This window comes from Myotis lucifugus, unplaced genomic scaffold (genome assembly GCF_000147115.1).
Source record: "Myotis lucifugus unplaced genomic scaffold, Myoluc2.0 scaffold_308, whole genome shotgun sequence".
Taxonomy (NCBI): Eukaryota; Metazoa; Chordata; class Mammalia; order Chiroptera; family Vespertilionidae; genus Myotis; species Myotis lucifugus.
Genome location: NW_005871356.1, coordinates 47549 through 174704, shown reverse-complemented (window position 1 = coordinate 174704; position 127156 = coordinate 47549). Strand labels below are relative to the sequence as shown.

The window sequence follows — 127156 nt, the reverse complement described above, 5'->3', positions numbered from 1 at the left end:
CACAGCTGCATAACCTTCACATATTGGAAGATGACATAGAGGAATTCAATCAAGGCACTGGTTTAGTGAATGGAGCAAATATTTCACATTAAGTAAAGGAGGCTGCGAATGGCGTTCCAGACTGAATATTGAACGTAAAAAGTGGGAAAACAACAGAGAAGAGGAGAATAAGAAAGAGGAAAGGGGAGAGGTCGGGAAGGTTTCTGCGCAGTGTATGCTTCTGGCAGATGTCTGGTTTGTCTGGAGTGCCTGGACCCTGGGAGCCCAGACTCTGGAAAGCCATGGTGGACTGTTACACAGACTTTCTTCCAGAGGAGATCAGTGGCCTGGGACACTGGGAGGTGCTCACTGCAGTCTTTCAGCTGCTCCAGAGCTAGCACTTCTCTCGACATTATTTGATAAAAAGGAGGAGAGGTGTGGATGAAAAGAGGGGTTCTATGGAAAGTAACCTCACAGGTGATCTGATCATAAATTACTAACTGGCAGGTCATGGTGCATAGTCATGCCACAGGCTATAATTTTTTAATAAAAGGTTCTTTGCCTTAAGCAAGCCCTGACCATTGTTTCCATGCATATAATTTAATACACCTTGGAAATAAACCATAACCACCTTCAAGAGAGCACCAAACTAAAGAACCATACTAAAATCCAATGCCCACCTTGCTTTCTCCAATCTTCCTTATTGAAAGGGCGAGGGCTATGCCCTCCATCTTGCCCCAGGGTAAGGGCTATGCCCTCCATCTTACCCTGGATCCTCCATTTTTGGGCAGCCATGTGCTCAGCAAGGAGCTTCTTCCCGGAAGCCCAAGCCTCTGCTAGCCACACCCAGGATTTCTTTAAACTAACCAATGACAATCAAGGGAAGTGCACACCATAGGCCATAGATATGACCACATCCTGTGTAACAAGACACCGACTTGCACCTGGCCAATTGGCAGGGCCCACAGTCCTTTCTCCTCCCCTTACTCCAACCCCCCTATAAAACCCCTCTCCACACAGAGTTCTCTCTCTCTGCCGCTTGCCGCTGCATCTGTGAGTGTGGTCGGGGAGCCAAGCTAGCTCGAATAAAGACTTTTTGCTTTTGCATCGGACTCGGCTGGCTCCCTGGTGGTCTTTGGGGATCTTGAAATCTGGGCATAACACTTATGTCCCTTCTTTAATTTCAAAGGCATTAAAAAAATAGCTGCAAAACTATTCATCTTAAGAGGATCTGAGATCTTGCTCCCTGGCATATGCTGTCAGTCCGGCTCAAATAAACTCTTACAAAAATTCTCTACAGGTTTGGATGCTTCTTATGTTAACAAAGAGAATATAACATTTTTTAAAAAGAATAGTTTGTTGATTTTTAGAGAGAGAAGAAGGGAGAAACATCAATGTGAGAGCTTAATGTTGATCAGCTGCTTCCTGTATACCCCCTACCTGGGATCAAGCACAACTTTTGCCACTGTACTGAGATTGAAATGTTTTCTTCTTGATGAATTCCTCAAGACAAAACTCCATCCATTAGTGTGAGGGACCACTGAGAGGAGAGCTTATGTTTCGTTCACTTTTGTGCCCCTTCCACTCAGCACAGGACCTTGGGAGTCAATAGTGGCAGCTTGACAATTCTTGTTTGATTGATGGTAAAGAGCCTTGTCTGAAGATTTTGGTAGAAAGATGACAATTGAGCTAACTTTTTATTTTGTCATTGTGTCAGTTTGAGTTTCTGGATAGAAACTAGATGCCAAGATGGAACTAGACGAGCAGGATATGTCTTAGTTGGGAATGCCTGTGAAGGATGAAGAGGAGGAGGAGAGGAGAAGACCTGGAGGGCCCCAGACCACAGTGTGGAGCCATGTGCTAGGTTCTAGAGCTGCCACAGCAAAGTGCCTGCCCTGAGTAGCCACAAACAATTGAAATCTATTCTCCCTCCATTTGGGAGGTCGGAAATCTGAAATCGAGGCGTCTGCAGCACTGGTTTCTTCTGGCAGCTCTCTGTTGTGGAAGAATCTGTCCCCTTTCCTGGCTCCTGGTGGTTGCTGGCAGCCCTTCGTTTTCCTTGGTGGGTAGATACATCACTCCAGTCTTTGCCACTGTCTTCACACCACTGTCTTCCCTCCGTGTCTTCTAAAGACCTTCTTGTGAGGACACGAGTCATTGGTATTAAGGACCACCCTAATCCAGTATGACCTCAGCTTAACGAATTATATCTGTAAAGAATCTATTTCCAAGTAACATCACATTCTGAGGTGCTAGGTGGACATGAATTTGCGGGGAGGGGCACTGTTCAACACAGTACACGCTGACACCTGTGAAGGGAGAGAAAGAGGAAAAAGGGGAATGGGGTACAAAGAGCCTCAGTTCTAAGAAAATCTCCATCAGGCCAACAGGCAGCCCCAGGACAAAAGCTGCCCATGAGAGACGTTGACATTGGGCAAGAACAGTCCAGCTTTAGTACCTTTATTGCTACACCCTCACACCAGGTTCTTTCTAGAAGAGAGTTTGTGTGGCTGCCACAGAGGGGCTTGAACATAACAGTTATGTTCTGACCCTGGACATTGTAGCTCAGTTGGCTGGGCATCATTTCGTGCACCAAAAGGTTGTTGGTTCGATTCCCGGCCAGGGCACAAGCAGTACAGATGAAGGAGATGAAGGCCACAACCCAGGCGAGGGAAGAGGGGGGCAGAAAACCATCACAAGAAGGAGTATAAAACTGTGCTGAGGCTGGAAGATGCAAAGGAGTTAGCCGGAGGAAGCACAGGGGAGGGCACACAGAACAGAAGGAGAGTGTGTACAAAACAAATGTATTCTTCATGGGACTACATTTAAGTGGAGTTTGAGTCTCCTCCACCTTGGGGAAGAAGAAAGGATAAAACATGGCCAGATAGTTTCTCAGGAGTGGGTTTTGAGTTGTGCTGGTGCTGAGGATACAATGTGGAACTTTCCTAAATCTACCCCTACTCCTCACTCCTTATCCAGACTCGTTCCTTGTTTGGCATGAGATTTTGGAGACCCTGTCTGGGGTTGGGAGTTAGACAGACACAGATATGACTGAAGGTCTGAGGAATCCAGTAAAAATCTGTTTGCCTTTGCCTGAATTTATCAATGAGAGAAAAATGTCTAAGTAAGGAAGGAGTGTGATCTGATCAATATTACTTACCAATGAGGCCTGAAGAATGGTTCTGGATAGAATATGAGAGAATTCTCAAACCTAGCTTAATCCAGCTCCATGGAGGAAGCTATGCTCAGGCTGTCTGGATATGGCCCTAGCTCACCAACTTGGAGAAATGGGTCACCTCCAACCAGTGCAACGCTGGAACAGCTTCCCCGCCCCACCGCACATTCTCAAAAAAGAGTGAGTCATGTAGACACAGAGATCTGGAGATATCTCTGTAGAGATAGAGATGAGGACTGTAGCTTGAGTAGCTACCCCAAGGAACTTAGGAGATCAGGAAGGAGCAATGACACCCACATAGACAGAACATGGACCATGATGGCTTGGTGCAGGCCCAATATATAGTGAGGTGTCTGGGAGCAGCCGATGCTGGGGTTCCACATAGCAGCCGAGAAGGGAGTGGAAACCAAAACACAAGTCAGAGTTCAAAGTCAGGTCTGTATACCACATGGCCTAAATGGGTCGGTGGAAGAAAAACTGACCGACGCAAGTAGAATGATTCCCAGGAGGCATGGTGAGAAGAGAAGCCAGGGTGGGGTGGCAGCGTTCAGCAGAGGGTGAAGTGTGTGACCAGTCTCGACCCGCAGGCTCAAAGGGGAAGAGCTGAGCTGCCTTCTTGCCACCACTTGGATAGTCATCTGCCTAGTTGAGATATCCACTTGCCTGTCATTGTCATTTCTCAGTGACCAAAATATACCTTTATAAAATATTTCCTGAGCACCCGGGAGCTCATACCATGGCTCTACTGGGCTTAATTTTTCAGAATTTTAAATCATCCAGGAAACTGTTTTGTTTTTTATTGTAAAGAATGTACTATAAAGGTAAAATACAAAGTGTTTAGATCTTTTCTTTCTCTTTCTGTGGAAACTCTATTTCTCTGTTTCCAGTTTCCCACTCTCCCGGAAGAAGCAGGGGTTAGAGTGAACTTGATGAGTTATAGCCATACCCAGACACCCTTAGTCAACACAGAAGCTAGGACTACTTGTATGGACAGGTGAAGAAAATAAAATAAGGTCCCAATTAATTTTTAAAAAGCCAATTGCCTTAGCCTGTGACACTGTATTAAGTGATCACATAACTGGAGCAGAGAACACGGAGGTTGTGGCTTGAAGTAAAACGCCATTATTTTTGCCCTGGCTGGTGTTGCTCAGTGGTTAGAGTGTTCGCCTGCACACCAAAGGGTCACCGGTTCAATTCCTGGTCAAGGGCAGGTACCTGGGTTGCAAGTTCAATCCCAGTCCCCATTCAGGGCACATGCAGGAGGCAACCAATCAGTGTGTCTCTCTCACATCAATGTTTCTCTCTCTCTCCCCCTCCTTCCCTTCCACTCTCTCTAGAAATCCAAGGAAAAAATATTCTCATGTGAGGCTTAACGAAAACAAAACAAAACAAAAATCTCCAATATTTTTAAAAGCAATATGGCATCCCTGAGCTTGCCACAGAATTAGGAGGAGAGACAGAAGCCCCCTTTTGGAGAGATGACCTGCAGCTAAAAAACAATGGTCAGTTCTTTCTTTGTCTGCTATGCTTCTGTTCCAATTGAACTTGAAATTTCTTCTTTTTCATGGGTGGGAAGAACCAGACTGTGAGAAACAGTAAGGGTCCCTCAACCCCAAGCTATGCTAACCTTAGTCCATGATAATTCTAAGCCATGGTTTCCCTTTCAAGAATGTATCTTTTATTTTCCACCATCATAGATGATGGAGAAGAAAGAGTGCTTAGTGAACGGTAAATAGGTAACAAGGGCGCTCATAGAACCATTCCCACTGTGGAGGGCTTGAGTAGAACTGCCATTGCCGGGTGACCAGGGGAAAATCAGACATTGTGATATGTTAGTTTTCTGTAGAAATAAATAAATTAGAAAAAGATCAAAAAGGGTCTACCAGCAGTATGCTAAGCAAAATAAGCCAGTCGGAGAAAGATAAATATCACATGATCTCACTCATATGTGGGATATAATGAGCAACATAAACTGATGAAAGAAAATAGCTCCAGAGACAAGGTAGCACTGAACAGACCGTCCAACCTCATAGAGAAGGCAGGGTGGGGGGAAGTTAGAGATCAACTAAAGGACCTGTATGCATGCATATTAGCATAACCAATGGATACAGACACTGGGGCAGTGGGGGCTTGACCCCTGGAGGTGGGAGTGGCTGGTGGGGGAGTGGTGTCAATGGGGGGAAAAAGGAGACTTGTAATACTTTAAACAATTAAAAATAAATAAATACATTTTTTTTAAAAAAGGAAGAAAAGGATCTTCCACTACATGGAGTTGTTTCTGTCAAAAAGTTCTCTTTAGAGGAGTCTTGAGTGTTAGAAGCTCATTCTTCTAATAAAGAAATTCAAATCGGGATGAAATAGCTCTCTCCAAATTCTCTTTATGAGAAAATTGATGATTTGAGTGTGATTGCCATTCCAAAAAAGGCCTAATATTTTTGATAAGTAAGATATTTTCCAACAAAGAATAAGATTTTCCAAAATTGTTAAAACAAGGTGGATTGTTCATGTCTGTTTCCGTGTCCAATATCGGCATGGAAAGAATTAGGCACTATGAACCGGCACCACTGAAGAGATTATCAAAATGAATAAGACGTGAATTATGTGGTTTTTAAAAATATACTTGCACTTGTTTAGAAGCAACGGTCTAATGTAAAATATAATACCAGACGGTTTTATGAACGTCCAGTAATTCTGTTGAAACCACCTAGTGATGGTGCAGCAACTGGTTCCACCACAACGCTGAACGTGTACTTCGTGGAGCAGGGGGTTGATGGGGGATGGGGAAGAGAGGGATCCTGGGAAAATGAAATAAGGGACACAATGAAACAATGCCGTCACAGGGGAGGACAACAGATAGGACAGCAAAATGAGAAAGGGGGAGTGGCCGGAAGATTGAAGAAAGGAAGAGGCTTGTCTTAGTAAACTGCTACTTTTCTGAAAAGAAAAGAAAAAAAGGCTAAAAAAAGAAAAAAGAGAATTTGCTAAAACGGGAACAAAATAGATACTAAAACACTGAACAAAGGGCTATAGAAGGAGAACAGGAAATCTGCTGCCTGCTGGTCTCCTGTCTCTGCCGCAGGCAGGCACGTTCTGCACCTCCCTGGCCAGGACTGGCGGCTGTTACACGTGGATCCTGCACTTCTCTCCTAACAAACTGAAGCTGAAAGAATTTTAAATGCGCACATACAATCAGCACGTGTTATCAGAGCCTCATCTCCCCCAGGCTGTCTCCAGACACTCAGGAATTTCTGGCAATCAGAGGAATCCAGGGTCTCACAAATCTCAGATGCCCAGAAGTAATAGCTTTTAGAGGCACCTCTCACCTACAGCAGAGGTGTTACCAGACAGCACCCCACGTCCGTGGGAGAGGGCTGTCCCTAACCTCCATCCTTGTCTTCTCATATAAGTGAATTTATATGAGAGACCTTGACTGCTTTGTGAAAAGCCAATTTATTAAAGCATCTACCTTATTGAAAAGCAAAGCCAGCAAACCTATCCATCTGGCTTATGAAGCACAGGCAGGCTCTTAGCCACCTGAAGAGAGAGTTGGGTGGGGTCTGAGGCGTTCTATACCCTCTTGGCTATCGGTTTCAAAATTCCTCTGCTGAATATTTTAGTGCAGATTAATTCTCAAGGTCCCTTTTTTCACTTTGTTGTGGCCTTCCCAGAATTCTTGAGAAGCAACTGGCAACTTTGTCTTGCCAAGCCTTGAGACTGCTGGCTTCTCTGCTTAGGGAGTGACACTGTCCTTTTTTTTCCTTTCTCCTTTCCCTGCCCCTCTCTGCATTCTCTCCTTGGGGAAGTTTTTAACCATCTGCTCTCAAGTGTCCTTGGCTGGGAAGATCATGACTGGTTAGTTACAAGCTGGCTGCAAATTGCCCACACTGCCTGACATGATTGTAACTTTCCTGTCTCAGTTTCCCTATTCCTCCCGCCCTGGAATCCTGTCACATAGGGAAGGACATTAAGGAGAGGTAGAATGCTAGCAGGCCCCAATCAGCCTCTCCTTTAGAACGCTCTGTGGTCTTGGTATCCTAGAGAGCAGTCTCCTCACACATCAATGTGCAGGAGTCACTTTGGGGATCTGGTTCCAATGCAAATGCTGGTTCAGAAGGGCTGGGATGAACCCGAAATTCTGCATTCCGATAAGCTGCCAATGGTCCTGTTCCTCCTACAGGGACGGCCGCTGGGAAAAGCAAGTTATAGAGCCCTCTGGTGAACCCTGAGTGAGTCAGGGCGTGACTAGACAGAGAGAGAGAGAGAGAGAGAGAGAGAGAGAGAGAGAGAAGAGAGAGAGAGAGAGAGAGAGAGAGAGACCAGAAGCACACCCTCTCCTGCTGGCAGGTACACAGAGAAGGCAGGTAGCACACATGTTCTTATCCATGGATCACTGCACTTTGTCCAGCTCTCCAGGATTCAGTTACTGCAGTCTCCCTTAAGGACTCCCAGGCAGATGGCATTCTCTACCCATGAGTCTGGACACCAAGCAACAACAAAAGCAACCCCAGTTGTACGCCTGCCCTGTGAAGGAAGTGGCGGGGGAGTTCTCACACGCCCCAGTAGTTGGCCGCAGGCTGCCCCCATCCTACTTTTCCTACGTTCCTTCTTCTCCCCTTATCTTTCTTCCACGGAGGAAACAATAATTGTCTCTGAGTCATGCCTACCTGAAAGTCAAGCGTATGTTGGAAACTTGGATAACTGAAGCAGAAATACTGAGAAAGTGCGAAAAACCAGACTTCAGGATCGAAGTTAGTGACTTGACTCTGATTTGTTTACCCACGCTAATGATGTTCCTGAAATAGAAGCTTCCTCCGTGTTGTGTGTGTTCATGTGTGAGGCCGAAGGTGGGGTGAATGAGTGCATGCCCCGCCCTCTACAAAGCAGAGGCTGACGCACTGGGGAGACGCTGCGGTCCGGCCTCAGGAGAGGAGTTTGAATTAATGGTGCCGTCCCGGTTGGAGTGCTGTCATGTTTATTTCCTTGGACAGACACTGCAGGTTGCGTGATCAGTGTGGGTGTCCTCAGAGGTGGGAGCTCCGTTCGCATGCTTCCTGACTGATAGAACACTCCCACCAGTGCCTGGGGGCCAGGGTGGCGAGTGTCGGTGGGAGGAGTAAGCAAGTTTCACTTCCTTGCCAGTGGAGACTCAAAGCTGGCTTCTCTCAAGGAGGAGGAGTGTGAGGAGCGGCAGAGCTCATTTCTCTGCCGCTTCCCTCATAGCACCTGCCAGGGGCTGCGCCGACCAGACGTGAGGAGCGTGAATGGGCAGAGCGGAGTCTCTAGAAGGCAAGATGAGCGCCCAGGATCCTGCAGATCTGTGGAGCACGTCCGATGGAGAAGCTGAGCTGCTGCAGGACTTGGGGTAAGAGAGCAGATCCGCTTTTCAAAGCGCTTCGTGGGTGAACATTGACTCTCCGCTCCCACCCTAATGCTCCCTTGGATGAAGGGTGATCTTTAGCCCTCTGCCACCCCCTCTTCTATCCCCTCCGCGTTTTACTCATGTGTCTGTTAGGTGTCTTTCTGCTGGGGGCCAATGGCATTGTCAAAGCACATATTATTTTTCCCTGATGTGAAAGCAGGTAGCTGCGGAAAATGAGACAAAAGTTAAATGCTGGGCATTCTTGGAGAGTAGGGATAGCGCTGGGATGTGTGAGTTGATGTTGCTTGGTTTCCTTGCGGTTGATCTGGTTTATAAATAAATGTGCTGTTAAAATTGTTGAGCTCTAAGCTGTTGCGGGTAAGATAAACAGAAAGCCTCCACTCCTACTGTACAGGAGAGGGACTTTTTCAAGAGAAAGGAGGAAGTGTCTACAGCGATGTCCGCATGCCTTTCTTTCTCCTGACACTGCATTTGTGAGCTCTTGTCTGTAGGCTTATCTGCAGGGGCAACTGTGAGCCTTTTAAATACTAGCAACTCAGAAAGAGGATACAATTTCTGCCTCAAGCAGGTAGTGAGTTCCAATGGGTGGAGCCGTCATAGTCCTGTCTTTAAGAAGGGACCAGATGAGACAGCTCATCAGGATATTTAATTAGAGAAACAAACATGACCCAGAGAGGAATAGGGGATTTCCTAGAGACACTGCACCTTTACCCTAAAGTACCGGGAAGAGCCTGGTGAGGCTGGTTTCCACACCTGGGCTTCATGAGAGGCGCGACCTGCACCTTATGTCTGAACAAACAGCTCAAATCTTCACAGCAAGCCAATGACATAGGAACTGTTATCATCTCCATCTTACAAAGGAAGAAAATGAGCACCGAAGGGTTGAATAACTTGCCTCTATCACACATCAATTAAATGGCGAAGCTGGGATTCCAGCTTTCCAAAGTCAATGTTCTTAACAGGAAACGCTGAAGCAGGGGTCAAATCTGTCTGCATGAAGAAAGCAGAGATTGTGTCTTTGGTGCTGCACGGTTGTAAAAGATCTCAGTAGGTCCTGTCTGTAGATTTTAAATTTGAGGCCTCAGAATTGAACTCTACCTTCAGAAGGGAAATCAGATATACTAGCTAAAGTTTTCTATAAAGTAAACTCCTGTCCTTGGGAATTCAGAGTTCCAAGACATCACTAGCCTTCTAGGTTTCCTCAAAGAGAAAAGGTAAACTGTCCCTGAGCATACAAAATGGGTGTCATAAGTGCAGACACTGAAGGTGGATGCCTGGGCTCTCACTTGTAGCCTTATTAAATTATTAAACTACTAGAGGCCCAGTGCATGAAATTCGTGCATGGGTAGGGTCCCTAGTCTTGGCTGGCGATCAGGGCCGATCTGTAGGGCAACCAGCGGGGTAATCAGGGGGCTCCAGCTAGCACCTGCCTTGGCTGGCCTGGGGCCTGAGGGCTGGGGGCAGCTCCTGCATTGAGTGTCTGCCCCCTGGTGGTCAGTGCATGTCATGGTGACCGGTCATTCCGCTGGTCAGTCCGTCATTCAGTCAATTTGCATATCAGGCTTTTATTATATAGGATAATTTTTTAGTGCATGCTTCCTTATCTATATTCCCAGCCCACAATCAGTAGGAAGCCCCCAAAGAGAAGAGACCCAAAGGAGATATTCAACTCTGGTCCTTTAATTCAAAAATCCCTGAGCTTAGACTCTGTGTTTGAGTTCGTTGGCACTCACTTAGATGACAAGGTGAGCTAGCTGATGTCCCTTCTCCCCACCATAATGCCCATGGCAACTACATAGGAAACCCACAAGGAAACAGATCTGTATCTTCCCTCCATGTACAAAGAGTACACGTTCAATACAACCTAGAAACAACCCCCAAATAGGCATTTACGTCCAGACTGCTCTATTTCAGAACGCCTGGGAATTTATTAAGCATTTGAGGGTAGTTTCTGTAACAACAGGCAAGCTACAATTATCTGGGGAAATTGCTCTATAGTTGTGGTTCTCAACCTTGGCCGCACACTGGAATCACCCAAGAAGTTTTTAAAATTTCTGCTCAGACCACAGACCAAACAAAAGACATCAACATATTGGGAGTTAACTTTTTCTTATTAAACTTTCCAAGTGATTCCAGAGTGAGACACGGTTGGGAATCACTGTGTAAAGTATCAACCCATCAGAAGTGCTGAGCAAATGTGGCTTTATTTCTCATTTATTGGGTATGTAACTGGATCTTGTCGCCATCTATACATGTTGACATTTTGTTTGTTGATTGGGAGCAATTTGTTGAACAATTTTATTGAGGCATATTTTAGGGATTATAAAACTCACTCATTTCAAGTGTAGACAACTCAAAAATTTTTATTATTTATTTATTTATATTTTTTAAAAATATATTTTATTGATTTTTTACAGAGAGGAAGGGAGAGGGATAGAGAGTTAGAAACATTGATGAGAGAGAAGCATCGATCAGCTGCCTTCTGCACACCTCCCACTGGGGATGTGCCCGCAACCAAGGTACATGCCCTTGACTGGAATCGAACCCAGGACCCCTCAGTCCGCAGGCCAATGCTCTATCCACTGAGCCAAACCGGTTAGGGCCAACTCAACAATTTTTAGTGATTTTAAAGAGAATACAACCATCATCATAAGTCAGTTTTAGAACAGTTTCATCTCCCTGAGGAGAACTCTGAGGAGCATGGCTGATTTAAAGGGACTCAATGGTGTCCTGACAAACCACATAGACAAGGGGTAGTACTGCCTATTTCCCTGATATAAATACTCCTACCTCTAACCATGTCAAGCCACCATTTAACAACCAGCTTGCAAAACTGCTGAAAATTTACTATTTGACTTGAGCCAGTACTTGCCCCTCCAGGACATCACTGATATACCTTTTCTAGGTAATAACATCTAAGACTTGAAAATGACTCGTTGCCTCTGGCAGAATTCTGAATATAAATGAAGCTTTGTTCCCCAACCATTAAGTCACTGGTTAGGTATGACCTGTACCAAAATTTCTGGTTAATTTAGATTTTTTTGAAGCTCCATAAAAACAAAAATGATTTAATGTACTTGAAAGATAAGAATAGCTTTAATGGCTTCATTTTAAAAGTATTTTAATAGGTTGTTTGATTAGATAGCTAGATTTTTACATTTGGATTTTTGATAGCTACAGACAGATAACTTGTCAGACACATTCCCTCAGGTGTTGATTAAATTAAAGAGATAGCAGATGTCTTTGTCTTTTGGTCCCTAGTTTTCTTCAGGCTATAGAATATGTAAACTCTGAAAATTAAACCCTGACCTGCAGCCAATCCCTCACCTGCCTGTCTAGGACACACACGACTTGCTCAGAGCACAGTCTTATTCCTTCTGAAGTACTTCTGTAACTCAGATGGATTTCTGTGTCTCATTTATAGAAATCCATAAATGAAAAACATTTATTTCCTTTGATCTTGAAGGTATCAGTGTGTCCAGCAGCAAGAAAAAACAAAAGTATCTGCAACTGTTGCTCAGGTTCACTGACACCTTGGCGGATGGGGTTGGGGGAGGGTGGGTAGCAGTAAGGGGCAAGGGGGTGGAGAACGGCCCAGGAGAAGCAAGAGGTGAGCTGGGAACAGTCGGGCTGTTTGCTGCTTTCAAAAATGAAGCCATGAGGGAATGAAACAAGTGACGAATAACAGAGACAGCACCCAAATAACAAACCAGTGTGGGATTGCTTGTCAGTTAATACCTTAAAATTCCAGAAAGTCTCTGACTATAACAGTTTCCTATAAGATAATGGAGAAATAATATAGTTGTATAGTTTATAAAGGGGTCACTACAGACACAAAAGGGATACTGAGAAATGCAAATAATTTAGGATATTTTTAAATTACATATTCAGATTATTTGAATATGTCTGAAAATACAATAACTATTTGTGTTGTATTTGAGAAATACAATAACTATCCTCTTTTCTATATACTTTCCCAAATACTTTTCTTTATAAGAAAGTGTCAGTGTCTGGCTGTGTTGGCCCGTGTCAAGAAACTAGACTCTAACCGCTGGATATTTAAGTAAACAAATGGAAACATCTCTCATTTCTCTACCCCTTAACCTTCACATAAAAGAGAAGGTTAGAATAGGTCAGGGATCAGCGAACAATTTTTTGTAAAGAGCCAGGTCATAACTATTTTAGGCTTCGCAGGCCTGTGATCTCCGCCAAAACGTTTCACATCTGCCCTTGTGGTGGGAGAACAGCCAGAGACAACAGGAACAATGACCATGATGGTGCTCAAACGAAATGTTGTTATTGGACACTGAAATTTGAATTTTATATAATTTTTATGAGTCACAAAATATTTTTTCTCCCTCCTCTCCCCCACCACTTAAAAGCATAAGCTAATGGCTTTCAGGACACACAACAACATGTGCTCTGGCAGGAACTGGCCCTCAGGCGGTGGTTTGCTCACCCAAGAAGTAACTGATAACAACCCCAAGGAGTTCTTATGATGAAGCGGACGTTTGGCACACACTAGCGCTGGTCTCTACTGGGTATTGGTATGCCACCTTTACATGCAGAGGCTCAGTAACAGAGGAATCAGCTGCCTGACATCTAGCGAATTTGGGTCCCGAATCCGAGCCAGGATTCTCTCTTGTGGCGATAGTCATTCTTCACTGACCCCTACTCTGCCTGCATTGTGCCATTCCCATCCACAATGTCCTTTAGCCTCCACAATTACACGTTCAATGTGTATAATTATGCCCATTTCCTAGATGCAGAGGGTGACTTCAGTTTAGTTCCGTGAACTGTCCAGGTTACCGACCTCATAGTGATGCAGCTGAGTGACACACCTAGGAGAGGACCCCAAAGCTGATGCTCTTTCCGCTGATCCAAGAAGGTATATGTTCTAATCATGGCAGCTCGTAATCACTGGGTGCTCACTATATGCCAGGCACTGTTTTAAGCCCTTGGCATGTAGCACTTATGAAAGTCACACACCACTGTAGATAGATACTATTAAACATGTCATTCCCATTTACAAATGAGGAACGTGAAGGACAGACCTTTGATGACGTGCCCAAGTTTTTACATGCTCAAAAGCTTCAAATTCATTTTTGCTCCAGAGTCCATGCGCCTGTCCACTAATGAAACTTCTTAATTTCCATCAAACTTCTTTCTTATTATATTAGCACGATATATTAGTGCTAGCATGAACTAAAAGAAATACAAAAATTCTGTGATCACTACAACCAACAAATTGTACTACTAAAAGACATTCTTTCACATTATTCATGTAATACACATACATGCACAAGACAAAACCAGGTTATTATCCTAATTAAGAAAAAACTTTATTGAATTTTGTGTAGATTTCATAGGGGCGGGGGCACTAGACAAATTGGTAAGGCTAAGAAAAGTCTAGAAAAGTCAAAGCTTTAAAGGAATCTGATGACAGATCTGTGATAGCAAGTAGAGCACTAACGCTTGTTCCTCTTCTGTGCACAATTCTGTAATCTTGGAGTCTGAAAACGGAAGGTGCGTCTCTTGGGGCGGTAGGAGAATATGTAACTGGTGTGCAGTTTGCTCTCTCTTTGACTCAAGCAAATTTCCTCTTCAGTTGTTGTGTTTTCTGTTCCTCTATGGGTGATGGTGACTTCCTTCGCCTTACATGTGGACATCTGTTCACACAGGTTCTTCATGTTGAGTGGGGTCACTTTGTTTCATTCATTCACTTTCCCATTCATTCAGGGCTCCATCTGTTGTTGACATATGCAGTGCTGGTGAGGGATACTGAAATTAAGAAGAAGAAAAAAAAAAGGCTGTCCGTGGCAGAGTTTATAGTACAGAGAACAGAGAATGCACAGGCCTGTGCAGTTAGAGAATGCAAGGTAGAGTGGCTTGAGGGCGGGAACAGTGTCTGCATAAAGTGTATGTTATATAGCAGGGCGGAAGGGGGTCATGGGACCTGGAGAAGACGCCCTTGGGACTGATAGAATTTTGTTGTCAGTTGAAGTCAGAAAACAATGAAATAGAGGGGAGATAGCTAATAAAACAAGGAATCTGGAATCTTTCTGCATCCCCCAACGTTTGGGGCTCTTTCCTCTAGTCCAGCGGTTCTCAACCTGTGGGTCGTGACCCATTTGGGGGTCGAATGACCCTTTCACAGGGATCACCTAAGACCATCGGAAAACACATATATAATTACATATTGTTTTTGTGATTAATCACTATGCTTTAATTATATTCAATTTGTAACAATGAAAATACATCCTGCATATCAGATATTTACATTATGATTCATAACAGTAGCAAAATTACAGTTACGAAGTAGCAACGAAAATAATTTTATGGTTGGGGGTCACCACAACATGAGGAACTGTGTTAAAGGGTCTCGGCATTAGGAAGGTTGAGAACCACTGCTCTAGTCATAGCTTCCCAAAAGAGGCCCACTCTGTTTCCTGTACCAGCCCAAAATTGTCAAGGGCAATGCCGCCCGAAAACAATGGCCCTGATGCAGCCTTTTACGAGGGACAGGCTGCCAGAGTGCCCAGAGTAAGTGCAGAGTCAAGCTTGATTCTACTCAGACATGAGGCCTCCTGAGCGATCCTCTGGTTTTGGATTTCTGTGCAGCCCTGCTAGTGCTCCTCAAGTTCTTATCCACAGATATTTTTTCTAGTCAGTCATCGAGCTTTGGGTCCCATTCCAAATCAAACAAACATTCCCTGGTCTTTTGGTCTTGTAGCCATGCCTGCACCGTGCAGGCCAACCTGGGGACTGGACAGATGGGCCTCTGCTAGAATGAGATGCCATTTGCCGCCCCTCCCTCAGTCTCTCCCGGTCTCTGACAACCCTGGGTGTTGATCCACCTCTGCATTGGACTCTTTATGAGTCTCTGTCCTTCTCCTCTTTGGCTTCTGCCTTTGTCTCTTGAATACTGTTTGGGTCCTATTTGTGTTCCTAAATCACTGTCCTGTATGCTTCCGACTATTTATGTGAGCTGGTGTGCCTTTCTTTCTCTGTCTCCAAGTTTTGGTCTCTAGCTTTCTATCTCTATTGCTCTTAACTTGTGTGTCTTTGAGTCTTTGTGCCACTCTGTGTCTCTGAATCTCTGAGTCTCTGTCTTTCTCTCTATCTCCGTGTTCCCATCTTTCAGAACTTCTTACCTCATTCCTCAAATTCCTTCAAGAACAGGTTTATCTGGGTCTCCAACTCCCACAGAATTATCTTCCTCCTTTGAATCCTGTCTCTCTTTAGGTGAGCCCAAACAAAACAACAACAAAAAACTTGGGGCCCACCTTTACTTCATTGTTTGACCAGACACTCACATAATTCCGCCTGTCACCAGATCAGGTATGCTTCTCAAAGCCAGGGCAGCTGGCCTCACCATTTAGCTCTGCTATTAGCACATGCAGATTTAAAATGGCAACATGGAAAACCACAGACAATCTGGTTTCATCACAGAAACCTCCTTACTGGAAAGACTGTGGCAAGTCCTTCTTTCGGCCTCTCCTATGATTACACTATGCCTATCTGAGGCCTCATTAGAACTTTCCAACTTCTATGCAAAGCCTTTGCTTGGTTCTCTGTACTTGGACAGAGCCCACCTCTATGGTCAATGGAAAGATAAGCCCACATTTGTGATTATGGCAGTTAATGTTCATCAGTGGACCATACTGTCTTTTCATACATATGTCACAGTTTGCCTATAATGTAAATTGCCACATGGATAGCTCTTGAACTAAATAAGACATTTCCTTATCTTAAACCATGATTTCTGATGGTTGAAAGGGCCAAATGCTTTATTTTTCACAAAATCAAAGAACCTAGCACCAACTCCATAAACAAATGAACATGAAGGAAATCAGCAACTAAACAATCCTACGGAATGACTCAAGGTTTAAGGACAGACTGACTCAAGTTAGGATTGCTTAGAGTGGGATTACCTAACAGAGTCATTTTAGAGAACAATCTCCACCTTGTTCAGAAGGGTTCTGAGGCCAAGTATCGGCTTATCGAGAAAGAAGACAGATCGGCAAGCTTTATCTATGGCCCTAGAAAAGGGGAGTGGCATCATATGCTATGAGTTTGTTAACTTTGGTCTAGAGCAGCGGTTCTCAACCTGTGGGTCGCGACCCCTTTGGCGGTCGAACGACCCTTTCACAGGGGTCGCCTAAGACCATCCTGCATATCAGATATTTACATTAAGATTCATAACAGTAGCAACATTACAGTTATGAAGTAGCAACGAAAATAATTTTATGGTTGGGTCACAACATGAGGAACTATATTTAAAGGGCCAGAAGGTTGAGAACACTGGTCTAGAGAGTTGAGAAAGTGTGTCAGGGTCATTGAAAAGTGAAAGTAATTTTGAAAGTGAAGAAAAGGAGGAAATTCTCTAGAAAAGAGTGCTTTTGTTGGCTGCTCAATTCCAGGCCATTTCAGCTGCTTTCACACAATTGGGTTGAACCCATTGCTTTGGGTTGAAATGTATGTCCTTACATTTCAAAATGTATGTCTCATTACAATTCTAATGGGACAGAATCTAGGTTCTCTATTACTTCTCTTTGCCTGGAAGGAGGAAAATACTTCATTAAATATATGAATAATCTGTAGACAGGGGTCACTAAGAAATTTTCTCATGAATAAGTATGTAATCTAAGTGGATATGTGGCTCATGTTTTAAAGGGAAAGATCACTTTCTGTGTCCATTATTTTGCTAGCTTCATTTTTGCCTGACCCTTCCACGGAGGCCCTCAGTTTCAACTGGCTCCAACTCATGATCTTCCTCCTCCAGGAAGCTTTCCCTGATCCTCCCAGCCTCCTGTGAAGTGCCCTTCTGTGCCATTTACTGTCCACTTAACTGAGATGGCAGCTATTCGCGGACTTGCCGATAGCACTGACCTGCAAATCCTCCGCTTCCCTCCCCATTGCCACTGGAAAGCCACTTCGCACTCTGCTCTCTTTGTCCTCCTCCTCAGATGCCACACACCGTGAAGTCAAACCACCAAGGTTATTGGAACGAATTGAAGTGTTTAGGACCAAGAGTCCTTTACCGCTTCGATTTTCAAAGTCTAAACTGCATATCAATCACATGAGGCTGTTGATAAATACAGGTTATACCTCAGCAGGTGTAGGGGGCCTGAGAATGTGAGTTTCTAACAAGACCTCAGGGCAGAGGAGCAAGGCTTCCCATTGTTTTCAAACACCAGGTGCCGCCTATAAGTGTCTTAAGGTCAGTTTAGTGGGTCACGGTCAGTATTTGTTAAAAGAAATGCAAGAGGAAAGAACAGTGAATAGCATCTAGAATAGTAGTGTTTCCTATAACATTTTTGGCTTTTTGTGTGTGTTTATAATGTATATCTGTATGTGTGTTTATACATATGGAGAGAGAGAGAGAGAAATACAAAATGTATTTATATCACAGGCCAATTCAAAAAGTTGAATGCAAAATGCGATATAAGCTTCTATCAGTAAATTAAGACAGTAAAACTCACGGGGATAAGAATCTATGAAGGTTCCACTGTGCTGGGGCGACTTCCCAGAAGGTTCCAGCAGGGAGGGGTACTGGAAAGGGAGAAGAGGCTGAATTTGGGAGCCAGTTTTCTGGATCAAGCTTGTCCTTTTTCTCTGTGGTTGAGCTTATTTCCTGTACCTCGCTGAGAGGCAGCTATGAAAATTCTGTAGTGGGTGGGTGTTTCCTAATTTGTGACTGTATCTCGGAAGGAATAATACCACCGTTTCCTTCAGGGTCAACTGCTGGTTTTGATCATCTCAAAAACCCAGCACAAATATTCCTTTGAAGCTTCATGAGTCTCTGCTCTGTTGCCTCTATCAGCTCTGAGACACAGTAATGGCAACACGTGGGCCATGGGGCGGGGGTGGGGGGTGGAATATAACATTGGTTTGAATGTATTGTTACAAATCCTTGCTTTTTTTTTTTTTTTTGGTTTAAACAAAAAACATTTATTGCTCACAGTTCTGGAGGCTTGAAGCTTGAGATCAGGGTGCCAGCATGGTTGGGTTTTGGTGAGGGTCCCTTTCCAGGGTGCAGAAAGTCAACTTCTCTTTCTAGCCTCACAAGGTGGAAACGCTTTTTTTTTTCTCTCCAGGGAAAATGAAACAACAACAAAAATGTTTTAAGTGTTAGGAAAATGAACCTTATTCCAAACTCTTCCCAGCACCTAGCACAATGTCTGGTATAGTCAGAATATGTTGTATAATTAGCAATTCTCATATCTTATTTTCTCCTGCAAAAGTTAGAGAATCATATAAAACATGTATAAAAGAAGACTGTTCCAACGCATGAAAATAAAGAGGGTCTTCTTACGAGGCAGTATGCTAGTCATCTTGACAGATGAGAGAAAACCGAGGTTGCTATGTGAGTGGGGTCACATGCTAGTAAGGCTGGAGACAAAGGCATCTTCTCCCCACAGTTCCCACTGGCACTGCGTGGATGTTCCGGGTCTAAGCTAGACGCTTACTAGCATTCCTTTTCACTTAGCATTTCCCAATAGTAAAAAGGTTTCTTCTTGCCCTTAATTCTAAAGACATCACCCTTCAAATGTGGGGCGGGGGCGGGGGGGCAGGGGGGGTGCTAATGGAGTAGCAGAGGAAAATGACTTACATGTGAGAGGTAATCAACAGTAGGTTCAGTGTGAGTCGGCAGCGTGATGCAACTGTCCAGAAAGTAGCGCAATCTTGGGTTTCCTTCAGGTGTACCGGCCACTAGAATAAGGGGGACCTGTGAGGCTTTGTTTTGCAAGTCAGACTTTAGCGTCAGACCTTAGCGTTAAGTTGATTCTAAGAATTTGCAAAATAGTCAAAGGAGATAAGGTTTCTGGGTGATAAGGTCCCTGGGTGCTAAAGGGACGGAAGGACTGTCATAAAAGGAGAAGTTGAAGATGATGGAAAGGGAAGAGAATACATTCTAAATGCTTTTAACTATTTGTTTATCTTTTTTTTTTAAGTTTAAGTCTAACACCAAAAAACAGCTGTTGGACCATCTGTTGAAATTAGGAAACTAGCAATTCAATGTAGGCAAGAGTCTCCTGGCATCAATTATGGAAGCATGGAATGAACTTACCTATAAAATAGTGAGTTCCCCGTCATTATCAGCAGAACGACTGGGAATGATTGGTCACTATGACACACACTAACCACCAGGGGGCAGACGCTCAATGCAGGAGCTGCCCCCTGGTGGTCAGTGGGCTCCCACAGGGGGAGATCTGCTCAGCCACAAGCCAGGCTGTCGGCTGCCAGCACAGTGGTGGTGGCGGGAGCCTCTCCCGCCTCCTCAGCAGCGCTAAGGATGTCTGACTGCAGCTTAGGCCTGCTCCCCGCTGGCAAGTGGACATCCCTCAAGGGCTCCCGGGTTGCCAGAGGGATGTCTGACTGCCAGCTTAGGCCCGATCCCCCAGGGGACATCCCCCGAGGGGTCCCAGACTGCGAGAGGGTACAAGCCGGGCTGAGGGACCCCCTGAGTGCACAAATTATTGTGCACCAGGCCTCTAGTTAGAAAATAACATTGTGTCCTTCAAGGCCTACTTCCATGTTGGCTCACTTAGGGAATGGTCTTCGTTGGGTGCTTTACTCTCTAGTACAGCCGTGGGCAAACTACAGCCTGCGGGCCAGATCCGGCCCATTTGAAATGAATAAAACTAAAAAAAAAAAAGACCGTACCCTTTTATGTAATGATGTTTACTTTGAATTTATATTAGTTCACACAAACACTCCATCCATGCTTTTGTTCCGGCCCTCCGTCCAGTTTAAGAACCCATTATGGCCCTCAAGTCAAAAAGTTTGCCCACCCCTGCTCTAGTATAGTTTGCAAAGTATTTGTCTTGTGCTCGACTTGATTAATGGTTTCTTGAAGCCCAGCCAAAGGCTTTCCCATTTTTGTCCTTTGGACCTGCCCAGCACAATGCCTTGCACAATGCTTTGCACAGGTTTGAAGCTTAATAAATAAAGATTTTGATAGAAGGTAGAGAAGGTTGATTGTGAGAAAACTACCAATGTCATTCTACTATATTTTCAACTTTTAGTTCTTCATAGACACAAATGGACATATTTCTACAAAAGATACGTAATATTATTTGTTTTTATAGTTACTTCCCTGGAAGATATGCTCATCCTAAGTTTCTGGGGGGAAAATGTTTAACTCAATTAAAAGAGGAAGTTTGGGCACTTATGAAAGAGCTATTTGGGGAATGAGGATCCACACTGCCCCACAGACATCCGAAAGTGTATGTAGGTGACTGTCTGGCAGGCCCAGGAGTCCATAAAATCCAAGAGACGTCAAGATTGACTCAACAAGCTGTCACTGAAATGTTCACTGTGATTCTTCTTGCTTTATACTCCGTATTTTTATATATTTATGATAAATAATTATTTAAAAGATTAGAATAAAAACATTCTTAGCAAAACTGCCATCAAGCTCTAATTATCGAAGAATTCTGTAAATGCTTTAAACACAGACTTCAGATCTCATTGAAAAGCATCTAAAGGAATGTTCAAATCCTTAGTTTTAGAATTTTGTTGATCAAAATTTGTTGCTTCAAATATGTAATCTACTGGCTCGAACTAAATCTTATTCTGAAATGTTCATTCAAAATTTAATTATTGGCAAAAGGTATTTAAGAACTTAGAACATTGTAGAGATTAGAGTTTTGATTGTAGCCAAACCTGAAGTATTTTTATAGCTTCACTTTTAATTCCTCCCACTGTCTTTTTTTAAATTAAAGTATAATTGACATACAACATTATATTAGTTTTAGGTTCCAATTGTCCTTTGAAAGCGTTTTGTAGTGAGAAGATTTGAACCTGTCAGTGAATCAGTTGAATGAATGAGGCTGCTTTGTGGGTAATAATTCAATAGGTTTTCTTATAAAATGTTTTTCCTTGCAATTCCTTTAAGCTGGCAAATACACTTCTAGTACAGGATAGAGGCATCTCTGCCCCAGAGAGGAAATGTGCTAAAGAAACACACACTAGGAAATGCAGATTTAGAAAATAGCTTGGAGACCTATGTAGAAACTTCCTTACACAGACAGTCTTACATTTTGCTTTTCTTATAAGGTTAACATTTCGGGCCATGGGATGTTACAATGGATGCCAGTGTGGCTCACAACAGCAGGATCCCTCACACCCAGAATCAGGCTCTTCCTTGAAAGTCTTGTACACTATGCATGCTTCCCTAATAGCACTTCATTGACTGATATTGACATTATTCATGTAATTGCCTGTATCCCCTTCCCCTCCCTTGCCCTGGACTATGGGTCCCTTTGCAGTAGCAACTGTCCCTGGTACCTAGCTTTCTGTTGTCTGAAATAAATTGAAAGATAAAAATTATATTTGAGCAGTAAGAAAATTACAGCATAGAGGATACATCCCAAGTTGTGGCTCTTTGGATCTCAATGGCTTCATGCTAACAACTATATGTACTAAGTCTTGCTGTTTGCCAGGCCTGTTTTGACTATTTCGTGTGTGTTAATGTGAGCAGTACTCACAAATGACCCATGAGGTATGACTATTGTTTTTTTTTAATCTTCAGCCAAGGAGTGAGGATATTTTTTCCAATGATTTTAAAGAGAGTAGAAGAGAAGAATAGAGAGAGAGAGAGAGAGAGAGAGAGAGAGAGAGAGAGAGATTGATGCATGTGCCCCTACTGGAGATGGGGACAGACCTGCAACCTAGGTAGGTGCCCTCGACCAGGAATCAAACTCGCAATCATCCTGTGTACAGGCTGAGGTTCCAACCACTGAGCCCACACCAGCCAGGAAACGAGGTATGACTATTATTAATCCTATTTTCGAAGTGAGAAAACTGAGGTTCAGATTAATTATGTAACTTGTACAGCTAGTAAGAGTTATCACCTGCTCCAGAGGCTACATCTTAATCACCAGGCCGGACTGCCTCCACCATGTCACTAAGGCAATAAGAGCAAGGTGCAGAAGAGTGTGCCTAGAATGCTCTATTTCCATGGAGTTAGGAGAGAGGACATATCTAAATGCCTCTCGATTAACAATTTTCCACCTTTTTATCTCATGGCACACATAAACTAATTACTAAAATTCTGTGGCACACCAAAAAGTATATTTGCTGATCTGACAAAAAATGGGTATAGCCCTAGCTGGTTTGGCTCAGTGGATAGAGTGTTGGCCTGCGAACTGAAAGGTCCCAGGTTTGATTCCAGTCAAGGCCACATGCTCAGGGTGCAGGCTCAATCCCCAGTAGGGGACATCCAGGAAGCAGCCAATCAATGATTCTCTCTCATCTTGATGTTTCTATCTCTCTCTCCCTTCCTCTCTGAAATCAATCAAAATATATATTTTTTAAAATGGGTATAATTTTAATTGACTTACAAAATAATAATAATAATTATTATTATTTGCTCCAAGTGACTTTTGAAAAAATCAGGTGCCTATACTTGTATATAAGGATTTCTGGTACCAAGAATTAACCAATCAGCCTAGCCACTGTGGCTCAGTGGTTGAGCGTCAACCTATGAACCAGGAGGTCATGGATTAATTCCTGGTCAGGGCACATGCCCAGTCTGTGGGCTCAATCGGGAGCATGCAAGAGGCAGCTGATCAATGATTCTCTCTCATCATTGATGTTTCTATCTCTCCCTTTTCCTTCCTCTCTGAAATCAATAAAAATAAAAAGAATTAGCCAATCAGAAGCAACCTTATTATGCAACATGACCAATAATATGCAACTCTATTATATGACCTATATTTATTATATGACCTATATACTTATGGTTTAAGACAGGGCATTCACACCAGATGCCTATTGTGTTGGCTGTTGTCATTTTCTTACTTGACAATCTAAAAGAAAAGAGGTCAGTGCCCCTGACTAAATAGTCAGGTATTGCATGTTTTAAAAATTCTGGTGGCACACTGAATGAAAACAGCCGCTCTAGATACATAGGATATCTCTTAGGAGAAAACACAGGAAAATGTTTATTATAGGTGTCCTCTGGGTAAAGGACCAGGGACACTGAGGATTAAGGGTAAGAAAAAAAGCTTTATTTTCACTGTCTACTTTTGAAAAGTATTTGGAATTTTTTTCTTCTACCATGGACATATGTTACCTTTTCTAAAACGACTTTTATTTTTAACGCATAGATCAATTTGAATCTCTTTGGGACTTTCCCAGCTCTTCAGATATTTGTCAGTTAGAAACAGTATTAGATGGGGCTTGCATCTTGCATAAAACATCTGAAATCCTTGTACTCAACTTCATTTCACTCATGACAATGGCCTCTAGAATAAAAGCCCAATGGTTTTCCACACTGCAAAAGGTGGTACCACACTTACAAGAGAGACTGTGAGAGAGAAAACAAATGAAAGAGCGGAAATTGACCAAAGCCTACTCTTACTGTTATTTTTGACTTGGACTTTTAAAATATTTCCTGTTTACAAAGTAATTTTGTATGTTTGTCTGCTACTACCATGACAAAGTAGCACCAAATGTGTGGCTTCAACAGAAGAAATGTATTGTCTCACAGTTCTGGAGACTAGAAGCCTGAAATCAAGGTGTCCATGGGGTTGGTTCCTGCTGAGGGCTGTGAGGGAAGGCTGTTCCAACCCTCCCTCCTAGACTTGTAAATGGTCATCTTCACATTCACATGGCACTCTCACTATTTGCAAGTCTGTCACCAAATGTCCCCTTTGTATGAGCGGGCACCGGTCATATTGATTAGGGCCCATGCCAATGATCTCACAACTTGCTAAATACCTTATTTCCAAATAAGGTCACATTCTCCGGTTTTGGGGTTAGGTCTTGAACATATGAATTTTCAGAATACAATTGAAGCCCTAACCCTTTGCTAGGAGCCAACCCTCTCTGCTCCCCCCTTTAGCCACACCCAGGAATTTCCTTGTCCTGGTGTTCCCGCTGAGAGCTTAGTCTCCAGGCTCCCTATGCGGGGAATATTGCTGAGGTAACCCTCGAGAGGAAAAGCCAGTGAGAGGAGAGTCATCTTGCGGTTTGCCCTGAGTGAAAGCACTTTCTCTCCTTCCTAGGTGGTACCACGGCAATCTCACACGCCATGCAGCCGAAGCTCTTCTCCTCTCAAATGGATGTGACGGTAGCTACCTCCTGAGGGACAGCAATGAGAGGACCGGGCTGTACTCTCTCTCCGTGAGGTATGATGCTTAATAACTCTATGAATTCAGCATGGTCCCATCTCTTACTGACATGGCCATTGACTTGATCACACACTCAAATAGCCAGATAGCAAAATCCTCGGTTCTTGGTAGACCAGCCCATCCAAGGATTCCCAGCTCTGAGTGGTGAGACTGTTAAAACGCATTGTGGCTCCTTCCACTGGCAGGTGAAAAATGGTAGAGCCGAAGGAGACTTTCCTCGAACCACTGGTGGTGTGTGAGGTCCGAAAGGTTGACAACCGAAACCGTTTGCTTGACTGATAAAGAAACAGAAACCTGAAGTGGTAAATTATCCTATACCCAATAAACCAACGATACAAACAGCACCGGAATCCAGATCCCTGAATGCTGGCCTAGTGTCCTTATAATATTTTTTACTTCCTGGAAAATCAGAGGGATTTGCCACTTTCATAATCACTGACCTTCTTTCTCAGGTCCCATTTCCCCTGGATGTTAACAAAATTAACCTAGTCCCTGCCAGGTACACTAAACACAGTGATTGCCCAGTCCTCCCAGGGTCTCTCTCCTCGCCCTTTCTCCTGGATGGCCTCCCTACCAGAGAAGTTGACCTTGCCAAGAGATAAGCCGGGGGAGTCGCTGGTTCTTCAGCAGCATCTGTCACCTAGCCTTCTGGTGGCAGGTAGCAAGTCTTCGTGGGCTCACAGGCACTTGCCCCTGGCTTAGACCAGGCCTGTGAGGACTCCATGAAACTGCCTTGTCCGCCTACTCAATAATCTCACACTGTTACTATTTTATTACTGTTCTTTTGATGCCACCATCTACCTTCATGTCGCAGTCCCTCATGTTGATCACTGATCCCTCACAATAAGGTTTTCTCTTTTCTTTCCTGCTCCACGTGGTGCAGGCCTCCTTGTTACTAACTCAGTAGCAACAACTATACTCCTTTCTCTCTGAATCCTCTTTTCTACCCAGCTCAGCAACTTTTGCTCTAAAGAAACAAAAACTCATCAGCAGAGGTGACAGGAACTATAGGCCAGCTCAGGAAAATAAAAAAATATTTAAGAACATCTGTGCCTACCATCTTTGACAAGTATTATAGAAGATTCAAAGAACTTGCTCTTAGGAATTGTAGCTTCATATTAACAATAAGACATTTCCAAATACCTCACTGCAAAGTAGAGTGTGGTAAATGACATGAAAGAAAGCAAAATAAGTGCTTGGATTGTTGAGAAGAGAAAAAGCAAGTAACACAAGCTGGACAGGTCTTGCAATACTTGATGGAGTTGGTGGCATTTGAATGGACACTTGATCAGAAACAAAGGAGAAGAAGTTGCAGGTGGAAGGAACTGTCTGAGCTAAACTCCTAGGAGAATTACATGTCTCAGGGTGTGGTCCCCAGACCAGTAGTATCACCTAAGAATGTGGTAGGACTGCAAATTCTCAGACCCCACCCTGGATCTACTGAATCAAGGCCCAGAAATCAGGGTTTTAACCAGGCCTCCAGATGATTCTAACTTCTTTCTTTTTTTTTAATTGACTTCAGAGAGAAAGGAAGAGGGAAGGAGAGATAGAAACATCAATGATGAGACACAATCTTCGATTGGCTGCCTCCTGCATGCCTTCCATTGGGGATCATGCCTGCAACCCAGGCATGTGCCCAAACCGGAAATTGAATCGTGACCTCCTGGTTCATAGGTCGATGCTCAACCACTGAGTTACACCAGCTGGGCTGATTCTGATTTCTGAAGCATGTGAAAGATAGGGCATGCCCTGCACAGAGAAGAGAAGAATAGTGGGATTCAAATATATATACTATATGTAATTTATAATTTATTTAATGCTCTGCCACATTCCAAAAATGAGATGAAAAATGACAATGTAGGGAATTTTATATTTTAGTCAGTAGGCAGTGGAACAGGCATGGAAGGAAAAGGGCTGGCCTTACACAACTAATTAAGTGACAGAAGCAGAATTCAGACCAACTCCCAAACAAGTAAGGGAGGAGGGCTGAGGACAGAGAAGATGCGACCTGCCATTTCCATCATCTCTCTTCCCTGCTCTTAGTAAATCCCTGCTCCTTAAGGAGGTTAATGTTCAAGGACTCTTTCCACAAGTTACAGAATGCATAGGGAGAATTGTCTCTTATCTTCCACCAGAGTGAAAAATTCACAAGAGTACACTCTGCCAAAAGAAACTATGTCAATGATTATGTCATAATTCTCAGTTTTTAAGGGGATTGAATGTTGATATAAAATACCTAAGGTTACTATTTTTTCTTCAAAACTGATACTCATCCTATGTAATAAAAGGGTAAGATGCAAATTGACCCTAACAGGGGAATGACCGGTCGCTATGATGGGAACTGACCACCAAGGGGCAGACACTTAAAGCAGGAGCTGCCCCCTAGCAGTCAGTGCACTCCCACAGGGGGAGCTCCGCTCAGCCACAAGCCAGGCTGATGGCTGTGAGCACAGTGACGGTGGCAGGAGCCTCTCCTACCTCCTTGGCAGCACTAAGGATATCTGACTGATGGCTAAGCCATCAGTCGGACCTCCCCGAGGGCTCCCAGGCTGCCAGAGGGATGTCTGGCTGCCAGCTTAGGCCCAATCCTCCTGGGTGTGGGCCTAAACTGGCAGGTGGGCATCCCCTGAGGGCTCCCGGACTGTGAGAGGCACAGGTCGGGCTGAGGGACTCCCCACCCCAGTGCACGAATTTTCATGCACCAGGCCTCTAGTTTGTTATAATAACGTAAACATTTATTTTTCCTTTTCAGAGCCAAAGACTCTGTCAAACACTTTCATGTTGAATATACCGGATTTTCATTTAAATTTGGCTTTAATGAATTCTCATCTTTGAAGGATTTTGTCAAGCATTTTGCAAATCAGCCTTTGATTGGGAGCGAGACAGGTAAGCTCTGAACACATAGATCCTTGACCTATGAGCCATTGTTTTGGGCAGAGGAGGAACAGGTGGATTTCAATTAAATACTTGTCAATTCTATTGAATTATGTGGGTATAACAGGCAATTGGATTTATTTTGAAAGTTTTCCCCAATTACTGTGCCATATGCTACATTAATAAATTATATACATAAATTTATATTTATGTGTATCTCAGTATTATCTTTAGGAGAAAACAATGTGCTTTCTGAAAACAATAATTTTTGTTGAAATATTATTTAAAGGATTGATTAAAAGTACACAATTTCTTTAAAATGACCTAGTCACTTTATAATAGTATATACAATAAACAAAGAAAGAACAAAAATAAGAATAAATTTTTGATGCCTCACCATTTTTAGGTAGGGTAGTTTGCATATCGGGGAGACCCATAACAGATAAGTTTGAGCCTTCTTAAAAACATAATTTGTATTTAAATTTCCAGAAAGATCACTGAATATTGAAATATTGACTAAAAATTGCTGTCCTGAGAAATTCCTTCATTTCATCATAAAATTCTCTTTGTCTTGTCTTGGTTTCTCTTAAGTTTTTAAATTGGACTTACATATGGCTAGAACATTTTAAATTTGTCTATTTGAGTTGTTAGAGTCAAAGCAGAATATGAAAGTTAAAAAGCAAACAAACACACTATCTTAGTATTTGAATTATCAAAGTTTTTTTGTCCATACTTTTTAAATAAATGATCATCCCTATATTTGTGATATAGAGTCACAATTTTATATGTCCAAAATGGTAATTCTCAGTTAATCAAAAGTTGGCAATTCCAAGAACCTATGGCACAGAGGAACTCACGACTTGATAACACAACTGGTTACTGTGAACTTGTACATACTGTTTTCTTGGTAAACATGGCCAGGGGGCTTTTTGTTAACTTTAGTGTGGTGGGAAGAGATGCCATCATTGTCTTTTCCTTTTCTGCTATTTCTGTGGTCTGGATAGACCCTGGTATGAATCATGCAATGTGAAGTAGAGATGAAAAGCACAGCAGAAACCACAAAATATTTGCCTTACTTTATACTGACCATACAAGGCCTATAATAGAATATCCCAAACTATAAAATTGAAGCTATAATTATTTTTATGGTGGAAATTCCCCCTATCAGCTCTGAAAATTACTTCACCATTTAACCAGAAGTAGTTCTCATAACCAAATGGTAGGTAGGGATGTATTTATTTCCATTGCTACTTTGGCCTTGGCAAGCATTTCAATTTCTCAAATCCCTTCACTTGTGACTTATTTCCTACTTGTGTCCAACCCTACACTTAGTATTATTCAATTCTTGGTCACTGGCAATAGAGAGGAGATTTCTGAAGCCAAAAACTTTGTCAACTTCTATCTTTGTCCTTCTCCATGTCCCCCAGATCCTGATATAGTGCATGGCACTTTGGGTGAACAAATGGATGGATGACTATGAAGAAGAACTCTTTGTAGCCTTCAAAACCATTATAATTATTATCTTCCAGCTTTCTCTTCTTTCTCCAAAGTCAGCTCCTTTCTTCTAAACTCTCCTCCTAGAATCTATTTTCAACCCCTTTAATCATTCTTTGTACTCTTTCCTGGACTTTCTTGAAGTTAGGGAAAAGTTACCCATTCTGCCTACCAACAGATTTCAAAACAATTTAAGATGAAAGTGAATCAGAGCTTTTTGGTTGAACCTTTCTGGCACTGATCCAATCACCAGGCAAGAGGCTCACCTAAGATTGACAGTGAATTTGGGACAATGCTAAAAACCCCGTAAATACATTTATCTAGCTAAAGGAGGTTCATTAGGGATTGTAAGAATTTGTAATCCTGACTCCTACAGTAGTTTTCTCCAAAGCTAAAGCTTGCTATATTATTATCATTATTTTATAGTACTATAATTATTTTATTGATGGTAATAAAATTCAGGAAACTAAGTTTTAATACTCTCCACTGAATCTCCTCTGTTCTATTCATTATCCAATAGAGAATTTGTTGCTACTGAAATACCCAGGTCCAGTCCTTCCCATTCTGAGGCTATCTTGGGTATTTCAGAACCCCTGCTACAGGAACCTGGTGCTGATGAATATGCACATGACTTACTGGCTTCTAGCCCTTGAGTTAGATTCTGCTAACTTATGAAATATCCCTCTTATCTGTCCCAGCCAGATGAAAACAAAGCCACTGAAGCTAGGAACAAGGGGCAAAACCCATGACAAATAAGTGTTCCAATTTTGCCCCTCTGGGAGTAATAGGCTCCAGGAAACTAGATAATGTGCTGAAGTCATGATGACTCAAGGACAGAAGTTCTCAGAAGCTGCAGAGTAGGCTCTGTGACCTATAAAGAATGGTGAATGGAAACTTGGATGCCACCTTCTAAAAACAGGTGTCTTCTTGTTCATTTAAGAGTTGGCTTCTGGCCCTGGCTGGTGTGGCTCAGTTTGTTAGAGCATCACCCTGTACACCAAAAGGTGGTGGGTTCGATTCCCAGTCAGGGCACATGCAGGAGGGAACCAATCAATGTTTCTCTTTCTCTTTCTGTCTACCTTCCTCTCTCAAAAAATCAATTAAAAAAGAAAGAAAGAAAGAATTGGCTTCTTCAGCATGGTAATGGATTTATGGCAGGCCCTTCTCTGTGGGCCTCTCATAGTGTTCCCATGCCAGAATAAACTGTGGCCTCGAACCATTGCCTAGCCTTCTTATCTGTGGGCTGTGAGCACTGAAGGAGGTTGTACAGTGTTCTGTTTTGTTTTGAAATTGGCTTCTGGTGTTGGCTCCCTATGATCAGAGATCAGGAGATCTCCAAACTGATGATTCCTTGTGTACCATTAGATGAAGGGCAAATTCTTCTTAAAGTTTTAGTTAGATAAAATATCACCTGGGGAAGCATTTGCCCGCCCAATGGATGAAGCCCTGCCAGGTTCTCACCTCCAGGTCCTCGGAATGGGAAGGACTAGACGGGTATTTCAGGCTTCTCCTCTCAGCCCAGGCCCCATTCAGACCAGACTCACCCTGCAAGGCCTGGAGAGTGAGTTTATTTAAGAGAGACTTTCTCACACTCATCCACTGGCAGGGATGGCACCACCTCTGAGGATAACAGAGAAGATGCAAATAGCCAACAACCTTACACCTGTGCCTTACATTTACATTTAATGTCGTCAGTTGAGTAAAACCCAGAACACTTGGTTCTGGATCATAAAAACATATTTGTGGCCAAGATAGGTAAACATATTAATCTAAAGGGATGAATACTATTTTAAGATATCTTTCTTTTCATTCTATTCCTATTCCCTACTTTGAGCTTTAAACTCAAAGAATTTCTGGTTCCTTCTCTGGAGAATGAAGATTCCCTAAACAAGATCTAACTTTCCTACAATTCTAAGATTCTCTTAGCATAATTTCCCCTTTCCCTTGCTATAATCTGCATTTAATCTCTCTAATCTCCAGTAATGTTTCTGTTCACTCTAATTTCTCCTTACTAATACCATAAGCACTCTTAAGCTATTTCCAGTTTTCAAAATCCAGTCATTTCCCAAGTATATCATAGAGATAAGTAAGTACCCTCTTGCTTTACTTTTCTCAATGACCCTTTTATCTTCTCACATATTGTATATTTCACTTTATTTTTTAAAATATATTTTATTGATTTTTTACAGAGAGGAAGGGAGAGGGATAGAGAGCTAGAAACATCGATCAGCTGCCTCCTGCACACCTCCTACTGGGAATGTGCCCGCAACCAAGGTACATGCCCTTGACTGGAATTGAACCTGGGACCTGCAGTCCGCAGGCCGGCGCTCTGTCCACTGAGCCAAACCGGTGAGGGCGTATATTTCACTTTAAAAAAATCTTTGTACTAGTATGTAAACTCTATGAGAAGAGAGATTTTCGTCCGTTTTATTTCCCTGGTATGTCCCAACACATAAAAGAATCAATGATAACAATTATCCACAACATTTCATGTTGGGTATCGCATTACCAATGCCTGCATTGCAGATGCATGGCAACCCACATCCGGCGGACTCCTGACAGTTAGGGTTTACTTCCAAAGTTTATACAAATCATAATTTGAATGATGTTATGTGTTGCATGTATGCTCAATAATGATTAAATTCAGAATTTGCCTTTCATTTTTAATATTAACATGTTATATAAAACCATCTCTTTATATTTGTACATGGCTTCTAAATTCAACTCCAGTAGGCTTGAAAATTTGACTTTTTTAAATATGCTTAGTCCATTATTAATTTTTACCATATCCTCTTATGATTGACTAAGTTTCCTATATAGTCTTGAAAATATAGATAATTCTCTTTATGTTAAATTCTAAATATTATTAGAACAAAAATTACCTTTCTGTTACCCTTTGTTTCTATTGCAATACTTATGTACATAAAATTGCCATATATGATTTATGACAGGAATAACTAGGTTGTGACTTTAATCACCTAACAGCATGAAAAATTATATTAGTCAAATGCTTTGTTTGTACTTACCCTTTATAGTAATTGGTTCTCAGTTTTAAAGATGCTATCTGGTTCTTTCTTAAATGTCAAATTTCCACTTCTCTTTTTGTTTTGAGGTGGGGATTCCCAACCTCTTGCTAACTGCTACGGTTGTTATTATATTTTGTGACACCAACCGTTTTACTCAGGTAGCATTTTAAAATAATTAAGTTAAAACTATTTTTAATTTGAGAATTGTGTGACATTTCTGAAAATAATGAGTGACAACTTGGAATTTTGCGAAACCATCAGCAGAAATCACTTCTTAGTTTATGTTTGCCAAAAATACATATTTTATTAGTTTGTAAAGAGGTGTTTTTGAAAAAGAAAAAAAGCAAGCAAAAAAGAGAATGAAACCAATATTTGTGGTGTTTACTAAGTTCTAGGTATTCTATTAGAAATTGTGACAAATATAAAATTCTTTAATCTTCTGAACCACCCACAATAATGTGTAAAGTGGTACCATTTTCAAATGAGGAAATCAAAACTCAGAGATTTTTAAATCATTTGCCCAAGATTACACACCTAGTAGGCATCACAGCTGAGGTTGGAATCCAGACTAACCTAGTTCTAAAGTGTAGGAGCTTTTCATGCCGCTTGCTCTCTCCTGAAACTACTCTTGTGGTAACACAGCGGTATAGTATTGCCGCAGCGCAGCATGGCCTTAAACAGATTTGAATGGGAAGGATCTCTGCCACAGTAATAATAGGAAGTTTGTAGGATATGGTGAGGCTACAATACGCATTTTAGTCCTATCCCTCTGTCTCTAAAGTCTATAATAATATTTTTGGCTCGTGATGTGAAGCCGTTGTCCTAAAGAATGTAAATCGGTTTGAACATCTGTCTTTGTACATATTGCTATTTGAGAAATTATACTAGAGGAAATCTTAAAACAGAAAAAGACTGATTAGAAAACATCTCCCAAATACTTTGGCCCCTCTCGTTCATGTCACTCCAGAAAGGCTATAAAACAGCCTCTGTAAATACAAGAAGGTAAAATAAAATGTAAAGTTTGATGGAGGAAAAGAAAAATGAGACACAAAGATAAAATGACACCAGGAAAAAAAAGTATTTCAAATGAATATTGTACATCTATGGCAAATAGGACGTGAATTTAGTTACTATTTCTTGCTCCTCAATTGGGGAGTTTAACTAGATTTACAGATGTTAGAAGGGGCAGGGACCTCAGAGACCATTTAATCTTTTCTTTAGAATTGAAAAAACAGCCCTAGTGAGAAATGTTGAGGCAAAAACTCACACATCCTTTTCTGAAGCTGCCTCCTAAAGAATCAGTTTCTTAATTTTGATTTATGCATATGCTCTCTTGCCCACGATAAATAGAGTACAATATTTCACATGCCATACAGAGTTTTCATGGTGGTGACACCAGAGCTGAGAATCATATATTGTATAATGAGTAAACAATTGAATTCCCAGTTCAACTTCAGTCCTAACATTCACCAGCTGTGTGTCCTCATGCAAGTTGTATAACCTCTCCAAGCTTCAGTTTCATCATGTTATAAAATTGAGCTGATGGTGTAATAGTTCATACCTTAAAAGGCCATGACTTGCAGTGAAGATTGAATGAGATTAGGCATGTAAGACATTTAGAATGATTCATCGCATGGCATAAATACTCAATCATTATTATTGTTACTTAATGAAGTCCCTTTGTAGCAATTCATTCCATAATACTATACACAAGAGCTATAAATTCTTTGGTATATCATGAAGAGTTAGTTTAGGGAGAGTTGAATGTGTATTTATCAAATGTGTATGATGTCTTCTTCAAATTTTAAGTTCCTTCTAATGTAAATGAATGTGGTTGAGGTAGCACCATTTTATGATGGGTTATAGTCCATTTGCAGAGCAAAGAAGGATGGAGGCAAATCTTGAATATTCCTATAAACTCCACTTAGAAAGCCACTTCCCATTGGCAGGAAGAGACAGAGGAACTCACACATAAGCCCAGTTGCAGAGCTTATTTTCTGAGCCTGAGGTCAATAATGAAACACGGATGGATGTGATCTCATCTACACTAATAAAAGAGAAAAATGGTAATTGGCGTACGACCGCTACCCTTCCCATTGGCTAATCAGCGTATCCTTATGCAAGTTAACTGTCAGCCAAGATGGCGGCCGGCAGCCAAGCAGCTAGAAGCGAACATGAGGCTTGCTTCCTCCAGGGACTGCAGAATCCAATGTTCCCCGCCTGCGCTGCCGGCCTCTGAGCTGGCAGTTTGAAACATTCTAACAAATATAGGCCGGGATCTCAGAGCTGAAGTTATACATTGTTTCGATTATAGAATGGCAAACAAACCAGCAGCGGAAGCCTCAGAGCTAGAGCCAGAGCTAAAGCTGGCCCAGAAGAAAAAAAAAAGAAAAAAAGGAGCAGTTGGGAGCTTCTGTCAATCGCCAGCCTTAAAGCAGCCCTCAGCCCCTCACCCAGACTGGCCAGGCACCCCAGTGGGGACCCCCACCCTGAAGGGTGTGTGACCAGCTGCAAACAGCCATCATCTCCTCATCCAGGCTGGCCAGGCACCCCAGTGGGGACTCCCACCCTGATCCAGGACACCCTTCAGGGCAAACCAGCCGGCCCCCAGGCCTCTATCCTATATAGTAAAAGGGTAATATGCCTCCCAGCACCAGGATCAGCGGAGCCGCGAGGCCTCCTGGCACCGGATCAGCATGACAGGGGGCAGCGCCCAAACCCCCTGATCACCCTGCGGCTCTGTGTGTGACAGGGTGTGGCGTCCCAACCCCCTGATCGGCCCTGCTCTGTGTGTGACAGGGGGTGGCGCCCCAACCCCCCCCCCCCGACGGGCCCTGCTCTGTGTGTGACAGGGTAGAGCCATAACCTCCCCATCGGCCCTGCCCTGAGTGTGACAGTGGCGGCGCCCCAACCCCCTGATCGGCCCTGCTCTGTGGGTGATAGAGGGTGGCGCCCCAACCCCCTGATCTGCCCTGCTGTGTGTGTGACAGGGGGCGGTGCCCTAACTCCCCTATCAGCCCTACTCCGTGCGTGACAGGGGGGAGCTCCCCAACCCCCTGATGGGCCCTGCTCTGTGCGTGACAGGGGGCAGCGCCCCAACCCCCTGATTGGCCCTGCTCTGTGCATCACAGGGGGTGGCGCCGCAACCTCCCCATTGACCCTGCCTTGAGTGTGATAGGGGGTGGTGCCCCAACCCCCCAATCAGCCCTACCCTGAGCGTGACTGAGGGTGGCATCGCAACCTCCCAATCCGCCCTGCTCTGTGCATGACAGGGGGCAGCGCCCCAACTCCCCAATCAGCCCTGCTCTGAGCCCGACCAGGGGCTGCACCTAGGGATTGGGCCTGCCCTCTGCCACCCAGGAGCAGGCCTAAGCCAGCAGGTCGTTATCTCCTGAGGGGTCCCAGACTGCGAGAGGGCACAGGCCGGGCTGAGGGACCCCCCCTTCCCCCCGGAGTGCACAAATTTTTGTGCACCGGGCCTCTAGTTTTAATATAATTCATCAAATAGATATTGAATGCCAACTATGAACTGGCACTTGTTAGCCACTGACAATTCAGTGATGAATCAGATATCATCCTTAAACATCTTACCATCCAGCTGGGGAGCCTGCTGGGTAAAGCACTAGGTTTAGTGCATGAAAGAAATACTCAAAACAAAAGTTCCCCTTTCAGGAGCGATGTGTGCTCTTGCACTACACTCTGTTTCAGACATCAGACCAATGCCTGGGCTGGAGACGGTTCTTACTCTTCCTGCTGGAATATAAGATGAGCTCTTCAATGCAATCTCATAGTATTACAGAGTAGGTATCCTGTAAGCTACAATTCAGTCAAAGCACATCAAAATGCCTGTCTCATTCCTCTTCTGATCACCTCAAAAATGTACGTCCACCAAGTATTTCTGAAATCAATTCAGTCCAAAGCAGGAAACAACAGTCTCCTTCTGTTATGGGTTCACTCAACGAGATAGACCACCAACTCAGAATTTAAATTTAAGAGACTTTATTAAGCTGGCCAGCTGACTACAGTTACAGCACCCTGCCGAAGCAGAGGCTGAACTGCAGCGCAGACTACAGGAGTTACAGCATTTTTATTTGCAAAAACCACAAAGTTACAAAACCTTAGTTCCGACACAGTACAGCATCATTACAGTGACTACCTTCCTATCTATGTGTTCTAGGAACAGAGAGTACAGAAAGAAGGCCTGCATGCTGGGAAGGGGCCATGAGACTATATCTCAAGGCCTGGCCTGATGTCAGTACCTTCCTATCTATGTGTTTTAGGAACAGACAGCATAGCATGACCCGTCTGGCCAAAGCGCCAGATATGCAGCCCAGCACACTTCATGTAGTTCAGAAACTGAGGTAAAACTAGCTGCCAAGTTTCCAAGACCTGTGGTTGCTGATCTTCCTCCCTCTTTTCCTTCTACCAGCCCTGCCTCTGGTTGCCTTTTTATCTGAATCTTCCAGCCAAGTCCTGGAGTTAATTTGTTTTGAATATTATTAGCCCAGAGTTCCTCTCCTATGGAGCCAAGGCACTATCTTGAACCTTGGGTGGAAATTATAATGAGTCTTCAGTGGCTTAACTATAGAAGCTTCTTTTTGATTGAAAATCATGTAAACCAACCCTGACAAGCTGAATTTTTTTTTAAAAAAAAGAGGGGTACAGGGTGAGAAGTGAAATTTTGGGGAAGGATATTAGTATCTCACCCCAGAATTTAAGGACAAAGCTGAAAAACATAAGGAATCATCCCAGTGACCATGGCAACTCTGAAGCTTTTAGCAAATTAGAATGCCTGCCTTAGTCTTACTCTGATCACTTCAAAAATGTACCTCCACCAAGTGTTTCTGAAACCAGGTTTCATGTCAAAGGCAGGAAATAGCAGTTTCCTTCATGTGGTTCAGAAATTGAAGGTAGTGGACCTTCTCTCCAGAGAAGCAACTAAGCAGATCCCCAAGAAGTGAGCCCAGTGAGTGCAGCTCAGGTGAGGCATTTAGGGGGAGGGCCAGGTCTGTGGGGCTCTGCTTTTGTATTGGGATGGGACAGTCTCTGCACCAGGGGAAATCATCGTAAGCCCAGCAGCCATGCCGACAAGTCTGTATATTGGCCCTTCCTTGGGAAGAATGGTCAAATAGGGAGACCTGTCTTTAAGGAGGCCAGATTTTTAAAAATATATATATATATTTTATTGATTTTTTACAGAGAGGAAGGGAGAGGAATAGAGAGTTAGAAACATTGATGAGAGAGAAACATCAATCAGCTGCCTCCTGCACAACCCCTGCTGGGGATGTGCCCGCAACCAAGGTACATGCCCTTGACCGGAATCGAACCTGGGACCCTTCAGTCAGCAGGCTGACACTCTATCCGCTGAGCCAAACCGGTCAGGGCAAGGAGGCCAGATTTTTATCAGCGGAAGTTGCCATTTTGTATGGAGTTCATTTTCTTCATTGTGCCATTCAATCTGACCTCTTTCATGGTCTTCCTCTAGTTAAAATCAATTTATAGTCAGTTCTACTTTCCTGATTGACTTCATATCATTTCTTTCAGTTTAGCTTCTATTGGTTAAACTTTAGAAGAGGCTTTCAAAATAGAATTTGGGTCCCGCCAGTGAAGATATGGAGAGCCACACTTGAAGTTATTGCCTTGTCCTTGCCCCAGGCAAGGATGGTTGTGAACTTTGGAGGCTGGTCCATCCCAGACTCTCCTGCCTTAAACCTGAATTACTGTGACATTTATTCATTCGTTCGTTCATTCACTCACTCATCAAGACTTCATTATGTCGGAAACTCTATCAAGAGGTAGCGATACAAAGATAAATTTGGAATCATATCTGCCCTGAGGGGCTTACAGGGTTTGGAAATGTGCTTGTTGTAAAGACAATGGCTTTATAATACCAAGTGGTTAAAGCAGTGCAGGCTCAGGGAGCAACACTGGCCCAGAGATGCTTCCGTGGCAGCATAACTGGCCCTATGGCTATACCCCCCCGCCCCCCCCAGGACTGAGACTGGTAGGCAGGATAACAGCCTCCTCAAAGATGCCCACATCTCTCCCTGGACCTGTGAATAAGCTATGTTACGTGGTGAGAGGGAGTTAAGCTTTCAGATTAATTGAAGCCACTAATCAGCTGGCATTGAGATGGGGAGATAATCCTGGATCGTCCAGGTGGGCCCAGTGTACTCACAGGGTCCTTATAACTGAAGGGAAAGGCGGAAGAGGGAGAACCAGCATGTGAAGACTTGACCTGCTGTTGCTGGCTTAGAAGATGGAGGGGTAGGGCCACCAGCCAAGGAACGCAGGCAGCCTCTGGGAGCTAGAAAAGGCAAAGGAATGGAATCTCCTCCAGAGCCTCCAGGAGGAAGCAGCCGAGGCAATAGCTTGGTTTTTAGATTAGTCACACTCAGTTCAGACTTCTGACTCTCAGAACTGTCAGGTTATAAATTTGAGTTATTTTAAGTCATTATGCTTGTGACTTGTTACAGCAGCAATAAGAAAATAGAGCCAATAGGAGTATGCTGGGAGGTATGAATGCTGGTTATCTGCAAAAAGGAAGATTGAATCGGTGCATCTTTCTAGAGCGTCATTTAAAAAATTATTTTCATGTGGAACAAGATAAAAAAATTTGGCATCGACCTTGAAGATCAAGCACAAGCTTTCACATTCTTTCTCATCTGTGAGCTGCTCTGATCCCTGGCCTCCAGTCCCCCTGGGCTCCCAAGTGTTCAAGAGGCACTAATATGTCTTAGCACTGTAGTCAGTGACTACCAGGCAACTCTCATTGTTATTCTTAGCAGAATGCTACACATTAGTCCTTTATTATTATTATTATTATTATTATTATTATTATTATTGATTTCAGAGAGGAGGGGAGAGGGAGAGAGGGATAGAAACATCAATGATGAGAGAGAATCATTGATCGGCTGCCTCCTGCACGCCCCTCACTGGGGATCGAGCCAGCAACCTGGGCATGTGCCCCTGATTGGAATTGAACCCGGGACCCTTCAGTCTGCAGGCTGACGCTCTATCCACTGAGCCAAATCAGCTAGGATTTAAAAATACTCTATATCAGTGGTTCTCAACCTTCCTAATGCCGCGACCCTTTAATACAGTTCCTCATGTTGTGGTGACCCCCAACCATAAAATTATTTTCGTTGCTACTTCATAACTGTAATTTTGCTACTGTTATGAATCGTAATGTAAATACTTGATATGCAGGATATATTTTCATAGTTACAAATTGAACATAATTAAAGCATAGTGATTAATCACAAAAACAATATGTAATTATATATATGTTTTCCGATGGTCTTAGGCGACCCCTGTGAAAGGGTCGTTCGACCCCCAAAGGGGTCGCGACCCACAGGTTGAGAACCGCTGCTCTACATCAAAATAGAATAACATCACACATTTTTACCATCCTTTCGCAAACACTTCTTTATAGGTGCCTAAAACAGGCTTGTGAAGAAAGGGTAATTATTCTCACTTGTCAGAGGAGGAAACAAAAGCTAGAATGATTGTCCAAGGTCAACAGGTACCAAGTGGTAGTGTTGGCTCTTTCCAAGACACCAGGGTGGTGCCAGGCATGTCGCAGGTGGTGTTTCTCTGGGGTAGGTCACATAGGTGCCAGTTCCCAATTCATCAAGCATCTGCCATCTAACGACTGTTCACAGAGCCCTGCGCCTGCACAACGGCTGCTCTTGATTTAGGTGTCGATGCTTTCATTCTGACTGTAAAACTGTAACCGGGCCCTTGTCCTGATATGACTCGCTCTGTTCTCATGAAGGGATCACATTGACAAAAGAGCACAGACAATGTGCCAGGGTGGGAATGGGGCTTCTCATAACAGCAAAAGGCCATTTTCATTGTGGTCCCAACGCCACTGACCTGAGCTAAGTGCAGAAAGAGGAGGAGCCCGGAGTGTCCCGTTCATTACGGGGGTCACAATCAATGGCTTTTCTCAGTGCTCCTTTCGATGTGGCAGCAGAGCGTTATCTGGGCTCAGGTCTCCGAGGCTGCAGTTGTGTTTGGGCAGTGAGGACCTCATGTGAACTCAAGCACTGTAGAAAGGTTTTGTTTTGTTTGTAGGTTTATCATTATTAATTATGGTTTTATAATTACAGAGGAGGTATTTTTCTCTCCTCATTGTCTTTCTCTGACTCCAATTCAAGGTCTGTACTTTCTATACTTTTTCAAATTACCTTTTCAAAGGAGTCTTTCTGACCACCCATATAAATATCACCCTCACCCCACCCCATGCTTTTGGCTCTCTATTCCTTTACCTTCTCTATTAGTTTGTTCAAAGCACTTCTCTCACCTGACATATTAATTTTTTTTCTGTCTCCCCTGCCGCAGAGCAGATGCTATACCTCCTTTGTTTGCTGTTGTATCTAGACAAGCGCCTGACACATAGTAGAGCTCAGTAAATATTTGCTGAATGAATTACTGAATTCTTTAATCTACCCCGGTGTCTAGCACAATTCCCAGCCTGCTGTAGAAGAGACCCTAGGAAAATAAAAAGGAAGAAGTCATAGCAAAGTAGGGGGAAAAGCTTAACTTACTTTTTTGCAGTCAGAGTTTCTAGCTTCGGATTGACTGATTGATTGGGGGAAGGGAAGGATCAGAGTGGAGAAACTTTGGACTTGGGGTCGGTCGGAAGCATAGAGTCAGAACTGCTCTCAGCCCCTGAGGGACATGCCCAAGCCTGGCTCTGGGCAGAGCTCGATTCCTGCCTGGACTGCCCTCCTCCAAATAGACGTGAATATTCACTTAGATACGCAAAGGCTTTGGTTAGTTTATTTCATTAGTTCGGTGGTAGGAGACAGTAGAGAGAAGCTGTGAGTACACTTTTTTGAGATCCAGTGATTTGTTACAAGTTTGTTCTAAAGCAAGTCAGAAATATGGGCAGTGGATAAATCCTCCTATATTCCAGTGCATTCGTGGGGTTTGGATTCGTGACTCTTGTAAAGTCTACTGGGAAACATCCAGTTATTGCTTAAGGTCTAGATCAATATCGCCTTTTCTAGGAAAGATTTTCTGACTCATTCCATGGAAGGGTTAGCTCTTCAGGGTTAGTTCTCCGAAAGCCACCAGCCTGCTTTGTTCATATCGCCGACATTGGTCTTTTACCCTGCTCATTGAAATGACTATTCATTAAAACAAAAAAAGAAAGAAAAAGAAATAAGTAAATGACTATTAGGTTAAGTGATATCCATTGATAGTTCTCTCTGAGCACTAGGAAGCCAGAAATCATCTCATCACACCTCGTATCTCCAGTGTCCAGCTCACATGGTGGTACTCAGTGAATGCTGAGAAAATAGACAAGTGAATACATGAACAAACAAGAGACTACGATCCAGGCACAGCTATCTCATTGTTAAACTATATGAATATGTGTTTCCCCTCCATTCAGGCACTCTGATTGTTCTGAAACATCCCTATCCAAGAAAAGTGGAAGAGCCTTCCATTTATGAATCGGTCCGGGTTCACACAGCAATGCAGACAGGAAGAACGGAGAACGATCTGGTGCCCACTGCGCCTTCGGTAAGTGGCCATCCATCTGGCACAGCTTTCTCGCTGTCCAATAGCAATAAAGTGCAATAAGAGTAATACACTTTCAAAGTATGTCTGCTCGCATAAAAATTCTCACTTGGGATATAAAACCTGAAAAGGAACATAAGGTTTGAAGCTTATGACTCAGTTTATCTGGTTCGGCATAAATCACACACACACACAAAAAAATGCGATTATTGAGAGGATCTTAAATACTTAGAAAATAGCCCTTAAATCTCCATCCTCACTTAGTCAAACTAGTTCATGCTAGAATAGGTGAAAGGCATTTAAGTTCACATAGTTGACTGAACTATTATTCTTCAACACGTTTCTAAAATAAAGAAAACAATTTTCTTCTACATTTCAACCGTATATGGAAGAAAACTATTTTTCAAAAATAATGTCCTGCAAGCCCCCGGGAATGCTATTTTTCCTGGCCTTTTTCTCCTTCACTGAATGAAGGTACTGACAGAAAACACTGGCCCTTCTCTGTAACAGGGCCATTGTGCAGTCTGAGTGCCCCCAGAGCACTCATTGTTCTTCTGAGAGTCCACTTCTGTTTCTGCTGTGAGCTGTGACCCTGCAAAGATTCCTCTCCAGCACCCTCTGCCCTACATTATGCTCAAGGCTCCTCTATTCTCTTTCTTTTTGTTTGCTGACTCCTCCTGGTATAAGACATCTGGATTTGCGCAGATAATAAAGAAGACAACACACAAATGAGACCTCAAGAACTAATTCTAGATAGCAACCATTACACATGAAAAACATCCACTTGGAGATATTCAGCCTCAATTCTATTAAAATATGTGTGACCTTTCTGTCTCCGGGGCACTTTTCCTACTCTGCCACCAAAGACACCTCTCTTAAAAAACAGATTCACCACATACCTTCCTGTTAACATCCTTCTGTGGTGTCAACGGTCTTCTCAGCTGGCCTGGACCCTGCTCACACCTCTGGCCTCACCTCAGGCTATGCCCGCACTCACACTGTGGAACCTGCCTCTCTCAACAACATGCATTTCTGATTGTGCTCCTCCTTCCTGCCCTGCATCTGAAATGCTACCAACGCCACACTCTCTCCTCATTTTTCAAGACTTGCATCAGGGATCAGTATCTTCCAGAAAGACTTCCAAGCTCCTCCTAGTTTCCTGTAAAATGCCCCTCTTCTGTGCTCCCAAGCACCCTTTGTTTCCCTTCATTCTGGACTCGTCATAGTGGAGGCTAACTACCCTTCCCAGCAGCCTGACACTTCTCAGGACAGGAATCATAGCTTGGAGTGTAGCTTTACAGCCTAACCAGGTTCACAGCACACATTACATTCTTGTCACGAAGCTACATCTACTCAAAAATTAAGATTCTGCAAATTGGTTGAGAAAGATATTTTAGCTTTGTTAGAGTTGGAAGCATTAGACCTCGGAACTAAAGAAATTTCGGAAAATAAGACAAATCGTCATCGGACCAAAGAACAAATCAAGACCTACCTTTTAATTCTTTTTTTTTTCCTGTAGACCCCATCGTTCTTAACGTTCTTCTTTACCCTTCCTTACCCCACCACCTATCACTTCACCATCTCATTCACCTGTAGTCTCAGTTTAACATCACATTCCCCCCTTTACCCTTCTCCTAAAGATCTTCATTCAAGGTCAATCGTACCATACCTTATGTGTGTCCTTTATCAACAGTAAAATGCAGGTAACACCTAATTTGAAGGGTTGTTGTGAGCATGAGAAGTAGAGAGAAGCAGATCACTTTAGACTCAAACCTGGAAGCCTTATTACTTACCTTCTTTGCTCACTCCAGGTATCAGATGATTTACCTGCCCAAATATCTAAATATGGCGTATATAGAAGGTTCTGTATAAGGGAGTTTTTAAAACAGTGGTGAGTGAATGGTTGAGAATGACTGCACTGACACTATATAATCAGAAGTCCATGAAGTTTTTTGTGACAGAAAATTATAAAGGGTTTCTAGTGGCCCTAACCAGCTTGGCTCAGTGGATAGAGCATCGACCTGGGGACTGAAGGGTCCTGGGTTCGATTCCGGTCAAGGGCACATGCCCAGGTTGTGGGCCCAATCCCCAGTAGAAGGTGAGCAGGAGGCAGCCGATTAATGATTCTCTCTCATCATTGATGTTTCTCTCTCTCTCTTCCTCTTCCTTCCTCTCTGAAATTAATAAAAATATCTTTTAAAAATAAAGGGTTTCTAGTAGATACTGAAGTATCTCTTACTAGTCCTCACTAGAGAATAATTGATCACCGGACCAGCTGGCTGGGGAAATAGTCCTGGTTGGATCAGATGCTCTTGTCCCTTAATGAACATGAGTTATCAGCCTTCATTGTTGTCCTCAGTGCCAACATGATACTGTACCACCATCTCCAAACTGAGAGCTCTGAGGGCTTCCAGACTTCTTTCTTCCCCTTTTGGGAGGCAGGTCTTTCATAAGCTCTAGCAGTAGAGAAAGAAAATTAAGTCCTATTTACTGAAAAAAAGAACTTGCTTGAAGTGAAAATGAAAACAGATGTCCCATTGCCCAGAAATGTAGATGCTTGTGTAACACTGCTTAACATCCTTTGGCAACTGCATTTGGGGAAATTACTATTTGTCTATGTTATAAACAATATAGGATTGGGTTCCTGAGATAGGATGAAATTTAACTAATTTACTTATTTAAAGTTTTTTCTTTTTTAATTGACTTTATTGGGTTGACGCTGGTTAATAAAATTACATAGGTTTCAGGTGTACAATTCTGTAATACGTCATCTGTATATTGTATTGTGTGTTCACCACCCTAAGTCATATCTTTTTCCATCACCATTTACCCCCACTTTACCCACTTCTCTCTCCACCAGCCCCCTTTCCCACTGATAATCACCATACTGTTGTCTGTCTATGAGGGTTTTTTTGTTTTGCTTAATCTATTTACCCTCTTCACCCAGCCCCTCAACCTCACTCCACTCTGACAGCTGTCAGTCTGTTCTCTGTATCTATGAGTTTGTTTCTATTTTGTTTGTTAGTTCATTAGATTCCTATATAAGTGTAATCATATGGTCTTTCTTTGACTTATTTCACGTAGCATAATACTCTCCAGGTCCATCCATGCTATTGTAAAAGGTAAGATTTTCTTTCATTTTTTTTTTTCCAGAAGAGTAGTATTCTATTGTGTAAACATACCACAGCTTTTGCATTTACTTACCTACCGATGAGCACTTGGGCTGCTTCCAAACCTTGGCTATTGTAAATAATGCTACAATGAAATAGGGCTGCATATATTCTTTCAAATTAGTGTTTGGAATTTCTTCAGATATATTCCCCAAAGTGGAAGCACTGGGTCATAAGGCAGAGACAAGACTTACTGACGGATTGACTGTGCTATGTGAAAGAAAGAGCAACAGGGTAAACACTTCTCCATTTACTGAGATGGCTAAGGTTGCAGGAGGAGTGGGGTTTGAACCTGGGAAATGTAAAATACCAATTAGTTATGTGGGTAGAGATTAAGTGACATAATATAGTCCAAGTGCCTAATGTAGCATAGGTCCTATCTAAAATGCCAGCTTCATTGCTTTCCTTTTGTGGTATTTTTAACAACTTCCTTCTAAAATTTCCGTTCCCTTGGCTTCTGCAATAACTTTCTTTATTCTGTTATCTCTTTAACATATTTCATAGTTGCTTTTCTTTGACATTCCCCTCGTATGTTTGCCTTTTAAATATTCAGTCTTTGAAGCTCTTCTCACAGTTAACAATTTAGTGTCAATCTTTCTAGCCTTTTTCTTAAATAAGATTATATATTATATATATAAACAAATAGGTTATATCCTATATAATAAAAGGGTGATATGTAAATTGACCCTAATGGCAGAATGACCACTGGACCAATCACTATGAGGTGCACTGACCACCTCTTGGTCTCTTTCCCGCGGCAGGCTCCGATCACCTGATGGTGAAAGGGGAACCAGGGGTGGGTGGCGGGGGGCATGGGTGGTGCCAGGCCAAGGCCCCGCCCTGCTGGTCACCCCACACACAGAGGGCTATCTGTGGCGGAGGCGGGGCCAGTGAGCGGGCGGGAATAGCAGGCCTCTCGGTCCCTTCCCCAGGCCGTCAGGCACCAATCACCCAATAGCGAATGGGGAACCAGGAGTGGGTGGTGGCGTGGGGTGGGGCCGGCTGCAGGCACCCGGGGAAGATGGCCCTGATCACAGGCCAGGCCTAAGGACTGTACCCGCACACAAATTTTGTGCACCAGGCCTCTAGTATTATATTTAAAACAAATATATTATATATAATGAGCTCTTCTTTGTAATTAGAGTTACAATGTGCTTGTTTAATTAATTATCTATGGAATCTTCATGTCCTTACATAGTCTTCTAAATCATCATTGAAACAAATTTCTAAAAATTCCAATATTTGGATATACCATTTTTATTTAGTTAATCCTCTGTTACGTTTTTATATTTTGGTTTTGGTGGTTGTTCAAGATTTTTTGAAAATATACATGCTATTTATTATTTTAAATAATTTCAGACTTACAGAAAAAATTGCAGGAATAGTACAAAGATTACATGATACACAAGAATAAACTTAAAATGGATTAAAGACTTAAATGTTAGACTCAAAACCATAAAAATCCTAGAAGAAAATATAGGCAGTAAAATCTCAGACATTTCTCATAGCAATATTTTTGCTTTGAGCAAGGAAAACAAAACAAAAAATACACAAATGAGAATACATTAAATTAAAAAGATTTTGCAAGATGAAGGAAACCACCAACAAAATGAAAAGACAATCCATTGAATGGGAGAACATATTTGCCAATGATGCAGAGAAGGGGTAACCTCATGTGCTATTGGTAGGAATGCAGATTGGTGCAGCCACTGTGGAAAGCAGTATGGAGTTACCTCAAAAAATTGAAAATATGACCCAGCGATTCCACTTCTAAAAATATATCTGAAGAGACCTGAAACACTCATTCAAAAGAATATATCTACTCCTATGTTCATAGCAGTGTTATTTATAATAGCCAAGTAGGAAACCTTACCATTTGCAACAGCATGGATAGACCTGGAGAGTATTATGCTAAGTGAAATAAACCAGTCAGAGAAAGACCACATGATTTCACTTATATGTGGAATGTAATGAGCAAAATAAACAAACAAAATAGAAACAGACTGATAGATACAGAGAACAAACTGACAACTTTCAGAGGGTTGGGGGGCTGGGTGAAAAAGGTGAAGGGATTAAGCAAAGGAAAAAAACCTCATAGACACAGACAACAACATGATTATCAGAGGGAGAAGTGAGTGGGGGAGGTAGAAGTGGATAAAGTGGGGAGCGGGCCTAAGCCATCAGTAAGACATCCCCTGAGGGCTCCCGGACTGTGAGAGGGGGCAAGCCAGGCTGAGGGACCCACCCCCAGTGCACAAATTTTTGTGCACTGGGCCTCTAGTTCTACTATAAGAAAAAGCTTTTTATTTTCTGAATCTCTGCAATCATTTATTTTTATATCAATGTTTATAATTATGACTATCATTATTTATTTTGATCCTTTACATTTTCCCAGATTGGCCAATAAGAACCCATTCAAGGTGACTTCTATGTCATTATAGCCTCATAATTCTTTGAGAATTTTCTTACTTTCTGGTATAGCAAAAATGTTCCAGGCTTATCCTGTACATTCCTTACATCCATATCTAAAGTCAGCTATTTCTCCAAGAAATTCTGTTCTTTTTTCCTGGAGAGCAGTACTTTAGAAGCCAAGACCTGGGTACCATGCTTATTATTATTAGGATGTCACTCTCCCAGCCCACTCTGAGCACATACCTATACTGATATCTATATTTATTTCTACTGCTATTTCTAGATCTACCTCTCTACATATATTTATATATCTACCTCTCTACATATATTTATATATCTATACCTATCTATCCATCATCTATCTATGGGTTCCTGCCAATACCTCCAACCCTGATCCAACACTATAAGGCTCATTCTAGTTTTTCCACTTTTCATATTTGTAGCTCCCTTCTCCCACAGTGAGGAATATAAACCAAATGTAGCACTCTCCTATTGCCCAGGAACCACTGCCCAGCCATTGCCACTCCTACCCTCACCTCAGATGCCAACCTAGCCTGACTTGGCTCTAAAACTAAGCCTTGTCTGCCACCTCATCCCCCCAGGCAGAAAGCCCTCCTCACCTGCCAGCCTTCAACATGAAATTCCAAGCTGTTGCAGCCACTGTTGTCCACACTGATGCTCTCTGTACCCTGCTTGGTCTCACCCAGTTCTGAGGTGGATGCCCTCACATTGATACCTTCTTGCTCCACCCCACCCAATGACTTTTGACTAAAGTTAAGGCAGGCAGGCACACAGCAGATAAAAAGGATGGTAGGAAGACTCATCCTTTATTTTTAAACATTTAGGTGGTTTCCAATTTGGGACATGTATAAATATCTTTCCTGTTACAGATCATAAATCTTTTAAAAGATGAACCTGCTATATAATTATTTCCTTTCTTACCTCCTGAGAACATGAATAAAATTAATATTCTCAGCTCTTCCCTCTGCCACCGTCCACTTATCTACCAAAACCTTACAAAAATACTAGATTTGTAGCATATTGCTTGGATGGAGGTAAGATGAAATGGGCAGCATAATTTCTTAGCTTGATTTCAATGAACAATTCTATAAGGGCCTTCTATATAACAATTTACCCTTAATTATTTTGCCTGCAACAACCCAAAATCTTAATTTTTTTTCCATTTCCATAATATGACAACCAAACTAACTTCAGTCACTTCAATTTCCTTTAAATGTCAAAATAAATCAAACTGATTATGCTAAATCAAAGTCACCAATATTGTTTAATATTATTTAAATGAACACTTGGGAAGTTCATTCTTACTTTAATGCTGCAAGAATTTTATTTTATTATTATTATTTTTTAATATATTTTATTGATTTTTCACAGAGAGGAAGGGAGAGGGATAGAGAGTTAGAAACATTGATGAGAGAGACATCAATCAGCTGTCTCCTGCACACTCCCTATTAGGGATGTGCCCACAACCAAGGTACATGCCCTTGACCGGAATCGAACCTGGGACCCTTGTAATATTATTTAAATGAACACTTGGGAAGTTCATTCTTACTTTAATGCCGTAAGAATTTTAAAAGAAGTGCTGATATTTATTTCTTGCTTTAACTCTTTTTACTGTGGTAGTTGTTGTTCCTCTTTTTATTTGGAGGGAGAATTCACCTCAGGAAAAAATACTCTGGAAACTCCCATAAAAAGAACCTTGACGTCAACTAAGTTATTTCCCAATTTTTACTCACTTTTTCCTTACTAATATAAGATATATTATAACACCATACTAGAACAAAATATCTTACCAGGAGTTCAATTTCTGCCAAAACCTATACATTTCTTCATCTTAGGGTTCTTATTTTATGCAAATTTCTATTACTACAGTCCCTTACCATTTGTTACATTTTATAGTTGCTGGGGAAGTGTATGATATTATTACCCTTGAATGAATGATGTATGTGTTAGTAGAAATGACTCATTCTCACTTCCAATTCCTTTTGGATGAATGAAGTATAAATAAACCTGCATTCCAGGAAGTCTGTTCCATGGAATACAGGTCTCCAAAGATGGTCTATGAAAAACCGAAGAGGGGTTTGGTGGAGGATTGTGCAATAAAATAAATATTGGAGTGGTATTTCCAACATTCCCTTTTAAAAAGTCACATTAGCATAATACAGACTTCGGGAAGCACGGAAGTGAAGAAATTCCTTCATTTTGCTTAATCCAGTTTCCCAAATGTGATGACCCAGCGTCAGTGTGAGCCGGCATGCTGTGTGCCTAATACCCTGCAGCAATCCAAGCCGCTGAGTTTCACAGGATACACTTTGCCCAACACTGACTTTTATAAGTGGCATGATGTGGTTTATTGTGTGCAAATAGCTAAGTCCTGTCCGAAGAGAGTATTTCAGTGGTTGCCTGTTGCTACAGAATTATGCAAGACAATCCAGTCCGACAGTCTCTAACAACACAGGAAGGATTTTCAAGGGCCTAGGTGAAGAATGAAAGGTGATTATTTAAAGATCAAAGGCAAACGTGTTTTATTTAAAGGCAGGACAGAAATAGAATGACAAAGATCATGTTGCCATAGTTCTGGGCTTCACTTGGTGCTTCTCTCTTTTCCAGCTGGGCACCAAGGAAGGTTACCTCACCAAGCAGGGAGGCCTGGTCAAGGTAAGGAGGCGTGTGATGCTAGTGCCAGCGTGAAGAAAGACAACACGTCATGTAGACTCAGTTCTCACTTTGACCCTTTTGAAAAGCATAATTGCCTGCTCATTTCGACCTAGTTAGAAGATTTACCTGTTTCAAGGGTTCATCTTAATGGCCAGTATTAGCTAAAATTCTGGAAAATTACTTGACTATTTTCTGACAGAGCCAAAAGTATCAGAGTAGCCTACAGTTAATACCCAAGAAAAAAAATACAATCCTTTTTTAATGGAATGATGGAGGAGGAGGAGCAAGTTAACTCCAGCAAATTTATATAAAAACATTTTATTAACAAAGGAGTTAAAATTGTATAAAATGTTGGCTAAACGTGGGCTAAAACCATCACTGGCATTAATGTAACTATATTGTGTGTGTTTTTTTAAATCCCAAAGAAAACACAATTTAGGACTTGACTACTCCCGGCCATCTAATTGTCCCTCCATTGATGTGATCATATGTTTGAAGTTACTCTTTTATTTTACTGTGCCAAGAAGACCTTCATGTAATCTCTCTACCCTTCCTATTTAAAGAGTCAGGGCACTTAACATCTCTCAAGGGTACTTCCCTGCTTGAACTGAACCTACATATTTATTTAGTTATTTGTGTCCCTACTGGACTGGATGCTCCCTGAGGACAGGAAGTATTCATATTCACAGCAGATTTATTTTTAAATCCGTTGTTACTTCTTTAACCAGGCACATTGGCACTCAGCATAAGATTAGGGTTCAGTTAGTAAACAAAGAGATGTGGGGAACAACAGTTTTTGCCATCAATGCCGTAGAATTCTTAGGCAAAATTTAGAGTACTGTGTGGTTTGAGGTTCCTAAACCTCAATTTGCATATTTTTAAAACAAGAATAATAATATTTGGCATTGTATGAGAATTGGCTCTATGTAAACCTTCAAGGATAGTATGTAGCCCGCAGCAGATGCTCAAAAATGATATATATTATTCTTTTAACAGAGTTAACAAGATGAAAATTTTAGTGTTTGTTTTCAAACACCTTGAATATTTACAGTAGGCTATTTTTTGTTTAAATATGCTAATGATATCCTTGCTTTTACCATGAGCTTAATGCACAGAATCATTGTAATTTTTCTAGGTATTTTGAAACTTTTTATCAGAAGTGACACCTCAAGAATATTTTCTTGTATCTAATCTTTTAGACTTGTTTTAATCTAAAGGAAATTATCTCGTTGAAATACTGCATTTCTGTATTCCAAACCTACATGTTCTGATTATTTCTTTCTCAGACCTGGAAAACAAGGTGGTTCACTTTGCACAGGAATGAACTGAAATACTTCAAAGATCAGATGGTGAGAAACATAATAATACATTTTCCCTTTAAAAATCAGCTCTCTAGATGAAAGGAACATCTGCCTTTAAAATCCCTAAAATTTTCCTTATGAACACCTGAAACACCTAATAAATCAGTGGAGAGGTGAGTTCTTGATTCCTGATATGAGCCAAGTTTTGGTTTTTTTTTTTTTTCAAAGATGAGATGTGTATCCCAGGAACTGCTCTTTGGGACCAGCTAAACTAGGGCAATAGAATTCCTTTCCTGCCACAAAGTATTAACTGCCTTTTACAGCGATTTCTCCACCTATTAAAAGTATGTCCAGGTCCCATATCCATTTCACTAAACTAATTTAAATTTATTTTGTTTCTTCTCACTTCCCCAGTGCAAAATTTCTGAGTAAGTAGAAGTTTAAAAACGCAAGAGATGCCCTCACTGGTTTGGCTCAGTGGACAGAGCATCTGCCTGTGGATGGAAGGGTCCCAGGTTTGATTTCGGTCAAGGGCACATGCCCAGGTTGTGGGCTCGATCCCCAGTAGGGGGAGTGCCAGAGGCAGCTGATCAATGATTCTCTCTCATCATTGATGTATCTATCTCTCTCTTCTCTGAAATCAACAAAAATATATCTTAAAAAATAAATAAAACTAAAATTTAAAAACCACAAGAGAAAAATGACACCCTTCCATATGTTAAAATCCATCTTCATCAAATTAAAATTGTTAAATCAATGTTCTCGTAGTGCTCAGTAGGCCAACTTCCAAACCAGGATTGCATTTCTTCCCTTAGTAGGTTTTCTATTATCCATCCCCTTGGTGAAAGGGAAATTGACAGTTACACATAGTGGAGGATTTGTTAGGGAAATAAGTGATGAACAGATCTGTGTTTTTTATGATGACATAGGTTGCTTTTTGTTGTTTTTTTAAGTCACCAGAACCAATTCGGATCCTAGACTTAACAGAATGTTCAGCTGTACAGTTTGATTACTCACAGGAAAGAGTAAACTGTTTTTGGTAAGTTGTTTTATAAGGAAAATGTTTTTAAAGTCTCCTTGCCAGGTGTTTTAACTGAGGAATAAGAAACTATGTCTTAATGTGTACAAATGTTTTGATCTGGGTGGCGTGGGCATTTATGTTAGGAGTGCATGTCTGCCAGGTACAATTGATTAGGCTGTGCATTGCCCAAGTGTGATACGCATAAGGGGATGCCGTTCACTGTAAACAGCTTTATTCCTTTGGAGTTTTCTCCTCAATTATATCTTTGTTAATTCCAATGATGGGCGATTTGTATTGTTATGACAATTTCTGGGAGATGACACAAAAGTGTTTTGTTCTAACGTAATCAGTCTAGCATGCCAATTTTCTAACTGGGAGAAGTCAAGTATCTTGAGAAAGAGGTGTCTTATTTCCCACCAATTTTTATTTTAAAGTTTTCAAGCATACAAAAGTTGACATATATCCCTCACCTAGATACATCAATTGTTAATATATTGCCATATTTGCTTTATCTCTATCTAATCACATTTTTACCTGAACCAATTGAAGATAAATTGCAGGCACCATGACACACTATCCCTAAATACTTCAAGATGTATCTCCTAAGAATAAAAGTGTCACTGATACAACTACAATACCATTATCACACCTAAGAAAATTAACATTAATTCTATAGTATCAACCAAGAGTAGACATCTTCAAAAATTTGCATAAAGGAATCATATGAGCTAGAAAGGATTTATATTTCTCATATAACAAAGTACTTGGAGGCAGGCAGCTGTCTTGACAAGGTCAGGCCTGTGCCTCTACAGTTTTGTTGGCCTTTTCCTCAAGCTTGCTACTCCAGACTTCATGTAAGTCATGACAGAAGATGTAGGGGTGGCATCAGCTATGCCTGTCCATTTTTATCAGGAAGGCAGGTATTTCCCCAGAAAGTCTCCTATCAGATTTCCCCTCATATCTCATTGGCCTGGACTGGGTCCCATGGCTATTGTCGGCAGCAGAGGAAGCAAGAAAAGGGTACTAGCATCATTAGAGTTGGCTTCAACTAATTATAATTTATCATCTAACTCATGGCCATGGAATTCTGTTGGTAAGAAGAAAGGAAAATATCTGTATTAAGAGCCAAGTAATAAGCTCTCCCACAGGGAATACCAAACAATGATGATTCCAGAAACCAGTTTTGTACAATGTGTGTACAATGTCACTCCCTCTCTCACCCCACAGCCCACCCACCCCCCGATTGGAACTAGCATCAAGGTGTACCTTCTGTACACAAGGACTGAACTCTCATCTATTCAGCATTAATTACTGGTATAAACAGAATATGCTGTGTGGGCTTTAGGATATAGAAACCATTCTGAATTTTAGTTCAAGGCTTTTTTTTTTCATGAGAGGGAAAAAGATGTTTGGTATTTTGCATCTCAACTGTAAGCACAGGGAGTATGGGCAAGATGTAAGCTAAGGCTGACCTTATTAGTCAAATGATTTGACTCTATAGTCCAAGAGACAATCAAATGAAGAGCTATCATATATTAGAACAAGTCTTTTGTGCCTGGTCGGAAAGTTCATCTTCCCTCCAGCAGAGACTAACTCATGGCCAGAGATGGGCAGGACTAGCTAAGGAGTTTGTTTCATTGTCTTTTTCTCCCCATCTTAAATAGCTAACACAGCGTACATCCACAGGGGGCAGCGTTTTTCTCACTGAAGCACGCTAACCCAAATGAGTTCCTTCATCAAACTCTTCTCTATGTTGCATGTTCTTTGACTCATAGCACAGGTTCTGAGTCATTTTACAGATCAGCCGAATAAACTTGGAAGTGTTGTATGCAGTCTATGACAAAAGGACGTGGGGGTGTCCTGGACATATTTTCCTCTTCTTTGAATTCTCATTAGAAAATATAAATCTAGCCCATAATGATAACATGACTCCACAACACCCTTGACATTTCTGCAGAGTGCTGGCAGGAATAGCAGGTTGCTTCCCAGGCCCTTTGTCAATTCTTGTTTTCTTGGGAGTACTCTAATTAGTGTTTAACTAATACACATTCAGCTCACCACCTGGAGTGTCTTACCTTCTTTCTTTTGTCCTATCAGCTTAGTATTTCCATTCAGGACATTTTACCTCTGTGCAAAGACAGGAGTAGAAGCTGATGAGTGGATCAAGATATTACGCTGGAAACTGGTGAGTTAAACGAGTTTTCTGGATGGATGCCTATTACTCAGAAATAACATGGCGATGATTTAAGACATATTTCTGTTGAAAGAATCAGACAAGCCTGAGACTCACTGGGATATCTACTTGCAGGCTTGTAGAATAGTCTGTTCATTCTTTTGGGACATGGAAGGGCTGCAGAAAGGGGTAAAAAGAGAAAGGATGAACCTGCACTGGGGTCTCAGCCCTAGAGCCTTCGCCTTGCACCTGAGCGTCTATCGGTCTTCCTTTAAGTGTGCAGGCTTGGCCAATTTTGCCTGGAGGGGGACAAGTGGGACCAGAAGGTCAGACAGAGGAAAGCTGATATATTTCTATAGTAGAAAATCCTTTTAAATTGCCAGAGAAGAAGGCTTGCCCTGGGTACTTAGTTTAATTTCCACCATAAGCATTACTTTATCCAGGTCAAGGACAAAAGGTAATTTAACTGCTTCCTACATACCTCCCAGGGGAAATATGGAATGCTTATAAAAATGTATGGATCTCATACATTTTTCATATGTGTTTGTAAGTTAGTGAACTGTTATCCCAGAACTTGGCCTTAAAGCTTTCTAAAGTTTCCTGTAGACATATTATCTTGAAACCCTGGATGTTTTTAACATAAACAAATTTTCCTAATTAAGTTTTTATGAAGTTAGCTGATAATTAGAATCTTGTTGAAACTTCCTTTCTAGATACTGGAACTTTTGGTTTGGTTATCTTTTCAGTTTGAAATCCAAATAAATATACCACTCATTTGAGATGGTCCTAATGTATTTGATATTCAGTGGGAAATATTTTGCCATGTGTAAACTTAGCTGAGATATGAGTGAATTTCTTATTTTTTCTGTTTTATAATTATGCAAGCAACATATAATCATTATAGAAAAATTAAGGTTAAAAATACATCAAATGCACATAGTTTCAGACTTTTCCCTATGCCAATAAATATTTTAAAACAAAATATAATAATTCTTAAGTGTTCTTTACCTGCTCACTCTACCTAATAACATACTATGAACATCTTCCCATATCAATAAATTTAGATCTCTGTCTTCTTTGGATTCATTTACTAGTATTGGACTTTATGGATAAGTATAAGTATTAAAACAATTCCCAATATGCACAAGTTTGAGCAACCACTTTACTATAGTTCTCCTGGAAAAAAAGATTAAAACTTGGGGAGGGAGCACATGATAATTAATTTATAATTGCATGGTTTTCTTACTAATCAGCATGTCTTATTTAATATTTGTTCAAGCGAGAATTATCTTCAAATTGCTCAATAATACATACACATGTATGTGCATTTTATTACAGTCTCAAATAAGAAAACAGCTCGACCAAAGGGAAGGCACAATCCGATCTCATTCATTCATCTTTAAGTAGACCTTTCCCTCGGGGATGCCCTGGCCGGAGAGCAGGGTGGCATGCTCACCACTGCTGTGATCCATAGCAGGCTGAAAACTGACTACGGATTTTTCTTTAAAAACAAATCAAAAGCAAATGCTGATTTGGATCTTCCTGAACACACCACATTTGCTGACTCATGGGAAGCTGCTGCCCTTCAAGATGACGTCATCTCCTTCAGAATACCGAGTCGCCGTTGTTATGAGGAAAACTGGTGCAGCTAGCTGCCACACCCAGTGTGCTTCACTCTCAGAACACACAACGGAAGAGAACGGGCTTGTGTTTTCCCTTATCGTGGTCCAAGCTTGTGGACTTCGTTTGCCCGAGTCCCACTCTGCGTCATGGTCAGCTTATCTGACATCCAGGTTGTGCTACTACCCAGGAAGGAAAATGCTGTCTACTTTGAGGCTCAGGCTGCCTCTTTAGAAAGTATATTGAGATAGCAAACAACAAAGATTGGGTTGGGCAGGGGGAAACAGGGTTATTCTCCCCCCCCCCTCCTTTTATACAAAAAACAAAACAATTTCCAAACTATAATAGATAATGTTTGCAGTATTTATTTTCTCTTTGTAAAAGGCTCAGAAATCTGGTGGGTTCTTCATTCCCTTCTAATGATAAACCTGTGAGAACTAAATGTCTTATGGATGATTAGGTAGAACCATAAAGGAAGGTATAATCTAAAAAATGTTCTTTAGCCCTTGCCGGTTTGGCTCACTGGATAGAGCGTCGGCCTGGGGACTGAAGAGTCCCGGGTTTGATTCCGGTCAAGGGCATGTACCTTGGTTGCGGGCACATTCCCAGTAGGGGGTATGCAGGAGGCAGCTGATCGATGTTTCTCTCTCATCGATGTTTCTAACTCTCTATCCCTCTCCCTTCCTCTCTGTAAAAGATCAATAAAATATATTTTTAAAAAATGTCCTTTAACCATTTTGGAGAAAATGTTTTAAAGAGTCAGAAAACACATTGAGGAAAGGTAATAAAGTAGCAGATGACATAGTTTAATGATAATAGTATTATAGTTATTATTAGAACAACTAAAGGCCCGTTGCACGAAGAGATGCGTGCAATAGGCCTTCCTTCCCCTAGCTGCCAGCACCAGTTTTCCTCCGACAACCAGGACCCAGGCCTTCACTCCAGCCGCAGTGGAGAAGGCAAGCCTCTTCAGTCTTCAGTTGTCTTCAGTCTTCGCTCCTTGCCTGCATATGCAAATTAACCACCATCTTTGTTGGGTTAATTTGCATATCCATCCTGATTGGCTGGTGGGCATAGCAGAGTAACACCAATTTGCATGTTTCTCTTTTATTAGTGTAGATCAGGGGTCCTCAAACTACAGCCTGCGGGCCACATGCAAATACAAATATTGTATTTGTTCCCGTTTTGTTTTTTTACTTCAAAATAAGATATGTGCAGTGTGCATAGGAATTTGTTCATAGTTTTTTTTTTAAACTATAGTCCGGCCCTCCAATGGTCTGAGGGACAGTGAACTGGCCCCCTGTTTAAAAAGTTTGAGGACCTCTGGTGTAGATAATAGAGCACATGTGAGCACTAAGGTACCTTCATCCAACATTTCTCCAGACAGACTGCAGGGGCCTTCTCAAGAAAAGTGTGCTACAGCAATCCCTTCCCCAGAGTAAACTGTAGGTGTTGGCCCAAGAGAAGTAAGAATCACCCTGCACCTTATTCAAGGGCAACTTCTGTTGTTAGTTGAGGGAGCAATACTAGGTCCACATGCAATGTATAACAGTGCGTTTGTTACATAGCATTTTCAGACTAGAATAATGAGATTGAAGTAGGGGAATGAAATATTATCATCCAAAGCTCATAAGTAGATTCTATTATCTTTCTTAACACTCCCTTTTTTAAAGAAAGAAGTATGAAGGGAGAGGAAGTAGAGGCAGGACCCCCAAATACAAAGATAATGGTGCAAAGCTATAACACTGCTCTTTCAGTCCAAAGGAATGGCTTGATAAATTAGTTTTTCTGTTAATTTAAGTTTCTAGGTCTCAGAAAGTTTTGTATATTTAAAAAAGATGTTTAGTATATTTTGTAATATTTGTATATTAGATAAAGCAAATGTCAAGTTAAAGGGTATTATGTTAAGTTTTCAAAGTAAGGAGTTACAAATGAATCCTTACTGAGATTTATGTTTTGTTTTCTCAGAACCAAGGGTGTTTCTCTGTGTAGGCAATATCATTTTTTACCTATTGTAAAATATGTCATGTTTATTTATATTCTTTGGTTATGTTTATTAAAAAGAGCATGCTTTTCTGTGTCTGTGATATTTTGCCATTAAAATGTTTTTAATATCTGTAACTTAAAGAAATTCAACTGACCAATATCATAAATAGCAATGAAGCATCCATATCGGTTAGACTATGAGCTCCAAAGGATTCTAAGTTGAAGAAGTAGTCTGGGTTTTCAAGCATTTCTTAGTTGAATATGGAAAAGATAATAAATACATGATAACATATAGAAGTACGTAAGGTAAGTACTGCAGGTGAAGCACACAAAGCTATGATGGAGAGTGTGCTGTGGTCGGGATAATGGCTTTTTTTTTTTTGAGGGTTTGACATGAAAAAGGTGAGCTAACATATATCTACTACGTCATTAGTACCGTGCTATATGTTTTACCTGCTGCTGTCAGCAGCCCTGAAAAGTGGTCATGATTTCACCTCCTGAGAGGAGGCCCTGTTATTTCTACAAGGTCCAAGATAAGGGAGATGCACCAGTCGTGTGTCTGTGTCAGGCCATGTGGGCTATTAGGTATGTGGTTAGCATCAAGGCAGTACTTCCTAACACACTGCGGACGGATCATGAGAATTCTCGCTTCATATTACAGTGTTTTACAAAGTATCATACTTTAAAAAGATATTAGCTTGTAAGAACATGAAATAACTTCAAAATGCAATGGGTATTTAATTTTAAAGCATGCCTTTAACATTTATGTAAAATGATTTTTGTACTCGTTCAATAGAAACTTGTCTGGCCACTGGGTAAAGCTAGCAATAAAACTACTGGTCTGCAATGTGTTAAGACACACAGTAGTGTCCCCTTATTCCTGGGGAATATGATCCAGACCCCCAGTGTATGCCTGAAACTGCAGATACTGGTACTACCAAACCCTATAAATTCCCTATACATACATAACGATGATAAAATTTAATTTATAAATTAGGCACAGTAATAAACAATAATAACTAATAAAATAGAACAATTATAATACACTGTAATAAAAGTCATGTGAGTGTGGTCTCTCTCTATATGTATCTGGAATTTTCATTTAATATTTTCAGACCATGATTGACTACAGGTAACTGAAACTCCAGAAAGAAAGACCGTAAGTAAAGGGGGACTACTGTATTCTCAGAATTCCCCTGGGAATATCCTGCCCACAGAAGCAATGTTCACTCCAGACCAGAGTCACCCCATGGTGGGGATGGCTATTACTGCCTCTGAGGAACCCTGCCCCCCTACTCCAGAGCCACTGGAACAGTCAGTAGGCTAGAGCCCTTCTCTTCCCGCCACGTGGCACGTGAGAGACCAGGTTCTTAAATCCTCACCTGAGCAAGTACAGTACATAGAGGACTTCTAGGCTTGAGGCCACCCTGCTCACTACAGATTCAGGTTGTCAGGGCATGGTGTCAGAGTTTCCTAAATCATCTGTGGTGAAGGACCAGATCCACCCCCGCCCCTTTAATTTCAGACTGGAATTTTATAAAATCCAATAAAAATACATTGTTAGAAAAATGACATAAAAATACAAATATCATAATCCCAGTTTTATTATCAGGTTCTACAGACATAAAGTCACTATGTCAAATTGCTGTAAGATTTTACAGCTCTCAATTTCTGTACTTGTCACATACTGCTAATGAACAGAACAGCCCAGTCTGCGGACCATGTTTTGAGGAGCTCTGGTCTAAAGAACTGGTAGGTAAAAGAACTAAAAGCCTTCTTGAGAAAGGATTCACCTGGAGGTAGAGAGGGTCGAGGACCATGTTTTATTGATGAATTATGGACATGTCATAGGGTGAATCTGAGCATTCTTGTCGACTACTCAGATGCTTAGCAAAACCTAAAGAAGTTTTTTCACTAGTCTCAAGGGACAGACACTGATTGTGTCCCATTTACAGCCATGAAGATGACACCCTTAGCCTTCAGTTGCCTCTAGGCATCCTTGTCTTCAGTCAGCAGCAGCAGCAAAGGCCAAGGTTGGGGGGCAAAGCTCATCCCAGAGAACAGAAACAAGAGCAAATGAAATTGACAGGTGCCATGTGGTGCCTGCAAAAACTGGTTTCAGGAGTACACGTAAAGGGCCCTATGGGGACTCCCAGAAATATCTGGACGGCATTTTAAGAGGGACTGGATTTTCCATAGAAGCAACAAGGATGGAACCAGAGCAGTGGTCCAGTGGGCTCGGGAACCTGTGGTCATTGCCCTAGTTCCAGAAAGCAACATTGGTATAGGCATACGCAGCAACTGGCAAAACACCCACATTGGTTTTCTGAGCCATGGCATGAGGGCTCTAAGGGCTAGAAAGGACGACTGTAGACCACTGCAACTGCCTCTACCTAGAAAGATAGTAAACCAAAAGCAATGGAGGGATTTCAGAGATTAGTGCCACCATCAGACTAGAGGATGCAAGAGTGGGGATTCCCACATCCTCATTCGGCACCCCTACTTGGCCTGTGCAGAAAATAGATGACTCCTGGAGCATGACAGTGGATGATGACAAATTTAACCAGGGGGTGACTCCAATTGCAGCTGTTCCAGATGTGATTCCATTGCTTGAACAAATTAACACACCCCCTGATACCTGGTATACAGCAATTACTGATTTGGCAACTGATGTTTTTTCCCCCCTCTTTTCTTGATATTTATTAGTAAAGAGCATCAGAAGCAGTTTATTTGGCAAGACCAGCAATACACCTTTCACTTTCCTACCTCAGAGGTCGATCAGTTCTCCACCCTATGTTGTGATTTAGTCCATGCAGACCCTGACCACCTTTCTTTCTACAAGACTCTCTCACATTGGTCCACTGCACTGATGACATTATACTGTTTGGACATAGTGAGCCAAGTACTCTAGGCTTCCTTGTAAGACATCTGTGTGCTTGAGGGTAGGAAATAAGTCCAACAAAAAATTAAGGGCCTTCTAATTTTGTGCATGTCTTTATGTGTCAGTAGGATAAATATCTAGAAGTGGAATTGTTGGGTATAAAGCAGCGGTTCTCAACCTGTGGGTCGTGACCCCTTTGGCGGTTAAACGACCCTTTCACAGGGGTCGCCTAAGGCCATCCTGCATATCAGATATTTACATTACGATTCATAACAGTAGCAACATTACAGTTATGAAGTAGCAACAAAAATAATTTTATGGTTGGGTCACAACATGAGGAACTGTATTTAAAGGGCCAGAAGGTTGAGAACCCTGGTATAAAGGTTAATTTTGTGTCAACTTGACTGGCCCTGGAATACCCAAATTAAATATTATTTTGTGTCTGTGGGTTGTTTCTCTGGAGAATCCTAGTATTTGAAAGTTTGATAGAGATTGCCCAATTGTCCCTCATAAAGAGAATTCCTATAGCAATTCTATAAACAGAGTATAAAAAATGCCTGTCCTACTAGCTATTAAATAATCCTTTCCCCACTGACTTAAGATGTCATCTTTAAGTCCTCATATGTATCGTATTTTTCTGTATATAAGACACAATTTTTTTCTAAAATCATTAGACTGAAAAACAAGGGGCACCTTATACACGGAAGTCAGCCGAGAGCCACGCGGGTGTGTAGCTGCCCATACCAAACAGGCTTCCTCCAATCATGAGCCTTATTGTTACTGACGTCAGCTGATGCCATAATTGGAGGTGGAGAGTGCACAGATGCAACAGGGATTGGAGCGTTCTGAACCCATAAAGATGTCAAAAATAAAAAGGTAAATACCGATAAGCAATTGTCTTACTCTGCAAAATTCAAACTGAATGTAATCAGCTATGCAAAAGAGCATGGAAATAGAGCTGCAAAGAGACAATTTGGACCTCCTCCCGCTGAGTGTCTGATCAGACAGTGGAGAAAACAGGAAGAACAATACCTTAAGATGCCAAAAAAGAAGAAGGCCTTAAGAGGAAAAACAAGAAAACGGGCAAACTTGGAGCAGAGGCTTAAGACTTGGATTATGGAGCAGCGCCAGAGTAGCTTATGCGTGTCAACCAAGCTTATTCAATGTCAGGCAAGAATGTTTGCAAGTGAAATGAACATTGTTGATTTTATAGGGAAGGCAAAATGGTGCTTCAATTTCATGAGGAGAGAAGGATTGGCCATGAGAACACAAAGTTAGCTCAGAAAATGCCACCAGTTTATGAGGATGATCTCACATATATAGACAGTGACTCAGAAGACAGCAGTGATACAATAGAAGTTGAAGAAATTGATATGTCTGGAACTAATAGTGATGAAGAGAGCAGTGATGCAACAGAGGCTGAATAAAGTGATATGCTGCATAATATCATAGTACTGGTATGTGAACATTACTGCAGTAATTACTAAATAAAAATGTGTTCTATTTTATGTTTAAAATATTGATTTCTTAATTTTGGGTTGGAAAAGTGGGGGGCGTCTTATATATGAGGGCATCTTATACACAAAATGCGGTATGTACTAAGGCCTGTTCCTGGGGTAGTCTGTTTCATTGATCTGTTTAGCTGTGTACCTAATTTAGTTTTATACTACCTTTTCAAAACTTCTTAAGAGATTTTCACCTTATCCTTCGAATAGAAATTGTAATAGTAGCAGTATTTGCCATGCAGAGGTTAAGTATCTCTACTTACCTTTTCTAGGGTTTTTAGATACATACTTATTACTGCAATTAAAATGTGTCACCTCATTTATAAAAGACCTTCTTGTTTTATGAATCATTGCAATGGCAAAAATTTCCTGGACACCAATAATCCAGATAATGGCAATTCTGGATTATAATTGGTGTGTCTAATACTTCATTAGCGTGTAACAATTAACCATGTATAATTCCCTGCAGTTAAAGCATCTCTCTTGCCTCCACTTCTTTGTAAAGGCTTTTGTTCTTGCCCAATTCAAATGCCCTTATTCTCTCTTAAAATAAAGCAGAATCTAATGCTAAATAAATAAATGCCCCTATTTTGTTTCTATAGCATCCTTTATCACAGCATTTCACATATCTATTTCATTTACTGAACAATAAGTTCTTTAAAGGTAGGTACCACAATTTAGTCTCATATTTGTATAGGATTTAAGGAGGGAGAGGGAGTGAGAGGAAGAAGCAGGCACAGTGCCTGGCCCACTACCTCACTCCACAACGCAAGGACCACATTTGCACACATTCCATGTAAAATGCACCCTGGAGCACGGAAATATGATGTGAATTGTGCTCCTTAAGAGTTCTACAATGTGGTAGTTCTATGAATGGCAATAGGTCCTCAATGCATGTGTACTGAACTGTATCAGGACAAAATGACTGTCAAAGAACCCAGGAGGAAATTAACCACTGTGAATGACGGACTGCATTCCTGAATATACAGGGCAAATTCTAGAAATATGATACCAATTTCATAGTTATTAGGCTCATAAATATTTATTTTCCTACTGACAGTTTATGCCACATAAAACTATCTCCACACCAATATCCACAAGAAACACTCACTACTTACTCGTGTGGTTGAGAAGAGTGAAATAAGTAATTATATCTTTAAACTTTTCAAAGTAGTCTGGGAGGGAAAAAACTATAGTGCTCAAACTATACTTTTAAAAATACTATTTTATTTATATTCATGTATTGAAAAAAATGGCTGTAGTATCATGTTTACATATGTACCAATATTGGGGACAGAGCTCAATAATGAATCATATCTAAATTTTACGAACAATGCACAAACATTAAAACACTGAATGGTTATATAGGAGGCAGAGTGGGTGGAAAACCATTAGCTATCATTTTTATTATACAGCAGCACCCTCTGAGAAGAATCAAATCAATTAGTAATGTTCATCTATATTGCAAAAGAATATATACACAGGAAAGTTAGTGATTGTACTGATTTTATTACTTTTACTAAGCCATTTTATGTCCCCACACTTAATGCAAAGAAATAAAACAACATGAAAAAAATATGTCCTCATTATTATTCACAATAAAATAGATCTGCTTCAATCTGCAGGCCTGGCAGAATGTACAAGGGGGAGCATTTCATGGCTCAAGTGGATCAAAGGACCATTTTGATTCCGACCCACCCAATAGAATCTCATGCAGATTTGGGGACTGGACTAACTCCACGGGAGCTGTGATAGAGAGGACCATTTCTGTGGTATCCTCAGATCTCAGTAAATAAGATCTATACAAGAAAAGATAACAATCTGTCCATAAATTTTTAGTATAAGGTAAAAAAGGGACCCTTTTTTGGGTACCTGGATACAAGTATGTTGTGGTCTCAAGATTGCTAGATTGATATCTTGTCTATTATAATGAAGATAAGGTAGACATCAAAACCACTGTCAGGTTAAGAAACTTCTACAACTTGTCTCAATTCTTCAAATAATGGAGCAAGTTCCTTTTCTAAGCTGACAATTAGTCCTAAAACAAAGAGATTAAGAAAATTAGAACCTTAGAAAAAATGTTCATGAAAAAAGTCTTTGACTTAAATTCCCTTTGACTGAAATTATTACTAAAAAGTAAATGAGATAGTTTATTCCCCGTAACTAAAACAAAATATTCTAAGTAAAGTAACCAAAAAATTGATATTCATTATGAACTTTCTTCCATGTTTAACACTTGGAGTGCGGGAAACGAGTTAAGTCAGCTCGCGTGAATTGCGCGTACTCCGCGGGAGCCGTCTTTGACTCGGTTCATATAGATTTGCGGTGGAGTGCGGGAAACGTGTAAACTCGGGCCGATTGTAACTGCGTATTACCAAATATTTGTTTGTAATCCACCCTTTTGGTGGATGGAACAAAACCAAAAGACAGAGCCATCTTATATTTTGGCGGGAAATTCACCCGCACTCCAAGTGTTAAAAGAAAGTTCAATGATGAATCTGGAAGACAACCTAGTCTAGAAATTAGCATGTCTAGCTTCTCCTTAATTTACCAGCGTGAAAGGCTACATATTGTAGACACTGCTTATTTTATGTTTAAACTAGAGGCCCAATGCACGAAATTCGTGCAAGGGGCTCGGCCCCCACTGCGGTGGTGGCTGGCGGCCTTGGCCCCCGCTGCCGCCGAGGCCAGGGGCCTCTGCCTTGGTTCCCACCGCTGCAGCAGCCAAGGTACCTCCTCTACCTCTGACCCTGCTGGCTGCGGCGACTGCCTCAGCCCTCGCAGCCCTGGCGTCGTCCAGAAGGACGTCCGGTCTAATTAGCATATTACGCTTTTATTATTATAGATAAATATGGATCGTCCTCTTTCTCACAGAATATTAAAAGCATCTGGGATTCTCAAGAAAATGTTCTAAGTACTAAAATATAATTCTGTACAACATCATAATTTATAACAACCAATGAGTTAGTATGTGACGGTGATTTATCACAATTACTGTTTAATATACTTAAAATAGATACCACTATCCTATACAGGGGTGAGCAAAAGTAGGTTTACAGTTGTGAGTACATGAAATAAAGAGTTCATTCTAGTATTATTTATTAATTCTTGTATTATTTATTTGTATTACAACTATAAACCTACTTTTGCCCACCCCGAATAATTTACGAAGTGTTTTCACATATATATTTTACAGCTTCAATACATTAGAAATGGAAGAGAACTAATAGATCATCAAATCTAAACCCCTCTTTTTAAATACCAGGAATCTAAGGACTGGCTTCAGTGACATAGATAGAAATAGAACTTGCTCTAAAAATTCTAAATAGTGGTCAAATCTGAAGGAGACAGACCCTAAAAAAAAACACCACTGTATCCAAAGGGAGTAAAAAAAATATAATTCAACTAAATACTGTCACTTTACACATAAACGCCCAGTGAAGGCTACTGGATATAATGGGGTCTTGCTATCTTCCATGGGAAATACAGCTTTCTAGTGTTTGTTCTCAATTCCTCAACCTCAGGAAGAATGTGATTATGTTCACCTATTCACAATCCTCCGTCATCTTGCTCACTATCGTCCAGGATTTAAAAATTCTAATAGAATGGTCTATATGGAATTTAACTCATCCGTGACCATTTTATTTTTTGGTTCTCTACTTTTTGTTTTCTAAAGCTCTTTTAATGTGAGCAAGACATAGCATTCAAGTGGTCAAGATAACATTTAATTTTCTTTTTTATCTTAAAGGATAACTTACCCACACAAGCAGATATTAGCTCCATTATACAGATATGGAAAAGAGATAATTTACTTTTTTGGAGAGCAAAGACCTTGCCCCCAAATTCAGATTTCTTTTTACCCTAAATCTACTAATCCTATCATATTAGACTATTCAGATAGGGTATCATAACGAATTAAAAGCTGCATTTAACAGGAGGCAGCCGATCAATGATTCTCTCATCATTGATATTTCTATATTTCTCTCCCTCTCCCTTCCTCTCTGAAATCAATGTATGTGTGTGTGTATTTATGTATATATATATGTGTGTGTGTGTGTGTGTGTATGTGTGTATATATATATATCTTTATATATTTTAAAGCTGCATTTAAGGTAATTAAAACACACCTGTATTGGCATTGCTGCTGGCTATGAAACTCACCACCAAAGGTAAACGATTAAACTGAACCACCTAAAAAGAAAAGAAGATCTACATATTATGTTGTATTGTGAAAAGGCAGTATAATTCAATGAACTATCCTAATCTTTCAAAAAACCTTTAAATGGTCAATGTGTAAGGTAACAGTCCAGTATCATGGTATTACCTCATGAAATATGAAAGCGATGAAAATAAATATTTCCATGAAACGGAGTCACTGAGTATCTCTTAGAGACACCACCATTTAGCCTGGAAAGTTTTTAAGGTGGGACTGTGTCTTCATTTTTTTAATCTCTAAAGACCAGCAGAGTATCAATTACATAGTAAGAGCTCAATAAAAATTTAATAATTAAATGGCTAAAGAAAGTATTTCTCATTCAAGTAGCTGTATCTTTATGATTTTTCTGCCACCTATGTACTACTATAATTTAAACAAATTTAAATTAACTTTAAATCAACTATCTTTAACTTAGCTTCAATCTAACCCTTATCAGTCAAGTTAAAGGCCAGATGGGTTATTTTTTTTACCAATATACATCAGAATATACAACTTTTAAAATAAAAAGATGTTAATTGTGTATCATCAGTAGTACATAAGTCATACTTTGGTAAGCATCACTCAAATAGACAAGTGATTAATTTATTCTAACAAAAATGTAGCTGGAGATCAAGAAGTATGTAGCAACTAATTTCTTTCCCACAATTAATAACCTCACTTATTTTTATACAGGGTGTTCCCACAAAATATGTATATATATTTTAACAGCTGATAGTTCAATTTTGAAAATAAAATGTATTTTAATAAACACTGCCTTTACAATTTTTCAAAGTGTATGTATACGTTTCTTGGGACACCCTATATATAATTGTATATTTTACATATATCCCAAACCAAATGAAGGAATTAGCTAAAATAACCAATTTAAATAACTTATCATTTGACTTTCAAGAGAAATTTTTATCTGTCACCAACAACACAAGTGTCATTTGAGATATCACAACTGTTAAGCTAAGGGCACCATCTACTGGAGGTAAGAGTGACCTGACTTACCCTTCCCAGGATAACATTACTTTATTATTACATCTTTTTAATTACTTTCCACAGTAATTAATTCCTGGTGTCAAATTTGAAGCCTAAGATCTTAAAATTCCATCCCTTTCAAAACTCAAATTTAGAATGATAGCACAAGCTATTTTATATAGAAAACATAATAATAGTTGAAATCAGCAAGCCATTCGATAGTTATGAACTTACCTGGTAGGTATTATAGTAACAGATGATACTTTTATTTTTTGAAAGTCCAAGTTTGCTCCCTTGGTCTGTTGCAAGGGCAAAAGTAGATAAGAAACCAGGTCTCAAAGCATGCTCTGGAGCATTATCATTGGCCACTGGAAATACAAATGATTCAAGTAAAAATTACGCAGTGGACATGGTAGAAAGATTTGCAGCACCTTTTTAAGACATAGATCTGTAAAAATACCAAGCACAAGAGTTCTGTTTCCAATATTTATTTAAAATCATATCACTAACTGGGTCTCATCAATTCAGGTGTGAAAAACTGCTGAGATGTTGAGTGAGCGATCAAAACTAAGGGAAAAAATGATGATTCTCACAATATTTTTTTATGTTTAAAAAGAATATTAAATGTTTATATTTCTTTAATATCTACCTACCTTAAAACACAGATTAATCAGTACATTTATATATTTTATTGAGTGACTGATTTTGGAAGGAGGGGAAGAGAGAGAGGTACAGCAATCTGTTGTCCCACTTATTTATGCATTCATTGGTTGCTTCTTATATGTGACCTGACTGTAGATCAAATCCACAATGTTGGTGTATCGGGAAGCCGTTCTAAACAACTGAAGTACCCAGACAGAGCAATCAGTACATTTAATAAACTGAATATTCTCGTTAACTGATGGCCAAGCTAGAATTGTTTAAAAAGTTTCAGAAAACTTTGCTCTCATAAAACCTATAGTAGTATTGCTTATCGGTATTAATAATTCTGCAGCTGGCCAACTTTTTCCTTCACTCATTAAGTCATGGAATTAGTTGTGCAAGCATAAGGTTTTAACATAGAGAACCTCAGAAAAGAACATTAGAGCTGGCAAATCTGACATTATTTTGTTTAAAGCCTTCATTACAGAACTAAGAAAAGACAAGTGACTTGCCCATAGCCACCAATGTTTTATGGTAAGTTAGAAAGCACACTGGACCAACCACACATCAGGAAATGATGGGTTCTAATATTATTTTGTCACTGACTCACATTGCAACTTAGGAATAACAATGTACTCTTTGCACTTGACAATCTTTATTTATAAAACAAAATAATTTCTAAACTTCCTTTAACTCAAGTCTAAAATTACCTGACATGTATGATAAACCCAGGTAGAAAATAAATTGGCAATAAAATGTGTAGAGCATTATTTACTCTTTCTTTGGTAACACTATTACAATGTCCTAGTATAACTATACACATCCATTGATGATACCAGAGAGAGTAGTAAAATGTTCTTAATATATACTGACTGTGACATCATATACAATAAAAAAAAAAAGGCTTAAATTAGGTAAAAAGTTCTTTTTTTAGGTTAGCAAGCTCTTCTTTAGGTAAAAAACTCTTGTTAGATTCTGGTTAACTAAAAGTTTTGTAAAACATAAAAAGTTTTTTTTTTAATCTTACTTCCAGTAAAAAAGTACAGAATCAAGAAAGATTAAACAAAAACAACCAATAGTATGTTGATTCAAATATATGGATGTTTATCCTAAAACTACTGATAAAAATATATATGGGGCTGGGGGGGTAGAGGAGACTTTATGTATAATATATCTAGCTGCATACATGCCCAGCCTCATCACTTAGATTTACTAATGGTTTATATCAAGCACGTCAAACTCAAAGGCTAACACAGACCAAATAAACAAGGTTTAAGTTTATGTGGGCCGCAAAAAAACAAAAACTTCAATTTTCATAGAAACGTAGGTTTATTTTGATAGAGACATACTGAATACAAAGGGCTGAAGTAAATGAGTAATCATTAACATAAAATAATAGAACATTTTAATAAAAATTAATATTTTTTCTTGAACATTAACTTATCAGATACTGAATAACTGCACAAATTAATAAGTCTAATGCAAATAAACCGATTTTCCTTGTTCTCCGAAAGCAAAATATTTCCTGTTGCGTACACCAAACAAGTCAGTACAAGCCTAACGATGTGGCCATCGGCTGCTAAAATATTCTCTGCTAATATTAATGGAGAGAAATGGTGCACCTTCGTGTAAGGCGCATAAGAGAAATGAATGCAACACGATTATAGTAATCAGTGATTAGTGAACGTTGCAGTTCGTTATTAATAATTATGTATAACAGGATATTGTAAAAATTAAGTTACAAAATTTTTATTAAAACCTTTCTTACATACCATTATATTGGCTGGGCTGCAAAAATATTCGTTGTGGGCCCCAAGTTTGACATGCTTAGTTTATATTATACCATAATATGTCATTAATGGGAAACTGGGCCTGTGATTAAATCCATGCTTAAACTCTGAATGGCAACATGATACTTTTAATATGTAATAAGTTTAAGTTTCAACACAGCCTTCAACATACAAAAGCAAACATTTCCCCCCAAAGACCTTCTCCTAAATTTTCTGAAATGGGTTTCATATGCTTGCTTCTGTGCTACTCAGATGTAAGTACATCTTTATTCTAAAGCAAATGCAACACTGGCATGTTAAGTTCTCAGTTTTACCTTTAATAACAGGCACCCCGTCTCTGTCTGACACAACAATAGCATGAAGCCCTTCAACACTAGAAAGGAAAAATATATAACATTTCACTTTCTGAAAATGTGTACCTCAAAGTCATAATGATAATTTTCATGTGTATTTCTGAAAAATCATGGAAACTCAATTCTTGACAGCATAAACTCCTGTTTACTAAAACTCTTCCAGAAATTGAACGAATGTGTATCACTGACAATATATCTTTACAATTTATAGTTTATTGATGAAGAGCTAAAACATAGTTGATTTTCCATTAAAATTGCTAATTATTCTGTGGTTTACTGAAGTATGACAGGTTATTAGCAGTGGATACAATGGCAAAGACAAACTTTTTCTTTCATTCATTCTAATAACAGTGCCCAATATTTGTGGCACTGAATATTTATAATACCGTGCTAAGCAAAAATAAAGTCACTGTCTTCACAAAATTACAATCTAAAAGGAGAGTAACTATCCATCAAATAATCTCGCACTAACAAATATAAAGCTACAATTGTGGCAAGTGCCAATTAAGTGATATGTGGGGATATGAGAGCCTATAACGCAGGGGAGAGGGGAGGGAAGGCCCAGGTGGGTCAAGGAAAGCTTCCCTGAGGAAGTGAAAGCTCAGGTTAGGTGTTAAGGCACTGATTAAGAAAAGGGCACAAAGATCATCCAAAGCTGAAGAAACTGGATGGGAAGAATGTAGGTTATGCAGCAATCCTTTCAGCCATCCTATATAATAAAAGGCTAATATGCAAATCGACTGAACTGAGGAACGACAGGTCGCTATGACGCTCACTGACCATCAGGGGGCAGACGCTCAACACAGGAGCTGCTCACTGGTGGTCAGTGCCCTCCCATAGGGGGAGTGCCACTCAGCCAGAAGCCAGGCTCAGGGCTGGCAAGCGCAGCAGCAGTGGCAGAAGCCTCTCCCACCTCTGTGGTAGCGCTAAGGATGTCCCACTGCCAGAAGCCATCAGTCGCACATCCCCTGAGGGCTCCCGGACTGCGAGAGGGCGCAGGCCGAGCTAAGGGACCCCACCCCCCTGAGTGCACAAACTTCATGCACCGAGCCTCTAGTGTCTATATAAGGAGCAGTAAGCAGAATGGTCAAGACTATACCTCTGAAATTAAAAAGGTGAGTTGCACCCAGGTTCTCCTGCTTACTATTTATGCTACCATGGGCTAGTTATAAAACTCTCTAAGCCTCAGTTAACAATCTGAAAATGGGGATAAGTGTACTTTTTGGCTATTGCAAAATTCAATAAAATAATACATGTAGAGGTTGGTACATAGTTTACATTAAAATACTAATTATTATTAATATCGGGGTATCATCTGTGCACCCTGATAATGATACAATTTATCACTACAGTTTAAGTATCAAATTATTAGTAAGAATTGCTAGAGCATAAAAGTAGTGTCAAAAATTATAATGAGGAAACATTCTCAAACTTTCAATATTTATGTAAAATCTAGAGCCTTGTAACTATATCATATGTAGGTTGCAACTCAGAAATATGTTCAGTGTTCCTACTATATAACCTAGAACTATCAGTCCTTATTGTGTTAACCTTAATATTTTAACTAAGCAATGAATAATATTCACATTAACTTATACTCATATTACTGAAATTATGCTTTTAAATCCCACTGTCAAAAAATGTTTGTCAGAGAAGTGTTATTACAATTTGAGAAAATGTTACAAACAAAGCCATTTATCTGCCTCACATTAAAAATAAGATGAAAAAATTGTGTATATTTACTATTATTTTCTATTATCATTAAATCCTAAAAGTATCTATTGATTGAAACATAACCTATGTGATTAATACATAAAACAATATATTCTTCTAAGTTAAAAACTAGATTACAGAAAAATATATCCTACAGATACTTGAGACACCCACACACTACTCTGTGCAGTTACCAACGGCACCATCTCTTGAAATAGAAAAAGACTGGTAACCTAACTAACCATCAAAAAGAACAAGTTAAGTAAGTTATGACACATAAATGCAATGGAATACTCTGCAAACAAAGCAGCAGCTCTTCATGTACTGGGAAGGACTGATCTCAAACTTACAGATGTTAAGTGAAAAGGCACATGGTTTTGAATAGTGTACAAGAAGCAACTTATACAACAACACGATGTAGGCATTTGTATGTGTATATTACAATAGATTAAATGTTTGTCACCCTCCAAATTCATATGTTGAAACCCTAATCCCAATGTGTATTTGGAGGTGGGGCCTTTGGGAGGTCATTGGGCCATGAGGGTGGAGCCCTCATGAATGTACTTAGTGCCCTTATAAGAGGCTAGAAAGAAAGCTAGCTAGTTCTCCTTCCCTGTCTGAGAATATGAGAAGTCTGCAATCTGCAACCCCGAAGAGGGCCTTCACCAGAACCCAGGCATGCTGGTGCCCTGATCTTGGGACTTCCAGCCTCTAGAACTAGGAGAAATAAATTTTGATCATTTTACATGTAAGAAATATCCAGCCTGGCCAGTGTGGCTCAGATGGCGGAATGTAGATCTATGAACCAGGAGGTCATGGTTCCATTCCCAGTCAGGGTACATGCCCGATTGCTGGCTCAATCCCCAGAAAGGAGTGTGCAGGAGGCAGCCGATCTATGATTTTGACTCATCATTGATGTTTTTATCCCTCCCTCTCTGAAATCAATAAAAATAAAAAGAAATATCCAATCTCTGGTACTTTGTATTATAGCAGTCTGAGACCTCTGTGTATACATGCAAATATGTATGTTTATATACATGTTTGCCTGCAGGTAACAATGGGTGCCTATGAGAGGGGAACTATGTGGCTGAAGGGCAGTGATGGGAAACTTCTCATTCTATCTATGCCCTTCAATTAACTTTTGAATATTGAATTTTATGAATGCATTGCCTACTCAAAAAATAAGCAAATTAAAAAAACAGGTAAAGAGTACTACAAAAATGTTTTAAAAATCTGTGTCACCATAGTTACCTTTTTTCTTTTCGTAGTAATTAACTTAAATGCCAACTAAAGCACCAAAAGAGGAGGTAGAAATTAAAAAGATCTCCTTTTTAATTTCAAATTCACCGAGATAACTGTCCAAAAAAGTAGAAAAATTACTCACATACTTAAAGTAACCACTTAAAAGAAATCAGGTCACAAATATAAAAGGTGTTTTCCATTCTACACACAGTCAACAAAGAATAACCGGAATAGATTTTTACTAATAATTGAAAAAATATATAATGCATTGATAGGTACACTATACTTTCAGAAGAAATAAATTGTATGAAATAATCTGTAGAAATCTAAACCTTACACTTACTAAAACATTTTTTTTTAAATATATTTTATTGCTTCTTTACAGAGAGGAAGGGAGAGAGAAAGAGAGTTAGAAACATCGATGAGAGAGAAACACCGATCAGCTGCCTCCTGCACACCCCCCACTGGGGATGTGCCCGCAACCCAGGTACATGCCCTTGACCAGAACCGAATCTGGGACCCCTCAGTCCGCAGGCCGACGCTCTATCCACTGAGCCAAACCGGTCCTGGCACTAAAACATTTTTTAACATGTATTTATTGATTTCAGAAAAGAAGGGAAAGGGAGAGATAGAAACATCACTGATGAGAGAGAATCACTGCCTCCTGCATACCCCCTACAGGGGATCCAGCCCGAAACCTGGGCATGTACCCTGACAGGGAATCGACCCGTGACTGAGCAACACCAGCACGAAAACATTTTTATCCCCCCTCCCCCCAAAAGCAAATGTTACATTGGTAATCAAAGATATCATACTTAGTTTTATTAATACAGTAATGAAACATTTGGTTATTTTAAAACACAAAGTTGTGACTATTTAAGCCTGAGACTGCTTGAGTCACAACTAGACTTAAAAATACAAATACAAGAACTATATTTAACAGAGAATTAAAAAAAACCAAAAAACTGACTTCGTTGAGAGGCATAGCAGTACAATTAAGAGCATGGACGACCCACAGCTCTGAAGCTAGGCTGCCTGTGTCCAAACCCTTAACTTACATACATCTAGCAACAAATCAGTGTGTATTCTAATATTTTTCTTTATAAATGCTCAATGATATTATTTCTCCATTATTTTGGCTCTTGGGTTGCAAACCTATCATCAAGAAGAAATGGTCACGAATATGAATTAAACTAGCCTCAGTCATGATGAAAAAAAAACCACCACTTTGTACTAATCATTTTCTTTCCATTATGAAAAGATTTTCATTATGTTTTTACAAATATCAGCTATGCCTCCATTTCTGTATTTTGTCATCAGTGTGATATTCCCCTGCCCATCACCAATTTTAGCATCCTTTCAATATGCTAAACTTTTAAGAAGGCAAATACAAATACAGAAAGCCCTCATTTTTGTAAAGTTCCAATTTAGAAACATTTTAATTGCCAGATTAAATAACACCATTCCCCCTCAACAGCATGGGTCAAATTTCAGTAAGTATGATATATTAACTGAATAATTATATAGAGTACTAACTTCACTATCTCTTTAGTTCACACATTACTATATAAATAACTGATATAACAGACACACATTGTGATCAATAAGTAGTCACATCACTTTTTTCAGAGTGTTGGTGATTGATTACTGAGCATCTGTCTGATTTATGCAGAGAACAAAAACATGCAGTATTATCTCATTGTCCAGTGATATTTAAAAAAATAACTGAAATAAGGCCAATTAAGGTGAAATATAGCAAAGAAACGAAAAGTGGTAATACTGGAAGTGAAATTTGAATAGAAATTAAATGGAGTTAGAAAAGAAATAGCTGGCTGAGAGGTTGACATTATCATTGTTCTGCACAAAATGTACAGCCAGAGAACTTAGTGAAGGTGGACTTAGTGACATAAATGAGAAAGTGGTTGTGATGAAAAGGATAATGGAACTGACAGAGGAAATGACACTGGCAAACAAGCTTCCTATTAAAGAACTCGCGGAGATATTTCACAACACTGGACAACACGCTGAAAGCTGACTCAGACTTAGGAGCGTGCCAATCTGCCATGGCACAGAAAAGCTGCCTGTTCCTTATCTTAAGCATATAGCTTTCATATGTCTTAAGGTATATGGAAAGAAGTAGGCAAACACTGTTCAAACTACTCCTGGTAAGTTTTTTTACAGAGAAATAAATGTACTCTTGTAACCTCTCGAGGCCCCATGTTATTTATCTGCAAATTCGAAGGATATTATTCATGCTACCTAGGGCTATGTTAGGTAAAGTGCTAAACAACAGCATTATATACACACAATATTTAGTCTAAAATAGCAAGAAACAAAATGCTACATAAAATTAACCGTTATGCAGAATTTATTTAATGACAAATTAATAATTTTTTACCTTGGTAACTTTTTATACAGGAATCGCTTTAGGTCCTGAAAGAGAACATTAACAAATCATGTAAAAACATGCCTTGTACTAATTCTCTAGATCCTGTCCTATTCACATTTCAGGGACCTTCAGTCATCATTCCTAACCTTTCTTGTTTGTGTTTTCTTTCCCTTTCTGATTTTGATACTGGTTGTGTGACTTGAAGCAAGTTAACCTTTTTCTCTAAGCCTCAGTTTCATTATTTGTTGAGTAGGGACAATAGCAGAACCTAGGTCTTAAGATTGTTTTTAAAGTTTATTGAGAAGATGCATGTAAAGTGATTAGCATATCTGGAAATGGGAAACACAAATATATATTAGCTGTAAAATTGCGTCATACTTTCATATTATTTCAAATCCTGGTGCTATTGTTGTGTTCACTTGAGAATATATTATGAATATCTTTCCATGTATACACATCACTTTAACAATCCTGGGTAAATTCATTTATTTCTCTGAAATTTAATTTCCTCACATGACTAAATATATGATGTCAAGTGTTTAGCATGTGACATAATTACGACAAACGAAATAAAAAACTACTTTACTTTGTCTCATTACACTCTCTCATCTGGAGAATTTCATTGACAAGCAGGTATCAATTAAGAGCTCTACAAAGATAAATACGATACCTGTTGTTTTGAACCTCTAAACCCTACAATTCTCCAAACCTTAATGTTCATTTTATTTCATGTTATCACCACCAGTTTACCTTTCCTCTCATTTTAAACATACACAAGAAAATCTCTACTTATCATGGTGCCATCTAAATTCCAAATTTCACAATCACTTTGTTCCCACTAATGGCACTACCAACCCCATTATTCAGGTTTGAAACTATGAGTAATAGTTAACCCTAACCTCACATTTGTCAATTTTAAATCACCTGTGAAGTCCAATGTTTTTAAACCGATTTCTTCTCCTTTTCAATGGACATATGGTTTACTTTCATTTTACTATTTGTGACTTGCACTAACCTCCCAATTTGTATACCCATCTGATGTTTCTATCCCATGCAGTCTACACAGTGCCAAGAGTCATATTTCCTCCTTCTCTAAAGCCATAATTGCAGTAATTTTCAACCTTTGCTATGGATAACATGAGGAGCATTAATACACACACACACACACACACACACACACACTCTGATGCTGGGGTTGGAGGTGCTCCCCAGATGATTCCCTGTGCAGCCAGGTTCAGAACCAATCTTTGAAAGGCTCTCAACTGTACATTGAATTATGTACAAACTAGAGGCCAAATGCACGAAACTCCTGCGGTGGCCACCTCTGCCTCCGCCCCCACCAACCACTGTGGCTTTGTCCGGAAGGAAGGAAGTCCGGTCTAATTAGCATATTATGCTTTTATTATTATAGACGATTCTTTAGACATTTGAGACTCTACAACAGTGGTTCTCAACGTTCCTAATGCCGCGACCTTTTAATACATTTCCTCATGTTGTGGTGACCCCCAACCATAAAATTATTTTCGTTGCCACTTCATAACGATAATTTTGCTACTGTTATGAATCGTAATGTAAATATCTGATATGCAGGATGTATTTTCATTGTTACAAACTGAACATAATTAAAGCATAGTGATGAATCACAAAAACAATATGTAATTATACATGTGTTTTCCGATGGTCTTAGGTGACCCCTGTGAAAGGGTCGTTCGACCCCCAAAGGGGTCGCGACCCGCAGGTTGAGAACCGCTGCTCTACAACATGGCCTATGACTAAGTTTACAGCCCTGCTTCCTACCACTCCCTCATACATATCCTTAGCCCCAGCTAAACTGGACTATTCACAGCTCTTCCATACATACCTCTCCCTAAGTCTGCTTAGATTATTCATTCTAGTAGTAATATTCTCCCTCTCTTACTTTTTAAAAAGTTGCCACTCATCATTTAGAGCTAATATCAACCACCAAATACTCCAATCAGGCTATTCTGATAGACACAAACCAGAGGTAATCACTTGAAGTTTTCACACAGTAATGTATGCATATCTATGATCCCTTGCATAGTATTTTTTTTAAGTTGTAAAACTCTGAAGGAGAGGAATTATACCTCAATCTTCATTATTTCACCCCCAGCCCTTATGACAGAAAGCTTTGCAAGGCAGATGCTCAATAGAAAGTGATTTGATTATGCCTGACTAATAAGGTCTCAAAAATATAATGGAAGACACCCAAAAATGGAGAGATAAGGGCAGTAAATGTTGCTTAATATTGAAACACATAATCTTGCAATCTGAAAAGAAATCAGACTCATATTAATGCTGAATGACTATTTAGTGTAATGGTTAAGAGCATGGACTCTGGAGCGAAACTGCCCGAGTTGGTATCTTGACTCCACAAGTACTAGCTGTGTAACCTGAGGCCCGTTACTTGACCTTTCTGTACCTTATCATCACAGGGGTGACAGTGCCTACCGCGCAAAAGTTATAAGAAATGAATATATGTTCAATACTTAGAACACCCAGCATGTACGTAAGCAAAGTAACAGGAGGTAAAGCATCACCATGCGTGTGGGTATTAATGCACGCTGTTTCTAGTAACTAGCACAAGCTACCTAAGCTTAGCATTTGACTTGTGTTACTGCGCTAAAGAGACGTCAGTTGGAAATCAACTAAAATCGCTACAAGGAACCTAGAAAGACACCATGACCACTGCTGAAAAAAAGGATTCCGAGCAGCAAACCACAATTTAGAAACTCAAATGGCAATGTTCAGAGCCTCTTATACCCGCGGGATTTGGGGAGTACGAACAGGCGCCCTGGTGTCCTCCACCCCCATTCCAAGACCCACTCAGGACCCCGGCAAACCCATTCATATTAGCCGCTCACTGCAGAGCCTACAGAACATAATTACGGGGGCGGGGCCAAACAAAACAAATTTCTACAGGGGAAGTGCTCCCTCTCCCCGCCCAGGAGTCTCCTCCAAACTCTCCACCCTCTCCCTCCTCCTGTGCTGGGGGGTAACTCACATCCGCCATGATGCACCCCTTTCTCCCGCGGGTTCAAGATCCACGCCTGAAAAACAAACTCCTGGTGACTCTCCCGTCAAGATTCCCTCGCGCCCCACCGCGACCCTAGCAAGCGGCAAGAACCCGCGCCTCCAGGACTGGCGGACACCGAAGGGAGCCAGAGTTCCCGGACACCGACATGCCTCAGCCCACTCCACCTCCCCAGCCCCCTGGATCGAAGTCCCCAGCGAAGGGGAAGGCCGTCCACTCCTCTTCCAGCTCAGCGCCCGCGCCACCCGCGGGCCCAGGCCTGACCATCCGGCAAAGGGGCCCAGTTACCCGGCTCTTTGCGCAGCAAGGTTCGTGGCTGTCCACCGCCTCAGGGACAAGCTTCCAAGACAGGTTCCTCCGCAAGCCGCCGTCACATGACTTGTGACCTCCTCTGTGCTCCAGGAAGCACTCCCTACGCCTCCGACGCCCGGGGACGCGGCATTTCCGGGGAGGGTCAACGGACACCGTGCGCGCGGGGCTGGCGTCGCGCCCCGCCCCGCCCCGCCCCGCAACTCCGGCCCTCCGCGGGCTGCTGCCTCCCGCGCCTGCGCAGACGCCAGGCCGCGTGGCCGCTGGGATACCAGCGGTTCAAGTTTGAACCGGATCGCTGCGTGTTTTGCCACCGTAAGTCTAGCGAAGAGATTTTTTTTTTTTGGTGCGCAGAGAGTGTATGGTTTCCATTCGGTTTTCGGGATGCGGTATCATAAAACCTTTTCTTCCGTTGGAGAAATGTGAAGGTGTGCACAGCAAGCACCAGGTTGCGGTTATTAGAAGCCCCATGATGTCCTAGTCTTGGCTTTCCCGTGACCGGAACCTTCCCCCTGCGCTCAGTCCCGGCCCCCTGTGCCCCGCTCGGGGCTCCCGCCCTCCCTGCGATTTCCCTGTTACTCTCATTGCAGGTCCCGCAGGAGGCAGCGGGACGGCTGAGAAAAGCAGCTCTAGACCCGGCGCCCCGCAGCCGCCGGCACCCGCCACGGCTCAACCGCGCCCCCCCTCCCTCCTGTTGCTGCCGACACGGCCGCACTGGGCCCAGCCCACTGCGCGAGAATGCAATAAAACTTCCTAAACTCTCACGAGGCCTCGGCCTGGCTCCTTGCCGGCAGGGACCCCACAGTTTGGTGCTGGAACCCAGGATGCACAGGAGCCCGTAGGGACCCCCACCCCCGGCTGCGGGCTCCTCCCGGCTCCTCCTGACCACACCGGCCGCTCCAGTTTGCGGTAAGAGGCACTTGACCTTCTGCTTTGCTGGCTTTGCCCCAGGAACGCCCGCGGGCCCGGGGCTGGGGTTCACTTCCGGGCCCGGGCCTGACCCCCCACCTTTATTCCAGCCTCCTTAAGGTTGTCACGGTCATGTTACCCCTGTTACAGAAATGTATCAGGAAAATGGCTTAGGTAATCATTGGCTTTAAAATCTCATAGAGCCCTGACCGGTGTGGCTCAGTGGATTGAGCATCGGCCTGCGGACTCAAGGGTCCCAGGTTCGATTCCAGTCAAGGGCATGTACCTTGGCTGCGGGCACATCCCCAGTGGAGGGTGTGCAGGAGGCAGCTGATGGATGTTTCTCTCATTGGTATTTCTAACTCTCTCTCCTTCTCCCTTCCTCTCTGTAAAAAATCAATAAAATATATATTTTTTAAAAAATCTCATAGATTTAAGACAGTAAGTGTAACTGAAATGAAGGGTTTTTGGTAAAGTTTTCCAGTTCTTGACTCTCTGTAATCAACCTTCTCTCTTGTCATACTTACTCCACCCACCAGATCCTCCTCCTGCACTCAAAGCCCCCTTCCACCGGCCCTGGCCCTTTCCAGCAACCCTGAGGCTTCTGGTCAGTCCTTCCCCGGCTGTCCGGCCCCTCAGGCCCTCCCTTCCCCTCTGACCCCCCCAGCCCTCCTCCCACTGCCCCTCTGTCTCTGGACTCCACCCCTTCCTCCACCCCCTCAGCCTTCTTACTGAGCCCCATCTCACTGGTTCCAGACAGCCCAGCCTCCAGCCCTTTCCAGCGTCTGCACTGCAGACCCTTCCTACTTGGACACGTCCCCACCACCTCTAGCCCTTTGTGGGGATTCTCTCTCCACCCTCGACCTCACTGGTCACCTCCTTGGGCAACATGCCAACACAGTGCTTCTACGCCTGCCACTCACTCCCCCCTGGATCCTCCACTGGAACTGGGAGACTGGACATGCTTCCAGCATCCAACAGCCGGGGGACCCTAAAGCCCAGGTGGACCGGCCCACACCAGGTACTTCTGACCACACGAAGGCGGCCAAGTTACAGGGCTGTCCTTCCTCACTCCACTCCTCCAGGTTGAAGTGAGCCCCTGCACCCCCAGCTCCACCAGTCCGTTTGTATTGGAGTGTCAGCCTCGGACCAGCTCGCCTCAAGTTCACAAAAATTCCCAAGGAACTGTAAGTCCCGGACCTTTACCTAATCCCCTAAAAGCCAGGCTCCCCCCATTGCCCCTCACTGCTCTGTCTGTACTGGTCCCTGCCTCACTCTCTGCACCTCATAGCAGCTGTTCCTCTCCCTCTCAGCATCCACTCCCCACCCCCACGGAATCGTACCTCTTGTCTTTCCTGTGGGACACGTTCCTCCCAGAGGATTTTCTTGACTATTCCTGGGAACAGATTACAACCTGGTTAAACCTGGCCCCATGATTGACCAAGACACTATAAGATCTCCCCTCTTCTAGTGCCTGGTCTTCCTGTGGGTCATCCTTATCATCCTTGATCTTCTGATGTACCATTACCTTATGTCACCTGGTTGGAACTACGCTTAACACTTAGGGTTGTACAATGATCTCCCTAATCCTTCTCCCCTTACTCTGTACACAGATTTACCCCATACCTCTAAAAAACCTCCTAAGTCCTCACTATCTCTCTAGAACCCTAGACCTAACACATCACCTCCTCATTATAACCTGTTTTCCCCTCTTTTCAGCTAGCTACACGGCAATCCCAGCCTCCCTACATACATGGGCCGACTCCAGTCTATCCTTCCACTACAAGGTACATGGAGGACTCCCATTCCAACTCATGCACCTCGATGAAATTTATAACTTCAAAATCACAGAAATGACTAAAGGAACACTCACAGGCAGGGCCGTACAGTTACTCCAGTCATACTTAAACAACATAACTGAGCACTCCTCCAACAAAGTCCCCATCTTAAGACCAATAACAACCAACACCGTCATAGTATCTCAGGCCCCTCTCTGCATCAACAGGACACACCCTGCAGGAAAGGTTTTAGGATATCTTGATCAACGCCTATGCCACTTTACTCTTGAAATTCAGCCCTCTTTCAAGCGTTGGGCAAGTTATATAGTTACCCAAACAGCCTACTTCTCAAAACCTGTTCAATTCTCAGCCTGGCCTACCATCTCAGCAACCTTCCCAACAACTGACACTTCCCAGTTCTGTTCAGGTCGACCTCTTTCCTGCATTAACTACTTCCCCTGGCAGGATTGCAAATCACAATTACGTTCTAACTGCCGCCAAATCCCCTCCTATGGCCTCACACACTCCAAATTTTGGGTAGACACTGACAGAAAATATATATTTTTTGAGAATACCACCACAGGGGCTACACAGGTCAATCCTGAAGGCCCTTTTCAGCTCCTTACGGGGGCAACCTTAGCTGGAACTCTTTCTGTTTGGGAAAATGAAAACAACAAGCTCACTCACCTCTTCACCATCGAAAAAACCTTCTGCTTAAAAAATCAAGGAATCTTGTTACTGTGTGGTACCAATACCTATCTCTGTCTCCCAGCCAACTGGACTGGGACCTGTACCCTAGTCTATCACCCCTGAGATAGACATTGCCCCTAATAACCAGTCCTTTAAGGTTCTCACCGCTTACTCTGGGCCAGGAAGGACAAACTAGATGATAGGGCCACAAAAACTCTGACAGCTTTCAGAATCCTGGGGCACCTGGCCACAGAATCTAAATTGGACCTCTTGGCTTCTACGTTTAGTTGGATCCCTCTTAATGTTCTTTCTGGCACTGATCTTTGGCTCATGCATCCTAAGAGCCATTTCTTCCTCCCTCCAAAACTACATCCAGGCTATCACTAAGATCCATAGGGGAAATAATGCTTCTCCAGCCCTACACTAGATATCATCCCCTCCCTCAGTCCCTAACTAGGTAGGGACAGCTCTACGCCCCACCTGAGCAGGAAGAAGCTACAGAAGAATGAGATCAACCTCCCTCGTCAGCCCCAGTTCACAGAAGGAAAATAAAAGGTTAGAATGCTAGGCATATTCTGAATCATTCCCCTGCACTCAGTTCTTTTCCATTATACCCCACTTGGATCTCCTGCTCTCTGCGGTTTTCCTGTTATTCTTATTTCAGGTGTCACAGAGAAAGCTGACCGGCTGAGAAAATCGGCTTTAGACCTGACTTCCTGCACCTGCATCTGGTTCCTGGGGACCTTCACAAGACACAGATATCCCACCCTCCCTACTCTTGCTTGCTGACACGGATATACTGGTCTCAGCCCACTGTGAGAGAATGTAATAAAATTTCTTAAACTCTAACAGGATCTCTTTGCCTGCCTCCTGTTGGTGCGGACTTAACACCACCCACTGCTCTTAACTCATGGCCTTGTCTAAAGTGAATTGAGGAGCCATGGTCTTTATGGAGTTCTCACAGTTATCTATCTGTGCACCTCAATATGCAGACATTGGACAACCTTCTTTCACAGGCTCTTGAATTAGAAGGCTGTGCCTGTAAGGAATGCTATTTTTTATTTGGAGCCTTGCTTGTTTGCACATTTTACAAAAACCTACAGTAGATAGAAGGAAAATGAAGTCGAGGGGAACTTGTTTATGACTGGTCTTCAGTTCCAATCCCTAGCAAGAGTACAAAAAGAATTAACTCTAGCCCAAGACATGATGAAAAGAATTGGATATTTATTTTCTATTATTCCTGAGAAGATAAAATGGTACATATGTTACAAATGACTTTCATTATTATAAGTGAATTTAGCAGTTCCATAGCAAATGACCTGATTGAAAATCATTTCCTTTCCCTTATTTAAACCCTTAGCATCTGGGACACAGCTCCATTAATTTTATGCCCTCACCTACTCTAGTCTCCTAACTTAAATGATGGCATTCAAGCCTGCCTTGGGGTTCTACGTTTTTCTCTTATCCTGAGAGTAAATTCATTTTCACTTTCTACTTGGCCCTTTATATCAAAATAAAAAATTAGTGAGTTTTCCTATGTAATAAATATTAAGGTCTTATGTAATAAAAGAAAAAAAGGCCTTATAAAACCACATTTCCAGCTACCACCCTTTTCCTCTACTTTTATAGCCAAATTTTTGAAGTTTTTAATTGCTGCCTCCATTTATCCCAAACTCAATTTGATTATTCTTTTGGTTCTGCCTTGTTTATATCTCAAAATAATTTACTTATTTATATTCCTACTCTGGTCCAAGCCATGATCACCTCTCCTTTGACAATTTCCTGTCCTTCCTACATTCACTTTTGCCCTCCAGTCTTCACACAGCAACCAAAATGATATTTTAAAAACTCAGATCTCATAATGTTAAGTCCTTCCTTAAAAATCACAAAGGTTTTCTCCTTAAAGCCCAGTTATCACCATTATGGTTTATATATGGTCCTATGGAATCTGACTCCTATCTTAATTGTCTAACTTACCCTGGCTTCCTTATGCCATAACCATAAGTTTGTTTTCATTGCTGTGAAGTTCCTATGACTTTATCAACTTACCACACTCTGCCTGAAACATTTCTCTAGGGTTCACCTTACTGCTGCTCTCATCTTTTAGGTTTCAGCTTCAACTCACTTTGTCAGAGAAATCTTTCCTGGTCCTCCCAAAGTAGGTTAAGTCTTCTAGATATATGCTCTCATTGTACCTCGTAATTTTTCTGTGGCTTTCATCATAGTCATTTACTTGACATTTATCTTCCTTGTTAGATATAGACCTCATAAGGATTTTTGTCCTGTTCAGTGATTAATTCCCAGCACTCAGCTCCCTCCCTGGGGATACTAGGCATTCATTCATTTACTGAATGGTTGAAAGAAAGGGCATATTAAGAATATAAAACATGATAAAACAAATGCTGTAGAGTGAGAACAGACCTTTTTATTCATATACTGAGATAAACTTCAGAGACTGAAAGAAAAAAATCAAATCATTCAGAACATTCATTAAAATTCATTCTTTAACAGAGTTCTCAAAAAAAATTTAAGTCTGATATAACATTAAATATTTTACAAATCAGACATTTCATTTAAATCTAATCTTATAATCTTGAGTGCACTATAGACAAAGATTTCCTTTACCAGTTTCACTTCATTTAACTAATACAAGGCTTCCATTAAAATCCTACCACACCTTGAAAATTACCTGCAGCTTTTAAAGACACATGACTTAAACTTAAATGGAAAGTCTTATGTAGCAATTCAAAAACAAAACAAACACAAAAATAGGTAAGAAGCATTTCTTAATACAAATAAATTATAAAATATCATTTATGTGAGTTTATTCTCATTGGCATAGTTATCCAACTAAAACAATTCATTTTGAAATTGGTGCTTAACATACTCCAATGTCACTGGAAAATGCCTATCATTTTAGAAGTGCTTTTAAATGGCAACTCTCAGATGGGAAAGTCCCGATTCCTGTGCTGAAGTGAAGGAGACTTGTTCATATTCATGCCAGGCGTCATCTGTTATGCAGTTACTAGACAGCTTGGCAACCAACCAGTAATCCCAATTTTCAATAACATACTAAACTAAGACATTCCAAGAAACACTTCTTACCACCTACATATTTCCAGATTGCTAGATATAGAAGACACAATTATATATGAAGTATGGGCCTTACAATAGGAAACTTGAAAATATGAAAAATATTACACCAATGAAAGAATTCCCACCAATGAAATTCTGTGAACTGCTTTCAAAGAATATCCACGGCTAATGGAAGCTCTGCTCTGTGCAAACATAGTGTGGTATAAAATAATCACACATTTGAGGTATTAGCTGGAAAATATATACAACTATACATGGACACATCCACAGACTATTCACAAATCTATTGGCCCCCAAACCAGCAGATAATAAAATAATCACGTACCACAGGAAAAAGTTACAGGGAACTTACAAAAAAATGTGGTTACATAATCCTTAATATAAGGAGTATGTTTTGAATTGATGTTTGAGGGAAAATGTTTCCATTTATATGAAAGTACCTATTTAAATAGTAATAAAACCAAAAAGGAAACCTGAATTCTAGGACTGTATTGCCTCCCAGATTATTAAAGAAATATGCAAGAATTCCTTGAAGATCCTCTTCTACCCACTTTTTCTTTGTAATTAAAAAATACAATTAAAAGATTTTGGGAAGTTATTATCAGATGACTCCTCTTCACTGGTTTATAGAAAAATTTATGGATTTTAACTAGGCAGTAATCCATTGTGGCCAAAAGACAAGCCTTTTTAGCTATTTAGGAAAGATTAAAATTCTGGTTCATTGTTCATTTTTGGAAGTTTTTCTATTCTAATAAGAAAAAAGATTATGAATGCCATTTTAGTTTGCTTCACTTAGTATAAAGACAGTTATATGGGTAGTAGTAAACCCAAGCTTCATATGGGGAAGCTAAATAAACGCACTAATTTTCCTTTTGAACCACTTAGTCCTCTGACTTAATACTTACCGAACTGGAAAAAATGGCTAATTTGGTCCTCAGGCCAACATCAAAAAATATTTCACTGCCTTAAAAAAAGTGGGAAATTTACTTTTAATGAATATGTAGGAATCCATTATTAGGTAATATTAACATGTCAAGGGTATTAACAGCTGCACTTGAAAATAATGGAGACCAACAAAGGAAATCAAGATGTTAATCATATTTCTTGGTAACTACTTTACATACTAGTGTAACTGAAGAGTTAACAGGAAGAAAACTTAAGCATAAAAGTGCAATTAAAGTAAAGGGCTGGAATTTTACATTCCTGTTCATGTGAACACCTGAGCTGATACAAAGGCAGACTGGCTTAATGCCTTGGCATATATATGCCTTAAGGACCTTTTCTCTACCAAATCTTTGTAAATCATAAGCAAGCATGTAATGATTATGAAACAACTACTTATTTAAGCATTCAAATGCAATCTGTTTCTAAAATTATTGTTTTCATTTATTAGATGGATTATACTTTGAAATTTCTCATTGTTGAGAATTATCATTTCATTAAAATAAATTCTGAAACGTACAAATGTCTAGCACCTGTCTAATTGAGAACTAAGGAATAAAAAAAAAATAGAAGAAAAGGTATTATTTACTTTCCCCCACATCCTCACAAGGATAATGTTTATGTGTGTGTTGTAAAGAAGGATAAAAATGTAAATCATTAATAAATATACTTGCTGCCAAACTTCTAAAATACCAGTAAGAAAAGCTAGTAAAGCAATACTTAAAGAGGGCTATTAGGCAATGATTAAAATGAACAGTACAAGTTTTCAAATTAAATTGCAAGGCTCATGTAGGTAAAACTAAGATGACAAAATGTTGGATTTTTAAAAGTAGCAAAAAATATGAAAATCTTACATCTTAACACATTGCGGACCAGTAGTTTTATTGCTAGCTTTACCCAGTGACCAGATAAGTTCCTATTGAACGAGTACAAAAAATGTTTTACATAAATGTTAAAGGCATGCTTTAAAATTAAATACCCATTGCATTTTGAAGTTATTTATTACATGTTCTTACAAGCTAACATCTTTTTAAAGTATGATACTTTGTAAAACATTGTGTAATATGAAGCGAGAATTCTCATGATCCGTCTGCAATGTGTTAAAATAGCTAACGTCTTCTTATTTTGTAGAATTAACCAAAAATTCTAACACTTGGCTGGGCCTTTACACCATGATACAGGTAACATTAAGGACTTAATCTTTATTTGCATATTTTATATGTAGCTTATGCTGTCAGGCACTCAGTCATTTCCCACGGTTCGAAAATTTTATCAAACACATTTCCCCGAACATTTTATGAAATATAATAGAATGTAGAAAAGAAACTGAAATGTAATACTGTCCAAAAGCCATGTATGACTTGTTACCACAATCGTGTAAATATCCCAGTAAAATGGAAAAATAGCCTAGCTGGTTTGGCTCAGTGGATAGAGCGTTGGCCTGCAGACTGAAGGGTCCCAGGTTCGATTCCGGTCAAGGGCATGTATCTTGGTTGCTGGCACATCCCCAGTAGGGGTTGTGCAAGAGGCAGCTGATCGATGTTTCTCTCTCATCGATTGTTTCTAACTCTCTATTCCTTTCCCTTCCTCTCTGTAAAAAAAAATCAAAATATTTTTTTTAAAAAAGGAAAAATAAATGGATGAAAATCTTCATAAGTTTTCTGATGCATATGAACTTTCAAAGTTAATTAGAATGCTGTGGCCTTTTAAAAAAATTCATTGTACAGGCTCAAGAAAATATTTGAAATTGTATTTCTTTTAAAAGGCGAAAGATTTATGCGATCTGAAGAGAAACCAGAGTATTAATTGTATTTCTTTTAAGCACTGCTATTTTTTTTTAAAGGTGGCATTTCTAAAAGAAAGTTAAGCTGTCCAATTTTCCTAGGACAATATATTGTTTAGTTTAAACTACTAATTCAATCAGGTATTTCTATTGATTCATCTGAAAAGGGGATACAAGAGAACATTTTTTAAAGAATGGTCATTTTAAAAGTTTTAACAGATGCTATAAATTGACTACATTCAGAAAAAAAATCTTTAAACAAAGGAATACTGCCACTTTAGTTAGCATTCTCTCACACACACAAAAATTACCAAAGATGTGTTCATGTTCCATTAACTGAGAATGAAGCAAAATTATTACTATGTTAAACATAGATTAGAAATCAACTAGTTTCATACCCAATATAGGCAATAAAACTTCAATTTCCATCTGATTTCTCAAATTTATATTATGGATTTAACTACAAGGAGCTTATTCCTAATGGATTAATTGAATTCTCAATGGTGAATAGATTTTACCTCAGAATTTTATAAGGATAACTTGCTATAAATTATTCTATCTGCTGCTGTATTTCTGCTCACTGTTGCATGTGGCCAAACAGATCATGCCCTGATCAAATAAGTGTGCTGTAATCTACTTATGTATTTAAGAGTTGGCAATCAGGTTAAAAGGCACAAAGCAAAGTAGTAGTTTTTCCTATTATTTATTTGTAGAAGAATCCATTTACTTTTGGATTCTGCTTAAATTATCACTAAGAAGAAACTGCAAATTTCCATGAGGGTGGAGGAAACATGTTGGTTCTCTTCATAAAGTTTAGCAGCTTTCAAAGACATATACAAGGGTGGGCAAAAGTAGGTTTATAGTTGTGAGTACACAAAAGTTTATTCTTATGTTATTATTCATTAATTATGTATTATTTATTTATATTAAAACCATAAACCTACTTTTGCCCTCCCCTGTATATGAACATTAGGGGGTATTTTAATAATTGGAATTGCAAATGACATAAATGCAATTTACTGTTGAAGACCCATTTTGTTTAATATCTATATAGCCATTTCCTCATATTTTCTTTAAAATCTATCAGTATAGCATTTCATTTCTATGCATGGCTTAGCAATTCATAAAACTAAATAAACAGCAAATTGATACTCTACACCAGTTCATTTATCTCAATATATATTTTGGAATATAATGGCAATATTAAAATAGCTAATAATGCTACAAGATTTTACACAAAATTAATTTAAACATCTTTTGTTTTTCCTTTTCTTTTTGAAAAAGTTTCAGTGTTTAAACTCTACACATTCAACATCTGACAAGTAACATGTAATTTTGTCACAGAACATTTATTCCATCAATTTAAACTGAAGTTTCTCATGGAGCTAAACACAAAGAATTTAAATAAAAAGGCAATAACTTATATGTACACAAAATGATCATTTCATAAATATTTACATAACAAGGGGAAAAATGGAGAATCACTAAAACTGAAAACTGCTACAGGTGTGATAATCCTTTCTTGAGACATTTTTGTTAGTCACCATAAAAGCTTTTAAAGTGAAAATAATTACAGAAGCATAACTAAAATATTGATTTTAGTTTTCAGTTTATTACTATTTAAAGGAGTCAGTAGGTCATAAACAGTCCAAAATTTCAGGGACCAACTATTCAGTTTAGTTTTTAACAACAAATCTTTTTCTTTAGCTCTCATGATGAAACTAAACTCACAGAAAAAATAAATAGTATGCTAAAAGATATAAATAAAATTCCAGTTCATCCTCCTTTATAAATACTGGTCAGCCGCTCCAGTTCTTTGCAGTTATCCATGCTCAAGGCATCTGCCTTCCTCCGAAGTCGTTCATCACGATACACTTTTGCTGCATATTGCATATCTACTTCTGTTAATAAACAAAAATATTTTGCTAAGTAAATAATAATTTAAGTTGTTTTTTTTTTTAACACAAATGATGTTTCATAGAAACCTTTCAATGTACTTCTGTTAATTGACTTTTTTTTTTTTAAATAAGTCCAAGTGCTACTCCTAAAAGCTACTTGGAAACCTAGCATGTAAAACAAACACAGAACTGCTCTGGAAGAGAAACAAAGATGGAGTCCTGTCAACCTTTTCCCTCCACTCCTGTCCCCAATGGTTTAAGAACTACTGCTCTAAAGCAGCATCTTGAATCCATATGCTATTCTGCTACTGGTTGTTTTTGCTGTGACCTTTTATTAAGGTTTCACATTAATTATTTCCAAGACTTGGAAGTAGAAAATTTTGAAATCTGTTCTGAGTTTGCTTGAATTTAAAAAATATATATACAATAACTGTACTGAAGGAACACAAAGGAGAAAAAAGCTTCCTCTACAATCATCGTAGTGACATTCAGCAATAAGTACTTCTGAGGCTGCCTTCAGTATGTGGAATACATTACTAAAGAAAAATAAATGAAGTAGGTATCAAACATTCTTCAGAGTTTTCCTTGTTTTCCTGTTATTCTCAGCCATTTCACTGTTTGGTACCACTTCGAAAGGGTGGCAGTACTTAGAGAAGATGTAACAAAAAAAAAGGGGGAAACAGTGACCAAAGTAGAGGACATCAGCCAGGACCACAAACAGTATACTCAAAGTAAGAGTGTTTTCTATTTTTAAATATCTTCAGGAATGATCTTTATTCAATCATTCAGGCTTGAATTTAACAACTAATATATTTACAAATGAGGCACTTAGAAAATCCATTTGCAGCTGATTCTTTCCAAATGAGGTAGTTAACTCAAAGTTCAGAGGGCTAGTGAATGGCAGAACCTGGATTCCAATCCAAATCTCCCAATCCTAGTCTAATATTCTTTCCATTACCTCAAATTATTTATTGTATTTCATAAAACACCTATTTTACCAATTTAAGCATTAGAGAGTGTTAGAAGTGACTCCAAAACAGAAAAACACTGAAAGAATATTCATTGGCCAAAAATCTCTTTGATTGTATTAAGTTAAAAAGAAGATAATCTCATTTTACTTAACTAATAAAACATTCAATCAATGGGTTAATAAATGTTATACTGAGCCCCTCCCACTTCCATCTTTATTCAAAATCACTAACATATAGATAGATGTACTGAATTTATTGGAATTTATTTTGAAAATTTCAAACCTCACATTTTGTCAATTTTGCTTTTACTGTTTCTACAATAAAAACTTGTGACTGTTGTGGTGGTTATTAATACTTTATAGAACCATTTGAGAATAAGTTACAGACATCATGACCTATCATTCCTAATTACTTTAGCATATTTTTCTTAAGAACAATTGCACTCTCTCACATAACCATAATACAATTTTCAAATTCAGAAAGTTAATAATGATATCATACCACCTACAGTGGTACTCAACCTTCTGGCCCTTTAAATACACTTCCTCATGTTGTGACCCAACCATAAAATTATTTTCTTTGCTACTTCATAACTGTCATGTTGCTACTGTTATGAATCGTAATGTAAATATCTGATATGCAGGATGGCCTTAGGCGACCCCTGTGAAAGGGTCATTCGACCATCAAAGGGGTCTCGACCCACAGGTTGAGAACCGCTGACCTAATACATAGTCCACATTCAATTTCAACAATTGTCCAAATGATGATATTATTCACTTATTCAACCAAATATTTATTGATGACAAAGGTAACACAAATACCACTTAAGTCCTTGTTATATGCTGAATTGTTACAGGCCACAGGTACGTTAAAACATACTGTCTCATTTAAGAATTGAGTTCTGATTATATACTAGGCAATTCTAGAACATTCTTTAAGAAAATCTGCAGTAATCACTTCCCAAGACTTTGAATAAGTTAAAGGTTAAACATTTGATCAACTTACTCTGTTGTCTTTCTTTCCAGCAATTATCTCGAATATTAGTCACATAATCTTCTTCCACACTCTTTTCTACTTTTTGTAATAACATTCCTTTATATTCATTTTTAAAGTCCTTGTTGACATAATAAACGACACCTAAGTTTTCTGTCTGCATTTTAATAGTTTGCCCTGATCCACTGTAAAAGAAATGCTTGATCATTATTTTTAATTAAAATTGTACATGTTGATCTGCTACTATAAACCAAGCTAACAAAAATAATTAAAAAGAATTAAAATTATTGGTAATCACTTATTTACATTATCTCAAATTCACAACTATTACCATCATGTAATAAAAAAGTAATCATATTTTAATATACTATGTTCTTATAAGTTCTCTCAATTTTTAGTTAATAAAAATTTTATTTGGAAGAAATATAAATTTATTTCTTGTTTTTAGACCAATGTTTTTAATACTGTAAAATCACTGGCAGTAGGATTTTACAGAGCTTCCTATATGTTCATTGTATTACACTAAAGTTTTCTAGAGTAGATGCTGCATTAAGTTGCTTTTATGTATGGACCTCATATATCAAGCACATTATGAAAAAATATTTCAGATAACAAATATGTTTTTACTTAATATTTAACAAACAGAAGACTGAAATCATTTCCTCCTTAATAAACACAAACCTATGTAAGATTATGACAATTCTATTTTTGTCTTTTAAAGTACTTTTGCCTTTAATGTCATTACTTATTACATGAAATTGCTAACAAGTTCAAATATAGCACTGTCCTTATCCACAATGGAACAGATGTAAACTAACAACATATATAAATTTATCACTTAACTATTTTAAACACTGGACATTTAAAAACCTGGTATACTTGTAGTAATAGAAGATTTGGCACTTAAAAATTTTAAAAAAAAATCACAAGGCCTTTTAATGAAAGCCAGATAAAAACAAAAATTCTTTTTTACAAAACTTCACTTAGCTACTTACGATCTGGGATATAAGGAATAAGGAGGATTAGTGACCATCAGTTGGCTTAATAATGACACAAGAATCAATACAATAATGGGCATCAGCTGGATAAACACAGAAAAGCCTCCCTGTAAAAAATAATCAAAGAATAACAAATTATAATATAACTGTAGCTGTCAATAATCCAACAGTTGTCATGCATTTTTATAGGCAGAAGGGCCATTTAAGATCATCTGGTTCAGTGCTTTCAAATCTGCCTGAACATAACTTCCTGAGGTGATTCTTAAAAACTTAGCTTTCCAGGTGCTTCACCTAGGGATCCTGATTTGGAAAACACTGAAACAACCTGATCTTACTTTACAGATGAGAACTTCTTTCTCTCGCACCCACAGACTCTTATCAATAGGCAACAGGTTGCATTTCTACTCTGGATTTGAAGGTAGAGCATTGGAAGCTTGAATGGCAGAGTAGGGGCCTAGGCCTTTTAATTTCTAGTCTAGTGCTCTTTCCACTTCATGTGATTTAATTGTTGTATGCAATAAGGTATAACTGTTACATCCAATTTAAGTTTTTCAGTATAAATTCTAAATTCTTTAGGACTAACAATGAAAAGTAACCTTCAAGCCGTAGCTGGTTTGGCACAGTGGATAGAGCGTTGGACTGCGGGACTGGAAGGTCCCGGGTTTGATTCTGGTCAAGGGCACATGCTCGGGTGAGGGCTCGATCCCCAGTAGGGGGCATGCAGGAGGCAGCCGATTAATGATTCTCTGTCATCATTGATGTTTCTCTCTCTCTCTCCCTCTTCCTTCCTCTCTGAAATCAATAAAAATATATTTTTAAAAAAGTAACCTTCAAAATATGCACACTGCAGGTTACCTTCATTAGAATCATAGAATACCAAATGTAAAGGTTTCATATTGCCCAACCACCCTCCTGCTCCCCTAATATCTCTAAGGAATATTCTTGTGTCTATTGAACAACTCTGGTAAGAGAAAACTCACTACTTCCTTTTAGAAAAACTTGCTCTATTTTCAGACAACTCTAATTGCTTTTCCTGAGCTGAAATTTGCCATTTTATAATTTCTACTCATATCATAAACATACATCGCCTCTTTCTTCTTCTCTTTCATGTCCACTATGCCGATGCTGATGTTGATGGCTATAACCAGCTCGCCCATTTGAAAATGAATGTACACTACCTAGAGAAAATTAAAAGCAAGGTTAAATTAGGGAGGACAATTATGATTTTAAAAAATTATATTTTCTTTTACAAAGAAAATACTTTGTTTTATTCATATTTTAATTTTTAAAAATTACTAAAATAATACATGTTTGAGCAGTGAATGCTTAATTGCCTTCTTCATTTGTGAGTGAAGGGTGAAAGGAAACAGCAATGATTCTTCCCAGACTTTGCTTCCTTTCAAGTAAAGTAGAATTCTCTCCTTATGAAAACTTGAATATAAGTTCCTCCCTAATATGCATACACAGAGAACATTTTTTGTGGTTGGTTGCTTTTATGAACCTTGGTCACTACTCTGAAACCCTGCATTCTGCATTTATCAACTAATCACAAATATATCTAAAAATCAAAAATTATTTTTTTAAAAATAGCTGTAGAATACACTATGGTAGAGGTAAGCCACAATTTATTCAAATATTCTCCTTCTGATGGATATTCAAGTTGTTTTCAAATAAGGTGACCAACCAGACATGGCTACAACTGACAAAACAAGCTATGGTACAAAGGCAAAAGAACTGTGAAAATACTATCAGAAAATTCACTACTACCTGAAAGATATCTAATTGTTCCTAGCATATTTTTAGTCAGAATTATTATTCTGAATATTTTTTCTGAGATGTAATTATATATCCTAATGTTTAAAAATATAGGTTATATTTGTAGTCATTAATTTGTATTTACACATTCTCTGTCCTTCAAGGATTCTTTATAAGATGTCCTATCTATGATTACCATCTTTCTCAGAAAAATTCAGACAGAGCCACCAGATCAAATTATATCGCTGTGTTTATAAAAGTTCTCTGAATTTTGAATGGGATGTTTAACTGAGAACCTTAAGGAAATGTTGTAAAAAAGACTGGAGGTTTAATTATAAACACCTTAGAGAAGCTGCTCTTAAAGAAAATTAATTTCCATACAACTCACAGTAAATATAAACTAGCATAATAATACTTATACTAGTATTATAAAATCTATTCATTTAGTAGTACTCTATAATATTTTACTTTGATAGCCTAGTTTAAGTAATTATTTCTATTCCAATATAATTTTTAAAACCGACTCACTTTTTATATAACCTATAAATCAGACATTTTAATATTTCAATGGAAAGCACTTCCACATATATCAAAATTAGCAATCTATAACATTAATAAAATATATACAAAGCTTTCCAGAGAATCAATGTTAAATAGTCATCCATAACCATAATAGCACTTAACTAAGACATTATCACTGAATTTCCTACTTATATATATATCCTTTCTTAAGCTTTATGTAAAATACAGAATATTGGTACTCTTCATTTCTTTATTTTTTTAATTAAAATATGTTCTATGAAAAAGGCAGACTTATAGTAAAAGTAATGAGTATAACATTTTTCTTCTACTTTCATAAGAAACCATCACAGGATAATAATGCTGTAAGAAATACAGGAAAGAAGGTAGCTAAATCACTAAATAGCCTATCTGGAAGTAAAAATCTCTAGCTTCATAAAATATAATACTTATAATTAACATTAAAATACCTGAAGGAAATCCACCACCAAAAAATATATTAAACAAGTCTTCTGGAGTTATATCAGCTTCACAACCTCTATGGAAATTAAATCTACCATTATTTTGTGGATTACACGCTTGTTCTTCATTGCCTGTGAGGTCATACTGTTTTCGTTTTTCTGGATTGCTTAAAATAGCATAAGCATTTCCAATCTCTGAAAAAGTAATGAATAAGAGTTGGTAAGCAAAGTTTTTATATTACAAGACTGCCCCATATAAAAACTGTCATGTTAACAAACAATAACAAAAACTACTTGAGGCTAATCAACAAAATAGTAGAACAGTAAAACTTTCTTGTAAAGATATTATCTTTGCTTGCAATTACACATATTATTACCTCCCAATACAATTTTTTATAGTAGACAGGCAAGTAGACTGCCTTAAATGTAAGGAAATGTCCATCTTACTTTCTTACTATTGGGCTTCATCCCCTAACATTCTGCTTCTTCTTTTTTGAGTATCCTGATCTAGTCATTCATTAGTGCCATTCAGACCAATAATAATAGTAGTCAGTACTACTGCCAGGCTCTGAACCCCAAACCTTAATATATTATTCATTATGATGCCCACTGTACAGATGAGCCCCATAAGGCTCAAGAAGGTTAGGAAACTTGTTCAAGGTCAAAAAAACTTTTTAGCAAGTAAACTCTATGCAACCTACATCATAAATCTTTTTTTTTTTTTTTGCACACTCCAGCCCAGAATGAGTTATTTTTCATTCTATTTCTGAAAAATTTATTCCTCTTAAAACTGTAAACTTCATGAGGGAAGAAACTATGTCTATGTTTTCACTGCATTATTCCAATAGTTCAGCATAAAGTCTAAATTTGTTTTTATTTAATATATTTTTATTGATTTCAGAGAAAAAGGGAGAGAGAGATAGAAACATCAATGATGAGAGAGAATTATTGATTGGCTGCCTCCTGGGTGCCCCCAATTGGGGATTGAGCTACAATCTGGGCATGTGCCCTGACTGGTTATCAAACCATGACCTCCTGGCTCACCCACTGAGCCAGTGGCCCGGCCTGAATTTGTTTTTAAATGAATCCAGATAGTCTCTAGTTTTCCCATCTCACTTTGTTACTTTCTTCATATTTATTTATAAAGAATTCTCTCTCTCAGACTCCCGTATCCAAAACAGGCAATGGTATCAGAGTAACCACTTCATAAGTTATATAAATGTCTAATGACTATGTCGTACACCTGAAACTAATGTAATATTGTATGTCAACTGTAATGGAAGAAAAATTTTAAAAATTAATTTTTAAAAAAGGCAATGTTACATAGGTTGTGAAAATGTCTTAAGGTAATTAACAAAAGCAGAAACTACCCTATTCTCATTCTTACACTTCTAATAATCATTTCATAAATATAGTTTCCTTCTTAAACTAGATCTCATAAACCTCTTGCAATATGGGATATTTTAAAAATGCTTTCTGAGTCCCTTGTGGTGGCTGCTATAGGTACTGTGCAAGCAAACAGATGCTCATTAGGCAGTTGTTTTGGGCTGATCACCTATCACACTGAAATTAATGATACACAGATACTCTGGAACTTTTCTTCTGATAGGGCTTCTTAAACCTGGATTTCAAAGATATGTCTCTGATGGTATGTAAACTCTAATGTATGAAAAATGAGGTGGATGATCCATTTATTTGAAGAGATGGTACAAAACTTTCTTCAGATTCTCAGGCAGATCTATGACTTAGAAATATAGCTATCATTTATAAAGTCGCTCCAATGTGGAAGCATAATCAGAGATCCAAACAATGTACTGACAAACAACACCAAGGTTTTAACCTATACCTACAAAAAAAATATCTATCAATATCTGCCGAAGTTGTACTTCCCGTAATAATATCAGTTTTAGAATTTAACCTCTATTCACTGAATAGACTATTTCAAGTAATTTCATAATGCTATTACTTTTTAAACTACTAATATATTATCAACACAATTCTATTTTTAAGGTTTTACTTTTTAAAAATTTCCAAACATTAAGATATTTTGTGTTACTTGTGAAATACTTTCATAATCCATAAGTATATATGTAAAACAATTTATGTTATCTACTGTGACTAACTATTTATTTACTTTGTGGTGTACAGCATAATCAAAATTTCTTTCAGTTCCTTATTATCTAAAGATTAAATCCAAAATTTATTTTGGTATTCAAAGACAAGATACATTTCTACCTCAGTCTCAGTAACTTCACAAAAAGATACCTTTCACTTTACTCATTTTTCTTTAAATTAGTTTTTTATTTTGAAATAACTTTAGAGTAACATGAAGTAGTAAGAAATAAATAATAGAGATCCCTGCACCTGTTATTTAATTTCTCCCAAAGGTAGTATCTTGTAAAATTACAGTACAGTATCACAGATAGGGTGCTGACTAGATACAATCAGGACAGGAGATTTCCATCACCATCCTCATATTGCCATTTTACAACCACACCGACTTCCTTCCCCTCCATTCCTTTTTTAACTACTGACAACCACTAATCTATTCCTTACTTCTAAACTTTTGGCATTTCAAAAGTTTATTACATAAGTGAAATAATACAGTATATAAGTGAAATAAAATCTTCTGGGATTTGCGTTTTTCAATCAGCATAATTCTTTTGAGATTCATCCAGGTTGCTATGGAAAACAATAGAGTTCATTGCTTCTTATTTCATAATATGAATATATCACTGTTTCACCACTCAACCACTGAACAGCATCTGAGTTGTTTCTAGTCTTGGATACAAGTTTGGGTATAAACATAAATTTTTATTTCTTTGTGATAAATGCCTTGGAATGCAACTGCTGGGCGGCATGGCATCTGAATACTTAGTTTTTATGAGAAGCTGCCAAACTGTTTAACAGAGTGACTGTCATTTTACATCCCATCGACAATGTCTGAATGATCCAGTTTCTCTGCAGCCATACCAGTAGCTGATCTCGTAACTATTTATCATAATATCATTACATTTATTTAGGTGTGTAATGGTATCTCATTTTGGTTTTACTGTGCATTATTTCTAATGGCTAATCAATGGATGTTAAGATTATTTTCATATGCTTATTTGCCATTTGTATATCATCTTCAGTGGAATGTCTCTTCATATCTCTTACCAATTTTCTAACTAGATTGTCTCTTTTTTTAAAATTTGAGTTCTTTATATATTTGAAATACTAGTCTTTATCAGATATGTGCTTGACAAATATTTTCTCCCTTCCTGTCGCTCATCTTTTCCTCCTCTTCATAAGGTCTTTGCAGAGCAAACTTTTAAAAACTTTTGATGAAGTCCAACTAATCAGTGTTTTTTTTTTATAATCATTGCCTAGCCCAAGATCCTAAAGATTTGTCCGCATGATTTTTTGCTAACAGTTCAAAAAGTGGTGTTCTAAATTTATTCATTTTTAGTTTGTTCTTGGATAAAGCACAGATTTCGGTCAAGGTTAACTTATTGTTTTGCTTATAAACATTCAATTACTCCAAAAACCATTTGCTGAAAAGACTATCTTTCCTCTATTAAATTGCTTTTGCACCTTTGTAAAATATCAATTGGGAATATTTGTATGGGTCTATATGTGGGTTCCCTAGATCTAAGTCTATCCCTTTATAAATACCACAGGTTTAATAACTGTAGCTATAAAGTAAGCATTGAAATCAGGCAAACTGATTACTCTTATTCTATTCTTTTTATAAATCATTTTCTTGTATTCAGGTTCTTTGCCTTTCCACATGAGTTTTAGGATAAACTTACTTTTACTTACAAAATATCTTGCTAGAGGAAAAAAAAGTCTTGCTAGGATTCTAACAGAATTGTGTTAAATATGCATATCATTTTGGAGAGACTTGATATCTTTACTATGTTGATCTTCCAATCAATGAACATGATATCATTACATTTATTTATATCTTCTCTGATTTCTTTCACTAGTATTGCATAGCTTGGAGCATACAAATCCTATACAAGTTTTGTTAAACATCAGACTATATTCTTGCTGATTTTCTGTCTAGTTCTATCAATTGTTGAGTGAGAAGTGTTCAAATTTCCAACTACAATTGTGAATGTCTATTTCTTCTTCCAGTTATATTAGTTATTAATTTACATATTTTTGCATCTCTGTTCTTTGGTGCATACACGTTTATATTGTTATGTCTTCTTGAAGGACTGACCCTTTTATCATAACATCATGCCCCTGTCTGGTAATTTTTTTTTTTAGTACCAAGTCTACTTAATATTAACATAGCCACTCTTGCTTTCTTTTGATTAATGTTTGCATGATGTATCTTTTCCCATCTCTTTACTTTCAGCCTGTTTAAACTGTCATAAATGAAGTGAGTTTCTTGTAGATAATATATAGTCAAATAATTATTTAACTTTCTATCAATCTAATTGATATATGGATAATTTACATTTAATGTCATTACTAATGAGTTAGGGCTTATGTCTGCATTTTATTTTTTGTGGTTTTATTTTTTCTAAATTCCTGTGAGTTATTTGAACTTTTTATTAGAATTCCATTTTAATTTATCTAGTATTTTCTGAGTGTACTTCTGTACAGCTTTTTGGTGGCTGCTACTGGTATTACATTATATGTACATAACTTACCACAGCCCACTGCTGTCTTCATTTTACTAGTTCAAGTATACTGTGGAATCCTTAATTCTCTTTACTTTCCTTTATCCTTCCTCATTTATAATATAATTGCTTTATATATTTTCTCAGCAAACATTTACAACTATCAGACAATGTTAAATATTTTTGCTTCAAAAGTAATTCAAGAGAAGAAGCAAAGTATATTCCATTTACCCATATTTTTCTTACCATGTTCTTTGTTCTTTCTTGATATATTAAAATTCCTTCTTTTACTATTTCATTTTGTTTAGAGAACTTCCTTTAGCTATTCTTTTAAGGTATATCTGCTAATGACAAACTCTCTTATTTTTCCTTCATCTGAAAATGTCTTGATTTCCCCTTCATTCCTGAAAGAATATTTTTGCTGGGTATACAATTGTGGTTTGACAGTTCTTTTCTTCCAGTATTTGAAAAATATGCCATTTTCTCCTGGCCTGCATGATTTCTGATGTGAAAGTCTGTCATTTGAATTACTTTTCCCCTATAAGTAAGATGTCATTTCTCTTTTGTGGATTTCAAGACTTTTCCTTTGTCTTTAGTTTTCAGAGTTTGACAGTGGATTTCTTTGGGTTTATCTGTTTGGAATACATTTAACTTCTCAAATTATATAAGCTTATATGTCTTGCCAAGTACGGGAACTTTCAACTTTTTTTGTTGTTTTTAGTACTTTTTTGCTATGTTCAGACTGGATAATGCTTATTTTTCTATTTTCCAGTTCACTGATTCTTTCCTCTACCATTCTGCTGTTTATTCCATTCATTGCCAGTTTTTATTTTTGTATTTTCAAGCTGTAAAACCTCAATATGATTACTTATATCATTTGCTTATTTGCTCAGACTGTTTCTTTGTTGAAACTTATTTTTTTGAAATTTGTTTTAAGCATAGCTGCAATCACTCACTTAAGTAGTTTTATGATGAATGCGTTAAAATCTATGTTAGGCAATTCTAACTTCTCTGTCATCTCCAAATGTATTATCTACAGTTGGCTTTAAATTCAGTTTGAGGTTTTCATGCTTCTTATTATGACAGGTGATTTTCGATTGACATGTGATAACATGAGACTTTGGACCTTATCTGAAACTTGTTTTACCTGTCTCCCCCTGACACTATTCTGGTATGGGACAAGGGGATACCACCTTATTATTTGACATCTGAAAGGAGAGGCTCCTTATTACTGTTAGGCAGGGATAGGATTTCTAATTTTCCATCAAGTCTCCACTGGTATATATTTGACTAGAAAGAATAGGGGTGCCTCATTACTACTCTCCAGGTGGCTTTACCATGAGGATGTGACTTTGTTTGCCTCTGGATGGTGGTGAAAGTCCTCTCTACCAGGCCACTTATGACATTACCCCAATGGGGAGGGGAAAGGGCACCTTGTTATTGCCAGGTAGAACTGGAAATTTCAGCTCCTATGCAATCTTTTTTCCCACCACTCCAGGAGGGATGGGTGGGTGGGTGGGTTAGAGAATCTCATTATACATGAAGAAGGTGGCAGTCTAGGTTCTCTACCTAGCCTTTGTTAGTGTGGGTGTGGCCACAGTTTTTTGTCTGTGGTATTTGGCTGCAGGAGAATGGCTATTGCTTAAAAGATTTCTGTCTTGCCAGTTTACCCTTTTCTATTCATTTGGCTAAGAGACATCAAGCTTTTCTTGGGGATTGTTGTGCTCATAGGTGTTTCTGGATTGTTTGCTTCTCCAGCATCCAGTCTTATATAAAAGACAAAATCAAAACTCAGCTAACTTACTGCCATGTTGTTCTTTGGATCCCAAGGTCTCTAGCCAGTCTACCTTCCTCCACCTTTCAGAGTTTTCTTATGTGTTTTTAAAAAATATATTTTTATTGATTTCAGAGAAGGGAAAGGGAGAGAGAGAAACATCAATGATGAGAGAGAATCATTGATCGGCTGCCTCCTGCACGCCTACTGGGGATCAAGCCTACAACCCAGGCATGTGCCCTTGACCAAAATCGAACCCAGGACCCTTCGGTCTGCAGGCTGATGCTCTATCCACTGAGCCAAACCAGCTAGGGCTTTATGTTTGTTTTTTATAATACTCAATTGTACTTTAGTGTGAGGAATAGGGAAAAGCACATCTCCATTTTGTTGAGAATGAAAAGTTTCACTGATTTTTAAATCACTTGTGTCATTCTCATACCCAAGTTTCTACCATCATCTCTCTTCTCTAACCATATAAATCATATTTTTCTTGAGAAAACTCTTAATTCTCACTTATATGAAGGCTTCCCTTATTACTCTGATTATAATGTTATTTTATCTTTCTTACTTTTCTTCAGATATCTTTATTCTATGTTTTGGTATTTAATTATATACAGTCTGGGGTACTGGGTAAATCAGTTAATCTCTCTAAGCCTTAATTTTCTTATTTGTGAAAGGAGGATGACACTGGTCCCCTAACTATTTCATAAGATCTGTATATATAAAAGGCTAATATGCTAAGTGTCCATCCAGGTAATGATGTCATGTAGCAACACCCAGCTTCCTCTCCCTAGCGACTAGCCTCCTTGCAGTTTCTTCAGCCCAGGAACATTACTTGCTTTATAGCCAGGTGGAAACATTTCACACTATAACCAAATGTCCATGAAGTGTTTTCCCATGCCTCATCTCATTTGATCCTCACAGAAGTCCTGGAGTAGGTAGATAGGAAACTGGGTGGAATCCTATTTTCTTTTCATTAGCCGGAAAACGGAGATTTAGAAAGTTTAGAAACTTGACCCAACTGCAAAGAGGTAAGAAATGGTGGACCTTAAAAAATGACTTCAGGTTTTCTCACTGCGCAGAATATAGTCAAACACTGATGCAGTTAACTATTTTACCCTTTGTTCTCCCTGCGTGATCTACAATAATAATCTGCTTCATGTTGATATTTACTGCTGTGCTGCTGACAATTACCTGAAAGAGAAGTTGGGGAGCTTCACTGGGCTGGAAAAAGTTTATCTAAATCAGAAAGCAGGTCTAATTAAACAAGTTTATTTTATATCTATAAAAGGCTAGGTTGACTTGCACATGGGCAATACATATAAAAGCTCTAGCTGGCACCAATCTCATGCGTGTGTTTCGATCTGTCATTGTTGATCGTGAATTTGGTTGACCCTTCTATTATAGAGAAAGGGCGAATAGTGATATTAAAATATTTCTTCTAATTAATTTCCTTTCAATGTGCATGAAATCATGCACTGGGGCACTAGTATTTAATAAGCATTAAATAAAAAACTATAAAATGCTTGCCAAATGTTAGGTATTATTATTATTTCAAATGTTCTGTATGAGGCTTGACTCCCCTTTATGAATGACAAATTCTTTGAGTAAGAGGGTGTTTCATATTCTCGGACTGTCTATAAGAACTAGGCCAAAGACTAGAATTGACTTCTTTATGTTTAGAGATACACTCTAGATATTAAAAATATTGAACTAACACAGGCAATATCTCTGATCCATTCTTATTTACCAAGCAAACATATACAGCTAATTCATATCCCTTTTATTACATTCATGTATACATAGAAAAACAAAGATACTATTCAGATAGTGTCTAAAATACTTGTGAGTCTCTGAAGACAATGTTACTGTTTTGAAAACATCCATGTCAGAGAGAAGGGAAGTATTTCAGTCAAGTATTGCTTTAAAGTGTGCTTACACATATTGTGAAAGTCACTCTCAAAATAGAAGTATATTATTCCATGCTCTGAGAAACTTACAATCCTAACTGTAAAGAACAAACAGCCACATGAATTGAAAGTCCATTTACTCTACCCTCCTTGATAGCAACCTTTTATTTTTAAAGCTTTACAAAACACACAAATGAAAATATCTGTTCTATCTAATTTAATTCCCTAAACCAATTACCCCCTCTTTTTCTAAGAGGAAATTAAAAGCAAATGGTTTTATGTTCTGCAAAAAGTGTTTTGGCAATTACAGAGCAATCAACTTATACTTACCTTTTATACAAAAGAAAAAACTATAGTTTTCCTTAGATTAAACAGCTTGGTAGCCCCCAAACAGAAGTTAAGATAGACTGGTTAAAATAAGATGACCCAAAAGGTAATGAAAAGATCCTGTGTGCTGGATGAATGAAACTTGTCATTTCTGTATGATGACACTACATGTAATATTTTCTAATTAACTGCCTTTACTCACCAAGCACCTATGGATTACAACCTGGGTTTTCTATGCAGTTTTCACTCAATGAAAAACGGGCTCATCAACAAACTCCCTATTCTGACCTTCTTTGGGATTAATTGGCATTCTGATTTATAGATAATCTCCTGTATACTGAATAATGTCTTCCCTCTAGAGATAAATCAACTTAGCATGTTGATCAATATTAACTTTCTAGTTTTGTAAAGCAGAGCATTAAAATCTAAAATATACTAAACCAAAGTACAACCAATCACCTTTGTTAAACCCCTTCTGGGTGTGTAGCCGGGGTGACATTTAATGCTGTTCAACACTTCAAAATGCAACACAGGCTGTAAAAATATTGGTAGATCCACTTATTGTTATTCCAAAACCAATAATGCTAACATGACTTCAGTGCAGAAATGTGAGAAAAAAGCAGCTTAACATTCTCAACATGAGGAATGATATCACTAGAGTCTAGGTCCTAGACAGTGGTCGGCAAACTCATTAGTCAACAGAGCCAAATATCAACAGTACAACGATTGAAATTTCTTTTGAGAGCCAAATTTTTTAAACTTAAACTATATAGGTAGGTACATTGTTATTAACTTAATTAGGGTACTCCTAAGGCTTAGGAAGAGTCACACTCAAGGGGCCAAAGAGCCGCATGTGGCTTGCGAGCCACAGTTTGCCGACCACGGACCTAGCAGATCACAAACATGCCAATAACTCACTGCCGCTATGTTTTTAAATGTTTTAAAAGCAAAAAAAATTAAATGATTTTAATTTATAATGTGAAAATCTTGCCTTAACTTTTGGGGCCATATATGCTAAAGTTAAATTAGTGTTTTCGAGTAAAGAAATTTTTCCTGTACTATCCAAGATACCATTAAGTACACAGAGACGGTTCAGTCACGTTGATTATTTTACTTTCACTTAGTACCACTTTGGTGGCTGTTTTTATTGGAATATATTAACAATCCCCAAACATATTTTGCTTGGCAACTTCCTTTAAGAAATAAAACCATTTGGAAACTGTTTTGTAGAAAAGATCAATTGAGTCCTCTATCTTTTAGAAATATTTTAAAAATGAATATCTCCTTCCTATTATTCCAAGATCCCAGCATTTATTTCACTGTAAGCATTATACTTGGCTCTATAAATGCCAAATTCATAAGAACAATCATAAATTTAAGCATTTTCCTATGAATTAGAAGTTATCTATTATGAGTAAGTTCTATGTAACAAAATATGAAATTACAAAATCAGTTATTTTACATTTATTTACTAAATTGACAAAAAAACAAAAATAGTATTGATAAATTAAGACAAATAAAGAGTAGGCAAGAGAAATGAAACTAATTATTAAAAAGAAAAAAGGCACATTAGTTAGAACTACATATAAAAAATACAAAACTTGGCCAGAGTTAATAGAAATATAAAACCACTGGGCAGATAGCAATTCCAAGTAATTTCCCAATTCTAATACCTTAATGTTTCTAATATCTAAAAAACTCACAAAATCTATATTTTCCTTTTAGTTCCCTTAGAACCAGATGGTAATATGCTAGAGGCTCATCCATAATCATTATACGATGTGCACAGTAAATTAGAAAGCATGTTGCTTTCATGAAACCAAATTGCATTTGTTTGGCTCTTAGAACAACAAGTTAGTGAAGTTTTAAAGGATTTTGAGGACCCTTGCTTATGCTGGCTTCTAGGCACCAGTCTAAAGGCAAAATTTAATATTCTGAAACACTAAATGGCTTCTAAAAAGAGCTTGGTAAAATTGCTTTAAAGGGTTTACTTTACTTTTAAAAGCATCTGTTGCTCCAGGTGCATGGTTTTTGTCTGGATGAAACTTCAAAGCAAGCTTTCTATAAGCTTTTTTCAAATCTTCATCACCAGCATCTTTGGTAACTCCAAGTACTTCATAGTAATTTTTACATTTGTTTATGCTGTGAACAAGAGAGTGTGTTATAATGAAAATTTCAAGGAAGAAGTTTATGTAATAGCTCTAATGTTTTATTTATTAGAAGAGTATAAAGAACTGTCTGTGGACTGATTCCTCAATATCAAATGATAACTTATCCTATTAAGGGTTAATGCTTTATCTGTTTTTCGACCAGACCATTCCTCCAACCTCTTCCCAGTCTAAGAAGAGTTGACCATGAGAATGTCCTTGGTGCAATTTATCACAACTACATAGAAGTAAAGCAAAATCCATAACAAATGTGGATGAAGGACAGAGCACAGAGGATAAGAACAACTTTTAAGCATAAAGAAATTCAATAATCCTCACAAGTACATTGTAGCTAAAGAATAGCATATGTTACACTCAAGAGTTTTGTTGTCCTGTAATGTATATCTAACCAAATACCAAAGCAACAGTTTAGTGCATGTAAAAACAATCACAGCACACTATGGTTTAAATGTCAAGGCAAGTCAATTCAGCTCGGCCATGTTAAAGAGAATTCATTGGTGAAAGATAAAATCTCACAGTAAAATATATCATGGGACGCAAAAATGTTTGTTACTCCCATTTTCATTGTGATAAGCATATTCTTAAAGATTACAGTAAGTCCTCACTTGATGTCGTTGTGTGACTTAGCAAAATTATGTGTAACAAAACAAATTTTACCACAGGCTAATTTACATACACAAGAGTTAAGTTCCTACAGCATTTCATCAATGTTATAATGAAACAATGTTGAATGAATCATTATCCAAGGACCTACTGTACTTACATAGTTTATAACCCTAAAGCTGGAGTCTTTAAAGTATATTAGGAAAAAAAATACTCTAAATGGAACAGAGAACATTAATTTTTTTGGATCCTAACATTCTCTCACAACCTAAAAATTTTTATTCACTAAAATCCAGGTACATCGTACACATTTTTGTAGCAGACTTTATGACTCTAGATGTGTTCCATGTGTAAGTGGCTTGATGACAGAGGTAGTAACAGGTAAAAAGATCTGAGGCATAATTGTTCCTGGCAGCAAAAGTGTTTCAAACACCGACTCAAAGTTTTCAAAGAAAAGAGACAGGCTTGATCTTTTTTTTAAACTACTAAATATATTAAACATCACACCGCTTGGTACATGACAGGCTCTCAGTAAATATTTCTGGGATAAATGAGCCTAAAGCTCTTCTTTTATAATGAAATCATTTATTATTTGGTATATTAAATAGGGAGAAAAAAAGAGAGAAGACCTTATATAAAATTATAGAAATTTTTCCATAACACATAAATTAAAATCTGATACCCAATCCTTCTTTATAATAATGATAATTAAAATTGGATTTTTCTACTTTAGATAACAAATATTAACACAAGTCAGTTTTATTTAATAAATATGACATTTTCTTTATTTGATCAATAATATTTATTAAATACCAATGATGTCCCAGATAGTGTTCAGGCACTTGAGATATATTAGTGAACAAAACAGAGAACGATCCTACCATAGAAGAGACTCACTTTCCTGAATATTAGAAACTATGCAATAGAAAAAAGGGGAAGGGAACATTTATAGAACACTACTGTGTGTCAGGCACAGGCTTCTAAAAAGAGTGTAGTAAAATTGCTTTAAAAGCAATATCCATGCTCTAATATCCATTAAGAATATCCATGTTCTAATATCCATTAAGCTCTGAAAAACATTAAATTATTCTATAAATAATCTGGTTGCAAAAACCTGACTTGAACTCTGAAAGGTAAAATTTGACCCGAACAAATGTGAAACTGCTACACAGTCTTCATATATCCCATTTAAGTGAATAGTTGTATGTTTTATTGCAGAAATGTTCCCATTAGGGTCCGAGCTGCTTACCAGTTATGTAACGTACAATGCATACTTCTTATTACCTTTCTAAATATGAATGATTCAAATTACAAACTATATCTGGTCCACTAACTTTTCACATAGAGAATTGTAAAATCTTATTATGTTGATTATTTTACACAAATTATCTCATTTACTCCTCATTAGGCAGATATTATTCCTAATTAACCAATGAGGAAATTAAGGCTTTGAGAGGTTAAGTAAATTGCCAAAAGTCATATAACCAAGTAATAGATAGGAAGAAACCAGGACTTATTTCTTCAACAAAAATGTACTGAACATCTACTTTCTGCTAAATGCTGTTTCAGAGGCTATAGTGGGGAATAAAACAATCCAAAAAATCCCAGCTCACATTCAATTTACAATTGGGACAGGACCAAGCAATGAACAGATATACAAATAAAATATAAAGTACGTCACATGGTAATACATATTTAGAGAAAAATAAAGTGGCAAAGGGGGGTGGGGAATGGAAGGGGAGGCCTCTACAGTGATTAGGAAAGGCACAGTAAGGATTCAAATATCAGTTTGTACAACTTGAAAATCCTGTTGAGATCCAGAATCAAGAAGAAAAGGAACCTCCTCAGACTCCAGAGTAACTAACCATCTCCTTCCTTGCAATTTGCTTTTCCAATCCATATTTAAACACACTTTCTTCCCTCTTAGATATTTTCAAATGTCATTTCTGGTGCCCAGAACATGCGTTCTCTGCCTCCCGTCTTGCTTAGTTTCCAACACTTCCTCAAACCTCAGCTTGGCTCTTTCTCTTCTCAAAAAATCCTCAAGACTAGGTTGGTGACCCTCTTATAGCCTCTCAAAACTCTTAGAACTTAGCCCTCTGCCAGCAATGACCTCCCTGTACTGCTGCTACCTGTGTACTTGTCTGAACACTCTTTTTAGACTAGGTCCCTTGAAGGCAGGCACTGTGTTGTTCACCATGTGTGTTGAATGAATAGATGGACAGATGGATGACTGATTCAATTTGAGAGCAGAAATGGTGAGAATCCAAGTAATTTTTAGGCTAAAGATGATATGTGCTATAATGCAAATGTAGTTGGCATCAGAACTCAATTTGGAATAAAGAAGAATAGACTATGAAACAAGGAATAGGCTAAAAATATGTCATACTACAGGAATGCTGAAAACAAGAGTAGTAAACCAAACACTGAACTACCCTAAAGTTATTACTATTTGGTTAGAATGCACAAGATATTTAATTATGTACCAGATTAAACCTCTAAATTTGTTTTGTTGATAATTTCTGAGCACAAAAGGCTAGACAATACAAAAAAGCAGCCTAGGAAAGGGTTACTGAAAAGTGTAGAAAAATTAGGTTGGAATTCACAATCCTCTAGAGATGGGTCATAGAGGTAAAAGAATTACCACAATGAGGAGGAAAAAATAAGAAAATCAATTATTTCACTAATTCTGAGCTGTATCTACCTTTGCCATATCTTTTTTGTACTAAATTTTTCATCATATGTTAGAGGAGAAATCTTTGAGAAACCAACATAGAGGTATGAAGTCTACAATCACCAATGGAAAGCTGAAGGCTACGTATTTCAATACTCCAAATATACTCATTTACCTAATTTTCATACCTGAATGAGAAATATATATAAATTCATATATTTATTTTCATTCATATTTTTTGTTCATCATGCTTTTCACTAGCTAAAATGCATTTGTCACACTTTTTACAGTTTGCTTCTTACTGAAAGATTTAAATATTTTTCTCCATCCTCACCAAGGAATTTTAAAAAGAAAGAAGGAAAGAAAGCAAAAAGAAAATACATTAGAATGAGGTAACCCATTAACTACCCTCGAAGGAAACATTGTGCAACACAGACAGACAGATCTGTCTGAGAGCTCAACATTGGAGAAGTATATCTGGTTCAGCCTTCATGTCTTCCTTTATGTGCATAAAAGAATAGTGGGCATGGGAGGAGGGTCTTCTTTCAATTCTTTTTTTATATAACTGGTTATTTAAATATAATCCATGTTTATTAGTGTTTAAGGAAACATTTATTCTTGGAGGCAAAGGATTATTTATTTTATAAGTTTAACAAAATAATTTCTTTTCATTTAAAGAATTACAATTTAAGTCAAATCCTAATGAAATAAAAATGCCCATCATTCAAATTACTTAATAGCTGTACAGAAGTGTTTTGAATTGATAACTATAATGCAAGTCCAGTTAATGATTTCACACTGATCTTGTAAATTTTAAAATAATAGATGGGCTTTTAAAAATGAGATCTTAAAAATCTTTCATATTAGATCCATGACACCTTTTCCTCAATTTTTCAATATATGTCAACTCAAGGACAACAATGTGCTTAGTTTCACAGAACGTTACTTTTACAAATTTATACCCTTTTTCTTCCATCTTACTGTAAGCTAGTCTTACTTATGTAATGAATGCAGCATTATTGCATGGCTTCTCCCATTGAGCCAAATTGTCACTGAGCAACTTGTTTGCATAATCGTGCTAACAACAAGATAACATGGCTTTCTTCTGAAAAATCCCCTGTGTATAGGTAAAACAAAAACAAAAACATACAGCATGTAAGTGTTTTCTGGTGATCTGTTACCTCACTAAAGCAACATTTTGGAAGATGATATAAATAACTGGAGGCCCGGTGCACAAAATTCATGCATGGGGGGTGGGGGAAAGGGGTCCCCTCAGCCCAGTCTGCACCCTCTCCAATCTGGGACCCCTTGGGGGATGTCTGACTGCTGGTTTAGGCCAGGATCAGGCCTAAACCAGCAGTCAGACATCCCTCTCACAATCCTGGATCTCTGGCTCCTAATTGCTCACCTGCCTGCCTTCCTGGTCACTGCCCCCCACTAGCCTGATTACCCCTCATTGCCTCTGCGTGCCAGCCTGATCACCCCTAACTGCCCTCCCCTGCCGCCTGATCGCCCCTCACTGCCTCTGCATGCCGGCCTGATGGCCCCTAACTGCTCCCCCTGCCAGCCTGGTCACTCCTAACTGCCCTGCCTGCTGGCCTGGTCACCCCTAACTGCTCCCCCTGCCGGCCTGGTCACCCCCAACTTCCCTCCCCGCCAGCCTAGTTGCCCCTCACTGCCCCCCCTGCCAGCCTAATTGCCCCCAACTGCCGTCCCTGCCGGCCTGGTAGCCCCCAAATGCACCCCCCCCACCGGCCTGGTCACTTCTAACTGCCCCCCCGCTGGCCTGGTCACCCCTCACAACCCCCCTGCCGGCCTGGTCGCCCCACGCAGCCTGCTATTCAGTTGTTTGGTCATCCCTCACTAACCCCCTGCCGGCCTGGTTGTAGGCAGCCATCTTGTGAGGGCTTGAGGGTTAATTTGCATATTACCTCTTTATTATATAGGATACGTGTTCCATGATTGAGCTAATCAACTATTATAAAGTTATTAACTGAAGTATTTTGAATAAGCTAGGGATTCTATTAAAGAATGTTTCAATCATATTTAGTCCCCATAGGGGAAAAATAACTAAATTTACTAATAAAAAAGGTATAATAAAACTATTGACCAGAGAAACAATTTCTAATGTAGGTATACTACTAAGCTAATACTTCTTCCAGGTAAGAATTCATGGTCTCAAACATAGCTGGGTCCCAGATGCTAACCAACAATCTTTCCATTCCCTCTTCTTTTCTGCTCTGCAAATATTTCATATGCTTACCATCCTCCTCAAGCTTTCAATCTCATCTCTTTTCTCATAACTCTCAAAAGATAACCTGATCTCCAATTTCAGAGAGTATAGAAGCCAACTAACAGAAACTCAACAATACTTCATTAACATAAGTAGGAAAATTGAAAATGCTGTTACTATTGCCCTTGATTCTTCTCACATAAAATTCTGCTTTCAGGTATATATGTGACAGAACAATTCTTCTGTCCTCTTTCAGTATTTTATCTAAATACTGTACTATGTAAAAAAACTGAAATAATTTTGCTCAAAAATAATGATCTAGAAGTACTAAAAAAAAAATAGATGGAGCCTTCTATAGAGTTGGTATTGTATAATCTGACTTTATAAAGAATACAAAGATGGTAGTTTACAGACTGATTTCATTTATTTATTTATTTTTAATCTTCACCCAAGGATATTTTTCCATTGATTTTTAGAGAGAGTGAAAGAGAGAAAGTCCGAGAGAAATATCGATTTAAGAGAAGCACATTGATTACTTGCCTCCTGCATGAGCCCGGATCAGGCAGGGCCTGGGCTGGGGAGGAGCCTGCAACCGAGGTACATGCCCTTGACCAGAATTGAACCTAGGACCCTTCAGTCCGCAGGCCGATGCTCTAGCCACTGAACCAAATTGGCTAGGGCTACACACTGTTTTTATAAAGAATATAAAACAGCCCTAGTTGGCTTGGCTCAGTGGATAAAGCTTTGGCCTGCAGACTGAAGGGTCCTGGGTTCAATTCTGGTCAAGGGCACGTGCTCAGGCTCAATCCCTAGTAGGGGGCATGCAGGAGGCAACCAATCAATGATTCTCTCTCATCATTGATGTTTCTATCCTTCTCTCCCTCTCCCTTCCTCTCTGAAATCAATAAAAATATATTTAAAAAATATATATAAAACGTAATATACCCAGAGTTCAATTTCTTGATGTCTGTTCTACTGAATTATAACTCAAACACTTTTTTAGCTGTTATACCATTTAAAAATTACATTAGCAGCAACTGTAGTTGAAATATAAGTCATATTTATTCCTACCTGAGAACTCCATCTATTTGGTCTTTGGTGTAGCCTTTTCCGTCACCACTACCAGACGTGCTGTCCTTTGTGCAATTAGGCTTGCTTTGATCAGCACTACCTGATGGTTTTCGGCAATGAGGGCTATTTCCAGCTGTGCTTCCATTTTTCATAATTATTTCCAATAGGGCTGTAGAAAGATACAAAAAACATTATGTCTGTTTACATATATATGATCTTGAGAAGTTATAAAGCTGACAAATTAAGAATCATGTTCTCCATAAAAACTCTCCATAGCATCTTTTTAAAGAGCAAGCATTCCCTTATGTATTTAACTGTTTACAGAACACTAATCACAATTTAAAAGTAGAATAACAAGAAATTTAAAACTAATAACTCAAAATTACTGTCATTCAGTTACTTATGACACTTTTAATTGTCATATCATGATAAAACTGCAGAATACCAAAGAAAAAGTAGTTGATAAGATTATCTACAAAGAAACAGAAATTAGACTTCCTATTTCTTCTTCAACAGCAACAATGGCAGCTAAAAGACACTGAAATAATATCTTCAAAATGCTCAGAAAGAGTAACTTTCAACTCAAGTTCTGCACTAATTTTCTAAAAATGCAGATTAGAAACATTTTCAAACAAACAAGACCAAAAATTTTACTTCTAAGATTTCTAAAGGGTACTATAATATATTAGGCAGAAGAAAAATGCTTCTAGACAGGCTGTAGAAGGGAATGGTGAGCAAATACTTTGATAAATGTATGAGTAAATATAAACACTAAGTCTATAAAATAATAATAGTATGTCTAGAATTTCATTTAAATACTGATGGGTCATAAAAGAGAAGGTAGAGAGAATATATAAAATAAGATTGACCATATACATATTCATAATCGTTAAGATGGGAGGGTGATAGGGACTGATAATATTATTCCCTCTCCGATGAATGTGTGAAACTTTCCGTAAGTTAAAACTATACATTAAAAAAAAATCATGCCACTTCACACCTACTAGGACAGCGGTTCTCAAACTGTGGGTCGCAACCCCTTTGGGGGTCGAACGACCCTTTCACAGGGGTCGCCTAAGACCATGGGAAAACACATATATAATTACATACTGTTTTTGTGATTAATCACTATGCTTTAATTATGTTCAATTTGTAACAATGAAAATACATCCTGCATATCAGATATTGACATTACGATTCATAACAGTAGCAAAATTACAGTTATAAAGTAGCAACGAAAATAATTTTATGGTTGGGGGTCACTACAACATGAGGAACTGTATTAAAGGGTCGCGGCATTAGGAAGGTGGAGAACCACTGTACTAGGATGACTATAATAAAAAATATGGACAATAACAAGTGTTGGCAAGGATGTGGAAAACCTGGAATCCTAATATACTGTTGGCGAGAATGTAAAATATGTGGCAAGTTTGAAAAATCATTTGGTTGTTCTTTAAAGATGAAATACATAGTTACCATTTGACCCAACAATCCTATCCCTGGGTATATACCCAAGAGAAATTAAAACATACATTTACACAAAAACTGGCTTACAAATGTTCATAACAGCATTGTTGATAACAGAAAAAAATGGAAACAATCCAAATGTCCATCAACTGATGAGTAGATAAATAAAATGCAATATGCCCAATGGAATATTATTTAACAATGAAAATATATGAACTACTGATATACACTACAACATAGATAAACCTTGAAAACATGCTAAGTGAAAAAGTCACTAAAGACCATATTGTTTGATTCCATATATATGAAATATATAGAACAGGGAAATTTACAGAGACAGAAAGTAGATTAGTCATTGCCAAGAGCTAGTGGGAAGGGAACAGTAGAATTAGGAAGAAATAAGGAGTGACTGCTAATGTGCATGGAGTTTCCTTTTGAGGCAAATAAAATGTTCTAAAAGTGATTGTTGTAATGGTTGTATAACTTTGTGAATAAAACCCACTAAATGGTATGTTTTAAGAAAAGTAATTGTATAGTATGTGAATTATATCTCAATAAAGCTTTTCTTATATAATAAAAGGCTAATATGCAAATCAACCGAACAGCAGAACAACCAGTCACTATGACACTCACTGACCACCATGGGGCAGACACTAAATGCAGGAGCTGCCCTCTGGTGGTCAGTGTGCGCCCACAGGGGAAGTGCCGCTCAGCCAGAAGCTGGACTCCTGGCTGGCAAGTGCAGTGGCAGTGGCGGGAGCCTTACCTGCCTGTGCAGCAGCACTAAGGATATCAGACTGCTGGCTTAGGCCTGCTCCCTGCGGGCCTAAGCCATCAATCGGACATCCCTCGAGGGCTCCCGGACTGCGAGAGGGCACAGGCCAGGCTGAGGGATCCCACCCCCAGTGCACAAATTTTCGTGCACTGGGCCTCTAATATATATATATAAAATCCTAGCAGTGTCATTGGTAAATTTGCAAATATATATATATAAAACAGGGTGGGCAAACATAGGCTTACAGTTGCTAGTATGCAAAATTTTATTTTTATATTGCTATTTATTAATTGTTAAATTATTTATTTGTATTACAACTATAAACCTACTTTTGCCCACTCCTATATATATATATATATATATATATATATATATACATATACATTGTATGAGAATTTCTTTCTACCATATTTTTCCCTAGCTAATGCATTTAAGAGGTCACCAAAGATATAATAAATTGAGTTTTTGTAACAATCTAGTAGTAGATGGTACAGAAAGGCTCCTAATTAGACAACAATCTATTATTAACAAGTTAAGTATAATGTAATATACACTGAGTGGCCAGATTATTATGACCACCTGACGTTTATAGGCAAATTAGCTATAATTTCACGCTGAAGTTGCTAGAGGGCCAGGCCATTATAAATAGAGAAGCAGGTTGTTTGCCACAACAGAAGTGATTTTTTTTGAAGATACGGGTAAACAATTCGATTTAACAGCCTTTGAACGTGGTGTACATATATATATATATATATATATATATATATATATATATAGAGAGAGAGAGAGAGAGAGAGAGAGAGATATTATACAGGGTGTCCCCCCAAAATGTGTACACACTATAAAGGCAGTTTAAAATATTAAGAGGCCTGGTGCACAAATTCATTCACAGGTGTGGTCCCTCGGCCTGGCTGGTGATCAGGGCCATCTTGCCCATTCCCGATTGAGGCCGATTGGAACCGGCCTGCTGGAGGGACTACGGGAGGTTGGCCGGCCACGGGAGGTTGGCTGTGGGAGTGCACTTGCCACCAGGAGGCAGCTCCTGCGTTGAGCATCTGCCCTCTGGTGGTCAGTGCATGTCACAGTGACCGGTCGACCAGTCGTTTGGTCGTATGGTCGCTTAGGCTTTTATATATATATATTTCATTTTCAATATGTAATAGAATCTACAGCTATCAGCTATTAAAGTGTGTATACATTTTGGGGGGGACATGCTGTAGTATATAGTCAGTTTTTAACTGCAGTTTCTTACTTAATGCAAACACAATGTTAACCTTGAGGTCAGAAGACTGCATGGTCCATGAGGTAGTGGTTCACAACTTTTAAATATGAAAAATTTCATGAGAATTCTAGAAGTAGACTGTGACAGCAACTTAAAATTTAAATCTCTGCAAATTCCCTCATAAAAACTGAGCAATTAAATAGCAAAATCAAAACCTCATGCACAATATTCCAAAATACAAGAAAGTGGGCACAACCCACCAATAGATCTATATGGGTAGTACAAAGAAGACGATAGTAATAGGGCATTTGCCCTTCGACAGAACAAAAGAACTTCAAAATTACCAACAGGGACTCTATATACAGCACAGCAGGCAAAATTAAGAAAAGTATATAAAAAGGAATGGGTTCTGCTCACTACAATAGAATGTGAGTGAACGGGTTCATAATAAACTCTTGCAGTGGTTCTCAATCTTCCTAATGCCACAACCCTTTAATACAGTTCCTCATGTTGTGGTGACCCACAACCATGAAATTATTTTCGTTGCTACTTCATAACTGTAATTTTGCTACTGTTATGAATCGTAATGTAAATATCTGATATGCAGGATGTATTTTCATTGTTACAAATTGAACATAATTAAAGCATAGTGATTAATCACAAAAACAGTATGTAATTATATATGTGTTTTCCGATGGTCTTAGGCGACCCCTGTGAAAGAGTCGTTCGACCCCCAAAGGGGTCGCGACCCACAGGTTGGTGACCCACAGGTTGAGAACTGCTGCTTTAGGGCACAGAACACTCCAATCACTACAAACTCTCAAAACTAAACACTCAAAGCTCTCTTCCAGAACAAAGCCACACTGAGGAGAAACTACAGGGAACAGGCCCCAGACTGAAGAGGACAGGGGCAATAGGAAAAAAGAAAAGCGAAACTCCAGATAAAGTGGGGAAGGAGAAAAGAGTGAGGAGATCTTACATAATAAGGTGAAATATTTTCAACCATTACTCAAAAAAACGAAAAAGGGTTTCTGTGTATTTAGAATGGCTAACTACACATAAAAATGTGTAAAAGGCCGAAACCGGTTTGGCTCAGTGGATAGAGTGTCGGCCTGCGGACTGAAAGGTCCCAGGTTCGATTCCGGTCAAGGGCATGTACCTGGGTTGCGGGCACATCCCCAGTAGGGGGTGTGCAGGAGGCAGCTGATCGATGTTTCTCTCTGATCGATGTTTCTAACTCTCTATCTCTCTCCCTTCCTCTCTGTAAAAAATCAATAAAATATATTTTTAAAAAAATGTGTAAAAGAAAATGAAAGAAATAAAATCTGAAACAAAGTTATTATAAGAAAAAAGAGAATAAGAATAAATAAATATCTAAAGACAATGAAAGCATACCACAAAGACTTGCTGACAAAACAGGTAAACACTATAACCTACTACTTCAAATCAAGCTGAAAACTTTAAGAACTTAGACATAATACAAAATGATAACATAAATTAGAATTAGGACAACCTCCAAAAGGACCTTTCTATAAGAAATAAAAATCAATTAAAAAAGAATAAATTAGATGATACAGGGAGTTATAAACACGACAGATATTATGCAACTAAAAAGTAAAAATTTTAAAATATAAAAGACAAAAATTAAAAAGAAAATGACAAATAATGAAGACAGTTATAGAAGACTCAACATACATACAATAGAATGCCTGATGAAGAAAAACAAAACTTATATAACCATAACTGGAGAAAATGTTTCTGATATAAAAACAGAAACATCTGAAGCCATATAATGAAAGGGCAAATCACATACCTAAGAATATTGACCCAGATTAATGAACACCAAGCTATATTCTAATAAATTACTGAACTTCTAGACAAAAATATTAACTGACTTGTAAAGGAAAGAATAAGATTGTCATCAGATTTTGCTCATCAACAGTACTTGTATAAAATAACATACTTAGATAGCCAAAGAAAGAAAACTGGAGCCAAGGATTTTATATCTACCTAACTATAAGCACTAAGATGACAGATGAACTGTTTTCAACATTCCAGAACTTAGCATAATTCCCATAGGCCCTTCCTGGAAACCTATTAGTTGACAAGCTTCAGGATTCCAAAGTAACTAGAGATACATAGGGACTGATGGGGAGAATGAAATGTATAGTGATCTACAAAGATAAGACTAAATGATAATTAAAAGAGAGCGCAGATAGTATGTAATGGTATGTTCTGACACTGTAAATAAGTTGAAATATTTTTTAAATGGTGGTCTTACTCTTTCTTTTTACTTGAAAAAAAATATTGGCTTTCTCTACCTTCCCTTCTCTTCCTTTTGGCAGCTGAGGCCTGGACCAAGGAAGGAGTCATAGCCAAAAACAAGGCTGATTTTGATAGGGCCTGCACCAATGGGTTCAAGGAGGCAACTAATTATTTACAGAAGAAATTGAACAAGTAACTGAAGATAGCAGGAGCCACATTTCTCACTGTCAGAGAATGGAATTACAAATATGGAAACGGAGAAGGCTAGAATGAACTCTGTGGTGAACTATAAAGGGAGGTGTATAAATCTCGCATAGATATAAAAATTAACATAGATTAAATTAATATAGATTAAATTACTATAGATATGTATATTCCCACATACAAACACATATAACACAGATATATACATACACATAGATAGACATATATGTATTCATACATACATTTATTTCCTAGCTCTGTCTCCTGAAGAGACCTAGGGGCATCCCTGTCCCAATGAGCTTATCTAGTGTCAGTATCTGTTTCCAAGTACCATTGTCCACTAAAAAGAATCAGGGCTCCTTAGAGAAACAACTGATTCCCAGAATAGAAAATAAAGTGGGGCTGAAATATCTTTTGTGCCATCAAGTAGAGATGCTGAAAGAATGATGAGGACATGTCAAAAAGACACAGGGCTCCTACTAAATCTGAGCATCAAAATAATGATAGTAATGGGTTAAATAGGAATCCATAAATCCATACTAATAAATTGAATAGGTTGAATGCCAACTAATGAATTGTAGAAGGAATGATGGAATTAGCAACCATCAGCATTTTACCCAGGAAAGAATCATCAATGAATGCTAAAAGGAGTTGGTGAAAATATATTATGGAACAGAACATTTACATAGTCTCAAAGTATTTCCCCACAAAATATTTATTAATTGTAAAGTGAAAGAAAAGTAAGTCTAGAGTGGAGAAACCTGGCATCACCAACTTCATCAAGTGATCAAAGTTAATCTCACCAGTAAGGACCAAATCAACATAACGTATTCCCTTACACATTACATTAAGAAACATCACTTCTATGGTATTTCTGCCAAAAACTTATATGTGGAAATGTCAAACACAAATTGAGGGACAAAGTAAAGAAGAGAAAAGCTGTATTTGGAGAATAAAACATGCCCATAAATGCAACTTGTATCCTTTTTGCTATCCAAGACATAACTGAAAAAACTGGCAGAATTTGAATGAAGTACATACATTAATTTCATGAATCTGATGGTTATGTTGAGAGTGCCCTTGTCTTAGAAAATATACACTGAATTATTTAAGGGTAATAGGACATCATGTTTACAACTTACTCTTAGTTCAGGAAAAAATATAATAACATTGTGTGTGGGAGTGGGGGGGGGGTGGTACCAGGGAGAGAGAAGAAGTGCATGATAAAGCAAATGTGACAACATTTTATCCAATAGAAAGCCTGAGTAATATGCATATGGGAAGTCTGCACTCTTCTGTGACTTTTCTCTAAGTTTGAAATTATTTCAAAATTTAAAAAAAATACAAAATGGTGAGGGAAATGGAGTATATGCAAAGACAATTTAACTGTTTTCATTAATTATGCCAGTAGGTAGTATTGGTAATATTACTCTGAAACTTTTATGTATATGATGTGGCATAAAGCAGATAAATAATTATGACATATCTATCCTTTACCATGGCCTTAAGAAACAATTATTACTATGGAAGGAATTGTTTCTGTACACTGAAAAAGCCCAGAAACAATAAATAATTTAGTACCCACAGTACTCTTAATGCCAGATTGTGATACTAAAAACCCCATTTTTCCACTAAAAGAAACTACGACTTATTGGAAATATAGTTGATTCCAATTTCTAGTACAGGAAATGTACTAGAGTAGCTCGAAACAATACTATACTGAAGAGCAAGGTAACTACTAAAAACCACTGGGCGTGTATCCAGTACCCCAGAGCTAACATAAAGGGGATCCCATTGCTTTTGGAAAATAAAAAGAATCAACTCCTTTCCTTGAAAACTGATCAAGGCAATCAAGCACTTATCCCACTTTTCCTATATGAATTACACCACTGTGCAACTCTAAGACAGGTTAGGGGGAAGTGTCTCTTTATAGAAGTATTTCAGCTAAATAAATTATTTTTTAAAATTATGAAGCCAGATATGAAAGTGGTTACATGTGTTTAGTATTTACAGGTAGCCACAAAGTTCCCTTGCATGCTAGTTAGAAGTTATTTGTACATTCCCTTTCATTCTTAGCACAAACATGTTTTTTTTGTACACCTTCTATGTTAATAGCTACATGCTGAATACTACACTAAAGCAGTATCATATAGTTGTTTTAGATTTTCAAAAGCAATTATGATACTGAAAAGTTTTCTACAATTTCACACATATGGATTCTGCTTAACAATGACTATGTTGCACATGCGCTCACACCAAACACTAGTTCCACAGAGTTAAAATTTGCACAAGTTCCATTACCTCTGGGTCTCAATATCCATTTCTGTCATCTTAAAAATGGAATCAGCAAGGTTTTCTGTATTAGTAATCACTGGAACCAATGCCTGAGAAGGTAATATAATTCAGTTCAAGTACTGCCAGAATTTTTAGTACATTGGATTTTCTTGATTTATTAAATATCTTAGCTATCACATGAAATCTCATTTACAATAATGTGCAGTATTACAAACATTGGTTGGGCAAATACAGTGATTATGAACCAGATTACATTTACTTTTGGTTTAAACTATTCAGCCTTATTTTATGCATTCACTTTCTAGACATACTGCTTTGCCTGGAGTTTAATGTAATCTGCATTAAGTATACTCCATATTAAGAACCAGTGAAAGGCCGGGCGAGCGTGGCTAAGTGGTTGAGCATTGACCTATGAACCAGGAGGTCAAGGTTCAATTCCTGGTCAGAGCACATGCCCAGGTTGTGGACTTGATCCTAAGTGTGGCATGCAGGAGGCAGCCAATCAATGATTCTCTCTCATCACTGATGTTTCTATCTGTCTCTCCTTCTTCCTTCCTCTCTGAAATCAATAAAAATTTATTTTGAAACAGTGAAAAGTATATACAATATTAAAAATATTTATGTGGATATCCAGAAGTGAAAAACCAAGGTCTGATTTTTATTTTTTGCATTTTATAAATATAATTTTGGGTCCATTAAGCAGACATCTCTATATATAATCCTGGATGAGTAACATATATGGCCCCTGGATCCTCCTTCCCTCCTTTATTCTCAACCTCTTCAAAATCTCCTGCATTCACTGAAAAAGGCACTTGAGTCACCCATTCCATGGGCCTCATTCTGGACCCAATTATCACCCAATGTGTGAAATCTTTATTTTAGATTAAAATTATTTATTTTAACATTGTTAAAACACCAGAATTGCAAACGGAATAACATAACAAAAACTCATCATCTAGATTTAACAAATATAATAATTGGGTCATATTTGCTCCAAATTTTTTAATGAAATAAATATTACAGATATATTTGAAACCTCCTTTGTTCCCATCTAAAATCTCATTTTTCTCCCTCATTCCATAGATAATTATATTTCTAGAGGTGACAGTATATTCCCATTCAGAATTTATATTTTTACTACATACATGTGTATTATTTTACATCTTAAAATGTGCATATATTGTGTGGTGTAAGGACTGAAAACTAGATCTATGTAAGAGACTAAAGGGACCAGAACAGCCCAAGCTTCTATTAAAAAATTGCATATGACATAGGTTGGTTTAGATATAGCCAGGAAAAGATGAAGTGAGTGTTTAATAAAAAGTTAGGAGAGCCCTGACCGGTTTGGCTGGGATAGAGTGTCGGCCTGCGGACTCAAGGGTCCCAGGTTCGATTCCGGTCAAGGGCATGTACCTCGGTTGCGGGCACATCCCCAGGGGGATGTGCAGGAGGCAGCTGATCAATGTTTCTCTCTCATCGATGTTTCTAACTCTCTATCCCTCTCCCTCTCTGTAAAAAATCAATAAAATATATTTTTTAAAAAAGGGGATAACTGAATACCCATTTAAAAAAAAACTAGAGGCCTGGTGAACGAAATTTGTTCACGGCAGGGGCAGGGAAGGGGGAGGTGGTTCATCAGCCCAACCTGCACCCTCTCCAATCCGGGACCCCTTGGGGGATGTCTGACTGCCAGTTTAGGCCCAATCTCTGCACAATTGGGACTGCTGGCTCCTAACTGCTCACCTGCCTGCCTGCCTGATCACCCCTAAATGCTCTCCCCTGCCAGTCTGATCACCCCTAACCACCTCTGCTTCGGCTCCTGCCACCGTGGCTTTGTTCAGAAGGACACCTGGAAGATCTCCAATCTATCCGGTATAATTAGCATATTACCCTTTTATTAATATAGATAATCCTGAAAAAAATATCTAAAGGATTAACTGAAAGAGCAAAATTTCAAAATTTTAGAAAAAAATTTTAACAGTAGAAATTGATTTCTTAAACCAAGTACAAAATGCACAAAACACAGAAGAAAATACTGCAAAGTTTAGTTATATTAAAATTGGAAACATTTATATGAAAACACACCATAAAAGAGGGGGAAAGACTAGTTATGAATTAAAAGAAGCACTTGCTACACATATATCAATAAAGGATAAGTATTCACAATACGGAATAGTCCTACAAGCTAGTAAGAAAGACATAAAAAATATAGTAGGAATTAATGGGCAAATGGCTAAAATAGGCAAGTCATAGAAGAGGAAGCTGGAATGGCCAATAAACAAAAGAAAGATATTCAAATAAATTAAAACAAAATTTAACGTTCTTCATCTTGGAGCATGTAAAATGTAAAAGCCTGATAATTTAAAATGTTGGAAAGAAAGGGGAAAATTAGTATTGCCATTTGGAAAATAATTAGCCCATCTCTAGAGAAGCAGGAATTCATACATGTATGACTCAGTTATTCCACTTTTAGATTAGACCCTAGAAAAATTCTGGCAGATGTGTTCATGAAGATATTCACAAGGATGTGTATTGTTATATAGGAAAATTATAAATGACCTACCCATGGAGCAATGGATAAGTTGTGCCATTTACTTATTACTGAATTCTGTACAATAGCAAAAGGTAATGAATTCATGTTCATTTAAAATTAAAAATAAAAGGATCCAAAAAAAAGCAAGTTACTCAAAAGTCTGTTTTTATTTAATAACTAGTAGCCCGGTGCACGAAATTCATGCACTGGGGTGGGGGGGGGGGAAAGGGGCCCCTCAGTCTGGGCTTCACCCTCTCCAATCTGAGACCCCTCAGGGAATGTCCAACTATCTGTTTGTGCCCACACTTTAAACAGATAACAGCTCCATTGTTGTTCCTTTCTTATGCTTAAAACCATTGGAATTAGTAGATATTCAAAGTGTGTATACATTTTGGGAGGACACCCTGTATATCTCTTGTCAGTGGTGAAAGAAACCAACAGCAGATTTGGAACCCCCAGACAGGGAACCTTGCTCATTCCCCACATGTCTCCCCACTTCACTTTCCACCTTCATGGGCAGCAGGAGAATCAACATTTTCTCTCATTAATTCAGAAAAGCACGTCCTGTCACCTGTTGCCCGGCAGGAGTGCTCTAGGCCCCAAGCAAGCAAGGCTCAGTCAGGGCAGCCTTCACTCATGGGTGCTGGCACCCAAAGTGCACATTCCTCCTCTACAGTCGCCCCGACTATCCCACTGTTTCACTGAGAGGACGGAATTCCTCTCTGCCTCTGGGCTCTTGATCTTGAACGCTGACCGAAGGCACCTCAGAGAGGGCCGCCTGCACCCACCAGGTGTGTCTGTCTGCACCTGCTCCTGCCTCAGCACCTGCATTAACTCCCCAGAGGTGATCTCGTAGCTGCACTGGCCTCCGTGGGAACAGGGCATCACCACTTCGCCCTCTCACTGTCATCTCACAGGCGCCCACTCTCAGCACCCAGAACACCCAGACACTCTCCAAAGGATGTGAGCGCATCAGAGGGGATGTGTGCACATCCTGTGGGGGTGTTAGGCATGCCGGGTTGATGGAAGTGCGGTGGAGAGGCGGGGGGAACTTGTGCACGCCTTGGTTTGTAACTGTTGCAGGCGTGGGAGGGTGACAGTGTGCTGGGGGATGTTCGCATGCTAGGGGGGATGTGCACACCGGAGGCCTCTGGCTTGGCAGATCCGCAAACCCCCGTGGTGCGGCCAGGAGGACATCAGTCTGGCCCGCCATGGTGGCTGTCCCTGCGATCCTGCACCTTCTGGGCCAGGAGGCGGATCTTGCGCAGTCAATCCTGGGCGCTGATGGCTGCCTCCCCGCCGTGAAGGGTCACGGATCCGAGTCCCAGGACCGTGCACAGCCTCAAGCGCTGCCCCCCACCTGGCAGGGTCACAGATCCGCGTCTTGGTCCCATGGACAGCTTCAAGCACTGACCCCCACCCAGCAGGGTCACAGATCCGCGTCTTGGTCCCATGGACAGCCTCAAGCACTGACCCCCACCCAGCAGGGTCACAGATTCGGGTCCCGGACTGCAGACAGCCTCCCATGCTGCCCCCCTGCCCACCAGGTCACAGATCCGGGTCCCGGGACCACGGACAGCCTCAAGCACTGCCCCCCGCCCGGCAGGGTCACAGATCCGAGTCCCGGACTGCAGACAGCCTCCCACGGTGCCCCCCGCCCAGCAGGGTCACAGATCTGGGTCCTGGGACCGCGGACAGCCTCAAGCACTGCCCCCCCCAGCCTGGCAGGGTCACAGATCTGAGTCCCAAACCGCAGACAGCCTTGCCTGCTGCCGCCTGCCTTCAGTATGCAAATTAGCTGCCATCTTGTTGCTTCAGGGTGGGGGTCCCCACTGGGATGCCTGGCCAGTCTGGGTGAGGGGCTGAGGGCTGTTTTCAGGCTGGTGGGCGACTGAAGCTCCAAACCTCTCCTTTTATTTTTATTTTTTTTATTCTGGCATTTATTTACCTTCTGTGCCTGTCAATGGAGCTGAGAGCCGGCTTTCTCTCTGAGGCTCAGCTGCTGAAAGCAGGTTTCTGGCCTTTGTTTACCTTCTGTATTCGAAACAATGTTGCGGTCTTGCTGGCTGAAGCTTGGCTGACTAAAGCCGGTTTCTGGGGTTTTGTTTAGCTTCTATATTTGTTACAATGTTTCAAACTGCAAGCTCAGAGGCCGGCAGCGCAGGCAGGTAAGCTTGGCTTCCTCTGTCACTGAAGCAAGGAAGCCTCCCTGTTCGCTTCAAGCTGCCTGGCTGCCGGCCGCCATCTTGGCTGGCAGTTAATTTGCATATCTCACTGATTAGCCAATGGGAAGGGTAGCGGCCGTACGGCTAATTACCATGTTTCTCTTTTATTAGATAGGATTTTCTGTCACACACCTGTTATATATCATGTCCATCATTAGCAGGATCTAAAATAAGAACACATAATTTGAAAAACAAATCCCTGCCCCCTCACAAACTAGAAGTGACTTTTAATTGTGTGATTACAGAATTAATGTGGCTTACCAGCCCTGGCCAGGTGGCTCAGATGTTTCTCCCTCAAAAATAAAATAAATTTTAAAAAATTTTAAATAAATAAATATAGTTTAAGAAACAAATGTGCCGTGGCCGGTTTGGCTCAGTGGATAGAGTGTCGGCCTGAGGACTGGAGGATCCCGGGTTCGATTCCGGTCAAGGGCATGTACCTTGGTTGAGGGCACATCCCCAGTGGGGGGGTGTGCAGGAGGCAGCTGATCGATGTTTCTCTCTCATCGATGTTTCTAACTCTCTATCTCTCTCCCTTCCTCTCTGTAAAAAATCAATAAAATATATTTTAAAAAAAAGAAACAAATGTAATTTACTTCTGCTTGCTGACATTATTTTTCCAGAATATTTATATTTCTTTTGTAGTAGCTACTGAGGTATGTATATCAATCCTTTCAAACATAAACTAAACACATAATATGAAAATATTTGAAAGCTGTAAATTTGTTTCACTTAGATGTTCACTGCAATAAATAAACTGTAAAATAATATTCTCAACTAAAAACATAGAAAGCAATAATATCCTAGATCCATTTGAAGATCCAGTTTTTCCTCAAGGAAAACTCTTGCCAATTTTTAAAAGTATTTTATCAATCAGACTTCTCACCCAGCAAGAATAAAATGTACAGAGGACAAAGATTCTGGAATTTAGTTTCATATTTTTCCATTCACTGTATAAGAATAATGAACATTGAAATGCAATG

General features: G+C 39.2%; 3 protein-coding genes, 2 long non-coding RNA genes and 1 other non-coding gene across 15 annotated transcripts; 3 read left to right on the top strand and 3 right to left on the bottom strand.

Moving 5' to 3' along the window:
• The first annotated feature begins 7772 nt into the window (after positions 1-7772).
• DAPP1 (dual adaptor of phosphotyrosine and 3-phosphoinositides 1) lies at positions 7773-56607 on the top strand. 3 transcript variants are annotated; one of them, XM_014465709.2, is made up of 10 exons: positions 7773-7902; positions 8375-8516; positions 24554-24676; positions 27432-27565; positions 41477-41607; positions 49815-49862; positions 51149-51211; positions 52117-52202; positions 54282-54369; positions 55696-56607. In XM_014465709.2, the coding sequence occupies exons 2-10, from the start codon at positions 8416-8418 to the stop codon at positions 55762-55764; spliced, it is 843 nt and encodes a 280-aa protein (XP_014321195.1). In that variant the 5' UTR covers positions 7773-7902; positions 8375-8415; the 3' UTR covers positions 55765-56607. The 3 variants fall into 3 exon arrangements, with proteins under 3 accessions (XP_014321195.1, XP_014321192.1, XP_014321198.1); XM_014465706.2 differs by lacking the exon at positions 7773-7902 and having other exon boundaries at positions 8292-8516; XM_014465712.2 differs by lacking the exons at positions 7773-7902; positions 49815-49862 and having other exon boundaries at positions 8292-8516.
• On the bottom strand, positions 13848-79132 carry LAMTOR3 (late endosomal/lysosomal adaptor, MAPK and MTOR activator 3). 6 transcript variants are annotated; one of them, XM_023763922.1, is made up of 10 exons: positions 78998-79132; positions 78680-78725; positions 75667-75701; positions 70275-70333; positions 67763-67896; positions 66477-66540; positions 19146-19250; positions 18500-18626; positions 18020-18089; positions 13848-14315 (listed from the first exon to the last, which is right to left on the bottom strand). In XM_023763922.1, the coding sequence occupies exons 2-9, from the start codon at positions 78686-78688 to the stop codon at positions 18032-18034; spliced, it is 591 nt and encodes a 196-aa protein (XP_023619690.1). In that variant the 5' UTR covers positions 78689-78725; positions 78998-79132; the 3' UTR covers positions 13848-14315; positions 18020-18031. The 6 variants fall into 6 exon arrangements, 4 of the variants coding, with proteins under 4 accessions (XP_023619690.1, XP_023619691.1, XP_023619692.1 ...); XR_002832038.1 differs by lacking the exon at positions 18020-18089 and having other exon boundaries at positions 18500-18628; positions 19150-19250; XM_023763923.1 differs by lacking the exon at positions 18020-18089.
• On the top strand, positions 30183-30319 carry LOC111828244. Its single transcript, XR_002832046.1, has one exon. It is a non-coding gene; the product is annotated as a small nucleolar RNA SNORA42/SNORA80 family (small nucleolar RNA).
• On the bottom strand, positions 40839-42849 carry LOC111828241. Its single transcript, XR_002832042.1, has 2 exons — positions 42504-42849; positions 40839-41727 (listed from the first exon to the last, which is right to left on the bottom strand). It is a non-coding gene; the product is annotated as an uncharacterized LOC111828241 (long non-coding RNA).
• Positions 79133-79198: 66 nt separating the features above from the next.
• LOC111828240 lies at positions 79199-83244 on the top strand. 2 transcript variants are annotated; one of them, XR_002832041.1, is made up of 4 exons: positions 79199-79446; positions 79609-79927; positions 81013-81114; positions 82863-83244. It is a non-coding gene; the product is annotated as an uncharacterized LOC111828240 (long non-coding RNA). The 2 variants fall into 2 exon arrangements; XR_002832040.1 differs by having other exon boundaries at positions 82842-83244.
• Positions 83245-89495: 6251 nt separating this feature from the next.
• Positions 89496-113374, bottom strand: DNAJB14 (DnaJ heat shock protein family (Hsp40) member B14). 2 transcript variants are annotated; one of them, XM_023763926.1, is made up of 7 exons: positions 113188-113373; positions 106435-106580; positions 95821-96006; positions 94160-94254; positions 93074-93183; positions 92091-92263; positions 89496-90117 (listed from the first exon to the last, which is right to left on the bottom strand). In XM_023763926.1, the coding sequence occupies exons 1-7, from the start codon at positions 113337-113339 to the stop codon at positions 89993-89995; spliced, it is 987 nt and encodes a 328-aa protein (XP_023619694.1). In that variant the 5' UTR covers positions 113340-113373; the 3' UTR covers positions 89496-89992. The 2 variants fall into 2 exon arrangements, with proteins under 2 accessions (XP_023619694.1, XP_023619695.1); XM_023763927.1 differs by having other exon boundaries at positions 89547-90117; positions 95908-96006; positions 113188-113374.
• Between the last annotated feature and the right edge of the window lie 13782 nt (positions 113375-127156).

Coding starts and splice junctions, on each gene's coding strand:
- DAPP1 (XM_014465709.2), top strand. CDS start 8,416: ATGGGCAGAGCGGAGTCTCTAGAAGGCAAGATGAGCGCCCAGGATCCT. Junction 27,566..41,476: donor TTTGATTGGGAGCGAGACAG/GTAAGCTCTGAA, acceptor CCCTCCATTCAG/GCACTCTGATTGTTCTGAAA. Junction 49,863..51,148: donor AGCAGGGAGGCCTGGTCAAG/GTAAGGAGGCGT, acceptor TTTCTTTCTCAG/ACCTGGAAAACAAGGTGGTT.
- LAMTOR3 (XM_023763922.1), bottom strand. Junction 19,251..66,476: donor CAGCAGCAATGCCAATACAG/GTGTGTTTTAAT, acceptor CCCTTATTCTAG/TGGCCGGTACACCTGAAGGA. Junction 18,090..18,499: donor AGCTTCAAGCCTCCAGAACT/GTGAGCAATAAA, acceptor CTCCCTTTCCAG/TACCCCTCCCTGCTGGAACC.
- DNAJB14 (XM_023763926.1), bottom strand. CDS start 113,339: ATGAAAAATGGAAGCACAGCTGGAAATAGCCCTCATTGCCGAAAACCA. Junction 96,007..106,434: donor AGCAACAGATGCTTTTAAAA/GTAAAGTAAACC, acceptor TTACTTTTTCAG/AGATTGGAAATGCTTATGCT. Junction 90,118..92,090: donor CTGGAAAGAAAGACAACAGA/GTAAGTTGATCA, acceptor GTTTATTAACAG/AAGTAGATATGCAATATGCA.